Source organism: Glycine soja, chromosome 7, assembly GCF_004193775.1.
Source record: "Glycine soja cultivar W05 chromosome 7, ASM419377v2, whole genome shotgun sequence".
NCBI lineage: Eukaryota > Viridiplantae > Streptophyta > Magnoliopsida > Fabales > Fabaceae > Glycine > Glycine soja.
In genome coordinates this window covers 41,335,172-41,479,350 of record NC_041008.1, presented here as the reverse complement: position 1 = coordinate 41,479,350, position 144,179 = coordinate 41,335,172, and the positions used below count along the sequence as shown (strand labels likewise).

Here is a 144,179-nt window from a genome sequence, read left to right as displayed (position 1 = left end):
GTTACTTCATACTATCCGGACGTTAAGGAATGTTACTAGACGCCTACCTTGATTAGTATATTAATTTGATTAATATATTATTAGCTTAGTATTGAACTTATGGGATCACACACAAATGAGTGCTCTAATCTCTGTTAAAGAAATTATTTTAATATTTGATGATTAATTAAATTTGAGAATTTAATATGATCAAATGATTAATTGATTTCAAAAAGGTGGAATATTGTTATATTTTTGCTATAGCACTGAAAACATAAATAATATGAAAGATTTGGTGAAAGAAAAGAAACAAACATATATGATTTTGTATTTGGAATTTGGGTTAAAAAGGCGGCTAAATACAAGTTTGACTTGGTCAATTATTATTTCAATTTTAATTGCTAAATGGTTAGCAATAAAAGATAACAAGAAATAACATAGCTTAAAAAAAGAATACTATCAATAATGATTTTGATTTGATTAGAAATTTGGTATCCTTAGCGTGCTATAAATAGAGTCTTACGCTGCACGTTGAAAAGATATGAATATCACTTCTCTATTCTTATTTTTCCAGTTGTTGATGAATAGGTGAGTCTGGATAGTGTGGATACACGTACAGTCTTCACACTATTGAAATTTTTTTTTCTTCAAGAGCTCATCAACAGGTATACTTTTTAATACATCATCTATTTATAATACAATTTAAATACAAAATAGATTCTTTTATTCTGCAATGTGTGTTTTTTGAACACCTATTTTTCCTACAATTGATATCAGAGCCATGGGTCTTTTGTATTTAAATTATATTTAACAAAAATTTGAAAAAGTTTCAATTTTTATTTACTTACACGTAATGTTGCATGTTATGATTGCATGATTACATTGTCAAATCAAATTAATTTTTTTTGTGCAATTTGTAATCTTGTTACGTGGATGTTGTTTGTTTTGAATCGGTGGAATGTTTGCAATTGGTTGTTAATACAATGCTTGATTTGCTGGAGGTGTTCCATATCATATACGTTGGTATTTTTATATAAAGGAGAATAAAGATTTATTTTATTTTATTTAGATTCCTTTTAAAAGATTAAACATTTCCTTCAATTTTGAACAATTTGTTATTAATTCTTTTATTTTTCAAATTGCTAGATATTAATTTAATGGAAAGACGCTGCATTAGGATATGTGATATCAAAGAAGTATGTGCTTCAAGCACTGTATCTCGTTCAATTATTTGAGAGAATTTTTTTTTATATGCTATGTGCGTAATTATATAATTGTTATATATCTAAAGGATAAATAAGTTTGTTATCTGATTTATCTTACATATTAAATTGTTCAATCATAAGGAACGACCTGATTACTAGGGGACTTATAGAAAAAAAAAAGATAAATTGAGACATATAATGTAATTTTTTAATGATTAATAATAAGGAAGGACCTGACGAACAGGAGACTTATAATTAATAATTATTTTTTTCTCGCATAAGATGCATGTTTTTGAAATTAATTATACACTGAGTGCCTAGACAACCTAGGGAAGTATTAAAATTAATTTATTGATATCAATAGGATTGGCCTGACAACCAGGAACGTATGTGATATGATATTTCTTATTTTGATTTAAAAATGTATATGATACATTGTCTTAGAATGTGTATGAGAAATGACTTGATAACCAAGTGGCTCGCTCATAATTTTTTAAGAGGCTTTATGTGATCCACTTAAAAGAAATAAGTATTTCTTACATTACTATATTATTATTGTAATTAGTGGAAATATCATTAATATTTTTATATTTTTTAAAAAAGGTTTGAAAAATTATGCTTTGATATAACTATATTTTGCTGTCTGCTTAATCAACAATATGTCTTCTCTATCGCTTCGTGGTATTCTTGAATCTGGAAAACTAGTCTGAGCCAATTATGATGATTGGTACAACAACTTGAGAATTTTTTTCATGCATGAGAAGCTTATTGACACTATTGATAAGCCTCCCATAGAAGCACCTGATCTGAGTGATGTTGAAGCAACCAAGGTTTTTCAAAGTACCTAGATGAGTGCCTTACTGCTAAGTGCATTATCTTGGCATCAATGAGTTCAGAACTCCAAAGGCAACAACAAGACATGGACCCATATGAGATCGTCGAACATCTTAAGAAGATGTATGGTGGTCAAAGCAGGACGACTAGATTTCAGTTATCTAAGGCCCTATTTAGATCCTCACTTGCTGCAAATGAAAAGGTTGGACCCCATGTTCTTAAGACGATTGATCTCATAGAACAACTTGAGTAGTTGGGGTGCACTCTTGGGGAAGAACTTTCTCAAGATTTGATTCTGCAATCACTTTCTGATTCATTTTCACAATTTATTATGAATTTCAACATGAATAAGATGAGTTGTGACTTGCATGAGATGCTTAATCTGATTATGAGAATCAAATTGCTTTTGAGAAGAAGAAAATAATTGTCATGGTAGTTGGCAAGAGCTCCAAGAAGAAAGGCAAAGTACCAAAAAGGAAGCATCTTGGACCTAAGGGTGGTATGACCAAACCCAAGAACAAAAGGAACAAGATTGATCAAACTGATGCTGAATGTTTCTTCCGTAAGGAGAAAGGTCACTGGAAGAGAATATGCAAGAAGTATCTTGATTCTTTGAAAAACAAGAAACAAGGTAAGACATTAATGAAAAATGTTTTCATGATTTCTTTAACTATCATTGATTCTTCAATGTGGGTTTTAGATATAGGAAGTAGTTTTAATAATGTGGGTTTTAGATATAGGCAGTAGTTTTAATAATGTGGTGACGTTAAGATTGAAAAGGTAGATGGAAAGGAGAATGCAGTAGATCCCTTCACCAAGACGCTTGGCAAAAAAGAGTTTGACAAGCACAAATGGGAATTAGGAATGAAGTTCATGAATGATTGGCTCTAGGCAAGTGGGAGATTGTTGGGAATAAATTTGTATGCCCGCGATCAAAGTCATCATGTAATCAATTCTAATTTTAATAATAAGGTATTATTTTATTTTCATTGTCATATTTCTTTATTTGACCAAATGGTCTATTTGATAATGTCCTTGATTAAAATTAAAGACTTGTTATTATAATAGAGATTATGATATTGAGAAACAAGTTTGTTCTAATTTTAATCTAAACCGTTTTTTATCATAGGATTATTGTAAATAGGATATCAATAATCTGAATAGATTAATATATGTGTGATAGCATTTATTGGATAAATATTAATAGATCTCATTTATTAATTTGCATATATAGATGAGTCACATGTTGATGTGATGATTGAACTAACTCAATTAAAATTTTCTAATGGTTAAAATTTACCATAAATTGTCAATAGAAACTTCTCAAGAAGAAGTATAAAAGCTTTCTTTGACCTGAGATTGCCATAGTAATTAACAGGTTATTTGTTGTATTTTGATTCCGGACACCGAATGCTTTAGATACTTGTAGAATTAATGATTGATCAAGAAGAAATCCATCAATTCTTGGTAATGAGTTTGAGCTCTATGAATAAAATTATATTCTGGTCAGGAAAATTAAATGAAAGAAGAAATGAGTTTCTTAAGTCATTATGAGTTAACTTAAAAGGGTTTGACAGTAATATCATACTCCAGAGTTAACCCAGAGCTGTAAAGATGGAAGAAATTATTACACTACTCTTCTAATGGTTCTTGAAAGTAAAATGCTACTTCATGTTATCTGAACGTTAAGGAGTGTTGCTAGACGCCTACCTTGATTAGTATATTAATTTGATTAATATATTACCGACTTAGTATTGAACCTACAGGATCACACACAAACGAGTGTTCTAATCTCTGTTAAAGAAATTATTTTAATATTTGATGATTAATTAAATTAGAGAATTTAATATGATCAAATGATTAATTGATTTCAAAAAGGTGGAATATTATTATATTTTTGCTAGCACTTAAAATATAAATAATATGAAAGATTTGGTGAAAGAAGAGAAACAAACATGTATGATTTTGTATTCGAATTTTGGGTTGAAAAGGCTATTAGATACAAGTTTGACTTGGTCGATTATTATTTCAATTTTAATTGTTAAATGATTAACAATAAAAGGTAACAATAAATAATATAGCTTAAAAAAGATACTATTAATAATGATTTTGATTTGATAAGAAATTTGGTATCCTTAACATGTTATGAATAGAGTTTAAGGTGCACGTTAAACCTATCCCAATATTACTTCTCTATTCTTATTTTTTCACTTGTCAAAGTTGACGAATAGAGGTGAGTCTCGATGTGGATACACATAGAGTCTTCGTATTATTCTTATTTTATACTTCAAGAAATCATCAATAGATACACTTTTTAATATGTCATTTGTCGTTTATAATATAATTTAAATATAAAATAAACGACAGATGACATATCATAAATAGATACACTTTTTTGAACACCTATTTTTTCAACATTAGGGAAGTCCTTTTCCTTGCTTGAAACATCTACCATGTTTGGAAGTACCAAAATCCATCTAACATTATATAAATTATTATATTATACAAGAATAGGATTCTAAATTGTGGGGCGCAACACCTGTTACCAACTGCAATATATGTTGTTGTTATGGAGCTACCGGCAACGGCATTAGTCCACAATTGTATTGTGAGTTTAAATCACATCACATGAATTGCTGCAATGCAACAGAACCGCAATAGGGCTGCAACTAGGTAGCTAGACCGCAACACTAGCGTTCTTTTATGGAAAGAAAAAGAAAAGAATCGGAGATTCAAAGCTTAATCTTCTATTCAAAATGTTGTTCATTGAATGGATGTGGTTGTGTAGGGATGTTGGGGGAGTGCAGGAGGCATTTGATGATGACAAATGACGCAAAAATCTTAAAATGAACAAATATGTATACGATCTTATAAATTAAAGATATATCAATAATTAGAATAATTATTTATATATTTTTTGAATTATGTGCAATCATATAATAATTTTACGTCGCAACAAACGTAATTTGCATCACAATAGCCACAATAATACACACATTGCAAATACACACATCTGCAATGTGTGCAACTATAGCCGTAATCGCAATCGCACCCACAATTTGAAATCACGTCAGGAAACAATCTTGTTTAATCTAAATAGAATCACGGTAAAAAAGAAAAAAACACAATTTGTACTAATTATTAATTGTACACTACACTTGGTGGTACTGTGTTTAGACTATCTTTTTACAGTTGCACTAACAGCAAGGCTTATTATATTATTTTTGTTACAAAAAGAAGGTGTGGTCGTGGTACAAGGGGGAGGCACAGGTGTGTGTTGAATGATGAACTTTCACCATCATAATTATTGAAGTGTTAAAAGACAGATCGATCACAAATGTGAAATAAAACAAACATGATTTGGGTTTGTAAGTGATGTGATATAGTGTTGTGTTGTGTTGGGTGTGGGAAGAAGAGACAGACAGACAAGAGAGTCTAAGGACACAATGGCTGGCAGCAGCAGCAATGCATACAACATAGCCACCTCACTCTCACCTCAATTCATTTCAGGGTTTTTTTTCATTACTCACCTCGGCACCTTTTCTCTCTCTCTTTCTACAGTGTTGTTTATGTCCTTTTCCTCTCTCACACAATATTGCTGCAGACATGCAGTGATGACAATCCTGCAACTTCTAGTTTTGCATAATCGTAGACAAACCCTTCTTTCTTTCCCTCTTCAATTATGACTGCCTCATTTGCCCATAAATGCAATTTTATTTTTCTTTTTTATTTGTTTGCTCTTTCTTTCTCTTTCAATTTATGTACGTTCGTGGTCAGGGGAGCGTGATGATCTTTCACTTCTGCTCTTGGTGGGTCAACGTCAGCAAGCCACGGGAGTTTTTTCTTTTGTTTTTGGCTTGTTAAATGTATGTGGAATACTGGAATGTGCATCTATAGTTGTTTTTTTTTTCTTTTTTAATTATTGTTATTTGTCTTAAGATTAAGGGTGTATTTATCTAATAAGTATAACTAGGTTCATGTTAAGTTTACAAAATTAAGTTCATCCAAATTAACTAACTGAAATTCAAACAAACACTAAATTCGTTGTGAAGTTTATGCAAATATAAAAATGCTTTTTTATAATAAAAATCAAATATAATAAGCGCATTAGGACTAGTTAACTCATCTAGAACATCTCCTGTCGAGACTTCATTCACAGGTTATACGTGATTACATTATAATTGTCACCCAAATTATTATTTCTTTTTTATCAGCACTCAAACTATTTAGTTACTTTAAAACTTCTAAAGGTCTCTGAAACTCATGTATGCCATGTGATCCTTATTGAGGATGTTATTCCAGGATTGTTGGCATTTCCAATTATTATTAAGTAAAAGGTCATTGGATGGAAAAACATAACCATCTGAATATTATATAAAAATCTGATTCAACTTTATCTTGTTCAAAATAGTTTGAATAAAATTGAATAATTTAATTTCTTACTTTATTTATTTATATTTTATTAATACGAATACTTTTGTTCATTATGTGTGAGATTAATTAATTTTTGAAGGATAGAATAATACGATCAGGCTCTTTCCACGAGTGGGGATTCCAGCGCGTCAAATTCTACCATCATGATATTGATAGGTAATTCGCTTCCCATTAAATAATACTCTGTTATAATGAACTTGTGGATCAACGTACAAAAACATCTCACACTGACGAGGAAAAACAAAAACAAAGCATATGAACGCGCATATACATATAAAATATAATACAAATAAGTCAATAGTAGGAGGGTTCTGCAATTTTATTCCTTTCATTTGAATTTTGTGAATGGTAAAAATGTAATTAGGAAAAAAAAATTCTATCAAGATAATCAATCAATGTCCCGATAAAAATAAATGAATACTATACACTAATATACATATAAAATAATAAATTTAAATAAAGGTTTTAATGTTATTTTATTATTATTAGTTTATTAAATTGAATAATTACATAATTTTATCCAACTCGGTCTCTATCCGTTGCATTCTCAATATAATATTCAGATACTAAATATATGAATACTTTTCTAATTCAACAACATAATATTCAATATTAGAAATAAATCTCTATATATAAAAATGAAAATTGTCCTAAAAAATCACTTGTTGAAAAAAAGAAGTAAAAACACATTTTTTTACGCATAACACGTTTCAAATGAAATAAAAAATACAAGTAATCTCAAATAAAATAAACCTAACAAAAAAAAAATCCTTTTTGATAATGGTTTTGAAAAAAAAAGTAAATAATAAAGAAGAGTAAAATTTTCTTTTCAAGTACAAGTATATTCCTCAATTTAATAATATTTCAAAATAAAAGAAATGAAACAATAAAGTATCATTCCTGTATCTCCTAAAAATCTATCATTCTTGTAAATACCATATATGTGACTATCGAATTTAATAATAAAAAATATACCATTTCTTTGCTTCAAAACTCTCTCAACCAATCATATTATTATTGTAAAACGACCTGATTAATAAAATATATATATACCTTGTGGTTAGGGATAAACAACACAACTAACTGAATATATCCTTATACTTTAGTTAATATTTCAAATGTTGTTCCTATGATTTAGCAAAAAGTTATAGTGAAATTCATTCCAAAAAAAATATGATTCACTAATAAATTAGTTGTTGCAAGATGAAAAATATAAATTTAATTTTTGAGTGTAAAAAAATATGACAAATTAAATTATAATATTTAAGGACTAATTTGATAATAAATTATATTTTTCGAGAATCAATTTGATATTAAGTTATAAAGTTTATATCAATTTGTCATTTAATTATGTACAAGACTAATTTATTATACTTTTTACATATTTAAATATATATCAATTATATTTTTAACGACCAATCTATCATTGTCTCAGGCTCAGGATTCAATTTGGCTATTTAACTTAATGGATATTATTTATTAAAAAATTACAAATATAAACATTTTTCTTCAAAGCTTTTACACCAAAAATGTAACAATATAAAGATCTATAGAATAATTTTCTTTCATTTTTTTTAAAAAAGTTTTGTTCCCAAGTGATTTCCGGCAAACTCAAGCTTTTTCATCAAAGAGGGCCCACTGAACTTAAGCTTGTCTACCCCTTTTCCTGTGGATATCTTCGTTGAATATTCATTCCTTTACGCAATGAGTTGTTTTCGGCAATGGATTTTTTTCACCCATGCAAGGACAATAATGAATTATGATCTCTTTTCCAAACTCTTTTCGTTCTTCTCAACCTCAAGAGTAAAAACGACCTCTTTCATAGCACAATGCACTTTGTTAACTTGAATGAAAAAGGGAATATTCGACATCGACAGTTCTTTTAAATTCATGATCACGAGCATACCAAATGTTTGATAACAGATGCAAACAAATCCAATGCAAAAAAGCTGAAACTCCTTAAACGTGGAAAGAAGCTGCTTGTTTAGGAAGCAAAAACCATTATGGGTTATGGCAGAAAGTCTTTTAATACCCATTTCATCAAGTTTATGTAAAGTGAATAACACTCACATAATTAATCATCACATATATGTATAATTTTTTCATTTCGTTACAAGCTCACAATGCCTTTTTGCATGAGTAAATGCTTCAGTGCCAATTTTCAATTTTTAAGGGTAATAAGCTATTTGTTGGATTAGATTTCATGAAAAATAATTGATTGATTTGATTAGTTAAAGGGGTGAGAATATATTGGGGGCAATAGGCGAATTAACATTGCCAAAACTTTTAAAATTAATTATACTTTTAGTAACATTTTACAAAAACAAATTTTACCAATTCAACTGTATGTTAAAATTTAAAATTCTCAAAAGTCGTTTAAATCTAAATTAGTAAATTGATATTTTATTATACTGCTTAATTTTAATGTATAATATGTTAGATTAAATGTAAGTAAATATTTATTATATATGATTACATTAAAAAATTCTAAATTGTCTAGTGTAATTAATTTTACGAAGTTTGAGTTTTAGTTTCAATTAATCTTATATCGTTGCTGGTTTTACTCCAATTTTCACTCCAGACCAAATATCATAACGTCTTAACCTTGATTCAACATTCATATATACTCCACAGCCAATTCTGCTTCAAGGTCGATGAGCTCCAAACCAACGTCTACCCCACCCCATTAGACTGTGCCACACGACAAGTATACGGCCGGAAAAGGGGTGATGAGGAGCATATTCTTAATTATGTATGTTTTCATAGTATTGGAGATTGGTATGGCTACCACTACTAGAAAAAAGAGTTTTTCACAATAATTTTTTGACACATTCAAAGACAGTTTAAAATCGTCTTTTACGATAATTCCTACAAAATTATATTAAAAAAATTATATTTTAAAACAATTTTTAGACTTACATCCTTTTAAAACGATTTTTAAATAAAAATCATTTTAAAATTATATCATTTTAAAATGATTTTAACTTTAAAATCATCTTAGAATAATTGATTTTCTAAAATGATTTTACGTTAAAATCAAGATGTCATTGTTTGAATATGAAGTTTAGTTTTTGAGTTAATAAATCTAGCCAATGATAAGGTTTCATGTATTTCGTGCCAATGGCCCATTGCAACCAGAGTTAGGACCACTGTTCTCTAAGGCTAGAAAGGAAAGCATGTTGAGACATTCCACGGTGGCGGCGCGAAAGACACCTATGACGGCCAGTGAGTGACGAAGGACGTGAACTGAGTGAAGGAAATAGTCAATTTATCTCTTAATTCACCACAATGTGGTTGTCTTTAAGGGCATCTCTTCTTTAGTGTAAGTATCTTTGAGTATCTCTTAATTCACCATGACGTGGTTGTGTTCAAGAACATTTCTTTTTTTAGTGTATCTTTGAATGAACGTAAGACAAATAATTTTGATTAAGATTAATTTAAAATAAAATATTTTATGTTTAGATGTTTTTAATATATATTCTTATCTAATATAAAAGTGATATAAAATTATTTTTAACTCAAAATTAGTTTTAAAAATAAAAACAATTAATTCTTCAACATATAAAATTAAATATATAAATATTTATCTAAAATTATATTAGCTTATATTTCAACTAACTTTACATTATCTAATATGAATCTAAACACGAGTTCAACTTTCAATTATCCCACTTGTCAGAGTGTTTGGATTAACATATATAATTCTTTTTAATCAAATTTTCATGTCAAGATGCATAAAAAAACAACTAAAAATTAATTCTGTGATCCATATTTTAATTATGTGGATGTGAATCAAAATACGCTAAGAAAGATTAAGCATTTTTTATCCCTAGCTAGTTTTTTTTTTATTCCCTCGGATCTTATATTTTCAAAGTCCAACAAGCAAATCAAATCTCCTGCGGATCTTATCATGGCTTTGCTTGTTGATACCCTTATGAGTTAGTGACTCATACTACAAATAATGTTATATACCACTGATTTGGTGTTAAATTTGTTGGTGTTTAAGTGTGAATAAGAAGTATCATATTTTATAAGCATGAATGTTTTGAAAAATATATAAAAGTCAATGACGCATAAATCTAAATATAGTGTCAAATTCTTTTGTATGGTTAATTCATGATTCATTAATGAAATTTTTTCTAATGTTTTACCCACTTATTTCAAAAAAGTGGTATAAGATCAATTGATGGTGATAAAGGTATCATGTTGATGTGAGTTGATAATGCAATTATTTATAATATATTGATGATAATGACTATGCTCTAATGCAATCATTAAATACTCATAGAAAGACTTCTTTTTAAGTATACCATATGCAATAGTGTGGTGGAGATTATAAGTTGATATACAAACATGAATATAAAAAGTTTCCCATGCATTAGATAAAGAAGTATGTTAAATAATGTTTAAGTAACAAATATCCACAAACTCTCTTATTTTAAGGTTTTGAGTTAGATGTAATGTTAAATTTTTTTATTGAGTGGTTTCTCATTTTCCTAACTAAATTAAACCTTGATTGTATAACTTTTATATAATAAAAATTAAGCTATTAGTAAGACTATGCAGACTTTATATTAATGATAATATATTATATATACAAAAAAGTCATGTTAGTATAAAAAAATATTTATTATTAATATAAGAAATATTAGTATAATACCTTATTTAAATTTTAAGGGTCATAATGTTTAATTTTTTTTATATTAATGATTCTATATTATATATACCTTATCTGATTTTCAAGTAACCTATTCTCTTGCTAGCTGTCTTGTATATTGACAATCAAATGGCAATACATACAACTAGCTAGCTACTAACTTTGTGTTCCACGCGAGAATTATATGAGCCAAACAGTTGAAAATTGATGGTCACAATATGAGGTTCATTTATAAGCATATTCAAGTCTGTCTTGGTAACAAATCTTTATATATGGTTCTCACTTTCTCACCTTTCGTTCCTTTGTCACATTTTAATTTCTTCTCCAAGATGGCCATGGTAGACATCTACAACCCACCATCTACAAAACGAACCTAGCTACCTACAAGGAAGGGTATCGATCAATCAACTGCCAAGCAAACTAGTGGATATTAGTCACTAATTGGTAATTAGTTATTATTACTTGCCCATATATCAGACTAGATTAATCATAGTCAAGTATATGATATCTTTGTATATATGCACCATCATGCTACTCATTAAGGTACCTTGTATATATCTTCTCCACCTCAAATTCTATGAATATGAATTAATTCTAATCAAGGAATTTACACATACTAGAAAAATACATAGTACTAGTAATATAAAGTTTGTCAATATAGTTGTTTCTTGCTCTTAAAACTTTTAACTTTTTGTTTTCTTTCTAAATTTTAAGGATATGAATTTAAGTATCACATTAACATTTTCTATATATATATCAGTTGATGAGAGTATAGCAGAAGAGCTAATCTAGAAAACTAATCATCAAAAAATAAATGATTTAGGATTAAGTTTAATTAAGTAAAACAATCTTAATCACTTATAAGTTATAGCATATGATGAAGATGAACTCGTCTCAGTTCTCTCTCACTGGGTATGTCCCAATGTGAACAAAGACACAGAGATAACGAGAGATAGAGACTCTACTATACTGGTTTGCGTACAAAAACAACGACCCTTTGTTTTGCAAATCATTATCTACGTAAAAAGAGAGTGGGTTTCTCTATCTTGAGTTTTGAAGCAAAAAGATAGAGATTATGAGAAGTACGTCTTTCCCCAAAACCAGGAACTAGCTTCAAAACTGAAAAGTCGTGAAGTTAATTAGTCAACAAGACAAAAAACGTTAGGTTCAAATGCACGCGTGCAGGTAAACTTCTACATGCATGATTACTGACTCACAACAAAGAGAGAAATGAAACCAAAGGTTTGCAAGTCCCAACGAAAGCGGAAAAAAAAAGGGAGAAAAAAAAAGAGAAATTACTAATAGACATGTATATATATATATATATATAATTCGTTACAGCCAATATTATTATTATTTTGGTTTAACAAGTGCATATATGTATTCTAAAATCGCATGACATGACATACCATATATATAAAGTGATATGATCCCTTTCAGTTTCTTAAAGGAAGAAACTCAAAAAACTGGTTGGAGGTGATTTCAGTGTCCATAGAAGCACTAGCACAGAGCATAGATGATGATTTCCTCTCAGCAAGAGAAATTCCATCTTGGTCATCCCTCTTGTGTGGAAATAGGTCAAGGGTTCGAGAATCTGCATTTTCATCACCACCATAGTAGTTTAAACTTTCTCTGTTGATGAGTGAAGATGATAAATTATTATAGTTTTGAGGGGATAAAAGTTGTGTGTTATGTGTTGTTGTTCTGTGTGAAGTTGTAGTAGGAGCTGCTATAGTAATAGGAAGGAAACAAGGCATTTCCATTTCTTGCAACTTAGCTTGTTTTTCTGATATGTTTCTCCTTAAAACTTGTATGCTGCCTCTCTCCTCAAACTGAGTCCACCCATTAGATCCCTTTTCTGCTATATCCAGTGCAGATTCCTGATAAAAAATACGGATAGTAAAAAGTTGGCAGTAAAAAAGAAATTTAAAATTAAAACATGAAAAAAAAAAAAGAGATAGGATAGAGAGAGAAAAATGGGGGAGGGGAGAATTCAGAATTCAGAAATCACATTCAATTCAGAAGTCCAAGAAAAGTGTGAACTGATATAGCACAAAACAGTCCCAACAGAAAGTTAAAAAAAAAAACAGCTTTTGAAGTCTCTCCTTCTTTCCAAGATACAAAAAAGCTCGTGTTGTTTTCTTTAATTTTTTTTTTTTCATACTTACTTCTGAAAACCGAGTAAAAAAAATTGATTTTTGTTTTGGCTTTATTTATTATTTTCACCTAGTGAATAAAATAACAAGACCCTATTATTGGTATTCTATAGTCTTTGGGGTATCTTAGCTTAACTAAGCTGAATAAAATGTTGTAGTAGTACCGTGAACAAAGCCAAGAGTAATTACAGACCTCTGCATGTCCACTGCAGTTTGAAGTGGATGCCCACTTCTTTGTCTCTTTAACTCCACAACCTGTCTCTTTCAACCCTGTGGCCAAAATCCAAACACCACCAAAATTCAACGTCAAATCTTGCATCCTAAAAATCATAAGAAATCACACACTCTCTTTCTCTCTCTTGGTTGTAATCATCAGTGCAAGAGTGATGTATAATGTAGGAATCTTTTGACCACTAAAAGAACCTTGAATAGCCCCAAAGGCCTCAAAAACGTTATGGTATTAGCACATGATATAGTATCTAGCTGTATTATATGTACCCTATTGGCTTTTCTGAATTTCCCATAACGTACTACTTTACTTACTACTCTTACTTTCTTTCTTACCTTCACCAGAAGAAGAAGAAGCAGCAGCATTGTTATTATTATTTTCCTCCATTTCCCTTCTACGCCGCTTCTGTCTCTCTCTGGCCTTATGATTCTGGAACCAGTAGAACACGTTCTTCCCTTCAATCTTCCCAAACTGGCGCAACTGCGAAGCTATTTGTTGAATTTGTTCAGCTGAGGGTGTTTTTGTGCCTTGTCTATACAATTCCTCAAGGACTAGTAACTGCACTGGCGTTGGACTCCACCTTGTGCTATGTTGCGGCTGAGACTGCACATTATTGTTATGGGACCCTGTGCTATTTGTCCCTTCCTCTGCTAAATTACCTGCACCATAGGACACATGGAAAAACAAAACAAAATGGTTAAACGTAGTGTATGTTCATACTTTACAAATCAAATGTGTATTAACCACATTAAAAAAAAGGCGCTATACCATGAATATGTATGAGAATTTCTAAGAGTGAGTGCGTGTTTGGATAAACGTTGTTGCTATCATTCCCAAGATTCAAAATAAAATATACAAAGAGTATATATATCCTTCTTCAATAAAAGCATATTCAAAACTCAAAAATATGTTTAGAATAATGGCTAATTAATTATCCAAACATCGAACTTAAATATTTGCTTAGGCTTACCAACATGGTGGTTGAAGGTGAGGATGTGGTTGCAGTGGGTGCAAATGCAATAAGGTTGGGCTATTGAGCAGAATGTGGTGATTTTCGGGGGTGCATGGGAATTGAGGGTGGAGTTTGGAGTGGAAGAGTGAAAGGTGCTACCAAATGAATCAGACATGTTGAGGTTAATTTAGAATCTATGCTACAAGGTCTTTTGTCATATATTGCACATTGGCTACTAAGGTTTCAGCCTTTTGGGGTTTTAAAATAGGGTTTCTGTGTGAGAAAGACGTAATGGAATGGGGTGAAGTTAAAGGGAGGAACTGTGTATTTATAGGGAGAGGGAACGTTGTAGTAAAAGCTTTAGGTGGAACAGCAACCAACAGAAGAGTTGACCCATATGTGTGTAATAGTATACAATAGTAATAATAGAGAAATCAAGTTAAGTATTCAAATCATGAGGAGAGAGAGAGGGAGAAACAGAAAGAGAGAGGTGGGAAATGGAAAGCGTAGAACTCTGAGAGATTTGGAGAGTGAAGGTGTGTGTGTGTGTGTGTGTTTCTTAAAAAGGACACAGCATGAAGATGATGTAGTGTTATTAAAGTTGCTTCTTCCCCATGTCTCCTCTTTCATCCTACACAAACACGCTCACATGGTTAATTTTTTTTCCCCTCACAGTGCTTTGTGCCTTTCACTCTTCCTTTCTCCTCATCCAAAGTTTTTTTTTTCTCCACCTCTTGGTTTAAGACACATAACCTACAAGTACACAACGGAGACCTGTTTCGTATGGGTACTTCTTTGCTTTGTCTTGTACCTGACAGTTGACACTGTGTATGCACACACTACACTTTTGGACAATCACAACTTTTAAAACCCACTATTGGAAAAAAAAATTATCTAAATCTTGCTAAGCAATTAAGCAACTCCCTACCATATTGTGATCTAAGATTGATGTGATGTTTTCACAAAGGTTCCTATTCATTCCAAATATATACTCATAAATAGTTAAGAAACCATCTAAACTTGATAACATTTTATGTGACCCAAGACATTGCCATATAATAAAATAAAATAAAATTGCTCATTTTCTTCCAATTCATTCCAAATATATACTCATAAATAGTGAAGAAGGCACCTAAACTAGAACAATTTTGAGCTAACACAGCTCTAACTGAAGGTATGTTTGGAGAAACGAATATTTACAATCAAGACAGTTTCTAAAGGCAAAATGTTAAGTTAAGGCTCAATTCTAAAGGCATACGATTTGATATATATTATTGATGTTTATTAACTTGTATCTTTCCTACTTGCCTTTTTCTGAATGTAACGAATCTTTGAGTTAGAATTCCTTGCACTAATTAAGTTTACAAATGAGAAGCAGAGGGCCAGAGAAATAACAAGCACTTTATGCTAACTATAAAAACAGGTATGTTTATTTAATTTCAGCCAAAATGTTTTACTTTCACGTAACTGCAGAGTATTTTGGAAGGCTACTAAAATAAAGTCAAGATTTCTTGACAGCAACTACAAAATAAATCAATCTGTTGCAATTTTTTATGGCTTGCCGGTACAGTTAGATGATACTTGAAATAACACTGAAAATCGAGATCATAATTTTAGTAACCTGACATGATCATATGCAGCCTTTTTCGATCTTTTAATCTACCTTATCTCGACTGCAATAGGTCTTTGGGGAATAAAATGCTTCCAATAATTTGCTTTTGTTTGTATAAAAAGTTTAGAATGGCTAGGGAAACACTTATCCCCGTGCATAGTTAGGAAAATACATCAACTTCGATGGGAATTTACAATGAAATTAACAGATATTCCTAAAACTAAATCAAGTATTAACTTTGCCAAAATGTTTAATTACACCAGGGGTTCGATCCCAAATTCTTGCGTATAAAAAAACATCTTTTAGAAGAGAGGTATATAAATCTCATAAATGAATATCAATACTCCAACATATTGGTCTCCATAGAAGGATATCTCGGATTTATTCAAATAATGGAATTGTTATCTAATATAATATGCACTTTTTTTTACCATTTTATTATTTAATAAGATATCTTTGTAGACAAAGATAAGACTAATCATAGAGCTGAGAATAATATATAGTCAGGTAAGAAATATTATAATATATGTTCACTTTTTCTTTCATATTTTTCACCTCATTTTATTCCCTCTTTTTCTTCTTATTCACCACATCTATCACTTTTTCATTTTCCCTTTTCTTTTTATCTCTAGCTTCTTTCTCAAATTATTAGGCAGTTTTAAACAATCATGTGTCTATAAAAATAATTAATAACACTTGATTTTATGTCATAAATATTAGTTAAGACCAATAATTTCTCCATCTTTCCAATTTTAGTTTTTATATACTCCAAAATCTCATTTTCCCAGGTAAAAATTAGAAGTAATTTTAATAAAGGTTATCACAATTTACTTCTACTATGGTCAATGGCATACGATGTATTAATGGACATTTTATTTCAAAATACATCTAATTAAAAGGATAGGCTATTGGATTAACATTTTACGCGTACATATATGATCATACTAAGACAACGCGTAAAGAAAAGTCAGATTATTCTTTGTTCATGTATCACCGACCTTTTTTGTCATCCATCATTGTCATAAAATAAGCTTGCGTGTAGAGCATACTCAGATACTGAATGCTTATTGAATGTAAAGCAAAAACTTTATCGTAAAATTAAGGCATGGCTGCGTGTCTCACGTGTAAAATAAATACAAGCTTTGTGTACCCTAAAACCGTAAATAGTGGCTATTCATATCATATAGCCAACCTCAAACTCAATCTGTTGTCTCAAGTTTGGAAGCTGATTAACTATTGAATGAATAATAGATAGATAGGTGCTTGTCCCCCGACCATCTCTTACAAAGTCAATAATAATGTTGCCTTTATATTGTTTGTTGTTAGAGTTATTCATTTATTTATGCTTACAAGTTACAACATATTGAATACTAATGTCACTCTCGAGATATATCCTCGTTAAGATTTTATACAAAAATGCTAAAAAAAAATTATATGATCTTATACGAAGGTCAATGCGTTAAATATTTCGATATTCATAAGAATAATTTTATCACTCAATACATATATAGTCATATCTCATTCAAACAGAATTACCTAACACTGTAATTTAAACCAAAAAAATATGGTGCAGAAACAAATTACGAATTTTAGTTCTTTATGTAAATGTAGCATTATGCTATTTAATATTAATTAATTAGCATATATATTTCCTATATCTTTCACAGTTACAACAAGTGTTTTGTGTTGCATGTGATTGGAAAAATGGGTATACAATCGTTTTAAGAAGAGTGTTCAGAATTTAAGTAAGCTATTAATTAAAACTGTACGATAAGTATTATGTACTTGTTGTCTAGCAAACTACTAAAGATTAATTGGTCAGAAGTATGAAAATCTTGAATTTTGCTAATAATCTCATAGTAAAATTCCAGTTGACTATTTCATGTTCTTCAGGTTGATACCATTACCAGGCTTACCCGGAAAGTGTAGAAGTCAAAGCTCCACTCTCAATATATTAATTTAACCGCTATTATACTATAATAATTTATAAGAAAAGAATAATGGAAGCTAAGATTAATGTGAAAACAGAATACTGGAATTTGTTCCACTGTTTCATGTTGTTCTGTAATTTTCTTTTTTTGAATAATGCTCTCAATATTTTTCCATGCTTGATTTTTGCATATCGTGATGTTTCAATTAATTAAACTCGTTCAGCGTCCAGATTTTAAAAAATATAACTGAAACAAATTAGTATGAAAGATGTATTATAATTGTATATTTGTATGGTCGTCGAGAGAGACTGAAATTAGGAACAATTCTTTTCAGTACACATTTGGATTGGGTCTAGCTTGTTTAAAGTATCAAAAGTGTAGTTATAATTGTTAATTAGAAAATGAACACTTAAGATTATATTTTGATAACTTGGCAGTTTTTTTTTATTCCCAAGTCTAAGTGTGTGTTTTTGTATTTTATCCGCGAAAGTAGCACATTCATACATAAATACATGGACTATCATAGATATGTATACTGCTGAAATTTAGGTGGATGCTTAGCAGATTTGCTGTAATGGGTTGGTGTCCCTTGAACCAAATGTCAATATATTTTTGGTTTATTAATAATAAAAAAAAAGAATAAATACGTGGAAATAAGTTATGAATTCACAGTACATGATCAGATTAAAACAATTCAAGGATCATAACTTATTTTTAAATTTTCATATCAATAATTTTTTATACTTCAATATATTTATTAATTGAAGGATCACAACTTATTGATATGAAAATTTAAAAATAATAATAAGACAGTACACAATCATGCATGCAGGTAGAATAACAAAATATATTACCTTATGTAAATTCATATCAATTAATATGCATCCATTTTAAAGTGATGATACTTCTTATAAAAACTTCTTGTTTGATGTCTACAAAGACATCCAATAGAATTTAAATTATCTACTAGTATAATGTCATCATAAGATGAACTCTTACCTTATAAGATATCAAACTCAATTCGTATACATCTATTTTTAAGTGATGATATTTTTTATAAAGACTGATTGTTAGATGTCTATAAAGATCCAATATAATTTAAATTATTCACTAGTATAATGTGATCATAAGACGAACTCTTACCTTATAAGATATTCAATTCAATTTGTTTGCATCTATTTTGAAGTGATGATACTTCTTATAAAGACTGATTGTTAGATGTTTATATAGATATCCAATAGAATTTAAATATCAATATAAAATAATTTGTGCATACTATTTAATATTTAAACTCTTTAGGTGGTGCATATTATTTAAACTCCAAGTACAACCTTTTATAGGTTTTTTTAGCTCTTGCCTTGGGCATGGTTCGGGCCTCCTAAGTATTTTGTATTCCTTTTCTTCTAATCAATATAGGCAACTACTTGGGACACTCCAGCATTTTTGTTGGGACACCCATTAGTTTTATAAAATACCAAAAATATCCTTATTTTGGTTATAAATAGCAAGTTACGTTTTTTATTTCTGCAGTGCCTACTTTTTTGCAAAATCTCACTTCCTTAATATTAGTTGCTTCTGTTAACTTTCGTTTGCCTCCTTTTTTGAATGTTTTTTGTCTCCAATGGTGTACATGCGTTGTTCACGAATATACGGTAAATGGTTATTCATTGCCGGAGAAGAAGAGGTAAGTAAATTTTTTTAAGAACATACAGATTGGCAATCTGTATGGTTCATACGGATTGTCAATCCGTATGAGTAATCCGTATGGATGATATGGATTAGTAATCCGCATGATCCATACGGATTAGCAATCCGTATGGATCATGTGAATTGCTAATCCGTATGATCCATACGATTCCGTAGGCTTTTTTTTAATTGTAAATAAAATTTTATGATTTATTTATTTAATTTGTTTTGTTGTGTAATTTTTTTTTTGTAATAGTTTTAGCAATTTTATAAATATTGATTTGGTGATATTATTTTATAGTGGCATAAAAAAATTAAAAAAAATAATTTAGTAATTAGATTGGTAAAAAAAATGATAATATATATAAACTTTTAAATTTTCTAAAACTAACATTAGATTGCTAAACAATTAATTTAGTAATTAATTGAAAATAATTTAGTAATTAGATTGGTAAAAGTAACATTAGATTGCTAAAACAATTTTTTATATACATTTAAAATATTTACTAAAGTTGATAATTAAACAATTTTGATATTTAACTGAATGATGTATTTAAATGTTTATTACAATGATTAAAAATTAAACAAATATGATATTTAAGTGAACGATGTATTTAGATGTTTATTACAGTAATTGATAATTAAAAAAAATTGGTTTTATTGAATGATATATTTATTAGAATTTATATGATATTTATTAATCATTTGTTTAATTATAATATTATTTTTTATTTGTTATAGTTGAATGTTTTAATGAAGATATTTAGTGAAAATGTATTTTGTGGCTATATAACGTACAATACATTTTTTAAAATTTTTTGTATAGAACTATAATTTTGTCGATAACAAATGAGGTGATGGTATAATTTTTTTAAGTTATTTTTTGTTTATCATTGAATTTGTTAAATGTTTTATTAAGATGGACGAAGAACAGTGAATGTATGATAGTATCATGTCTGAGGAAGTTGATATGAATGTTAAAAATGAAGGATATTGTCGTGAAAGTAGAATATGTTGATTGCTCTAATGCCTTTAATACTTCTCAAGTATTTGTCTAATTTGTTGTTGGTACATTAATTATATTACATAAATGTTCATTGATCTCATACCTTCTTTGAATTGTGTTATAGTTGTTTGTTATCCATGATGAAGTTTTACAGTGGGCTCGATCAGTGGCTCCTGAAATTGAATTTGATGTCATGATAATGAGGTCAGACACAAATATTGGTATTAAAGGAAGAGCCTCATTTCTATTAATAGCTTGCAAAAGGAGTGATAAGTATAGGTCTAAGAAGAATGATTTGATTAGAACATGCACTGACAGCCGAAAATATGGATGTTTGTTTAAGTTGCGTGCGAAGCCAGTTTTGGGAGGAAAATGATGGACGGTGAAGTTAATTTGTGGGACTCATAATCATGAAATGACAAAGTCATTTGTTGGGCATCCATATGCTGGTCAACTGACTAAATATGAGAAGATTGTGGTTGTTGATATGACGAAGTCCATGGTAAAGCCAAGAAATATTTTTTTGACGTTGAAGGAGCACAATGTCAACAGTTATACAACAATCAAACAAATTTACAATGTCAGACATATTTATTGTTCTTCCATAAGAGGGAGTAACATCGAAATGCAATAGCTCATGATATTGCTTGACCGAAATCAATATATTCACTGACATAGGATGAAGGATGAAAATGTTGTGCGTGACTTGCTCTGGAGTCATCCTAATGCATTCAAATTAACCAATTCTTGTAATTTGATTTTTTTATTGATAGTACCTACAAAACAAATAGGTACAAACTGTCGTTGCTTGATATTATTGGTGCTACACCAACAAGAATGACATTCTCCGTTGCTTTTGCTTATTTGGAAGGAGAACATCTTAATAATGTTGTTTGGACTCTACAACAGTTTCAGAGTCTTTTCATGAAAGTTAATGCACTCCCTGGGTTTATTGTTACCGACAGAGATTTGTCTTTGATGAATGCAGTGAAAATTATATTATCGAATTCTACGAACTTGTTGTGTCGGTTTCACATTGACAAGAATGTGAAGGCAAAGTGTAAAACCCTAGTTGCTCAAAAGAATGCATGGGATTATGTGATGGAGGCTTGGAGGAGTTTGGTTGACTGTCCATGTGAGAGTTCTTTTGATGAGTACCTTAAAAACTTTGAAATGACTTGCTCTCTATGGCCTGTGTTTGTGGACTATGTGTGCCAAACATGGGTGATTCCGCATAAAGAAAAATTTGTGAAAGCATGAACTAACAAAGTGATGCATCTAGGAAACATTACTAACAGGTATGAATATTGTTTTTTGTTTGTGTTGATTTGTTTAAGTGTTGACTTAAATGAAAATGTTGTGGTTGTTTATACGTTGTTGTATATTTCATTTGTAGGATTGAGAGTGTTCATTGGTCATTAAAGAGACTTCTACAAAACTTCCTTGGTGACATATGCAATGTTTAGGAAGCAATTAACAACATAATGACACTTCAACACATCCAAATTAAAGCATCTTTTGAGACAAGTATGCACGTGGTTGGACATGTGTTTAAAGTTACCTTGTACAAAAGACTACTTGGCATGGTATCAAGATATGCTTTAAATGAAATTGTTGTTGAGTATGAGTGTGTACCTTTTGCAGGCAAAAACCCTTCACGTTGAGGATGTGTCATGAGGATTACCCATGGTCTTCCATGTGCATGTGAGTTGTCTAAATATGTTGTTGGCTCCATACCACTAGAGACAATCCACATTTTTTGGCGGATACTTAGTTTTTCAAATCAAGGGTTCAGATCAAAGTACATTTGAAGACAAAGCTTTGAGAAATTGCTTATTCTGATATGAACTATATGTGTCCTCCTCCAGAAAAGGTGAAGACCAAAGGTGCTCCAAAAAAACCGTTGACCAAACAACAAAAGTCAACAAAAAGTGATCCGTCTTATTGGGAGTATGTTGATGCGTTACACTTTCTGCAAAATAGTAATTTTTCAGTGAAACGTAGTGCATCATCATCTGAGCAACCAATACAGAGATGGAATACTCCAATGTTGGATCAATTTCATCAATGCATCCAGGATTTTATTGAAAACATTATTGATGTCAAAGCGGATGGTAATTATGGTTATCGTGTAATAGTTGCCTTATTGGATATGGGTGAAGAATCATGGTCATTGGTGCGCAACCATCTGCATAAAAAACTCACAAGCTGGTCGGAAGTGTATATCAACCTGCTTGGTGGCATAGAGAGATTTGAGGAATTAAAGTGTTTCCTACTTGTTGACGAATTATCTATGGTGTGTAAGTTTATTGTTATGTCAGTTTTTCTTAAAATAACATTTAAGTAACCGTTATTTGTTGTTTGTTACATGTTGGTTACCATAGACAAGTGGATGAATATTACGAATATGGGATATGTCATTGCTTCACGATACACAACATGATCGTTGTTTCTCTTTCACGACAATAAAGCATGACATTTTTTCCTCTTAGAAGTCAACCACCACCAGATTCTTCTGTGCATCGTGTAATATGCATTGGTCATGTGTATGAGAATCATTTTGTCCAAGTAATTACATAATTATTATGTTAATATAAGTGTTGACAATGTTGTTGGCTATCTTACATTGAATTTATTTGTCGTTATGTAACAGGTTTTTTTACTATCATTTACCACCATTGGCGTTGTTATGGAATACACATTGTCATTATGAGATAAAGCAATGGTCCACCCCATACATAGGTAGAATGCAGCGTTACACAAATTTGTCTAGGCTGAAAACGGAATTTGTTGATTTAGGTGATGAATAAACATAAAATATGTTATTTTCACTCACGTTTCTGTAAATAATTGTTTTGTTACGCTATGCATGTTATTTCCACTAATTATTTTAAAAAGTTATGACATAAATAAGTACTTTAAAAATAATAAACATATGGTTTCATTAGCTAATGAACACCAATTTAAACATTACATTAACTTACAACATAGTTGAAACAAACACAAAATCCCTACAATTAAGTAATACTAATTTGGCATTGATTCATGTTGCAACCGGGACATGTCGTCTTCCATTTTGATTACTAGTTTACTAAAAACAGCTCAAAATTTTTATTGGGTCAAATCGTTTCCAGTAGTTAGATTGTACTAAGACCTTCAGCACATCATCGTCAGTTTTCAGTTCAATTATTTCAAATTTGATAACTTTTTCTGAATACTCAGAATAACCTAGCTGTCAAAAAAACAATTGTCTTGTTGTTTGTGATTCATGAATACCATAAGGGGGAATCCCTTGAGGTGTAACTTGCTTGATCACATCCTTCAGTCCGTTGATGCTACATGCCGAAGGAATGTGAAATATTTTTGGAATTTTTCCTGTGAACGAGTAACCCACAAAGTCGTGTTAGCGTGGCATGTTCCACCTCCCGTTGTAAGATAGCAGGGCATCATGAGTAGGAGTCATAACAGCTTAAAGTAAGTTTAATATATCATCCGGTGTTCTACCAACGCTATATAATAACTCAATCAGGCCAACACACGAGTATTGATCATTACACATTAACATTGTGTTAACATCATCATTTTTCAATTGCATACATTGAAAGACAAATTGGTTACTTGCATCTGCGAATCGTTGCCGGTAGTAAATTTCATCCAAATATTGATCGTTGGTTAGTTGAAAGGTATTGTGCATTATGTTTTTTAGTGTTTCAAAACCATAATCATTAGGTACTTAAATGGGTATCAGAGTTGAACTTTGGAAATAAACACCAGATTCGTTGTGAATAATCGATCCATTTGAAAAAATAAAAGCTAATCTGGAGTTAACAATGATCTGACTGCTTATTTCTCCCAAAAATGCCATAGCTTCTTGTAGAATTTGGTTTCTAAAGGTAGATTGGGTGAGAATATGTGATTGTTAAGAGTGTTGGTATGGTATATATAGATATTGTTCAATGAGATTGCTTGTGCTATTTAAAAAAAAAAATAGACGCATGCCGCTTCCTGTGTTGTCAAGCACAACAATGTTGTGTCATGCTTTAATGTTGCATGAGACATGCATTATTACTATTGGAACTAAAAATAATTGAGTAGTCATTTATATGTCAGTATGTAGGTGTAATATTCATTTTTTTAAACAGACGCGTGCAAATCAGAGTGTGTTGTCAACTTTGAAAATGATTTATGATGCTTAAATGTTACAAAAACCATACATTCATAATTTGTTGTGGACAAATTAATTTATTCCTCAAATCAACATTAATGGCTAATTAACGATAAACGGATAATAAATTTTTTTATAAAATAATTAAAAATGTATCTATAAGTTACACACCAAAATTATAAATTAACCAAATGTCACTGTGAATACATAAATGTGCCAAATAAAAAAATTATTCAAAAAATTAAAATTGACATATATAAGGCAAAAAAAAAACTTCAATGATCGTCCGTATGTCGCCTACGCCTCAATCTGTGACCTACAGTTAGTTGGTTAATGTAGCTTCTTGTGATGCTCAGACATTCTTCAACAATAGTATAGACTTCTGTTCCTTCGGTCAGGATCCTCAGGTTTACTAGCCTCTCCAACTTATCAGCAATTGCTACATAACCATCAAGTAAAAAAAAAAACAAACATAACAACTGTTAATAAAATAAAAAACAAAACAACAAACACAAAATACCAAAAAAATATATTATCATTGCATGTCCAGGACGATGAACATTAACGTCTGTTTCATCAATAATCCGTATGGTTCATACGGATTGACAATCCATACGACCCATACGGATTGACAATCCGTATGACCATATGACCCATACAGATTATTGATTCGTACCTATACGGATTGCTAATCTGTATGACTTTTTTCACAAAAAATGGTCATGCTCAGAATACCAGCACAAACAACACGAACGAAGGAGCAACAATGCACAAACAATCATAAGGAGAATACTTACCTCGAAGGAGAACAAAGAAGACGCAAGGAAGAAGAAGCAACAACGAAGGAACAAGAGTCACGAAGAAAAAGAACCAGGAACGGAGGAGCAGGACCCACTAAGGAAGAAGAAGAACCACGAACGAAGGGAGAAGAAGAAACAACAAGGAATGCGAAGAGGAAGAAGAAGAAGGCAAACGATGTAGCGAAGAGAATGAAGAAAAGCGAAGAGGAAGAAGAAAAGCGACGCTAAGGTGACTCGTACGGACTAGTCACTTTTTTTTAATAAGCAAAAGGTGAAGGACATTTTAGTCCTTTCACCTTTGCTGCTAGGTGTCCCAATAAAAATGTTGGATGTCCAAAACAACGATCATCAATATATTATGAGATGACTTTGTTTGGTGTTGTAGAGTTCGAGGAGCCAACATAATTAGGATGTCAAACTCAATTTCACCTAGAACCATTTTTTTTTGCTAATTTTTTTTTTTATTTAAACTCGATAAAGATACTAAAATTAATTATTTTTCCAAATACGTGTTAACACTCTTGGTGTAAATAATAAAAACTATCAAATTCTGATTTTTATTCATATCTCAAAGACAAAGAGGTGGAATCTAGTGTGCAGTGGCAAGTACATAAACTGGTTTAACATTATTACAACGGTTTAAGCTTGCAAATTAAACATCATTACATCGTTTTTCTCAATTTGCAAATTCCAGATTAAAAAAAAGAAGTGGTTGATGGTCAGCTTACAAAGAGTGGTTCTGGCTCCACTTTTCGTCTGATCCTGAAAAAAAAATTGACAGAAAGAAGAAAGTATTTAGCAAAATCCACCCAGAAATTGGGACAAATGCCAAGTCAAATTTACATTACAAAATTGTGATATTTGGCAAATTCTACACTTCTCATAAAACAAAAATCTTTTCTGCACTTGCAAGTGTCAATTGTTGGGATTAAGAAAGACTTAGAGGAATTGATGTGGTACAAGCATAAGTCCAGAAGTGATGCAAACTCTAACAAAAGTTGAAGGCAAAGAATACTAAACACACAAAACTCAGGCAAAAATTGAAGTGGTTGGTATCCGAGAGATTCAATCAAGGCAAAGGTGAATGGTGTATTAATAATATGTATGATCATATATATCAGAGATATCTTTTAGTAAATAAACCTTTCAATGATAACTAAGTTCCTAAAGGTGGAAAAGTGCAAATAAACGAAGTCTTCCCATGATCTGAACTCACCAATTTTCTGGTGCCCATTTGCAGCCAACTGTATCCACCACATGCAAGCTGTAGGCATGTCTTGATTTTTGAGACTGGTTTTCAAAGCTGTGATTAACATAAAAAAACGGATAAGGATGAATTATCAAGAATCCACCTTCAAAGGAAACTTTCTTTCTTCTATACTTCATGATACTGATACACATTGTCTGAAGAGAATAGTTTTAACAAACCTTTGGTGTATAAGATCCCCATGGATGACAACCAATGACCCAGCTTTTACTTCAATAGGAACAAAATCCTTTTGATCATAAGATGGTGATGGTCGATCGAATTTGACACCATCTTTATCTCTTAAGAACCTTCTAACTAGCCCATCTACAGCAAACATAGAATAAAAAAGCAAAGGAAAAAAATTAGATTAGGAGAACCAAACAAAGGATAAATGATCCAGGTAAGAAATAAACCAAAAGGTAGGAAAAGGCTACTTTTGTGAGATCCAGGAATTGCCCAAAGGCAACCATTTAATATGTTTGCATCTTCTAGGGCCAGCCACAGCCCGGTGCACGTTTGTGGTTCAGTATAAAGAAACGAGTTATCCTGGTGTGGCACTACTTCACCCCCAATGCCTGGTTGCTGTTAATAAAAATTTCATGATCAAGTAATGATAATGACCGGGCATCAAATACTTCTATACTTAGATACTCCATGTGGCCATATAAAAATTGCACGAAACCATGTGCACAATTTTGTTTTTTCACATTTGAATCATCAAATCAAATACTTAAAAAAACCAAATAAACAATAATAACAGCTTCCATCAATCAGTAAATTGTATAACTATGCTAGCTAAGGTGAGACCAAAGAAAAACAAGGTTTCTGCTCATTCATTTTAATGCACTTCAAAAATAAAAATCATAGCATGTATATGAAACTCTAATGAAATCAGGTTGGAGCCCAAAATACTCGTAGCATGAATATAAACAAGAGAGAGAGAGAGAGAGAGAGAATTTCGACCAGCTTTAATATTTCAACTATATATAAAAATGGGTGGGTGTTCAAGTTCAAACCACAGCAATGTTGAAATAACCAACCCAAATATATCCATAGTGTATAAATAAGTCCATAAAATAATATCAAATTCAAAAGTATGCAAATAAAACACAAATGTAAATAAATAAAAAAGTAACTTTAACTATGTTTGATTATCAACAAAACCTAGATTCAAGAATCATTCAAAATCTAACAAGATATGTGCCATCTTGGAAGAAACATATAAGGTGAATAACTCAATACCATTACATGCATTAAACCACTATAACAGTAAAGTTTAAAAGCATCATTCAGCATACACCAATTTGATTGCAAAGTAAAGAAGTAACTGACACAAGTAACAATATTAAAATGGGGAAAGTGCATTTGCCAAATTGGAGTACAAATATAAAGAACCAAATCACACAATCCCCTTACACCCACTCTCCCTCCCGCCCTTGAACCAGGAAAGTAAAAGAACACATCCATGATGTCCAACCAATTCACATATATATTGCTCATACATAATGCCCCAACACATTAAAGTATTGAACTTAAGTTATTTCAACTATATGATCAGCAACTGAATGTCACAACGACAGAAGAAAAAATGCACCTTAAATATATACATTGACTGCATGACTACAGGTCTCTTGTAACCTAAGGAGTGCATCAAACTGGAAACTTTCTCAGAAGAAGAAAACTTTTTGAATGCCGGCTCAATCTCATGAAGAGCTGCACAAAATCACAGCACATCCCCAGCCACAACAAAAAAAAAGTTAGATTCAAAGGAAATCAGATCAATTCAGAAGGAACAATGCTACTCTCAAGCTCATGCATTCACCAGTCAGCACAACAGCTCAGGTGGTTCTACTCCATCAAAGTTTAAAGGCTAGAAAGTTTACGCTGAGAAAAGTAGTGCCCCCACTGTCATAAACTAACTAATTCTACTATATGCTATGTGAACCAAGGTTTTAAAAAACGGTGCATGATCACAATTTCAACCATAACATCAAGATTTTGGAAGTTTCTGGGACCATATTGGCTGCATTTGTTTGCTACTTCCCGCAATATGAAGGGTCACAACCACAATTTAAAACTTTTATATGAACAGATAGTACCCCATTTCTACTTGCTCAAAACTTACATGCAGTTCCTTAAATGTTTTTATTGCTGTTTTCCAATTAGAATTAAAGCTCACTATACTAACCTTTAATACAAACCTTTATTACAAGGATTATCAACATGAAACTCTATTTCTGATTGGATGACAACACCAAAAGCATATAAACAACAGCATCTAAGTTTTATCCTTTACTCCTTTCTACTTCAAAGTAAAAGATGAAGTATCAGAATACAAAAAGCTCACCGTGACCAACTTTATTAAGGGACAATTGCTTCGGCTGCTTTAATTTACCATCATCACCAAATGCCTTCTCTGCCAAAAGTGAAACAGACAAATGATTAAACTAAAAGGAACCCAATTACTCAAAAACTGGAAAAGATTTTTTTTTTTTTTAAAATACCCTCAAAGAAGAAAGAAATCCTCTCCACGCTATCGAAAAAGTAATCATCAGTCAACTTTTGCTGAACAAAAAAACAATGTGCAAGTGTAAGAGAATAGATAAAAATCCAACTTTAAATAAAATGAAACTAAGAGGAAAAAAAATTAAATGTTGGGATTAGGAGTAACCTGGTTCTTGGTGGAGAAAATAGAGGCGGTGGAAGAAGGGTCAAACTCATCCACCAACTGCTCCATCCTCTGCATCATGGACTCAATCTCATCGCTACTTGCGAAAGATTCAATCACAAGATAACCTGAGCAAGTAGTTCCAAAGATTTGAGATTTGGTTGGTTGACTTAGGAATTATGCTAAGATCAAAAAGGGTACCTTGAGAGTTGAAGAATTGGAGCGGTTCTGGACTAAGTATCCCCATTTTGTGTTGTGCTTTGCTTTGCCTCGCAACTGAAAAGAGATTCGATGTTTAATGTTGTTGTACTTAGGTACCATTGGCCAATTATATATGATTGCAGTCTTCATTCTCATAAGGTCAAATTTGGATAATTTTATCCACTTCTCGTATTCAGTTAGGTGAGGTTGTTTTGAGGGTAATTAATTTTCTTAATATTTTAAAAATGACAAAATAAATTTTAAATTTACTTTTTAAAAAATTATATTTACGGTAAACCACAAGAACTTAAGACATATGTACTCAAAGATAGAACAGTTTTATATCAATCTAATTATAAATTATTATTTTAATTATTTTAAAATAATTATTTTAAAAAATTAATAAATACATGATAAGTTTAGATAGAATGATATTTAATGCATAACTTTTTCAAAAAGTGTCATATATAATGAATTTATTAACTTTTATAAAAAAAAAACATTAAAAGGTATATAAAAAAATGAAAATCATCATGCGTTGTATAATTTCAAATGTTTTTAATTTATATCTAACATGGTTTAAAAGCAGTGCTGGCGACACTGTGTCATGCATAAGGCGAGCCGGGTGCTCTATTCAACTTTGTTTTTCTTCCTCTTTTCTTTAAGTGGCCTGTTTATTCTTTTCTTTCAACAAATGTAGGATGCTGAAAGCTTTTCTATGGAAGATGCAGTTATTGAAATTACTATATGAATGAAAATTATGATTGGCATATCCATATATTTTTATACTGATAAAAAAAATATACATATATTTTTATAATTAAATGTTTTTTTAAGTGTCTCTTAATGTGTAGTTTTGAAATATCTTTCTGATATACATAATTATTATTTAAAACTAGCTTAGTGTCCGTCTCCTACACGGAATTATTTTTTTAATAATTTTTTATATATTATAACTTTTTAAGTTATTTATCTATTAAATTTTAATTAATAAAAATATTATATATATATATATATAATTAATGATATTAATATACAATAAAATGTTATAAAAATCACATCAAAAATTTTATATGATGTATACTATAATTTCATATTCATGCATCAAGATTGTATTTTTATAAAATTTAGTTCTTCATAAAAAGTGTACCCCGTGAATTTTATTTTATATTTAATATATTTTCTATATTTTTATATCAATAATAAATTTTTATATTGTTAATTGAAAAAATTTAAATCAAATAAGTTAATTTAAAATATTATTAAAATTTGTTAAGGAAAAAATTGATTTGAACAAAAAAATTTATTCTAAATGAGTGAATTTATTGAAACTTCAAATGTTCTTTAACATTTGTACATATTTTTATCAATTAATGTTTAAATATGGTTCATGAATTTAATGAATTTAATATTTTATTTTTATATTTCATTCTTATAATTTTTAATTATATGATATGTAAACTTGAGTTTATCCTTATTATGCAAAACTGATATAACTTAATATATTTTCCAACTAAAAATAAAAGATTGATTAAGATTTTTCTTATAAAAGTGAGAGTAAGGTGGAAAATAGCTTAGAAAAAGATATAAATGGTTCAAAGTATAAGTTTGCATGTTGCAATACAATTTTAGTATTGAAATGGAGTTCGTTGTTTATGAGAAATCAATACTAACTAATTCTATGAGAATTAAAATTCATATACATTGATAATTAACTATTAAGGGGAAAAAACTAAATCAAATAATATTAAAGCCAAGAATCTTCATCTTTAGCCAACAAAAGTTAGTCTAATTGGTAAGTAACATATTTATATTCTAAAAGATCAATTTTTGATAACGATGTGAGGACATTATTGGTGGTAATAGTAAGTACTTCTAAATGCATTCTTTGATGTCTAAGGATTATTCTATTCTTGATGGGTCTTCGGATCCAACTCACCTAAATTTTTTGTATTTTTTTAAAACAAATCTTCATCTTTATATGAATAAGTTTAAATCTATTGTGCTTTTTGAAATAATATCACCTCCAAGATGATAATATTTTTGCTCCATACACACCCATTTCGTATATCTCATCATCTGAAAAACCAACAACGACAAAAGAGAAGAGATTAATTTTAGAATTATTGTAAAAAACATGACACATAAAGCATTATTTTTAAGTAACAGGTGACAAACAAAATGGGAGAGAAATCGTTACCTCAGGAATCTATAAGAACGCCCATCATTGTCAATCTTTTTTAAAAAAATATTGTTGTGAAATAATACAAAGGAAAAGTGAAAAAATGGAAGATACGGGATGAAAGGAAAAAAAAAATACTAGAAAGAGGGAAGGAAACCGGATGGAAAGTGTGTCATTTTAAAGAAAAATTCCATAAAACAATTTTAATATATCTTTTTTAGAAAATATGTATATAGTGTTTTATTAACTATTATAATTAATCACCAAAAAATCAATTATTATTATTTTATTAAGAATACAAATTCTAAAAATAAAATTGTTTACATTTAATAGAATAATCGTTGAATTATCCCATTAACCCTAATAAAATAGAATTTGTTTACATAAAAAAATATTTATTTGAATTAAAATTGAATTGAATAATATCATTTAATTTGAAGAAAATAAATATAAAATTATCACATCACATCACTTCATACTTTTATATTAGATAACAAGTTACAAATTACTAAATATTTAATTTGAGTTTTACACGAGTACGTTTACCAAATCTTTTAAATAGTATATTTTCAAATTGAAAATGTTTGATTAAGTTCATATATTCTTAGATTAATCAATTAATGACGAGGTAAATTTTTATTTAAAATTTATTGGAGTCATTGAATCTTTTGTAGAGTAGATTACATCTTGTGAATGGACTAATTTTGTATAAAAATGTAAAATTATTTCATCATATAAATAAGAAAATAGGTTATACATTAATAATATAAAATAATTTCACATCATCATTCAATCACACTCCATCATGTATAGTAAATGTGTTGACTATTACAAAATTATCTTAAAAGTCATACAAATAAGGTTAAAATATATTTTTCGTGTCTATAAATATCAAAAAATTTGAAATTCATCCCTACAATTTTTTCGATGTTTTTTGTCCTTTTAAAATTAAAATGTGTTATTTTTTGACTCGGGGTTAGATGTGAATGAATCCGAACCTACGAGACCTTCTTTTTAATCTATATTTTAAAATGTAATGTTTGGAGATTAAAAACCATCACAAATTACAATTTTTTTTTAAAAAAAAATCGAATCACAATTTGTGGAGATTAAAACCCGTCACAAATTATAAGAATTTTTTTTTTTTCAAAAAATCTCTTTCTCCCTAACCCATAATAGCCACCACCCTAGCACCATCACCATCAAACCTGCCCCCAATCACCACCACCAAAACTATCAAACCACCAAACATCACTCGCGCTCTTCTCTCCCTCGAATCTATGACCTCAACGCCCTTGTGTGTCTCCACTACCACCATATCATCATTTGTGACCCCAATGTTGTTGTGTGCGTTGTGTTGGCTAGTGCAGGTAGTAATGCTCGGTGGAGGAGATAGTGCAGGTGGCGACACAACACGAAGGAGATGGATAGGGTGGTGATGGCATGGTGGTCAGAGTTGTGGTCGAAGGAGAATTGAAGGGGGTCAAAGGAGAGAGAATCTGAGAAAGAGAAAGAGAAAACATAACTCTAATGATTTATGATTAGATGATCATATAAAACTTTTTTACACAATCAATGCATCATCATTAAACTCTTATAAAATTATGATCCTTAATATTTACTTCTTCAATATGTTGTACACAAAATATTAGAAAAGAAACATTAGTATAGAAATTGGTTATGTAATTATAGAGCATTTAAGTTGGGTATATTTTGCAGAATAGTATAACCCACTTCTTGTTGATTGGATTTTTTTTTTATTAAAGTGATATAATTTGTGATTATATACTATGGCATTTATGGTGCAGCATTTGTGTGATCTGGTATGAAATATGAATGGTGAACTAATTACATTCACTGGTATCATCGCTAAAACAATGGGGAACCAATGTGAAAGAATAACAAATGCGTACAGCCATAAACCTACGTAACTAGCAATGGGCCCCTCAATATGAGGGTAAACAAAATACAAAATTGAAAACAGGACCAAAAAAAAAAATCTAAAACAGAACAATAAAATAGTATGGAGGGACACCCTGAATTTTGTAAATGTACAGAGAGCTTGCCACAGACTTAACACATGAATATCGTACTCCACCAGGTTAATGTACAGGCAGGGTGTGAAGGAACACGAGTATGTCATTTTGGCTCTTTAATCATCAACTTGTTCGACACAGCAGGTGCTCATTCATATGTGAAACCATCTGTCAATGTTCTGGAAGAGATTCCTGCAAAGGAGAACGGTTGCCATTCTGTTCTGAATTGGCATCACGTACAAAAAAAGATGCCACTGCCTTGAAATTCAATCCAAATATATAATCAGATCAACGAGACCTTCAACAAAATCCTTTTCGACCCCCGAAAATTGGAGTGTATGCCCTCCCACCAGATGGAAAGGGGAAAAAAATGAAACAATCATAATATCAGAAATACAGTCAGCAGCAAGGCATGCTCACAAAATCATAGGTAACATGAAACACCCATCAAATTCTGTGAGTAGATCAAGTTGCTAATGAAGATCTCAAATCGTCAGTTCTGTTGGAACGACACATACAATCTGGGCATGGAAAGCTGTATATAGAATCATTTGGTCTCTTAAGCTCAACTCCCTTGGAATCACTATGCGACCTCATGCTCAGCAGTTGACGTTTAAGACTTTTCCATCTGGAAAGTAATGAAAGTAGAGGAGGCACATTTAGATACTTTCAATTAAAAAAAAATCTTGGAACATTTTTACTAACAGCTACAGACCTCTCATTGAACACAATCAGAATGATCGAGCTATATGGTTCTTCAAAAACAAAACTAGGGATTGAACATATAACATACTATCTCTCTCAACATTTTCCTCTTAGACTTAATTGGAGCACAAGTACAGTTGGGCATAGTTGTAAATGCAAGAGTTGCATAAAGTAACATAATTCTTCTATAAACTATAAAGTAGCATACTAATTCATTCTATCCTCATAAAATTTAACAAAATAAAATATGCCAATATGTAACATACCCAATATTGGGATTATCAAACAGTAATGCCAACTTCCGCTTATCTGGCTTAATTGTTTTAGCATGTCCACCATACAAGAATCTTCTGTGACCCAGCAGAAAATGAGGGAAGTTGCCTCCCTGAGTTGTGACAAACACCTCACTTTGAAGACAAACTGTGTAATCTATAGCAGCCATCCTGGAAGAATAATTCTAGAAGAAGTATCCCAAGTCAAAATCATAGCATAAACCAATGATAGAGTGGTCGAATAACATTAGAGTACAAATGTAAACCTTAAATGGAGCAAGCTCCTCTTCAGAAGCTAGGGTCTCCTTAGTATGTAAATTAGGAAACATTTGAAGTAGCGGAGCCATTGTTTTCTCGGCATTATATATTTTTCCAGATGCCAAAAAGATAGATGTGTTCTTCGTGAAACCCATTCCCCTAAGCATGAGGCCAACCTGAAGAGATGGATCAAGGCATTGATTATAAATAAAACAAATGAATTAGGTAAAAACAACAACAAAACTTGCTGCATAAGGAGAACTTCAATTTTGGAAACTTCTAGCTAGACTAACAACTTCCAAAAAGAAAGCACTCCCAGAATTTTTCTTCCTCTTCATACAGGCTAAAATCACTAGAGCTTTAAGCAGGCATTTACCTCTAATGGGGTAAGGGGGCACTTCCCATTGATCCTGATTGCTCCTGGACGTATAACTCGTCCTGGTTTTGTAAATTTCCCTTTCCAACCTCTTTCTCTAGCTGCAATCATGTCTTCTCTCTCCTGTTTTCCACCATCGAAAACACAACAAGAGAAAGCAACCATATCCTGCCCATGGGAAATCATTTGCATCAGTTGCAACAAATATTAACATGTCAACGTTCAAAATTATTATAAACATTCATATCTGATAAAAACAAACCTCTTCAAAACGAAGATGTACGGAGACATATTTACCACCATTAATGGCGCTATGTTTTCTCATTCTTTCAACCAAAGATTCACCTATGGTCAATATAGGACTTGAAAACCGTAAAGCCTCATAATTTGCTAAGCATCTAAGACGCTGGACAGCTGGAGGAGCATCAAATGATAATCTATTTGCAAAAGGTGAAATCCTTATAACCCTGCATGAATAAAATTAAATTCAATATCTACGTAAAAGCTCCCAGCCTCCTTATCTCAAAAATAATAAACATATTTGATGATAACAATTTTACAGTAAAATTATCTGTTGTTTGTTGTGTCCCAAATTGAGTAAAGATGGAGCTTCACTGTGGTATTCAAGCCATAATACCCGAACTCCCTCCCATATAATCCAAATGGATAGATAACAAGCAAGAATGAAAATATATCTATATGAGGAGTGCTAGCAACACTCTCTTCTACTGGCTGAAATTTATTAAAAATTACAACTCTTGGAAGGTCCTACTTCTAAATCAAGAAAGAGAATAAATAAGTGGAACCCACCAAAAATTGTGATTTCCAATAAATTTCAGTCAATAGTAGAAAGTATTAGAAAGAGTGTTAGTGAGAGTGTTGTTAGCATTCCTCTATATTTAATATAAGAGGAACGCTATTGCTAGCGACACTCTTTTTGACACTCTCTTTTTAACACTCTATAATAGGGATGGCAACGGGACGGGTTTGACTATTCCCATCCCAGCAAATAGCGGGTGGCATACCCGAACTCGACCCTGTTTTCTTAAGTCGGGGAAAACCCAACCCCGGTCAAAGCAGCTTTTCCTCGTCAAAGTCAGGATAGGGTTGGATGGGTATCAATAGGTTTGATTTTTATTACCATGACTACTCTATAATTAGCTGAAATTTATTGAAATAACCAATTATGGTGGGTCTCACTTCTAAATCAGGAGAGAGAATCATTAAATGAGAAGAGGGACCCACTATAATTGGTGATTTCCAACCAATTTAGGGCAATCAGAGAGCGAGTGATAGAGTGAATGTCCCAAACATTTCTCTTAATATAAGTTTTTGCTAGCGTTACCCAAACACGTGGGCCGTGGGCTGTGGGCCCTTACCCTTCCTTTCCTTAACAGAAAACAATGAAAGAAAATCAGCTCAAAACATCAAGCAGAATCCTAATTCCTAGCCGTGAATGAAGCCAAATATACCATATGATGGCAAAGAGGCCACAACACTACAACATTGTGCACTGCTTTCTCCTCCTATATATATATATATATATATACACACACACACACACCTTGGACAACTAACAATTACTCTAAACTGTTTAATCGATAATTATTTATGATCAATGAGAATAATGAAATAATTTATACAAGCATCATACACTCACTTTTCTTCAAGTAACTTAGGGAGTACCACATCTTTGTAATACTGAATAGATGACCATGCCTTGATCCTGAAATTGTGAACATTTGTCATGTTGCTGCCAAATCTTTCCATTAGGTACTCAGGAATCTTGTCAACCACCCGTACATCATTTTTCAAGGTATTGACAAAAAACTCTTCATCATAAATGTCCCGGAATTTGCTGGACACATGAACATTCTAGATCAGTTTAGATTGTTTCAAAATGAATACCTTGATCAAAATCATTAAAAACATCAAGAAACTCCCTGCAACCAAGAAATTTATAAAGTACTAATATAAATGCATAATATTCCATTTGACAAAACAGCTTACCAATAGTCATATTCAACACTGTAAAAGGATGTTTCCTCTATTAAAAGACAATGATCAACAAGGAAATTAAGGGAGTGTTTGGTTTGACTGTTTTCTGTTTTCATTTTCACTAAAAACAGAAAATGGTGATGAAAATGTGTTTGGTTGGATTTTTGAAAACATTTTCAGTGAAAATGAAAACATGAAATAACCAGAAAATGAAAATAATAAAATTTCGTTTTCAATGTTTTCAATTGAAAACAGAAACCTTATTTTGGATAAAATGAAAATGTCATGGCAAAGAATGTAATTTTAAGCAAATCTAAAAATACAAAAAAGACAAGAAGTCAATATATCATAAATTTTTAGTGTTTTTATTTTCTGAAAACAGAAAACAAGAAGTCAAACCAAATATGTTTTCAGAATTCTAATCTTTTGAAAATGAAAACAGTTTTCAGAAAATGAAAATAGAAAATGAAAACAGAAAATGAAAATGCAAATCAAACACCCCCTAAGATTTCACTATTTAAATGTTTTAACTATCTAAATTGACATGAAAGAAAATCTTAACAAGTAGTTTCAAATGGAAATCTCAGACATTTTGGTAATCTAATTTTCCCGATACAAATTAAGTGCATCCTACTTGAGTATAATATCTCTTGTTGGATCAGTTTTCCACTTTTCTTGTTTTGGAGGATTTGTTATCCTCTAGTAGTTGTGCTTTCCCCCTTTCTCTCTATAAATAATTTTATTTTTCAAATAAGTTTTTTAACAACAGCATGTGAAATATATATATATAATAATTGACTTAAAAGTCTAAAATGTTGTTAATCTTATGCCAACATAAAACACTAGATTTTCCTAGTCCTGAAAAACTAAAATCGATAGAATAACAAACCAACCTAGGATCTTTCCATATGCTATGATAATGAAAGTTGGGGATTACAAGGGTAGCATTGAGATAGCCAGCTACAGCAACTGCATTGCATACCTATGAAAAATTGATATCATTCACAAAATAAATTAGTTGAATGAAAATACATTAAACACATTTTGAATATATGGAAAAACAGATTGTACACAAAACACTTACTGATGTCCTCTGCTGATTTAAGCCACCATTAGCCTCCACATATATGTATCCATTTGATTCAGGTAGGTCTATCAACAACATTAGAAATATAAATTCATAGTTAACAAAACTCAGTACACTGCAGAAGATAAAGATATGATTTTCCAGATTTATCCTAAAAAATGCAAGCATTAAGCTTCAACCAGAGGAACTAAATGAGTATCAACAAGGAATAGACAAATAAATAGTGCCAAAAGCACTAAAATAATTATACAGCAGAACAAAAATTGAGATAAAAAGTATAATGTCATCATTTAATGTGCATCATCAGTTATGTTATACCTTCTGAAGATCTGTTCACACATGGCTTCCACTCACCACCTCTATAGGGATACTTCCATATTGTAGATATCTGAAAGGAAATTTACAAGCCTGTCACTGAAAGTAGCCATCTATACCCAAAAAAACAAATGAAATTGGAAAAGTATGAAGATTTGTAAAGTATTACAGAAGAAACCAACTAAAAGATCCAAACTTTGAAAATAAGAAAAAAAGATGCATGGTCAGAATCAAATATCTTCCAATAGCTAGTGGGTGGTCATAACCAAAATGATATGAAAGATTCTGAATTCTGAAGATATTATCCTTGCAAGAGCTGAAAAACATACATAAAAAAGTTATAATTTTAGCTGCCAGCATTCAAGAAAATTTCATACCAATATTACAATCAAACATTAAATTCTCATCAAACATGTCTTAACAATATAAACCTCACTCTTCTCCTAGCTTAGTGGTCAGTTGATATCTTCTCAAACCAAAGAAGCATAGGTTTGAACACGACATATACTGCCTCTCATAAAATATTCCCATCAAACATGAAATTTTGTCCCATGTGAAGGTATGAATTCTCTACTTATAAAAAAGACACCACAAGTTCTTAATATACACATACACTATACATAAGCAGTTAATTCCCTTTTCTTTATTTTGGTAATGATTATTATCATCTCAAAGGAATCCCTTGGAAGTTAGGTCAAGATTAGTTTTTTTAAAAAAAAGAATATGCTAGAAGCTAAGCACAGGAGAAAGCAACAAAAGGAAATTTGATGCTTCTTCCAATGGTTTTTTCCTTCTAGTACCACCCAGCTTCCTTACCAAGACTTCGTGTTAGGTTTGACCCCTTGTGAGTCTCAATGTCAAGCTTAGAATATCCTTTCCTATCAAACCATCAGGTCCTATGACCTCCTTTGTAACTGGGGGAAAAAAGGAGGAACTTTGGTAGCCAATACTAAAAGTAGTACTTTTCTTATACAAATTCGAGATAATATACTTAGCCAATATGCACAACATAAAACATTAACACCTTTTATACTCATATTTATCTAGGTCAAATTCAAATATATGCAGCACAACTATTACAATCTCGGTCAACAAAACTCCCAAGACCTAACACAATAACAATCCTAACATTCTCACAGACAATTCATCATCAATCGCCTTTGACAATCAGAACCAATTTCCTCTATCCAAAATCCGCAATCACACATTTTTAAAACATCTGCTCAATCAATTACTCACATTACCCTAGCCTCCAGATTCAAACCTGGCAAGCAATCTAACCATAAATACGCATCACAAAACTCAAAAGCTCTTCCATAAACAAGTTAGTTACATTTGAAACAGCAAAATCCATACGCAAAAACTAAACCTACATTTGAAATACAAAACATACATGAGAAAAACGCAGAGTAGAAACTCGATTCCAAACATTCCAAATAAAAAAACAAAAAAGAAAACAAATTTCACCGGAATAACCTGACGAATCACAAATCACCAAAACCCGTCGAGATATATATATATATATATATATATATATATATATATATAAACAAACAAATAATTAAAATATTGAGAGATTTCAGAACGAATCGAACCGCATCGGCGGAGGAATTATCGGAATCCATGTCGAGGCGGAGCTTGGCGAAGAGCTGAGGGCTACGGTAGACGGAGCCAGGCGCGGGACGGTGTTTAATTACCGGAACGACGTCGAACGACGCCGTTCCCATGTAGAGGAGCATTCCGGAGATGTAAATGAGAGGAGCGAAGAGAAAAACGCCCTGTCGTCGAAGCAGAACAGAGAGGAACATCCAGCTGAGCCGCTGCGCGGCGGTCCGACCGCTCCCCCGGCTCGGAGAGAACCGCCCGGCCTTGGACCGCCCTGCGTGGCGGAGCCTCGGCGACCGGAGCGGAGACGGCGGCGGTGACGGCGTCGAGTGCCCGCTGCTCGGTAGCCGGTTGTACGGGTGCATTTGGGATCAACGTTTCCGCATCACAACACAACTCTCTCTCTCTCTTTTTCTCTCTAAAATGGTCCCAGAAAACGACACCGTTTTGGGGAGGGTTGTGTGTTTTTCCTGAGGGAAGAGAGAAAAGAAAAGAGAGAAAGCACGTGGGTTGGGTTGGCTATTGGCTAGACTAGCAGGGGAAGAAGGGAAACGCAATGCAGTGACTTTTCTTTTTTGTTTTTGTTTTATGGAGAGGGAAACAAAGAATAGCACAAAAACGCATGCTCTGTGGGTTTTTACTTTTTTTATTTCTTGACATGATCTATTCATTTATTTGGATAATATTTAAATTACTATTGTGCTACATTCACATGAACATAAATTATTTATTTAATGAGAGATTTTATGTTTAATTTTGATTGTGTAAATTTTTTTTCAACTAACAATTGTAAGGATAAAATTAATTTTTAATCTGATGAATTTGAAAACATTCATAGTTTTTGATCCGGGAAAAATAAATTATTGTCTTTTTTCTATTACTTTGTGACTGAGTGCAGGTGCTAGAAGAAAGGTATCACGCGGATCAGAGGAGTGAATGGTTTCCAACGAATTATGCTTTTCTGAAAGTGTTGGTAAGGGTAATAAACATCATCTGGGTCTTGGAATTTTTATTTCGAATGAGTACAATGTGCCATGATTTTGGATTTTGACCTTGCAATAAAGAAGAAAATTGAGTTTGATGAGTCATCTCCAGTTTGCATTTTTTTGTTCTATTTTTTTTTTTAAGGATGTTGTTCTTTTTTTCTAATCTTATCATTTTTTTTAAGTGAAACTAATCTTATCAAATTAACTCATTCCTGAGAAGTCGTGTTGTCGATATGTTTTAGTATATGTCGTAATCGCGTTATTTAGAAGGATTCTTATTTTCTTCACGGCTTTAACTGGAGGTTGATATTAAACTTGTTATAAGCTTTACATGATCAGACATTTGATTTAATTTTGAATGATGTCTGTAGTGAAGTTATGATTAATGACCATTATTTTGAGCACATAATTTTTTTTTCTTTCTAAATTTAAGAAATTATAGGGAAATATAAAAATGTATGTATAGTTAGTGAGATTATGTTAAACTTTAAAGACTCAGTTAGCATGATTTTGTTTTTTTATGGAAATATGAATTTGTTATGTACAGGAAAATCATAAAAAAAAATTAATCAAGTAATTAGACACAAGTTATTAATGTGTTAAAATTAAAATTAAATTTTAATTATATTCAAATCAAATTTCAGATTAATCAAGATTTTTTCCAATCAACAGGGTAAAAAAATGATAATAAATAAAAATAACGATAGTTCAATAAATTTCGGCGACAAGCAAGTTTCCACATAACCCTATCTAAGTAGCAAATTTTAAACATCATTTAATTATGCTACTTTTGACAAAAAAAAGTACTTAAGGATATGCGTTAAGATGTGATTGATCTCCTTATACCTCTGTGTCCCAAACGTGTATGAAAAAACCAACAATAATTGTGTTCGAGTGTTGAACCAAAAATTTATAATTATAAATTTGAAAATTTTTACACAGGTTCATATGACACATGATAAAACCACACAATTTCTCAAGGTTAGGATACCACGTGTAATAATCTAAAATCATCTAAAATTATTTAAATAAAAATTATCTAAATATATTATTATTTAATCTATTAGTAAAAGAAAAAAACAAATTGTATTTAAAAAAGATAGTATAATTATTTGATTTTAAAGATAATAATAATAGAAAAAAGTTGGCTTTAGTCAATTTTACAACCCAGTGCATGTAAGTCATAAAAATAAATATATTATCCAAGGGTCCACAAAATTCATATGTTATGTGGCAGACATATGTCAACCTTTTATGTTAGTCCTGGCGTAAGAGTATGAGCATCCGATCCTTAACATTCGGACTCCCCAACAGACAGGTTATCTTTAACTGTTTATTATTTGAATATATTGACATCCCTTTATCTCTTAGGTATTCAATTATCTACAAGACTACACATTATTTACAAGGTATAATTATTTTTAAGCTACGTGTTAGCTGTAACATGATCTATAAGTTACCGACTATTATCTATAAGTCGATAATTATCTATAAGAGTTATAACAGCCTATACACAAATAAGGACCCGCAACTTCCTCTACACACTATAAGTACCAGATTCCCTTGTACTCTCTCGCACATTTACAAGCTCACGCTATTTAACACACTTACCTGCTTAAAAATTTGTGTATTCTTTCTTACTCTTATAACTCATATACTTACTTGAGCATCGAAGTCTTTTGTTTTACAAGTCCCCCTTCTTGTACTCTTAACAAAGGTCACTCCTAACTTGGCCTCGTCCATCCTAACGTGCCCCAGCTTCGGATTTTGGTAAGTACATTTGGCGCCCATCGTGGGGCTATGGTAAAACATATCTCATGGTCTCTCGTTACCTCTCTCTTTCACATCTATGGTTAGCACTCTATTCGGCCTCATACACGAGACCCCTTTCGAAGGCTTCAATCCTCTTGCGGCAGCCATGTCAGCCTCGTCAAACCCAAGGTCCACCCTTGGTAAGTCCTACTGGTCATTTCTCCAAAGGACTTGCAAAATCCAAGGTCCGTCCTTGATGAGTCCTATAGGTCGTTTCTCCAAAGGGCTCGCAAAACCCAAGGTCCGCCTTTAGTGAGTCCTACAAGTCGATTCTCCAACGGCTCGTCAAACCCAAGGTCAATCCTTGGTAAGTCTCATAGGTTGGTTCTCCAAAGGCTTGTCAAACCCAAGGTTCGCCCTTGGTGAGTTTCATAGGTTCACAAAACCCAAGGTCCGTCCTTGGTAAGCCTTAACATAGCTCTACAGGCTTGTCAAAACCTAGGGCAAACACGTCCCTGGTCCAAGCCTTCTTAAACCCAAGGTTCACCCTTGGTGAGTCCTTTTTTTGCTAAGTTTCATCTCCACATGAACTCAAGGTATGCAAGGTCTACCCTTAACAATCTTTTATAATCCTAACTTTTATTTTTGCAAGAATACAAGAACATAAAAAACCCAAGGTCCACCCTTGGTACGCACTCATGTAAAACCCAAGGTCCACCCTTAGTAAGCACTCATTCAAAACTCAAGGCCCTCACCACAGTTAAAGGTCCAAGTTCCATAAGACGAACTACCACCAAACTGGTTGACAAGACCTTCAACCAGGTGCAAATCACACCAACTCTTCATGAATATCAGAGGAGAAGCTCCGCAAAGTGAAAAGGAAGCATCACCGCATGAGTGACAAGACCTTTAATCAGGTCGAAATCAAACCTCAGATAATTTCATCTACCTTTTCACTTCACACAAGGCCTTGCTTCTTACATCACTAATGTCTTTCTTCCTACGCCGTCAAAGATTCCATTCTCACCACAACTTCCCATTCACACTACCACAAGTAGCAGGGCATTGCATAGACAAAGGCAACATACATAACATACACACATAGCAAAATTCATCAACAAAGGAAAAACATGTGCATTGAAGAAAAATAATATTTGTCATCATTACAAGGCCTATGCAGCCAAAATCCAACAATGAAGAAAAGAAGAAAATAAACAGAAAGCAACTTAAACATCAAAATCATCAGCACCCTGCTCCTCGCCAACCTCCTCCTCAACAGCAATATCTTCCTCGTCAAGCAGAAAATTGTCAGTCACATCCTTAAAAGGGTCAAAAAAACTCAAGTCAAGGTCCTTGGCGTAGAACCCAATTTGCCTGATGACCTTTTGAAAGCCTTTTTCATGCTGCTCCATAGCATCCTTCTTGCACATTATCAACTCCTCTTCAACCTCCTTGCTAGCCTCCTTCTCCTTAGCCATCCGCAGCTCAGACTCCTCCAGCCAGGACTTAGATTCTTTTAGTCAGGCCTTTAACTCAACAACCACCTTAGGAAGCTGGTCCCTCTTCGTCACAATGTCTCCCACCTTGCCGCCCAAGTCCTTTTTCTCTTCTTGCAAGCTCTTGCAGTGTGCGGACAGTTCATCACCATCCAACCTTGTGCGTAACAACTTGGGGAAGACATTGCCAACCTTGGAAGATAGTTAGTGATTCGACCTCATAGCTTCAACGAAGGTGATTGGGGCATTAGCTACCTTAGGGCGCTCTTGTCTCCAAACCGTGCGAGCAGTAACCCTCCATTTGGCAACTTCTGTCTCCATGGACGACACCTTGCGCAGAGCCTCTTGGTGTTGTTGCCTATTATCCTCCAGAATCGTCAAACTTCTCTTGAGGAAGACTTTGGCAGAGTCTATAGCGTTTTGTACCCCAGCTGACCGAATAAGGTTCTTATCAAAGGCTGACACAAAGTCAATCGGGGTCTTCTACTCCGGCTTGTAATTCACACCCCACAGTGAATCAACATCGCTGGAGGTGTGTAGGTGATCCAAAGAGACATAGGGACGATAAGACGAGGAAGACACGTCACCGCTAACACGACAAAGGGTGGACTAGATGGAGCCGAAGCAGCAAAAGGCGGCATCACATGAGCACTAGTGGTTGCTATAATAGAACTAGCTGAAGTAGCTGGTGCATCAACTCTAGTAGTAGAAGTAACCTCCTGAACATCTTGCAAGAGTAACCGTAACAACAATAGTGGAAGCAAAAGCCTCGACAGTCACTGGAGCTGGAGGCACATCTTGCAAACTTGAAGGGTGACTCGAACCAGGCATTAACCCTGCGGCTTGCCTTAGAGTATGAAGGCTCAAATGGACCCTTAACTTCTTGCGACCTAACACCCAACACTGTCATCTCATTTCTTCCTAGCCAAAATAGAGGAAGGAGCACCGAGGGCAACCTCGACAGTACCAACAACATGGCCAACCTCACCAGTAGGTTGACCCCTTTCTCCAGCAACAAGGGCAATAGTGAACGGTGGCACAATCCCACCAACAAGTCTGGCCTCCTTCACAAGGGGCCTCCAAGCGAATTCATCCATAATTCCTGTAAAATAAGCAACAACAACACCACAAATGTCAATTCAGACCATAAACGCAGTTCAAACACAAAAAAGGAAAACAAGGCAAAAACGTTTACCGTCCAAGGCAAGGAGAGGATCGCTTGTCGAGGGAAAATACAAAATGACCCGCATGTCTAGCGAGGCTGGAAACTGCTCCAAAATAGCTTTGTCGACCCTTTCAACAAGGGTCAACAGATTCTCATCAAACAACTTGAATTTGGTGGGGTCAGATTGCCAGTAGAATGGGAAGCGGTATTCCTTGTCCCTATTAAACATAAGTGGCAAACCATCAACCATGACATCAGTAGCCAAGACCTTGAAGAAACGGTCCTTGAAGCGGCAAAAGACGTTTGAGTCGAACTCAAACAACTTCTTGGACACGTTGTTCAAGGAGACCCATCCAATCTTGTCAGTTAGCTTCATTTAGAAGAAAAACAAGAAGACCGACACATTTGACCGGATGTTGAAGAAAGGGTACAAAATCTCAAAGGCCCTCACCATGGCCTAACTGTTTAGGTGGAATTGGGAAGATACCACATTCAAGTGCTCAAGAAAAGCACATTAGAAAGCAGTCTAGGGAGGAACAAGACCCAGGATCTCAACCAGACATCTGTATATAAAGAAGAAAGGTGGACTACCCAATGTCGCCCTATAGAAAGGGAAGTCATCACTCCGGCAAGCCTGGACGGCTATCTTGCAGGAGTCCTCAAGGTTGCTAGTGACACTCACCGCAGAGGTGAGGGAGGACTTATACTTCAAAACATCATCCCTCACCCACTCACAGCCAGCAATGGCAGGTGTGGACAATAGCGACCAAGCGCTATAGCTACGTTGCATGCGAGGAGATGCCCTAATGTCCCTACCGCGCCTCCTTGCTCCCCCAAAAGCAGAAGGGGAGAGAATCACGGTGACCGAGACAGGCTCCTTAGTTGGGGAAACGGAGGAAGGTCGCGCCCTCCCGCAAAGGCGAGAGGTGCCTTCACCAATAAGCCGCATAACCTTCAACTTCTCCAAAGAAAAATATTCATTGTCGGAGGCACCACAACGAGTGTTCTCCAAGGAGGAACAACCAATAGAAATGACATCTCGATCCATCAGGGGTTGCTGAATGGAACCCCCAGAATCATGTCACCCATGTCGGTGGCGGAGTTAGATAGAAATGAAGACATGATCAGAGAAGGAATACCTTGAAGGATTGAAGAAGGTGAAGAACAAAGGGACTCACAAGAAGCAAGCATGAAGGCAAAGATATTTTAGGAGAAAGAAGATAGAAATTGCAAAGTGACGGTGGCTACAAATCAAATGTCCACTCCATTTAAAAAGGAGACAGACTCTTCGGTGCCCTAATTTTTTGCACCATGATGCAGCCCCACTCACCCACGCATCATGTCTCCAACACATGCCCATTCCACGAGTGACACGTATGCAAAAGTGTTGTGCATGCGTTGCACACGTCTGCCGCAACAGAAAAAACGTAACATTTGTCTTCAATGCACTCTCCAACAATCAGAAAAGGGCTGAGTTGTCAAATACAGAGGTTTCCCTCACCTGATACGTCAGATCTCGCTAGCAAAACCAAAACCATGTTTACCCCAGACAACACTTGTCTAGGATAGGGGGGCTTGACAAGCTTGACAGACCTGTAATTCTCACACCTGTTAAGGTTACCACTCTTGATGCCAGACAACACTTATTCGTGCTTAAGAGCTCGATCGACTTGTCACCCTCTTACTTGTCAAGGCTATTACCCCCGACATCAAACAATCTCCTCTGACACTGGACAACCTTTTTTTCCTGTAAGTTGACTCAAAGCTTAGGAGGCTTATGTACTGTCTAAGGTCCATAAAATACATGTGTCATGCTATGTGGCACTCTGAGACAGACATCAACCCTTTATGTTAGCCCTGGTGTAGGAGCACGAATGCCCAACCCTTAGCAATCGGGCTCCCCAATGGACATGTTATCTTTAACCTCTTATTATTTGAATATATTGTCATCCCTTTATCTCTTGGCATGTATTCAATTATCTATAAGGCTACATATTATCTACAAGGTACAATTATCTACTAGTAATTATCTTCAAGCTACATGTCATCTGTAACATTATCTATAAGCTACCAACTATTATCTACAAGCTGATAATTATCTGCAAGGGCTATAACAGCCCTTACAAGCAAGGACTCATAACTCCATCTACACATTATAAGTATCAGGTTCCCTCGTACTCTCTCGACACATTCACATGCTCACACCAGCATGTTATCGAGCACACATACCTACTTACAAACTCATGTATTATCTCTTACTCTTATAACTCATATACTTACTTAAGCATCGAAGTCCTTTGTTTTCCAGGTCCCCTCTCTTAACAAAAGTCACTCTCTAGCTAATGTGCGAAGTCCTAGAGCCCACCTTGGCCACATCCACCCTGACATGCCCCAACTACGGATTTTCAGATCACTACCCGACTAAAAGTACTGAACTATGCCTAACGTATACACATAAAAAAGTAATCAATCCCCTTCCTTAGATGAAGTCTCTAAATCTTGTAGAAGCTTGTGATACACTTCCTCCTCCTTGGGCGTCATGTCAGTCTGATCTCCTAGGTCCTCAGTGACCTAGTCGGGACATACTATGTTAAATCTCCAACTTAGGACATTACCTCTCGCATCAAACCTCACTGGGGTCACTTTGAATTCTTGAGCATTGTGAGACACTTCCATACCCAAATAAAAACTTATGTCTTAAAACCACTTTAGTTATCGACAAAACATAAATCCCCAAGGATGTAGAAGTATCGTCGATGATCGATAATGATGGGCATGACATCTGGTCTATCTACTGGCACTGTGTGTACCAGAGTGTCACACGTGTAAACTGACATGTGTGCCTCCCAACATGACCACAATCTTTTTGTCTGCCTACTATGCCAAGCTCGCAAGGAGCGTAGCTCCCTCGGCATCTCCTGACCCTAAAAGTTGTTGGTTGTATGGGTGAGTCCTTTGCTCCTCAAACGCCAAATACAACATACAAAACATACAACTTACATAACCATGACCTATGATCTTTTTAGACAAACAACACTCTCGATGCCCTAAAGCGCATAACTATCACATTTGACATGAATGACTCTTGACATAACTGTCACTCTTAACACCATCAACTACTACACTTGACATCATTGATAATCACACTGGACACAATTGACTGTCACACTTGACACAAAACAGGGCCCAACAATGCCACCAAGCCTATCAAGTATTGGTAGTCTTATACAACCACAAGTATGACAGTTGGGAGTGATCTCCACATACGGGTACAACGTATGCTGATCCCAAGCTCTTAACTCCAAAAGCTATCGTCTTGAAGCCCGTCAGGAGTAGCAAAGTGAGACATGTGAGTTTCCCCTGCCAAATGAGTGCACCAAATGTCGAGTAGTCATCACTAGCTAATTCTCCTAGGTTCTTCGAACCTCTTCTCCCATTATCCTCAGTGTACCATGTAAATCATCCATTTCTCAACATAAACCTCGCCATCACATAGATGAACCTCTTCGCCCATTATACCTCAATGTACCATGTAAATCATCCATTTCTTAACATAAACCTCACCATCACATAGATGAAATGTAATCATATACCTCACCATCTTATAGATGGAACGTAACCACACACCTCACCATTTCACAAATGAACCATAATCATATGCATCACCATCTTATAGATGGAACTAACCATAACCACACAATCTCACAGATGGATCCTAATAACAAAACACGTCATCTCATATATGAGATATAACTAACAATTCCTTACTCTTCCTTCCATCTTGCCTTTTTTTGCCACATTGCACGTGTATCCCTTATATTGTGAACATCATACAAAACAAACATTCATACACACACAAAGAGAGATGAGGCTCAAGCCTATGTACTACTCTTGGGGAACTATTTTAGGCCCCTTAAGTGATAGAAATCACTTTTCACGCAATTCTATTGAAAATTCGACAACATAACAACTATATTTACAACATCTCAAAATTTACAACAAGCAATTTGTTGAGGGTTGGACACCCCCGGACCCAAACCACAACGCATACAGATAAAATGACAACATACAAATATATATATATATATATATATATATATATATATATATATATATATATAACAAAATATAAATTTGCACGCCACAAATATAATTGTTGAAGTTCTTACATTGCCAATCTTATCATTCAGCAATAACAACAACAACAACAACAACAACAATAATAATATACAAGCCTTATGAAAATGTATCAGCAGAAAAATCACAATTTCAAAGCATGCATCAATCATAAGAGTTTGCAATTTATCTCAGCAATCATATAACAATTAAATCAACAGTTCCAAAAATAAATAATTCTAAGGTAACTTTATCCAGATGCATGATTTCCAATGTTAAGTTGTCTACTGTCTCAAATCACTCTCTCATTCAATTTTACAAAAATTTTCTCCTAACTTATTCTTAGTGCTCTTGATGCTCTAGGAATCAATTTTTCTCAAATCTTGTATGTTACCCTACATTTTCAAACCTAATAAAATCATTTTTGAGATCAAAACTTTAATAAAACTAGTCCATACAGCTCTCATTGTCAGATTATCTTCATGACAGATTTTATCCGATACAATGTTCTAAAACTTGTTTTATTCATAATTTTTGCTAGAAAACTCTAATTTAAGTGAAATTTAAGGCTAACCCTATGTATTAACACTAAAATAACTCACTTTTGGCATAGAAAACTCAAGGAAAACAACTCAGCACATAGAACCAGAACAAGAAAGAAGGCACAAAAATTTCAAGACAACAACATGTTCAAGGAAGTTTAACAACAAGCATAGGGTTCAAGAGTTGGAGAGACCCCCCTTACCTTGATGGTGCTCTACAAAATTTAGAAGGAATAACGAGGGAGTTTATATTCAAGTTTCCAACCTTCAAGAGTGCAAAAATAAGATTAGAGAAAGAAAATGAAGTGATAATCAAGCTTAGAAGTGAAAATGGAGGTCATTTACCTAAGCATGATGGAATAAGGGCTTAAGAACACTTGGGAAAGCTTGGAAGAGTGTAAATGGTGTCTTCTTCCTTACCTCTTGAACAACTCGTGAAGATGGAGGAAGAATGAGCATGAATGGTGAGTTTTGGAGTCTAAATGAACTTATAGAAGAGGCTTAGAGTATCGTCCATTGGATTAAGGTGTTGGCCTATCTTAATCACTCAATTTTGACCCATGAGTGACCCTTGCTCAGCCATGGAAAATGTGTACATCACTACCAATTGTGGTGTGCTTCACTTTTGAAATTTTTACTTAAAAAACTAAAGTAGAGTTTTGCCACACACACACACACACATACACACTGTTACAACTCTAACTTATTTTAATTATTCTACATCATATAATTAGGCACTTCAATTAGGAACCAAATAATTAAAATAAAATTCTATTTTTAAACTAATTGTATAGTCATTTACGAAAATGTCTTCCACTTTAAACTTTTATGACTTAACTACCCTTTTTCTAATTCTATGAAATCTATATCACTATTAATCAATCATAATTATCCCCACTTAATTTCTACCCTTAATTACATTAATTACTATTTTTCTTCTTTCTAGCTTATAATTTCCATTTCTAGACCAGAATCCAATTATTAACATCTATGCCATTAATGAGTTGACCATTATTTGATCAGAGGATTTCTTTGAATTATCTTTATTTTTTCTTGACTTTAGCTTAAAAACTTAAGAGCTTAACCATGCTTAGGTATCTTATGATAACATTTTCTACCATTTCAATAGTCTAAAAACACTACACAATTGTATAACAAAGCAATAACATTGTCTATCACATACACATGAAAAATTGGGATGTTACATCTAACATTGAATGAGCCTATAGAATGGATGTGTGGGTGAATCCCTAGATAGGTTAAAGTCTTTGCAAGACTTGCCTAGATAAGCCACTACACTGACTCATCCATTTTCAATAAAATCACACTACTCCGTAGGGTTAATTCGAGTCTCTCCGAATGATCAGATCATAGAGTATGACTATGTTAAGGGATGTACTTGAGTTAATCACTTAAAGGTGAAATCTTTCGAGAGTAAAGAGTCAACATGACATAACATGATAGTTAGACATGTGTATTGATGTTTTCGACTTGTGAATGATGTGTTACTTGAAGAGTTGTATAATTACATTGATATTGGAAGTGTTAAGGATTTTTTCTATGTATCTTGTGAAATTGTCATCATATGTTGTTTTCAATTATATGATGTTTTCTTTTAAAATGAGCTTACCTTTGCATATTTTGTTGAATTATGATGATCATGTCATTTGATATAGGAGCAGATTATGATGTAGCTTCTTAGGAACATGTCAATCAGCGTTGAGGTGGACATGGTGATAGACTTAGGTATGAGATCTGACCTTCAGTCATTTATTTATGTTTTCTTAATGGGGACCTGTCGCAACCTACCCTTCGGTGGGAGGGCGACGTAGGGCTCACAGGTGCGTCTTCCAAAAAAGGAAAATGCACAGAGTCGCCACCAACGTTTATTTGAGGAAAACGTTGAAAAAACCGAAAAGGTGTGGTCTACGAACTTTAATCGTGAAAGGTTCGGGAGTTGTTTTTACGCACGGGGAAGGTATTAGCACCCCACGCGTCCATCATTAAGGACGACAACCTTTAATCAAGTGTGCAAATATGACTTCAAAATGTATTATTTTCCCTTTTTTTATGTCTTTTTGTGTTTTTATGTTTTTTATGTTTTTAATTTTGGTGTGGTCGACAAGGGTGTTTCCCTCACTCCTACGTATCCTCAATTACGATGAGGAAATCAGACCTACGCAGTTCTTTTAGAACTAAACGTTGGTTAAGTTGTTTTGATCTTTTTCCGCAAGATCGATTTTAACCGCATAAAAGTCGTTTAAGGCATTGGACCATTAAACGATCTTTTGATTCTTTTGAAAGGAGAGAAACGTTAAAGCGTTGGACCATTAACGATCTCTTGGTTTTGAAAGGAGAGAAACATTAAGCCGTTGGACTGTCAATGTATGTATACATGATTTTGATGATGTCAAAGAAGAATCTAACAAGGCTGCTTCAAATGATAAGCATTTGCTTCAAGAATAATTCAAGATTGCTTCAACAAACAAAGCCTTGTTTCAAGATTCACTAAAGACCAAGTCTTGCCTTAAAACAAAGTGCTTTCAAGACATGCAAGGCTCTGGTAATCGATTACCAGGAAGTGTAATCGATTACCAGAGGACAGGGTTGAGAAATAGCTGTTGAAAAAGGTTTTGAATTTGAATTTTCAACATGTAATCGATTACCATATGTCTGTAATCGATTACCAGCAACATAACTTTGGAAATTCAAATTCAAAAGTCATAACCCTTCAAATTATAACTGTTTAATCGATTATACAAACATTGTAATCGATTACCAGTGGAGAATTTTCAGAAAATCTGCCAACAGTCACATCTTTTCATTGGATTTGTGAATGGCCATCAAAGGCCTATAAATAGGTGACTTGGGCACGAATTTTATGAGAGAGTTTTGCTTGGCAAAAATGTCTTATCCTCTCAAAAGACAATGAGAGAGATTTCAAAAGAACTTCATTGTCAAATGCTCTCTCAAAAGAAATCCTTGGCCAAACACTTGCAAAATCTATAAGGATTCTTACATGATCTTCATTGTAATATTCTTCTCTTGAAAAGAGAATTCTTCTTCCATTCTTCTTATTCAATGAGATTGGCTAAGAGACTATGAGTCTCTTGTTGTAAAGCATCTGCACACAAGGGATGAGTTGTCCCTGTGTGGTTCAGACTTTGTAAAGGATTTTACAAAGATAGTGGAAATCTCAAGTGGGTTGTTTGAGTACTGGACGTAGGCACAGGAAGTGGCCGAACCAGTATAAAATTGTGTTTGCATTCTCTCTTCCCTTATCTTATTTATTTTGTTGCAATCAATTGTGTCTTGCATGTTTAAAGAACATTATTAAATTGATTGTTGCTTCTTCTGCATTTTGAGCCTATCTTTTTTAGAATGGGATTAAAAGTTTGTTAGTGGAAAATTAATTCACCCCTTCGTAAGTTATTGAGGCCACAAGGTCCAACATGGACCATTAAAGATCTCTTGGTTTTTGAAAAGAGAGAAACATTAAGGCTTGGACCATTAATGATCTCTTGGGGTGGTCAATAAAAGTGAGGTTTTTGCTCTTACGTATCCTCAATTGCGATGAGGAAATCAGACCTACGTAGTTCTTGTAAAAGCGGTAAAGTTACATGCTGATTTTATTCTTTTGAAAGGTCCATGTTAACCGATAAAAGCAAAGAGGACCGTTTTAGGTGTTGGACCTTAAAACGGTTTTAAGTGACTTTTGCGGACAAAGCTTGATTTGTGAGTTGATTTTAGCCTTAGTTTTACTTTGGTTATTAGTCAATTCATTCAAGGAAACTTCCAAAGAAAAACGTCCGATTGATTTTTTTGATTATTTTATTTAAAGATATTTTGATTATTTTATTATTATTTTTTCAAGATATTTTGATTATTTTATTATTATTTTGTCCTTTTTTTATTTTACCGAGGTTACAGCGTGAACGATCGATTAGATTTTGCTTTAACAGTGATTAAACGAAATTACAACACAAATGATCGATTGAAATTCATTTTATCATTTATTAGGCAAGATAACGACTTAAATAAACGGTTAAAGCACTTTAAAAATAGAAGAAAATAAAATCAAAAGTGAACGAGATGAAGATGAAAGTAAACAAAACAAGAAAAGAATTGAAAAACAGAAGAAATGAATTGAGCGACATATTTGATGAGAATTTATTTTCCTGCTTTTGAAAGATGTTGACTTGACCAATAATTGTTACACTTCCATAATCTATCCTTCAAAAAGGCAAAGGTTTGTTTCTTCTTCCTTCCTATGAGAGATGGGACCCAAGTATTTTTTTTTTCGTGCTTAGAGTTTTTAGAACATCAAGAAGGGATGAAATCCGATTTCTTGTGGAATGTTGAGTGTTGGCATTGTAGAAAATTTCAGACTTCTAGTAATTGATCATTTGGCTTGAAGCTTTGCCATAGGCGTGAAGGACCTCCTTAAGGGAATTGAATTAGCTTCCAACTCATCAGTCTTACAAAATAAATAAATAAAATCATCAACAAATAAAAGGTGTGAAAGGATTGAAGTTCCTCTACACGCCTTAATACCATGAATCTCTCCTCTAGACTATTTTTTTAGAAGTGTGGATAAACCCTCAACGAAAAGGATGAAAAGATAAGGTGATAGAGAATATCTCAAAAAGATTTTTGTTTCTTTATTGGTATCTCAAAAGAAAGATTTTATTGCTCAAAACTTGATCGTTTTTTTATATATTTTTTATGTCAATTTTGTAAAAAAATGATTCCATGGAAATATAAAGAAAAAATTAACCTAGTCTATCTTTCAAGAGAATAGATTCAAATTAAGAGGAAGGAATTTCCCAAATACATAAGGGTTGTTCTTGACAGACCCCACGTCCCGCTAGAAAGTGAGCTACTCCATTCGCCTCCTTATCTACGTGATTAACTTCTATTTTCCAATCTCTTTGTATCTTCTCACGAGCCTCCAGCAGAAGAGTCACATGCAAATGAGTTTCAAAGCCTTCTTTTGAATTTAGAATATGAACCAAGTTCAAATTATCCATCTCACATAGAACTTTCCTAAAGCCTCTATCCCAAGCCAAATTCAAGTCATGATTCCAAGCTAGGATCTCAGACATATCAATATCGTCAACCTCATCCAAAGAAGATAAGCCAACCATCCTTGTGTAGTTTAGATCTCTAACAACACCTCTAGATCCTATTCTTTTGTTTGATGGAAAGAAGCTACCATCTACATTCATCTTATAGAATCCCTCTATGGGAAGACACCATCTCAGGATAAAAAGTGGCGAGGTAACCTTGTTCCTTCAAATCCCACATCAAATCATCATAGAGGAGATGGATATTACAAATGACCCGTTTGGGCCATATTTCTTGATAAGAAAATCCTGTTATTCTACCAACACCGCAACCACCAAAGCACACTCGCAAACAAGAAGCCCGTACTAGCTTTGAGTTGGTTTCTCATCCAACAAGAAGCATTTGTTTCATGAAACCTTTGTTTATCGAGAAATCCTAACCTTAACCAAACTTATCTCGCATGAGAGAAATCTCAAAGATAATGACGAGTATCTTTTGTATGGTGAGAGCATGAATTACAAGTCACACTTTGAACAAGGTCCCTTAATGTAGAGGGTTTGACAATGAGGTATACAATCTATGAAGATGTGACTTTATTAGACTTAACTTTATGACACATAATGCAGTTAGCATAATATTTAATAACATTTATGTTTCATTTTAGACCAAAAGAATTGATAATACAAAATGTTCGAAATTTTTTCAACTCCAAAATGTCAAAATAAACTTTTTTCACGGGCTTCTCTAATCATGAGTTCATGCATGAAACTTTGAGACAAACACAATATTTTATTCTTGAATAAGTATCCATCACACCTAAAGTACCTATTGTGATAACTTTTTTCACACAAATCAAACAAAATAAAGAAATGAGGGTCTTCCACATACAAATGCTTCATGTAATCAAAATTAAGCATCTTTGTCTCAAGCATGAAGAGTAATGTATACCTCCTAGGAAGAGCATCAACTGTCAGATTGGTCTTATCTTGCTTATATTTAATCACATAAGGAAATTGTTCCAAGCATTACACCCATAATCTTTTCTTGACATTTCAAATGTTTTAGAGACCCATAATCACTATGGATCATGAACTCCTTAGGAAGAAGGTAGCATTGTCAAGTTTGAAATGTTGTAATAAGTGCATAAAGCTCCTTATCATAGATGGAGTAGTTCAAGACCCTCAAGATTTAAATTTGCAAAGTTAAAAATATTATATAAATTTAATATAAGTTACTAAGTTGAATTATCTGGTTAAAAACCTTCTACAATAGGTCAGATTCTGGTCTCACCGGTGTACCTCTAATTTTGCTACTTTAACTTAGAACGATTCAAACATGCTAAGGTGGAATCAAAACTCACAAAGTGGATCTGAACTCCCAAAGAAATCATCTATCTCGTAGGTGACGGGCGCTGTCTAGGAGGAGCATAATACTAATAATAATGAGAGGGAGTTTTGGTTGTCCCCTGTGTGTGTGATTTGCTCCTCACCCATGGCACACGTACACAGGAGAGAGTGATTAGATAAGAATAATGCATGAAAAGTAAGTATTGCAATAAATATTCTTTCAAACAATAATTGTAGGTACAGTCCAACTCCAACTAGTGGACCAATTTCATTATAAGACCCACAGACATAATACCTTAAGTTTAAACTAGTGAACTTTTGTTAAATTGTCTCAATGAGATTTATAATAATATTATTATTCATTATTGCACAAAGGCCAATATGGACAAAATCTTAATTTCTACCTTTAGTTGGACACCTAGGAGTTAAGGAGACTTATTTAACACTTTGGTTTATCCATCCGTTTTTGGATGACGGTGGAGAAAAAAAAGTTTTGTAGCAGACCGTGTTGTTACTTAAACAAGTTTGGCATAAGTTGGAAGTGTTGAATAGAAACTTTGTGTGGGGAGGTTTTGAAGGACAACGTAGGTGCAATTCTATAGCGTGACACTTCTTTTGTTTACCCAAGGAGAATGGTGGGCTTTGTTTTGGGGATTTATATCAATGTATTCGTGCTTTAATCATGAACTTAGGGTGGGGTTTGATTCACAAACCTGAGGCTTTATGGGTGCAGTGTTCCCGGTGTAAATATAAATGTGGTGCAAACTGTAAATGTTCCTCAAAATTATTCTGATACATGGAGGAGTGTTGATTATGTGCGGAAATCAGTTCTGATGGGTTGTAGGTGGATGTTGGGGAAAGGGGTTCGCATTCAGTTTTGGAGGGGTTTACTTGTGTGGTGTATGTTGCAAGGGCACTGTTGTTTTTTTTTGTTTTGTTTTGTTTTAAAGAAATTCTGTTTCATTTTATTTTCTTTTAGCATCTTAAGTTATGCATTAATTAGGCTTTAGGATGAATAATGTCTTGAAAAAAACTGGCAAATTATATGATGATAATTCATGGAGGCAAGTGTAAAGGTATTATTTATGTTCACCGTGCAGGGTGAAAGATTATACTTGCTTAAATACTGAAAGCACCTGATGTGTATGAATGATGCTTTTGCTTCTTTTATGGAGGTAAAGTAAGAAGGGGATTGTTTCATAACGTTTTTCCAAATCTAATTTGTGCATAAATTATACTTTTCTACTTATGTTTTGTTTACTGCATGCCTTTCAGTTTCACGTGTTTATGCTATATATTTGGAGCACAGTTGTATACTGGGGATTTTTATCGTGTATTTGGAGCACAGTTGTGTACTGAGGATGGTCAAGGTGAAGATGGAGATGAAGAAGATGTTGGATGTGTTGCCCATGACCCTCCCTCACCTGTTTCTTGTCCCTGGTTTTTCTACCAGGCATTAATTTAATTGTGATCTGAATATCATTCAATCCTTAGTATATTGAATATCAGTTATATTAACAATTCCTATTACAATTTTAAGGACTATCTTATGCTAAAGTTACAGAACTAAATCTGATAAATACAAACAAATCTTAGATTAACTTGATATTAGTCTAAAAAACATTTGAATAAAACGGTTATTAAAACCAAAGTTTTAAATTCGTCACGCACCCAGGTTTTGGTACTCGACAACAAATAAAAAAAATTCATCCGGTAACATCCAAGAAATTGCAGAAAGAAAAAACACACCAACAAAGAAGACTAGAAGAAGCACCATTCCCATTGTCATTTTTAGAATACAAAACAGGATATAAATTCCTAAAAAACAAATCCCTCTCAAATGTTTGTAACAAGTTGCATTCTTAAACTAAGACAAAAAAAAATTTCAGGTAAATCGCAACTTGCATGTTTTAGGAGGCATCACATTCACAACATCAATCATGCAGAATACCCAAGATGTCCTCATCCCTAAACAAATGGAACCTGCAAAAAAAAAAAAGAAACCAAGTAATAAATCTAATGATCTTTCCACCAACAAAACACAACCAAAAAACACAATTTCGAAATTATACTCTTTGTCATCGAGCTTGATCTGCGTGCCACCGTACTCCGGCAAGAGCACGTGATCACCTTCCTTCACGGACACCGGAATCAAGTTCCCTGCCTGGTCACGTGATCCAGGCCCAACCGCTATCACCTTACCGGAATTAAGCTGTTTCAAAACCACACACAAAAACTTCGTTTAACCGATAAATTTATCGAAACAATTTGATGCACAGAGAAACGAACAAAATTCACATAAAACGGTGAGAGTTAAAAACCTGGGAGGACTTCTCAGGGAGGAGAATGCCGGCGCTTGTCTTGGAGGGAGGGACGATTTTCTCAACGAGAATGCGATTGAAGCAGGGAATCAAGCGCTTCGCCATCTCCTTCTTCTTCTACTCTTCTCTGCAGAAAAAAAAAAAAGAAGAAAAAAGAATACTGTGATGTTAGGGTTTAGAGAGGAGTGTTACGTTTTTCTTTGTTAAACGCCAGAAGCAGGGGTTCTGGATGGGTAGAAGGTTCTAGGGACTGGGTTTAAGGAAGTAGGGTTTTGGAGGTACATTCTATTAACGTTTAGGTGGACTTACAAATCATAAAAATTGATTTTATTCTTTTTACACCCAACATATTTCTTCTTTATAGTATGAATTCGTGACTTTTACATTATTAATATGATATTCTAACCAACTGAACTAATAGATCAATTATGTTAAAAAATAATTAACGTTGATATATATATATATCACTAAAATTTTTAATGTAAATTTAATACATATAAGTTTACATAATAAATTTTGTAACAATTAATTTTAATTTAATAATTTTTTTACATATATAAAATTTTCTTATATCTATATTTAAACTTATATTTAAAATTTATATATATTAAAAAATACATTATTGGAAAATTAATTGTTACAAAATTGATTATGTAAACTTATATATGTATTAAATATATATTAGAAATTTTAGTGTTATATATATTGATGTTAACTTTTTTTTAACATAATCAATCGACCTATTAACTCAGTTAGTTAAAGTGTTATGCTAATAACGCGAAAGTCATCAATTCGTATGGGGCTTACAAATTGATAATCTGTAATCCGTAAGTCTCATACTTATTGCTGAGTGTATTGGAAAAATTTGGGTGCAAGAAGAAAATAGCTTATAATAGAAAGATGGTCTTCTTCAGCAGGAAGAGTATTTAGAATTTGCTACTCTCTCCCCGAGTTTGCTATTCACACCCTCATGTGTGTTAAAAAATATTTTTTCAAAAAAACCCTTTTAATTGAAATACATTTCCGTTGTATAACTTATAGAATAAAAACATATTTTTGTTGTGTTAGAAAGCCTGCAAGAAAATACACAATGAAATATGTTTTGGTTGTATACTTTATACAACAAAAACATATTTTTGTTGTGTATATTTTTTTGCATCCTATACTGTAACGAATATATGATTCCACTATATAAAGTGTACAACCAAAACATATTTTGTTTGTGTATTTTTTTCACACTTTTCTTATATAACTGAAATATGTTTTTGTTTTGTTAAAATTTTAAAAAAATTATAATAAATTGTATTTATAAGTTACTTTCTTTTTAAACTAATCAAAATAATGGTGATATAAATGATCCCTTTTTAAGTTAAAATTCAATTAATGAAGATAAAATTTAGCTTTTTTGACAACAACCAATAATATATAAATAATCTTTTTTTAATTAAACTTGAATTAATTACTATAAAAGTTAACAATTATAAAATAATCAGATTAATTATTATGCAAATTTATTTTATTAATAGTGATAAAATTAATTTTGATAGTAATTTGTATGATAATCAATAATTCAAACTTTAATTAAAAAATAATTTATATCACAATTAATTGTTTATTATTAAAAAATGTAATATGTGTCAACATTATGATAATTTGTATTATAATTAATTCAATTATTATTAAAAAGAATAAATTATATCATAATTAAATAATTAAAAATATATAACATATATATAACAAAATCACGATCATGTTTGTATCTAAACCTATAACTGAATAATAGTTACGTTCTGTATTAGGTTTTGATACAAAATGAAATCACAATACGGTTATGTATTTATATGTAATAAAATCATAATTTCATTAAATTTAAAAGTTAAAATAAAAATAAAATAAAAACAAAGGTGTGGGGGATAAAGACGGGACAGTGGGGTACGGGGAATCTCGAGAGTGAGGAGTTAGAAGGGTAAAGGGGTGTAGAAAAATAGGGGAAGGGTAAGCGTATCTTTTTGCATGCTTTTGAAAAAGTAAGGGGCTAGAATAACAAAATTGGAGGTGAGAATAATAACTCCCAGAATATTACTGTTTTAGTTTTGGGGCATGTGGTAGGTGGGAGTTTAGACTTTAGAGTCCTACTCTCCCTCTAGATGCTAATTAGCCGATAGTTTGCTCTTTTTTTTTTTTTTTTTTTCATGTAACCTCTCTCTTTCAAATACCTGACTATACTGTCCAGGAAGTTGACATGGGCAAAGACTTGGCGCTCAAATATACACGTTAGTCTTTCATGTTAGTCTTAACATAGAAGTACGGACATATCATCCTTAGTAGTTGGGATATTGTGTCGACAGGTTATCATTAATTTTCAACTCATTCGTGTACTTAATTGAGAGTCAGAGTCCTTTATTTTGCAAGTTTTCATTCGTGTTCTCCTAACCGAGAGCATCTACAGTCTCATGTGTGAAATCATGGAGGCGTGGAACCCTCAACTCCAAGTTTTGGTAACTACACTAACCTTTGAATAGAAAGGATGGGTTTGCAAATTGCAACAAACAACATCATGAGCAATTCATGTTGGTGTTGGCTAAACCAAGATGTGCTAAACCAAATGGCATAGGTCATTCATGATATTTATGGGTAATTCCAAGGGTGTTCGTGTTACACTTTGATTCGATTTTTAGATAAAAAGTCATCCGAATTAAATATAAAATAAAGTATGATTCAATTTTAATATAACACCAAATTCAAACCAAACTACACCGATATTTTGTGGTTCAATTCGGTTTGATTTAACAATTTTTTATATTTTAAATATATTATCTTAATTAAAATCTATCAACTAAACTTACACAATTATTATATTATTTTTAAAATAATTTTTTATTAAACTTTATTTAACATATTTTAGTTGAAAATTATTATTTTCACTTCTATTTAACATTAATATAAAATGATATTACCAATTATTTTTTTAACATAATAGTAATTTATGCATTACTTGATATTTAACACTATTTTTTAATACTATTAGTACATCCTTTTTTAACATGTGAAAGTAAAATATGCATCTTGATTATAAAATAAAGAAAAATTAATAAATTCAATACTTGTTACTAAGTATTACAATAAAAAATAATATAATTATAATATGTGATTTGTTCGGTTTGTGTTGCCACTTGGGTTTCGAGGACCAAGTTCCTCCCAAAAATGAAAGAAAGAAGAAGCAGAAGATAACATTTCTCTCATTCCAAAAGTGCTTTATTACATGATATTTATAGGCTAGCTAGGGGACATAGCCCCGACAACCTAAACGAAAAGGTAATATTCCCTGATTTCCTCTAACTTCCTAGCTGCTACTACGTGCTCCTTGTCTGCTGCATGGCACTCTACGCGCTCCGTACGTAGTCTTCCAAATACGTTGGTGCAGTTTTCTTCCTTGTGGGTCTTGCATTATTTTCCTCATGCACTCCTTTTGCTTTCTGTAGATGCCCATCATTTCCATTCGTATCACTCCCTTGCCCATCAAGCAACACCTTGTCCTCAAGGTGATGGATTGTCTTGAAGGTTGACCACTCTTCCCATGAAGTTTCTTCCAGGGGCATGCCCTTCCACTGAATTAACACCATCTTCTTGGGACTGAACTCCGAAGGAATCAACTTGGATGCCACAATAGCTAATGGGGTGATGACATGGTGATTGTCAACTGCCATTGGTGGAAGGTCAGCTGCATCCGTCGGAGTGTTTGATGCAACATATGGTTTAAGGAGGGAACAGTGAAAAACCGGGTGGATGCGTGAGTGTTCTGGTAGCTGTAGCTTGTAAGCAACCTTGCCCATGCGCTCTGTAACTTGGAAGGGACCATAGTAACATTTGGTCAATTTGGAATAGGTTGTACCGGTGGCCGAGGATTGACGATGTTGGCGGAGTTTCACCAAAACCCAGTCACCCACCTGGTACTCCTGATCACGACAGTGGGTGTCTGCAACCGCCTTCATGCAAGACTGAGCTTTCAATAATTTGTGGTGCAATAAAGCAAATACAGCTTCTCGCTGACTGAGGATATCATCAACTGCGTCTATTTTGGAGGTGCCCGTGACATACTGAGGGAAGGTGGGAGGTTTCCTTCCGAAAGTGATTTCGAATGGTGTCAACCCTGTGGTCGAGTGGCACGACGTGTTGTAGGACCACTCGACCCATAGCAAATATCGTCCCCAAGCTGCAGGTTTCTGATGCACAAAGGCCCGTAAGTATTGTTCAATAATGCGATTGGCAACCTCCGTTTGGCCATCGGATTGCGGGTGGTACGCCGAGCTCAGGCGGAGCCTCGTGCCACTCAAAGAAAACAGCTCCCTCCAAAACTTGTTGATGAACAGTGGGTCGCGGTCTGATACGATACTCCTTGGCATTCCATGCAGCTTGCCTACCATCTCCATGAAGAGAACAAAAATTGTATGAGCCGTATGGTTTATGGGTAGCATTCCCAAGTGCAGACCTTTGGAGAATCGATCAACAACCACAAAAATGCATGCATTACCGTGATAAGCTGGGGGACCGATGATAAAGTCCATCGATAGATCTTCCCAAGGTTGTGCCAGCACTGGAAGAGGGCAGAGAAGACCTGCAGGCTTCTGGTTATCATACTTGGTAAGTTGGCAGGTCAAACAACTAGCAACAAAGGCTCGGGTGTCATCGCGGATGATGTTCCAAGTGAAATTGTCTTGTAAACAATGGAGAGTCTTCTGAATTCCCATATGACCTCCAGTGGGGGATTGATGAAATTCTTTGAGCAAAGGTTTGATGAAGGAAGAGTTAGATGGCAGCCATATGCGACCTTTGTGGAGAATGAAGCCTGGGTTTAACGTGTGCTCCGGGTAGGCTATGGGGTTTGCCTGGATGTCGTCACGCAACGCAGTGAATTCTGGAAGTGACAATAGCTCCTTACGGAGGTCCTCAAGGAAAAGGAATTGAGGTGTAGAGAGGGCATAGAGGGCTGCAGTTTGGTCTTTCAGCGAACGAGAGAGGGCATCAACAACGACATTTGTTTTGCCCTTGCGATAGTGGATCGAGTAGTCGAAACCCAGGAGCCTAGCCAAGTAATGGTGTTGTTTGGGTGTCTGAATTGCTTGATTCATTAACTCCTGCAAGCTACGATGATCGGCTAAGATAATGAAGTGGTGCCCCAGCAAGTACTACCGCCACTTCTTGACAGCAGTGGTAATTGCGGTGAGCTCTCGAACATAGGTTGAGGAGTTTAATACCTTCGGACAAAATTGCTTGCTAAAAAAAGCAATGGGATGGCCCCCTTGTGATAGAATTGCTCCCATACCAGAGCCAAAAGCATTTGCCTCGACTACAAATGGCACGCTGAAGTCGGGTAATGCAAGAACTGGAGATTTCATGATGGCATCCTTAAGGGCCTAGAACGCCGAAGCAGCCTCGAAAGACCATTGGAACTCATCATGGCACATGAGCTTGGTGAGTGGCGCGGCCAAGGCAGCATACCCCTTGATAAATCGCCGGTAAAATCCGGTAAGGCCAAGGAAACCCCGTAGGGCACGTGTGGAACGAGGGGGAGGCCATTGTTGGATGGCCTACACTTTTGCCGGAACTGGTTGGACTCCATCTCTGGACACCACATGTCCTAAATATTCAAGCTATTGCTGGGCGAACGTACACTTGGAAAGCTTAAGGGAGAACCCGCCTGCGCTGAGAACCTGAAAAGTACTTTCCAAATGAAGAAGATGATAAAAAAACTCTAGCTATATATCAAAATGTCATCGAAGAAGACGATGATATATTTATGCAAATACGGCTAGAATAATTGATTCATCGTGGCTTAGAAAGAAGAAGGAGCATTGCACAACCCAAAGGGCATCACCCGGAACTCATAGTGTCCATGGTGTGTGCGAAACACAGTCTTGTTAATATTGATTTCATTCGTCAAGGTTTGATGGTAACCTTGCATGAGATCAAGCTTGGAGAACCATCGCGCTCCTCCGAGTTCATCAATGGTGGGAATTGAGAAGCAGTCACGCACGGTTATGGCGTTGAGAGCTCGATAGTCGACGCAAAAGCGCCACGAACAATCTTTCTTTTTTACTAGCAGTACTGGGGGGGAGAAGGGACTGAAACTTGGCTGAATGAGGCCACTGGCGAGCATTGAGGCCACCTGTTCTTCTATTTCTTGCTTTTGATAATAAGGATTCCGGTAAGGACGCACGCTCATCGGAGCTGAGTTCGGAATGAGGGTGATTTTATGGTCTATCGGCCGGGAGGGAGGTAAAGTGGTGAGGGGTTGAAAGAGGGAGGAGTATTTCATGGTTAGGGTGGTGATGGCGGGTAATGAGTGGGAAAGAGGGTCATGTTGAGAGGAAGGTGGGTCAAGGCGAATATGGAAGAGGGTACTGGAAGGGTTGGTATGGATGATACAGCGTAGTTGTGACGGAGAAATGAGTTCCACGTCCTTCTCACGGTCACCCTGTAACTCAATTAATTGGCCATCTGTGATGAACTTCATGGTGAGCGAAGTGTAATCTGTGAGAACCGGACCCAGCGTCTTGAGCCATTGTACCCCAAGGACAACATCTGCACCATAAAGAGGTAATATGTGAAAGTCAATAGTGAATGAGTGATTCTGAATGTGAACCTTAACTGCGGTACACAGTTGATGACAATGAAGCTCGTCGCCGTTGCCCACCGTGACCCGGAGAGGAACGATCTCCGTTAGGGAGAGCCCAAGTGTCAACACAACTTGGTTGTGGAGGAAGTTATGGGTACTTCCTCCGTCAATCGGAATGCTAACAGGGTGATCATCAATGAGGCCCTTCACTCGTAAAGTTTCTGGAGCTAAGTGGCTCGATAAAGCATCCTGGGTTTGGCGAAGGTCTCCAGAGGTGGTGAAGGAGGACGGGTTTGGCCGGAATCCAGTGGATTATCTTCATCCTCGATGACCAAGAGAAACAGGGAAGAAGCACACTTGTGCCCTCGAGAAAACTTCTCGTCACAATGAAATCACAACCCTTTTTCTCGACGGGCAGCCAGTTCCTCCAAGGTTAACCTCTTAAAAGGAATGGACGGTGGTGTGGTGCGTGATGATGTTGGCAACGGAGGGGGTGGCTGAGTAGAGCGAGGAACCAGTGTTCCCGAAGTGGATGAAGAAAGGCGATAGGATGAAAGGCGTCAAGCATTGAGGAGCTTTTCCTCCTGAAGGCGGGCACATGCCACAGCCTGAGCTAAAGATATAGGTTGGAGGACCTGAACCTCCCTTCTAATAGTTGGGCTCAACCCTGATATGAAACAACTAAGCAAAAATGGTGCAGGAAGATCGATAATGTGATTCACCTGAGATTCAAACTATGAAAGATAGGCACTCACCGAGGAACGTTGACTGAGTTTGTAGAGCAAACCCATGGGGTCTTCATAAGTGGACGAAGCAAAATGCGAATGAAGAGCATGAAGAAATGCAAACCACGAAGAAAGTTGAGTGTTGCGGTGCATCCATTGAAACCATGCCAGCGCCTGGCCCTCCATGTAAAACAAGGCGATGGTCAAGCGTTCCTGATCAGGGGTCGCATGATACTCAAAAAATTGAGTAATCTTAAAGATCCAGCCAGTGGGATCAGAGCCGTCGAACCGTGGCACGTCCAGCTTGACACGGTGGTTGATCTTAAGCGGTGACGAAGCCGAAGGACCAAACGAGGATGATGAAGGTGTGTGAGGGTTGTTGTGGGAGGTTTCAAGCTGCGACATACGATGAAGGAGATCATTGATTTTGGATGACATGGAAAGATGAGAGGCTGTGAGTTTGACAATAGCTTCTTCCAACCTTTCGGAGGAAGCTTTGGAGTGAGTCCCGTCCGCCATTGATATGAAAGCACCAAATTGTTACCACTTGGGTTTCGAGGACCAAGTTCCTCCCAGAAACAAAAGAAAGAAGAAGCAGAAGATAATATTTCTCATTCCAAAAGTGCTTTATTACATGATATTTATAGGCTAGCTAAGGGACATAGCCCCGACAACCAAAACGAAAAGGTAATATTCCCTGATTTTCACTAACTTCCTAGCTGCTACTATGTGCTCCTTGTCTGCTGTATGGCACTCTACGCGCTCCGTACGTAGTCTTCCAAATACGCTGGTGTAGTTTTCTTCCTTGTGGGTCTTGCATTATTTTCCTCATGCACCCCCTTTGCTTTCTGTAGACCCCCATCATTTCCATTCGTATCAGTTTGATTCAATTTTTTATAATAAGATATGAAATATGAACCAAACCGCAACAAAATATGTGGTTTTTAATTTTTTTTTTATTTTGGCTGTTTTTGGTTTTTTTTATCGGTTTGACATTTTATAACCAATTTGGTTCAGTTTTGAATACCTCTATAGGTAATTCATTTAAAGAAAACTATATACGTACCAAAATAGATTTATAATTGATCAATAATATATACTTTTTTGCTATATATATTCATTAAAAAGTGGTATGCCATTTTTATTTTTTGTTTTAGTAAGGTTCAGGGCCCATTGGGTGTCTGGTGGTGGGGCTCGTAGTGAGATCAAAGAAACGAATGAGAGAAAGAAGGACAATGTGTTAGAATAGCGAATATGCATGTGTGAGGATCAAATCTTGTTACTTTCGTTAGATGTTCTCAACTTCTATAAACGGACTTGGGACTACAGAATAAGAAATTTAAGGTTCGCGGTAGAATGAAATTAATTGGAATGAAATTAAATTGAGATTAAAATTCTGAATTAGAGTAGAGTGTAAAGGTGTGCATCCTTTCAACTCTATTTAAACTTTAGACTCAATTTATTGAAGGACTGCAGACAAATCTGTTTTCCAGAAAACTAAGCAAAGCCTAATCCAACTACCTAACGAATGATTAGGTCAAACCGAACCATTTTTTATGAAATAATTTGATTTGTTTTTTGTTTTCAAAAGATTTTTTTTTGTTTAGTTTAATCAAATTAATTGTTTTATACATATCCATGGTTTATTTTTTCAAAAAATCGAACTGGACTGCTTTATAAAAACAACCGAACTATTCACAAAATAATTCGATTCAATTTTTTCCTCAAACGATTCAGTTTTTTAAATTTTATTTGTTCTTTTTTTACACCTATTTACCAAGATGAAGGGAAACTTTTGGGAACATCTAAGATGGTATAAAATCTAAAATTTCACACTTTATGCTCCATATGACTAGTTTAACTTAGCTCAAGAGCCACAAAGACCATGAAATGGACAACCACGATCAGAAGATTCACTTTTAACTGGATAGACATTATCCCACCAGGTTTTTTCTTACCAAATCCAACAACAAAAAACCAATGTACGTTTTGGGTAGACCACACATGATGTTAACAAGTGGTTGGACCTTAGGTTAAGCATGCATGAATGACCGATAATATATGCTTCAAATCTGTACCAGCTATATATTTTTATTGTTATGTAGTACAAGCAAGATTCTTCAACACTTTCATTTTTTTAGCAGCTATGTTTTAGAGGCATGGGTTGACATTAATTCTGAGGACCACAATTCCCCCGCATTAACACCGAACACACTTTGGCACTACAACAGCTTTTCGGCCAATATTTGAGGCCCAAAACTACACTGAAGGAAAGAAAAAAGAAGCACGTCCTTCATTTTGCGTGTTATCTTCTGAAGGGTGCAGTGACTTTTACGAAATGTGGTTCTGGTTCCTAGACGTTGCCTTCTACATTGTACCTCTTTCTAGACAAGGAATCTCTCTAGAATCTTGTGATGATTTAATTCCACAAATGAAATGACAATTTAGCTTCTTTTTTTTTAATCATGTGAGTGTGAAGTATTTAATAATTTTTTTGTTAATAACTAATTTTTATTGAAAAATTTGATTGATATTTTGAGATGAATATTTTTTCAAATTTTATTTTATTTTATTTAAAAGATTCAAACCAAAATCTTTTTTAATAAAATCGAATTTAATTTTACTCGTATTAACTATTGATTGATATGACGTTTTAGCTGTTAAGGCTATAAATGTTGCTTTAAGTAAGTGAAGAGGCTAAACCATGATTACATATGGGAATTCGAGGATTTAAGTGGGCCAATTACGCTGATAAGTACAAATTGATCATTCCAATTATTCAATTAACCGATTGACATTCACATTATATAAAACAAGAGAACATGATGAGCTTTATTGGGCAAACTTTAGTGCATCGTGACAGATTCATTTAGCCTTTATACAAAAAAAGGTGTTTCAACCAAATGTCTAGTACGACTTGCAAGACTCTTATTGCTCCCATAACTTTCCTTTGAGGGTATATCTGTGGGGTCGTATATAGATACCGGAATCTCTAACTGGTCCACTACCTATTGATACTAATTGTATGGTTAATTGGTTAACGCTAGTAGTACTAATGAATTAGATAAAAAGGGACACCCACTACAATATTTGGCACAATATGAATGTATATGCAAAATTCTCAAATTTTAATGTTAGGTAAGACATTTTTTCTGGTGATAGATTCATTTTTCTCCTGCATTATGGCGTGAGGTAATGAATAATTGAATCTAATTCATTAGTACTACTAGCATGATAGATTCATTTTTCTCCTGCATTATGCAAAATTCTCAAGCCTCTCAAGGACAAGGTTGGTCAGTTTCAACAACGTGGGGTAATGAATAATTGAATTTGGAGGTTATTGCTAGTTTCGGTGGATATGATGGTATGCGATATACTTTCATTTGTGTTATGTAAATCTACTGCATTTTGATTTACCTGCATTTTGTAACTTAAAAGAAAATGTTATTAAAAGAAGTGATAACTCAATTAAACAAGAGATGGCATGCCGGAGTGGTTATCGGGCATGACTAAAAATCATGCGGGTTCACGAATTTTTAGGCAAATATCAATTTGTTTTTCAATGTTTTATTTTTTCGTTCATTTATCTTAACATAGGCAAGAATTGCTACTTTCTCTGGCCAATTAATTTGTACTATGTAGAGTGATAGTCTAAACAAATTTTAATTGAAATGTCATACTTTGAATTCTGAAATTGTCATTCTATTATCTTGTTTTAAGTGTTAGGGATGATAAAAATGTAATACTAAATCCCAACAAAAAAAATTATCCTCAATTATTCCTTTTTGTCTCAACTATAAGAAAAAAATCATATTTTATTTATTTATTTTAAATATAAAAAAATTCAATTAACTTTATCTTAAGATAATTAATCTAAAAAGTATTGTTAGAAATTTCAGAGAAGTCGTAAAAGATGTCAATATTTTAGGTCGATGGCAAGAGGAGTTGATGCACAAAGGTGTTATTTAGATTGCTTCTTTATACATTTGATCTAGCAAATCTTATAAGTAGTTTTTATAAGTTTGCAAAGGATGTAAATATTTTAGATTAGCTAGTTGTAGGAAAAATCAATCTAAAAAGTTTTTTTTTTTTTTTTATCAATTCTTTGTACAATGGGTCTATAGATGTACTTAGTGTGAGTTTCTCAAACAAAAGTATAAACATGAATCAATATGAAATTAGTATTAAGAGGATTTAACTCAATTGGTTAAATATGTATGTGAATAGTTGTGAATCTCCTAATAGTTGTCTTTGATTCTTATGGAAGAAATGGAGAAGATCTTGACCTAAACAATATTCTTAGAGAAGAAAAATCATTGAAAATATCCATGAAAGATGAAGAAAAAACATGTAAAAGCTTTTGCACCAAATGATATGTATTGTATGCTGTCTTCTGTGCTCGACCTCATCATTTCTTGCTTATAGTGGAAAATTATAACCAAGTAAATGCACCAACTCTCCCGTTCACTTTAGTACTAGTACTTCCAGTTCCTTCGTCATTGGATTTGCTTGAGAATGTCAACTGCCAAAAAAAATAAAATTGTGGCACTTGCGTGAGAGACATGACCAATTAATATCAATACCAATTGAATCATATATGTTTTCTATCTCAAGACCAATTAATATCAATACCATTTGAATCATATATGTTTTCTACCACCTTTAATATTGTAGTTACATCCAACTAAGAAGTGGAGCTCTATTAAAGCTTCTCTTTTGGTTATTGGACCCCATTAAAATTCTTTGCCTCTGATCCCTCACATTCATAATTCTCTCTTTAAGATCATGTTGGGATTCTTCGTTTTATAGGCCATGACAAAGGCAATTATTGGTGTTAATTGGACATTTCTTAATAATATTACTAGTCTGTACAAAGTAGTTTTATCCAAAACACACAACAGATATATAATGTTTCCCTACTCTAGAACTCATGCACAGATATGCATTACGTTAGAAACATCATAATCAATTTTTTTTAATAAACCACAAATATCTCCTTAAAAAAATAATTTTGTTCGAGGTTTATAAGATCATTGAAAGCGACAATTTTTTCCTTTTTAAGTATTTAATACATGCTTATGAAGATTTCTAATTAAATTAAAACGATTTTGTTTTAGTTGATTCACGCGACCCAATAGTCATAATCAAATGGGATTTGCTGACTTATAAAGTGGATTTATACAGTATACCACATAAAGCTGATTACAAGTTGACTTCAATTAATTTCCCCAATTGGCCCTTCTATCTCGTGGATTCCTTTTACGTATGTTAAAATCATTCTTAGCTTTTGTTACTACCACAGTGCCACCTCTTGTTAGAAAAAATCTAGATTGACAATAGCAAAATAATCATTCGCGGTTTGTCTTCCTATATGTGCAAATTGAACTTAGTAAACCGCTAATTAAGAACACATACATCCTATAATATTTTACCTACCCCCTTCTTATTTTAATCTTGTCACTAGAGCTTCAAAAGATAATCAATTATACAAATTCTAGTCAACTACTTACGTTATGTGATGATGCATGATACAAAAAGTCCTATATATCATATCCCTGGCCCTCCACTTGAGAACCAAATAAACACAATTTTCATGTGTATCCATAACGCTTTGAAGGTCTAGTTTGTTTTGGAAGTTAAAACAAAATAAGATTAGATAAAACAAAGATGGGGAAAAAAATATGTGCATGTTCTTTATATAAAACCATGTATATTTAATTTTTTTTTCTTATTCTTCATCATTTTCCTATAGAAGAATCGAAACCGATCGAACTTCATTATGTTTTATGATTTCTACATTTATGGATTTAATAGATGCAAGGTGTGTCAATAGCAAATAGGTGCAACAAATGCTTAATTAATAACCTGTATAAGTCACAACCACATATTTTGAGGTTGGGCGAAAGGAACAATGGATGGTTACCCTTCAACAGAATCTGGGCAGCTAAGAGAGAAAAAGCATCTTATGCCCCACAAATTTTAATCATCTGGTCTTCCTTTATCACTTTACATCTCACTCTTCAGTTTTCACTATGATTGATCAACATATATATCTTATCCAACACTTTTCCTTATTTAATATAACTTTTTACTTTTCCTTATAATTAAAAAAAATTATGTATGGCCTTATCCAATTAGAGAAGTGTATATTAATGTACTATATATACATACCAACATGCAACATATTTTGAAAACATAAGTACAGATTATAACTCGTAAAGGCCTCATCTAGTTGATTTAAACTTTTTAGTGTCATGACAATGATCATCGATCGGCAATAATGTTGAACAAATTATTGACAAGAAACAAAGCGAAACAATGTTCCTCGATTAGAGAAATATTTATTCTAATTATTTAGTCACAGAAGATATATAATTGCTGGTAAGCAAGGACAAATTTCTAATCACTTGCTCATCCTATATACATGTTTGCATGTGAATCACACGGTGACAGCTGATGATCGTAGCCGTCTATCTTAAACTATTCTCAATTTATAGTCAATTTTAATTATAACAACAAAAATATGCAAACCTGGATGTCAGTTTTCTGTTTTAATTGATTTTTGGCTACACCTCCATCTTTATTATCATTGAACTTTGTTTCACGTTCATGATTTCCATCTAATTTATAACAACAAAATCTGCAAACCTGGATGTCAGTTTTCTGTTTTAATTGATTTTCGGATCTCAAGGCTACACCTTCCCATCTTTATTATCTCTAAAATTTGTTTGATATCACGTTTATGATTTCCATTTAGATAAAAAGAATCTTTAGTCCTTTGCATTGTTGCATGTGATATTATAATTCAGATCTTCGTCGCTTAAATGAAAAAGAAAAGGTCAACTTTTTTTTTAATCTCAAGATGGTTGATAATTAATAGATACTTTTATTTGGCTATTTAGGTATATATGATGCTACACTATACCTCTTTTTTTTTTTTCTTTTTTTTCTTTTCACATTCATGCATTTAAAAAATACTCATCCTTAAATCCGGCCGTTTCATATATACACTATGATTAATTAAACAAAAGTATTATATAAAATCTAATTACAAAGATGAAGATGTTATAAGCAATAATTAGCATGTTCTACCAGTGAACTTGAAGAGATAAGGAGTCAAGTTTGGAATTTTGACGTAAGAAGATTAGGTAATTACAGTAGAATTCATAAGTTATGAGTGTAATATTAGCTTTTTATTTTAAATTTAAGTTTAACTACATTTTTAGTTTGAATTTTTAAATTCTCATTTTCTACACAATTTTTGTTTTTTACAAATTGAATCAATTAAATTCTTTTAACTTCTTTTACTATATTAACCAAATCATTAACATTCATCTAAAGTAAAAACCTCGTATTTACTCTCTTCAAATCCTAATTCCATATCATTCAAATCCTTTAAATTTTATCAAAATTTCACTAGATTAATTTCTAACTACTAAACTTTTAAAATTATTTAATATCTCAAATCCTTCATCATAAAATTCCAAATACTATTTGGCTGGAAATGTTACAAATTTGATAATTATAAGAGAAATTGACAGCAGCTGTACAAGACCAAATTTGTTTAGTTTTTAAAAATAGAATTACCTATGAACTAAAAAAAATAAAGTTGAGAAAATAAAATCGTATACAATAAAAACTAAAGAAACTAAAAATATAATTAAGTTTCAAATTTAATATATTAATTAAATAATGTAAGAATATACAGTGGGATGGGTAATTAATAAAATACAGTAATACACTACTCACACTTATTTGCATATATTATTCTTAGTTCATTTTGAAATGGAACTATCGACTTAAAGAAAATGAATTGCAACTATTTAAAAGTATAAAATAAATGACCAATTAAGTAAATTCGTCCTTAAAAAAACGTGTGAATTTCACCAACTAAAAACCTATACCCCTATGGTAAGAATCTCTTGCACATTCCTTCAATCTGTTCAATGTGGTTTGTGCTTGCATGAGAAGAGTGAATAGCATTGGTCACCATTCACCAAAGACAAGGACAATTCCACAGAAAAAAAATTAAAAATATGTTTTGGCTTTGCACGACTCTTATGCTGTCAATTAAGAAGATGCGCGTGCTCTCACATACTTTATTGGAAGAAAATTAATATTTATCTTATCAATATTCTCTCCGTTTCTTTTTAATTGTCATATTTTTAAAGATTTTTGTTTCTATTTAGCTGATGCTCATAAAATTTAAGATCATATTAATATAATAATATTTTTTATAATTTTTTGCCAATTCACGCACCCATTTTTAAGCATGAATGAATAAACATCACATTTTGTAAAAGATAAAATAAAAATAAACATCACATGCATAATTTTCCGGGGGAATGTTAGCACATATGTATAGGTTTCCTCCAATAGAAACAAGAACTAGACTGGTGTAGATTTTGGGGTGTTAACCCTTAAAAAGTGAAATAAGTAAAAGATGTAAAAATTCTTAAGGGGTTTCCTAGACTATCAATGATAGGAAACAACAGGATCTTGAAACCTATGGTTCTCACAAACAATCAATAAACAACAATAGATAATGATGTGTACCTTTCTCCATAGGAAGACTTGTACCTTTCTTCATAGGAACTTCTCTCCGGTGCACTTTGATTTCCTTGAAAGAGGAGAGAAATAAGATTTCACTTCCTTTGGCCTTTCTTTTCTGCCTCTCTCCGTTAGTGATGACTATCAGTGAGAGAGAACACTTTTCTGGTCAGGAAGGGGACCTTATTTCACGTTAGTGGGTATTAAGCCCCTTTTATAACCACTACTCCCATCAAGTAGCAGTTAACCTAGAAACTTCTCCTATTAAGCCCAATTACAATTTAGCCCTTAATCGTTAATTATTTATTTATTAGTCCTTACATAAGTCACATATCTCTCACATGAGACATTAATTCTAACATTCTCCCACTTGGCTCATGTGACATTAATAAACATTATGGACTAAATAAATAAATAGATTAACTAACATAATGTGCATTAAAAATTGACTAAATTGTTCTATACATTGGGTACATCATAATTTCATGATTAAGAATAGGAACCAATTTGAGTCATGGCGGTTGTACATCATCTGATCGACATAGTCCCTTCCATGTACTACAAATTAGTCTTCTCCTTAATATGGCCATTAGTTAGGAGTACATAATTGGTCCAACATAATGTCTTCATTCAAGACAAAACCTGTTAACATTACTCTAACACAAACATGCATGCAAACATAGAGAACAGGTAATCAGAAACATATTATAATTGAGCTCAGAGTGTCAGCAAAATTACATAAGGTAAATTACACTTAATGATCATCAATAACAATAATGCCCATACTTTCAACATGTTCTATAAATGTCTTGGACGGTAATCCCTTTGTCAAAGGGTCAGCTATCATAAGTTTTGTGCTAATATGTTCTATTGACACTCTTTGTTTCTGAACTTCTTCCTTCACGACAAAGTACCTCAATTTCATATGCTTAGCACCCTTAGAGTACTTGTCGTTCTTACAAAAAATATTGCTGCGAAGTTATCACAATACATTTTCAGCGGCCTAGCAATACTGTCGACAATTCCAAGCCCTGAAATAAAGTTCCGCAGCCAATTAGCCTGAATTGTAGCCTCAAAACATACTACAAATTCAGCTCTCAGATGCAACAACAACTGATGCATACAAAATTACTTTCATTTGTTTTCGTTCCATATCATTTCTAGGACATTGTGTGAGACTAAATCTGTCTCATTTCTAAATTAGAATAGGCGATGTTAAACACCTTTCCATCTTGAATTTCTCTAGCACTTTATCGATATCTGTACTTTCTGAGATAAGCCTAACAATCCTTATGATCTATTATGGAATATTTCTATCCCTATCACATAGCTTACCTCACCCATATCTTTCACTTCAAAGTTTCTAGAGAGAAATTTCTTAGTCTCATGAAGAAGACCAAGATCGTTAGCTGCAAGCAAGATATCATCAATATACAAAATTAGAAAATAACCTTACTCCCACTGACCTTCAGATACATACACCGATAAACAATATTTTCCTTAAATCTAAAGGAAATAATGGTATCATTAAACCTCAAATACCATTGGCGGGAAGCTTGCTTTAAGACTGTATATTGATTTCTTTAGTATACACACCATGTGTTCATTTCCTTCAACTGAGAACCCCATTGGTTGGTCCATACAAACATTCTTCTCTAAATCTCCATTAAGAAAGGTTGTTTTCACATCCATCTGATGTAGCTCCAAGTCATAATGGGCTACTAATGCCATAATAATCCTGAAAGAATCCTTTCGTGAGATGGGTGAAAACGTCTCTTTATAATCAATGTCATCTTTCTTAGTAAATCCCTTAGCAACAAGTCTAGCTTTGTAACGTTCAAGGTTGCCATGAGAGTCACATTTAGTCTTGAAGACCCACTTACAACCAACTCTCTTACAACCCTTTGGTAATTCTTCAAGGTCCCAAATTATGTTCCATGGAATCTATCTCTTCTTTCATGACATTTAACCACTTCTCAAAACTATCACAACTTACAACTTGTGAAAACAAAACTGGATCATTATCATTAATGCTTAAGTTTGTTTTTGTTTCATGTAGGTATACCACATAATCATTCGAAATAGCTGGTCTCCTTTTCTCTTTGAGACCTTCTTAATGCTACTTCTTGTGGTTCCTCCATAATAGGTTCATTATACATCATGGGTTCATTATTGTGTTGCTCCTCTTCATTAATTTTGTAGCAATAACTGAAGGAGCAATCACGTTACTGTTAGAGGCATAAGCTAAAAGGACTTACACTCTAACTTCTTTAATTTCCATTTCTCGTGGAACTATACTCCCACTGATTTCATCATTTCCAATGAACCTTGCATTTCCAGTTTTGACAATTCTCATACTATGATTAGAACAATAAAACATATACCCTTTTAACTTTTTTTGGATAACCAATGAAATATCCACTGATTGTTCTTGCATCCAATTTTCTTTCTTGCGGATTATAAATCCTTATTTCTGTCTGGCAACCCCAAACATGCAGGTGCCTTATACTAGGTATCCTATTTGTACACAGTTCAAAAGATGTTTTTGGAACTGCCTTACTAGGAACCCTGTTCAACAAATACATGGAAGTTTTCAAGGCATACATCCACAAAGATACGGGTAAAGTCTAATTGATTAACATACTCCTAACCATATCCATTAAAGTTCTATTACGCCTTTCTGATACACCATTTTGTTGTGGTGTACCGGGAATTGTGTATTGCACACAAATGCACGTTTCTGAACAAGCTTAGCAAATGGACCTGGGTGTTGCCTAGTTTCATCATATCTTCCGTAATACTTATCACCTCTATCATATCTAATAATTTTCACATTTATGTCTAATTGCCCTTTTACTTCATTGTAGTAAATTTCTAAGGCATCCATTGCCTAAGAAATCTCGGGCAGTAAGTAGACATAACTGTAACGTGAATAATCATCAATAATGGTGATAAAGTATCATTCCTTTCCGAAAGAACTAACATCAAAAGGTCCACAAATATCAGTATGCATAATTTCAAGAAGCTGAGTGCTTCTTGTAGCTCCTTTCTTTGTATGTTTTGTTTGTTTTCCTTTAATACAACCCACACAAATATTTAGATCCGCAAAATCTAGATAAGGAAGAATTTCATTTTTTATTAATCTTTCCATCCTTTCTCTAGAAATGTGACCTAAACGTTTATGCCACAAGAAAGCAGATCGTTCATTCACTAAACTATGTTTAGTGTCAACATTATGATGCAGAGTTAAAACAGTTTCAACATACAAACTGTTTATTTCCAATTTATATAAACCATCACAAGAATACCAGTACCAATGAGATGATTATGCTTAAATAAATTGAAACATTCATTACCAAATTAAAAGAGTATCCAGTAACATCAAGTTTAGATAATGAAACTAAATGACTAGATAAAATAGGTACATAAAGAGTTTCCAGTAAATCTAAATGATGTCCAGTGTCGAGTTTTACGCAATAAGTCTCGACTGCTTACACTAGAGTTTCACTCTATTCCCCATGAAAATGAACTTCTCATTTGGGCTTATGGTTTGGATTGTAAGGAATCTCTGCATAATGTTAGAAACATGAGTCATACATCCAGAATTAATCCATCATGTATCATGGAAAACTTTAGTTAAGTTTGATTCAAAACATACACGAGCATTAAGCTCACTTTTCTTTTCGAACCAAGACTTGCACTTTAGATAATCCTTATGAAAATGTTCGGATTTCCTACAAAATTAACAATTATTTCCCTTTGATACCTTCCTTTGGATTTGCAAAGAGTCGTCATTGTTCTTTAATGACCCTTTGCCTTTATCATGCTTCTTCATAAATTTCTTTTCAAGCTCCTTGATTTCCTTGGTGACTTACATAATGAACTGAGTGACTTCCTTGATTCTTAAGCCTTATTTTTTTTTCTGAACTAACATACTGTGCAATCCATGCACATTCCATTTATCTTTCATGGTATTATAGTTCATTTAGAACGGGCCAAACTCAGACGGTAATGAGTTTAGAACAAACTGAACAAGAAAGTTCTCATTCACAGCCATTATATTCCCAAGGTCTTAAGTCTTGCTGCAATGTTTGTCATCTCAATGACATGTTCATACATAGTACGTGAACCATCAAACTTCATGGTGGTCAATGTACTCATTAATGTCCCAGCAACAGACTTATCAGCTGTTTGAGAACACTCTCCCACTAATCACATAAACTTTTTAGCACTTTCGATTTTAGGGAGAGTTGTCTTAATACTGTTTGCAACAATCATTCTCATCAACATTAGGCTGAGTCTGTTAGATCTTTCCCAAGTTTTATAATGGACTTTCTCTTCATTGCTACTAGCATCAATAAAAGTAACAAACTTCTCTTCCAACATAGCAAGATCATGATCCAAAACACTAAGGTGAAATTGGACTTGCTCATTTCAGTCAGAGAAGTTAAGCCTATTAAAATTGGCTCAGATGATACATAAGAATCCAATGAATTCAAAACATGTATTACATAATAAAGTTCACATAAGTGTTTTGAGACATAAAATACATGTCATACATATGATTCATTTAGATAACGGTTAATGTATATTGATGTTCTCCTTTGGGTGATACACCAACACACAACATACAAACATAATGATGCTAATAAAATTTTAACATTATTTGACAATTAAATATGCACCAATTAGTAATATCTATTTCCTTTGGGCATATAAATAAAACTAATGATACACACAAATTGCCTACAATTATATTCATTAATTATAAGAACAACTAATCAACCTTTGGGCGATCCATAAATGCCTTATAACAATGAATTTCAATTACCCATAAACCAATAATCATATAATTTAGCATCCATTATTCTATGAGTAATTGGAATAATCATTAAGTTGGAATTAAATAACCTTACAAATTTGGTCACTTTGGTGACTAACAAATTCAACATACATTTAATTCCAACCAAGTATAATTGAAATAATCATTAATTTGGAATTAAATAATCTTACAAATTTGGCCACTTTGGTGACTAACAAATTCAACATACATTTAATTCCAACCAAATATGTATGGTCTGCACATACTTATTGCTATTAACAATTCATAGTCATTCTATTAATTTCATTCCAGGCCATAAAATAATATTTGCATTTATTTGTGTTTTTGCATTCAAACACGTTCAAGCAAATATGTAGCATATACATATATTTACTGCTACCAATAATTGCAAAACATTCACATTAATTTAATTACAGAATATAAACTGTCAATCCTTTAATCACCTTCAACAATAATTTTTTTTTTTGAAAAAAAAAGGATCAAGTGGGATTGGAAATAGCAAACATAAGGTTGCAAATAGCAATTTCCAAAATTTCATATTCTTCCCTACAATAAACGGACATGCGCAGCTTTTCAAAATTGGAATTGAATCTTTACGTTAATGACAAGCTTCCTTTCTTTCACTATTAGAAGTAAAAACTTTCTCCAAATTTAATATATACATGTCGTGTAACTTTCTCTCCGATAATCATAAGTTTTCAAATAATCTTTCTCCAAAAATTGGTATTCAACAATAACAAAATATTGCCAATAAAACAATACATGCAGTGGAAAATAAAATTCCTAAATTTCATAATTAGGATTTATGCATAATTGGAAGAAATTAAATTATCCCTAAATTTCATAATTAGGATTCATACATAATTGAGAGAAATTAAATCATTCTTGGAGAATCATAAATTTCATAACACATGCTCTGATATCACATGTAAAAATTCTTAAGGGATTTCCTAGACTATCAATGATAGGAAACAACAGGATCTTGAAACCTATGGTTCTCACAAACAATCAATAAACAACAATAGATAATGATGTGTACCTTTCTCCATAGGAAGACTTGTACCTTTCTCCATAGGAACTTCTCTCCGGTGCACTTTGATTTCCTTGAAAGAGGAGAGAAATAAGATTTCACTTCCTTTGGCCTTTCTTTTCTGCCTCTCTCCGTTAGTGATGACTATCAGTGAGAGAGAACACTTTTCTGGTCAGGAATGGGACCTTATTTCACGTTAGTGGGTATTAAGCCCCTTTTATAACCACTACTCCCATCAAGTAACAGTTAATCTAGAAACTTCTCCTATTAAGCCCAATTACAATTTAGCCCTTAATCGTTAATTATTTATTTATTAGTCCTTACATAAGTCACAAATCTCTCACATGAGACATTAATTCTAACAAAAGAATCATAAGACATATAGTACTGTCTGGGAGGTGTTCTTCAATTCTTTCTTTTGCTTACAAAAAGTTTCAGTTCTTCTTTCTCGATGTACCATAATTTATAAGCAAAAATGAAGAACCTAATGCAATAATGTATGGAAAATTTGATTGCCATAGCTAGGAAAATTTGTAGTATGGCACGTTGGTGCTTTCTGCCAAATGCTGTCATATGTTTGATCGCATTACACTTAGAAAGATGTATACCGTTGCTTACCTTAGCAGAAAGGTACCGACCTTTTTTTTTTATCACACACTTAACCGAACTTATTTTCATTTCTTTATTCTATCTAATTGTAGGGTGTGATTACCGGATAATATTCTTTTCAATTCCTCTTCTTAATAAAAAATTTGAAATTATCATTTTGTGAGAGACCAATTTTTATCGAAGAGTCTAATTGACCATTTTTAATGGAATATTTTCTCTTAATTATTAATTATTTCAACATGAATGAGATATAAGGTCCGGTGAGTGTGGTTAAAAAAGAAGTGAATGAGAAAAGATTGCTGGTTGAATTTTCTTCTTAAAAAATAAATAAATTAACAATTACTATTTAATACATCAATAATAATAGGAATTAGGTTTTTTTCAAAAAGTTAGGTTTTCTATTCTCACAAAGTCACGAACCATTATTTTAATCTTGATTGAAAGAGACACTGTCGTTCAGTTTTCAATGTACGTATTTCTGTTTGAAGTATTACTGAGTGGGGGGTGTGACGGTCTCTTACATCGTTTGTGAAGCATTCACGGACATCATTTGGTGAGATATAATACTGCTGTTGGGATATATATAAATTAATGTTGTCGACACAGTTTATTATCTATACGTTATCACTATAAAGATTTGTATATTATTAATGTAATAGAAGTTTTAAAATAGTTTTTTTTTACTGCAAGTTTTAAAATAATTATTAAAAATTCAATGATCTTACAAAGATGACTATAAAAAAATATTACACACTATCATAGTATATCAATTAAATTATATTATGTTTCTAAAAAATTAAAATTACATTAAGTACATTTTATGAATTATTTTAATATTTTAATTAATTACAGTATAATTTTAATATACTATTATTACAAGTATTTTTATATTATTAAATAAATAGAAATTAAATGAATTTAAATTATATATAATTTGTAAAATAATTATTACAAACACTAACAATTTGTAACTAAATTATTGGATGATAATACATAAAAGTATTTACATGGTTAGTGTATTTTAATTATTCTACATTGAATAAAGTAAAATAAATAGAAATACATTAGTTAAAGATAATTTAAAAAATATAATTAACTAACGAAGAATAACTAAAACTAAACAAGAATTATAATAGCCACACGGTCGTGACGGTCCACGCCCGTATTGTTTTCGAAAAAAACAGTGAGATGGAAGAGTATGTATAGTAAGAGTCAGAAAAAATAAAAAAGTATGTACAGTAAGGAAAATACTATTTAGTACTCATGTAATAAATGAGCTAGTTAATAGAATAATTAAAACAGATAAAAGCAGGAATTATATACGAGTGTGCCATGGACTTGGCTACATGGCATTGCATAGTCGCATACTCGCATTGCAGTTAGCAAATTAAAAAAACATCTTGGACGAATATTCTCGGAAATATTTTAGTAAATTACATACAATTATATATATATATATATATATATAATTTAGAAAGATGGATGATATAAGGAGGCTACTACGAAATATTTATTCATCGGTAGGGCAAGCTCTGTTAGTCTAATTTATGGTTTCTCTTGATTATATAATTTGTCCAGGTCTAAGAAATAAAATAAAATAAAATAAGATTTTTTTTCTTATATTTATATTTATGGAGATAGAATTTATGTCATAATTTAAAAAATGAATATGTATAAATTATTTCATAATAAAAAATTATGTGGGAGTTATTATAGTTTGAAAAGAGTATTGAATGGAAGAATTAAGTTATTATTTAATAAATTTAAATTTGAATTTTTTAAAGGATGAGATCTCAGAAGTACTTTTTGTATTTTTTTATTTATTTAAAGAGATGTTAACATGTATTTTATTTTTTCTTTATTAAATGTATTTATTTTAAAAAAATTATTTATATTTTATACTTTATTTTTCAATTTATAACGGTATACAAATAAACGATTCAAATTAATTATTCAAGTTAAATTACTATTGGTATATTTTGATGTTGTTGGGAAAACTTACACGCGCAACACAAATACTCGTGTACATATACAATAGATATTTACGTCAGCAAAAAAAAAATCAGCAGAAAAACAATAGATATTTTTGGTCATTAGAATATGACCAAGTCCCTGATTTTAATTATTTTTGTTTAAATTGATGTTTTATTTATTAAAATATTCACTTCGATGCTTCATTTATTTAAATCAATCCAATTGGGTTTTTACCATCACTGTGTCGTGATTGCCATTGATAGATAGATAACAAAAAATGAGTCAAACAATTTTTAGTGGCTAAAAATCATCAAAAACACAATTTTGTTTTCTCTGTAAACATCTCCATTCTACAAACGTAAGAACAACTCCTAGAACCCAGATGAAGAACATAATGCATAACCCATGTGAAGAACATAACCCAGAACAAATCAAGAATCCCAAATCCCAAATCAAAACCCCAAATCCTACATCAAGAACCCACGAATTAAGAGCCCCAAATCACAAATCATAACTCCAAACCACAAATCCATCTCAGGTCATGATGGTTTTGCAAAAGGAGAGGTTCCACGGGAGGAGGTTGAGGGCCTTGAGGCGGGGCTCGTTGGCAATCTTGCTAAAAAAAAATAAGATAAGAAATTAAATAGGTAATTTGATCTTAGAATATTTGAATAACTTAATAAAGTTAAAGAATATTTGATTGTTGATAAATCCATATATTCATACGCAACTTATTGAATGAGAGGACTTTTTAATATGAGAAACGAGAAATAAATTTAGATTTTTTTTGAGAAAAATATAAATAATTAGATTATATTTAAATGGTTAATATTAAAAGAAAAATACACCTAAAGTTCTTAATCAGTAAATAATTTTTAATTTTTATTATATGATTGTATGATTCAAATTTATAATTATAATATTCTTAAAATAAGAATTATTCTCGTCTGATATGCGACTATATTGATTATAATAACTAGAAATTCCAAACAAATGTTTATCACATGTGACTTTGTCTATTTTATTTTATACTACATATGTGACTTTATCTAAATAAAAGAGATTTATACGACTGAAGAAAATTCATTGAGTGAGTAAACCAAGTGTTGCATAATTGTTCCAACTGGTTTTGAGTTTGAATAATCAATATATAAATTGTTAAACACTTGAAGAAAACTTTGTACCTGAAAAAATCTTATCCAATTTTAAAACAATAAATTGTATTCATACATTTGTTCTATAAAAATATTCTCAAGAATATGGAATTGATTTTTTTTTGGGTGAAGATATGAAATTGGACCTAATGCATTTGGTAAATATTAATTATTAATTTTTTTTTTGTTAATAAGAAGATTAGAATCCGTGACTTGTCTCATTTTCCTTTTTTATTCATCACTAAACCAATCTTGTATCTTGTAGTCTTAATACATACATTAAAAAAATATAAGTCGAAGAAAAAAAAAATTGAACCAAACAGACAACTAATTAATTATATGTGGCTTTATCTGAATAAATGATATCTATATGATGGAAGAAAACCTCCAAACTAAGGATATGGAATTTGGTCTTAATAATAATACATACATTTGAAAAGAAAAAAAAAAGAAACCAGAGAGCTTAATTTGTATGGTCGTATTGTGCTAAGATGCTGATTAATACGAAGTAAAATTCCTTCTTAAATACGGCAATCGTTGAGACCAAAACTCTGTCTAAGCAATGATGCCACGTAAATCAACGAACTACGTCATGTTTGTACGAATTTGTGAGCCAAAATCATTTAGCTAATGATGTTCCTGATGTCAGTAATGTTTGAGTGGAGGTTGAATGTTGTAGTAAGTGATGATTTCCTTCATCAACTTAAGCATAGAGTCACTTAGAAGTGATATGGAATTTTAGCATGACTTTTTGAGTAAACATGAGATTGATACGAGGTATTTATTAAGTCTGATGATTAATCTCATCTTTTGCAGAGTTATTTTTTTTTTAATAATTTTTTAATATATAAGATTTGAATTCAAAATTTTACTTAAAAAGATGATAATTCCACTAGAACCCATTGATTTATTGGTGAATTTTAACATGCCTTGAACAAATACTGTGGGACCTGATTTCTCTGGTTGAAAAAAAATTAAGTGTCCAAATATGTGAGGAGAATGTGCATATATTTAGCAGAACCGTATAGTATGGCCACTACAGGCACAGCTCCCGCTAGCTATCCCTTCTCGTGTTTTGATTTTCTGAAATTACATCTCAAAATTTGTTGTTATCCTCTTGTACTTTAGCTGACATAGGTGCGATCTTGTTTTATAGCGGTTTTGCAGACGTGTTGATTACAGGGGTAGGTCAGAGAGAGTTCCTCACATAAAAGGCATCATTGCTCAAACCACAATAAGAAGCTAAGAAGCCTAATAATAAGTAACACCACACCATTTCTCATATTAGTTCTGTTCTCTTCAAATGGAGCCTAATAATGCATGTACTATGCATTCTCATTGCATAGAGATGTCCATGGAAGTGCACCAAGTTGTTCCACCACCCCACAAGAGCACCCTTCAGAAGCTCCAGGGTAGACTCAAGGAAACTTTCTTCCCTGATGATCCTCTGCGCCAATTCAAGGGACAACCTCTTAAGAGAAAACTGATCCTTGGAGCACAATATGTGTTCCCTATTCTTCAATGGGGTCCTAAGTACAACCTCAAACTCTTCAAATCTGACCTTGTTTCTGGCCTCACTATTGCTAGCTTGGCCATCCCACAGGTTTTCTCAAGTTCACTCTCTGCCTCTTTTCTTTCTTGATACAAAAAAACCGTACGTATTCTTCACAGGAGACAATCTTGCTCGAGCTTGTTCTCGCCTTGTCTCTTAGTCATCATGAAAATGTTCATTCATATTTCTAACTTGCTTCTCTTGTTCAATTATGTATTTTATCATTCAGGGAATAAGTTATGCCAAGCTTGCAAGTCTTCCTCCAATTGTGGGACTTTGTAAGTGTATTGATTTATGTCCATAGTTTGGTATGTGCTAATTTATGTTACATCACATGCTTATGTATTGTGATTGGTCTTGCTGCATATTTCAGATTCTAGTTTTGTTCCACCACTAGTTTATGCTGTTCTTGGAAGCTCAAAGGACCTTGCAGTTGGACCTGTTTCTATTGCTTCTCTTGTGATGGGATCCATGCTGAGGCAGGAAGTGTCTCCCACAGCAGACCCTATCCTGTTTCTTCAGCTAGCTTTCACTTCAACATTATTTGCTGGCCTCTTTCAAGCTTCTCTTGGAATCCTAAGGTAATTAGAATTATTAGTCCCTTCCATATCATGCAATTTTTAATTATTATTATTGTCAATCTGAAAAACTACAAGAATGAAGAATCATTCTGATATACTATAAGACAATACAAGCCAAGGTATTATATGTTGTTAATGGTTTCAGGCTAGGCTTCATAATTGATTTTCTATCTAAGGCCATTCTTATTGGGTTCATGGCTGGTGCTGCTATTATTGTGTCACTGCAACAGCTCAAGAGCCTGCTTGGAATCACACATTTCACTAATCAAATGGGTCTGATTCCTGTTATGACTTCTGTTTTCCACAATATACATGAGGTAAACTCATTTAACTTTTACGCACAAACATGCGAGCACACAGATTGAGTGCTGGCGCAGTTCTTTCTTTGTCTCTAGGTTAAAATGGACTCTACTTCTATATTCTATATACTCATAAAAAAAAGTTTTCTATGATTTTTATGCAGTGGTCATGGCAAACAATATTGATGGGGATTTGTTTCCTGGTGCTACTGCTATTAGCAAGACACGTTGTATGTTGTTCCCTTCAGTCATTTTTTTTGTCTTACTAGATTTCTCACACACACTAACAACCACTGTAACAAGCCCTTAACTTCCAAGAAATACGACAAAGCCATTAACACAGTATTCTATATTATTGTATATATAATATAGTTTCACAGCACCAATTATCACACACATGGATCAGAGCTCAGGACCACTGACACATAGATTCATAGCCATGGTGTGGTGAACTCGTACACCACACCGTACTACTTTTTATTTTTAATAAAAAATAATTATTGCACAATAACTTTTTATTAATTTTTTTTATTTTACTAAATTATTCAATAAAAATAAATGTATTTAATAGTACTAAAGTCTAAAAAATATTTAGTATGTTTTTTACATGAAAAATAAGAAATAGAAGTATTATATCTTGGAGAGATTAATTATCTGACAATAATTTTTCATTGATTATTTTAATCTTTTACAAAAAAAATTAAAAATAAATGCTTTTCATAGAATTAAAATTTTTTTTAAAAAATATTTAATGTGTTCTTCACTTAACAAATAAGAAATATTATATTATATCTTCGAGAGATTATTTATCCCACAATATTTTTTTCCATTAATTTTATAAAATATTGAATAAAAAAATAAAGGCTTTTAACAGTATTAAATCTAAAATATTTAATCTGTTCTTCACTAAAAAATAAGAAATATCATATCATAGAGAGATTAATTATCCCACAATAATTCTCATTAATTATTTTAATATTCTATAAAAATATTAAATAAAAATAAAATGCATTCATTAGTACTAAAATCTGAAAAATATTTAAGATGTTCTTCACTTGACAAATTGTTATATCTTAGAAGGATTAACTATCCTAAAATAATTTTTTCATAAATTATTTTAATATTTTATAAAATTATTAAATATAAAATAAATTAATTTAATAGTATCAAAATCTAAAAAAGTATTCAATATTTAATGTGTTTTTCACTGACAAATAAGAAATATTATAACTTTTTTTTGACAGCTTTCTTAACCAAAGTTAACAATTATCTTAAAGAGATTAATTACTATATTTTTATTAATTATTTTTATATTTTATAAAATCTAGAAAAAGTAAAAAATTAATATTTTCATAATTTTTTTATCTGTCTTTTGCACATGTGAACATGTGTGTGTTCATAAATCAATATTTAAAACATAAATTGGGAAAATTATACTTCAAAGACATTAACATAAAATGAGAAAGTTACACTTTAAAAGATAAAATTAGTTGTACTTACAATTAAAAAAATTAATTATTTGAATTTTTACAACTTAATAATGTATTTATTTATTTTATTAAGAACTTAATAATTTATTTATATATGTGATGTGTCTACGTGTATAAATGAATAGTTATAACAACATTTTATAATCTAAGGTGCATGAGTATTCTTATTTTAGAAAATCTAAATTTTTATTATATTTTTTTTCTTTCACCACAAGTTAATCTCATATCATAAACAATATTTCTCGGTTAGCAAACTAAAAACTCGTAAGAGAGATACATCTACCACAATCTAGATTGATTATCACACCCTTTATAATCTATAGTACATTTGCACACTTAAATAATAAAAAGGATCTCATTAGTGTATTCTTTAATACTTTTTTATTATTTATAAACTTTCACGTGAATTTTGTAAAAGAAAAATTATAATTCTCTTAATAAGATTCTCGTAAAATTCATTCAAAATGAGCATCAGTATTATAAAAATTACGTTAAAGGGTGCATTATTTTCTCTCGGTAATATTATATAATTAGTATTGTTCTAAGTTTTTTTAATTAAAAATCAAACCTATTTTTTTTAATGTTTGTGTAAAGGCATGTTTGAATTTGAATAATAGCCGACAATCTTTGGGAAAGTACCAATTAGTTAATGACTTTGTTATTGAAAATGGGATCTATAAAATTCAAGATCTTTTCATGCTCAAAACTGTTTAAAATGTTAGATTAATTTAAAAAAAATTAAAATGACGTAAACATGTTTCTGATGTATAGCCGAATAGTTAACTTCTCTCGAAATGAATGCAGGGTAGTATTGACTAACTCATGGAAATAAATGCATGCAGAGCATAAAGAAACCAAAGCTATTCTGGGTCTCAGCTGGAGCTCCTCTTATGTCTGTCATCATCTCTACCCTCTTGGTTTTTGCAATTAAAGCTCAAAATCATGGCATCAGTGCGGTAAGTCATCCCATCCCAACGCTTACTATTTGCTTCTGAAATTGTCATTAGTCTAGCATTAGATTTTCTTAGTTACAAATTATTATTAGCATAATTACTAAACAAAGGTTTTGCTGTCTGATGATGTCGTTGCTAGATTGGAAAATTGCAACAAGGAATAAATCCTCCATCATGGAATATGTTGCTCTTTCATGGAAGTCACCTAGGCCTAGTTATGAAAACAGGGCTTATCACCGGGATTTTGTCCCTCACTGTAAGTTTAAATTTTTTCTTTCCCCTCTTTCTTTTTATTTTTTTTTTCAAACTTTTTTTTAATTTTATTTATTTCCGTCCTGGAGTAAACATACAAGCATCTAAAATAAAATTTTGATAAGAAAAATATTATTAAGATTCATTTTAACACACTATGTATGGAGAATATCTAGTTTAGTTAGATTGAACAAAATGCGTGAATTATTGTAAACTCTTCGGTATGGCCATACTATCTTCTATTCCTATGAATGAAAAAAAACACTATGTGAAATTCATGTGGAGTCCATTAAGTAATGCTGACCCTCATCCTCTAATTAATGATGATTCTCATTCATATTTAGTGGGGCTCACCTAAATTTCACCTCATAATAGATCATGTGTTACAAAGTATATTATTAACATTCCTCGTGTTAGTATATATGACATTTACACACACATAATTGGTTTCATTAGTGTCAATGGATAAGTGTTTTTTTTTTTCTTTTTGACAGGAAGGTATTGCAGTAGGAAGGACATTTGCAGCTCTCAAAAACTACAAAGTGGATGGAAATAAGGAAATGATGGCAATTGGGTTTATGAATGTGGTTGGCTCCTTCACTTCCTGCTATGTTACAACAGGTTTTTGTTTTTTACCTAAAAACCTGTTTCAAAAGGCTTTCTTGAAGTCTAATAAAGCATAAGACTTACACATTTAAACTATGAAATTCAGGTGCTTTCTCTCGATCAGCTGTTAACAATAACGCAGGAGCAAAAACAGCTGTGTCGAATGTAGTGATGTCTGTGACAGTCATGGTAACACTCCTTTTTCTCATGCCATTGTTTCAATACACACCTAATGTCGTGTTGGGCGCAATCATAGTCACAGCAGTAATTGGCCTCATTGATCTCCCTGCTGCTTGTAACATTTGGAAGATAGACAAATTCGATTTCGTTGTGATGCTGACTGCTTTCTTAGGTGTTCTTTTCATCTCTGTCCAGGGAGGCCTTGCTCTTGCTGTAAGTTTATTTATTTCTTCAACTTTTGCTAATAATGCTAACATTGTGAGTATCATTGTCATGGAATTGCCTTTATGTACAATGCCTACAAGACTATAAATGTATTTTAGTTTTTCTAGATGAAGGTTTTAATTCCCTTGACACTTGTAGCTACTCATAATCATTTTGCAGTCCTTGCCCAACAAGATCAAGTGCTTTTGTATAAATTATAAACCATAATCCTGCAATTTAAACAAGGGGCTGAGTCCCAAGGAATCTAACTTAGTTGGTTGAGCAGGATACGTGAGTTATTATAAATCCTTTGATACTGTCTTCGATTTCTAAGGATAAAAAAATAAGGGCTAAGTGACTAGAATGCAGAGAAAATATAGTGCGGATGCTTTTAGCACCCTTTTATGCAAGTAGAACAAAATATAGCTCTTTTTAACTTACAACGGATGGCAATACTATTGATCAGGTCGGGTTATCAACTTTCAAGATACTCTTGCAAATTACGAGGCCGAAAACAGTAATGTTGGGGAAGATTCCAGGAACAGACATATATAGAAATCTTGATCAATACAAGGAAGCTGTGAGAATACCTGGATTTCTTATTTTAAGCATTGAGGCTCCCATCAATTTTGCTAACATCACATATCTCAACGAGAGGTTAGTTTCACCTTTGTAAATTTCATGATGTAAATTTCATTTTGGTGGATAGATGTTACCCCTGTTACTCAACTATTGACATGTTATGTTAGAACGTTGCGATGGATTGAAGAAGAAGAAGAAGACAACATAAAGGAACAATTAAGCCTTCGATTCTTAGTATTGGAAATGTCAGGTAACTTCATTAGATAGAACAAAGGTGAATCATATAGTTTACACATTATAACATTCAGTTCATAATTTTGGGGATCATTTTTGTAATGAATTGGTAATAAAATAATCTAAATATCAAAGTCTTACTATAATCTGTGGATGTTCCCACCTCCCATTTTCAACTTACACCTCCATCCAAGTTCCATGTGTGCTCCTAGCTTGCTTAACTAGTAGGCTGAGGAGTAAATAGTCATTTGTAAGACTGCATTTTCATCCAATGAGGCAATTGAGCCAATAGAAATTCACTAGCTATTCAAGCATATCACTGAACATATTTCATCTACCTACGTATCCTTCAAAATAGTACTCGTCCAATCAGAAAAATAATGAGTATCACTTTGAAATTTTCAGCTGTGAGTGCTGTTGACACAAGTGGAATCTCACTTTTCAAGGAGTTGAAAGCAACACTGGAAAAGAAGGGTGTTGAGGCAAGAATCCTAAACTCTGGCATACTTTTACTTTACACACCTTTGTATGTGTGTTTCAAATCTCAACTGTGACTAATTCATGTGTGTTGGGTTGTGACAGCTTGTGTTGGTCAATCCTCTTGCTGAGGTCATAGAAAAGCTTAAAAAAGCAGATGAAGCTAATGATTTCATACGAGCAGATAACCTTTTCTTAACAGTTGGAGAGGCTGTAGCTTCACTTTCATCAGCAATGAAAGGCCAATCATCAACCATTACAGAAGGGACACACACAATTGTGTCACATAATTGATAAATTAAGACTGCAAAATATATAAGAAAAGGTAAAAAAAAAAAGAAAAAAGAAATAGAAGCAGCAACAACTACAAGACTAGCATAGAATTTGCCTAATACCAATCATTGTAAAATCCTACAGTATAAACAATTAAAGTGAAATGTACCCTTGTGTCATTTGTGCTTGTTCTTACTGGATTTGCCTCACAGGCATTGTAGTCATAACTTATATGGGAACTACTTGTTGCTTGTTAATTCAATCGTTGAAGTTGATTTCCAAGCACTTTTCAGCACATCCAGTTCAACAAACTACTTGCAAAGTTCATAAGTTTGTAAATATTTCTTATCATTGTAGCAAGAAGCTTATCCCATGCATAGTATCTCATCGCCTTTCATTAAACATACTTTCATTCCTTATATGATTTATAAATTGTTCAAAGTTATTATAATTTGTTTTAAATCCATTTAAAATAAATTTATCTGTATGAATTTTGAATTAAGTTTACAATACATAGAAAACTATATAATATAATATAATATTTTTATTATTAAATTGAAAAACATGCATGAAAATATTTTATTTGTCTAAATTTCATTAAAATGTAAATTAGATAATATCAATTATCGTTTGAATTTTGCTTGAAACACACAAGTAAAATAACATTAAATCATTTGAAACTTGTCCTAAACATGCAAGCAAAAGCAAAATAATATATATCATTTTGTAATTGTATCTGAAATATGTAAATAAATTAATATTTTTTTTTGTAATTTGTATGATATAAATTAATATAATAAGCAATGTGTTACTTACATATTTATCTGAATCTGTGGGAAATCTATATCTGAAATTTTTTTTAGATGAAATTTGTGACAAATGGAAATATTTCTAGTAAGAATTTTTCAAACAATAAATAATTTATATAAATTTTTTCCAAAATTAGTTTTTCGTTTGAAATTTATAAGAAATTTGTCCAAATTTCTCTTTGAAAAATAACTATTTTAGTAAAGTGATTCATTAACCATATCATATGAGGTCTTTCATGAGGGTGATTCCACGACATTATACATCCAAGGCTCGATCTGTGTTTATGTCCTCTTCTTCATGAATCAACTTATGAATTTATATTTGTCTAGGAGGAATATCATTACAAATTTAAGTTTTGAAAGTTCAATTGAGGGAGCAATCACCTAGTAATTACAATCAATCTTAACAACAAAGTAGATCAAACAAATTAAGCTCGGATGAATCACAAAACTTGCTTCAAAATTTGCAATTTGCAAAACAAAAATAAGAAATGGATGAGTAATGAAAAAAAAGTACATTCAATTTATAATTAATTGTAAATAAATAGGAAATAATAATTTGATCTCCCTTAAAATTCTCTCTCCCTTAGATTCTCCTTCCCACCTCCGCCCTTCAATTTAAAATATCAAAATACTCAATATAAAAAAAGAGAAGATAATGTGCGGTAAAAAACTTGGTCAAAGACATCTTCATGTTCAGTCAAATAAAATTGTAAAGTGTTAAAGACATTTGTGTGGTACAACCTCCAAGAAAACATGTACGACATGCAATCACTCTCAAGAAAATGTTGCAGGAAATCTCCTTCTCTCTAACTCTCAAAGTAATTTTTTGGCCCTCATTCTCTTACTCACCCTTTCTCACCTCCTTTCATTATGTTCTAATTCCATCATTCTCCCACCTTCGCTCTAGCTTCCACCCCTTGCTAAATATCAAAAATCTAACAAGGAGAACAATTTGAAAATTGTGATTGTCAATGACCTGTACTATTATGGTATAACTAATTGGGTGATGAATCAATGCTTCGACTGGTGATTTAGAAGAAGATAAGAATGAGGATATGCAATTAAAAAAGGTGAGTTCCAAACCCCTATCATGTTTGTATGATTGTATCAATAATTTTTATAAACAATTTTAATATTTTTGTCACCTCAATGGACGTATATCTGCATAGTTTAATTTTATAAGTTATAAGTATCAACAAGTTTTACTTTGTCATATAATATCACACCATTTGAAGAGAATTAATTCATGATCATAATTTTATTAAATGATGTGTTAACAAATATAATTATATATGTACTAGTTAATTTTTTTTCTACTTTATTGCCAAGAGTATCTTCACTTAAAATACAAATTAATTGGGTACAATTTAACACTAAAGATAGGAGCTCTTCTAGTGATAATTTCTTCTCATATACATAAATCCCTAAATCAATTCCAGGTTGCCATGCTTAAGGAACCAGGTTCCTTTTCATTCAGACGAATGTATAATACTTTGTTAGTCTAACATGCATACACATTAAATTATATTTATATTCTTCAAAATGTTCATAACATAATTAGTTTAAAGTTTAACATTTAACTAAACTATACTTCATAGTATATAAATTTCTTAACTGAGGTCAGATTGCTTTTCAATATCCTATCTAGTTTATTTTGAAAAGGCAGGCATAAGCATTATAATAGGAAAAACGATTCAATCTAGGTTGACATCGTATAACCTATCCATCATTTCCAGCACACTAAAATATTAATTAGAATAAAGGGAATTAATACAAAAAAAAAAAATCATGGGATTACTAGACCAAAACCCGTGACCAAATCAATGACATCTATAAGACGAAAGTTTAAACTTGTTTTGAAAGAAGTCTTCCCAGCAAAAAGCAGGCACTATATCCCACAAAAAAAAAAAAAAAAAAAAAACCTCAGTTGTTAATAGCATAGTTAGCAAGTTTGTCTTCATACACATTATCTTCTCTGAAAATATGAGAGTTTAATTTAAGCATACATTGATGCCACCTATTCTTTAATTTCCAAGGGACCAATTCTAGACAATTGAAACCCTTGGAAACGAGAATGAAGTATCTCTTACAAAATAATACATATTTGAAATTCTACATTTTATCAATGTGAAGATAATAAGTGTCTAGATTATATAAAGTCGTATTGTGTATTTATATAAGGAATTCTCACAGCCGAAAGTATTTGGAAGAACTTATATGTAAAACTTATTTGAATATATTAAAATAAGTTATAATGTTTTATAATTTTTTTAAACTTATTTAAATAAATTTCACGATAGATTTATTCAAATAAACTATTTTAACTTACGCTTAACTCCAATTTTAGTCTTCTATTTTTCATAATCAACAATTTTGATCCCTTATTTTAAAATAGAGACATTTAGTCTTTATCTATATTTTAAAATTCATAATTTTAGTTTCTTATTTTAAAATAGAGACATTTAATTCTTATATATATATATATATATATATATTAAAATCCATAATTTTAGTTTCTTATTTTAAAATAAAGACATTTAATCCTCTACTTAACTATGAAGTAGATTAAACAAGTTAAGATTTAATTTAATCTGTTCTTATTTTAAAATAGAGACATTTAATCCTCTACTTCTATGAAATCTACAATTTTAGTCTTTTTTCTCAAACTTAAAAAAGTTGACAGTTAAGATTTTAATATTAACTATGAAGTAGACTAAACAAGTTATCTTGTGTCACATCACTAAATTTGGATAAAGTTAATTTTTTAGTGATCAATATTTTTTGAATTTGATTGAAAGATTAAAATCGCGGATTTTATAAAATTGGAGAATTAAAAATTTCTATTTTAAAATAGGGGACTAAAATTATGAAATTTAAAAAATAAGAGGATTAAATATCTTTATTTTAAAATAGAGGAACCAAAATTGCATGTTTTTAAAAATGGGGGACAAAAATTGCATTTAAATCTTTAATTTATTTGAGCAAACTTTATAATTAAGCTTAAAATACAAGTTCTCACTTAATGATATGATTATAAATAAGCATTAATAGGAAAAATGAAGATAGTAAAATTTTTCTTAAAGATTTAATATACACATTATATTTAGAGAAATGCTAGTGACATAAACAAGTTCTTTTTGATAGAGACTCTCTCATTGATAAAAATTTATTAAGAATCACACTATTTGGTGAACTAATGCATATATGATATTTAGTAATATTTTTTTGTTTAACACTTAATAAAAATGTTGTTAACAATTTTTGACAACATTTTAAAAAGGTCGTTAAATATAAATAAATGTTATTAATATATTTTTGTGATATTTTATTAAATATTGTGTATAGTCCATGGTGTTAAAATCTTTCACAATATGAGTTATACACAATATTTAATAAAATAACGTGAAAACATATTAACAACATGTATTCATATTTGATGACATTTTTCAAATGTTCTCAAAAAAATTTTAGCAACATTTTTATTAAGTATTAGAAAAAAATATTGTTAAAGATCACATGTGTAGTGGTGGTGGGTCTCACACCTTATTTAATGAATATTTCCTAATTTTTAAATTTTTAATAAACTTCAACCAAATAAAAGAGGATATATTTGAAAGTGTGTTAATAACACTCCTATTGTATTTATAGTTTGACTATAACTAGAAGATGTCAAAATAGACAAAGTACGCAAGGCAACTCATCATAAAATAATCTAGCCTTTGCCACTCTAACAAATCAACATATGGACCACTGTCACCTTGATTATGATGAGTTCCCATCTCCAAAAGGATAGTGACTCACTTGCATCCTATAACATGTTAGAATTCAATAACAAAATCAAGGGGGTATTAGATTAAGTGGTGGATAAAATTGTCTATTATTATTTTTAATTGAGTAAAGGAGTAGTAGTTAGGAGCCCGATGTTCCTTAAGAGTAACTTTAGTGCCAGATCTTGATCTTGAACTCAAGATCTGTTCTTCTATGAATTTTCTAATAAAGGAGTAGCAGAGATAATGAGCTCTTATATAAAAATCCTAAAGATCTCTGCACATGATTCAAAAAACAATTTTTTTTACTCAAAAATTAGAAATGATCAACAACAACAACACATGGAAAGCACCCATAGAAGATGAGAATGATCAACATAAAAAACCAGAAAAACCAAAAACAAGAAGAAAAAAAGATAAACCATAAAAATCAAAACAAAATACACATACTTGGAACCCCAAAGAGGGGAGGGGGAGGGAGGCCAGGAAGGGGGAGGGAGAAGAAGATAGAAGAAGAAGAAAGGAAGAAGGGAGAGGCAGATGGCCGAAGAGAAGAAGGAAAAAAAATCCAAAACAAAAAGAAAAAAAACTTATTTGCAAAAATGACAACAAATTACTAAAAATTATACTAAAATGAATTATATTTAATTTATTAAATATTTAAAAGTAAAGTTCATATAAGATCTATTAAAAATTATGTAAGATCTTAAAATAAAATATATTACTAAAAAAAAAAAAATCTTATTTAATCTTACTTAAGATCCTCATTTAGGATTTACCATTAAAAATACTCTAATAACATACTAGATGAGACCTTCATTCCTTGCCGTCATTAGACATGGCAACACAACCCGCACCCGTCGGGTTCCACCCGCCCCCGCCCCGATTTTAACGGGGAAAAGCCGAATTAACTGGGTCTGGGTGCGGGTGCGGGGAAAACCCGTGGTTTTAATGCGGGGCTGGGGCCGGGGTCGGGGGGTAGTCACCCCCGCCCCGCACCCGTATACGCGAATTTACCAAATTACCCTTATTTTACCCCGTAGCTTTTGTTTTAATTATCTTCTCACTAAACAGGTTTTTTAGAAGCTTTTGTTATTAGTTCTTTTTGTTACTGTGAAAAAAATAATTTTTTTTACTACAATTTTCGCGGGTGGGGTTGGGGCGGGGCTGGGAAACCCGTCCCCGTTGGGGGCAGGTCTGGGTGTACAATTTTTATCCCCGACGGATTTGGGGGCGGGGGCGGGGCTGGGTACAGTGAAGCGGGGGCGGGGGCGGGTATGTTAAAACCCGCCCCGCCCCGCCCCGTTGCCATGTCTAGCCGTCATAAAACAAATCCAGGGTCCTACGAACGCCATCCAATGATATAAATTTTTTTAAGTTAATTATTTAAAGTATATAATTTATTTTGAAAGATATGCAGTCACGATCAGTGACAGCAGATAATCCATTTCCCGGTTAGTGTCATCTTTAGACTCCAATTCTCACTGCCTTCAATTGAATTCACAGCCACATTTACCATTCCCATTGTCTCCCTTTCCAGGGGAAATTGTGTTTCTTATAGTAAGAATCTATAGTACGCCTTGTTTTGCCACTATGTGCAAACTCTGTTATTATAAGAGTGTCGATTTTTTAATACTCTTATAATATCATTGATGTATTTTTTTTTTTATCTCTCATCCTATCACACTATATTATCAATCAAATTAATTACTCTCATTTCAATCACTTCCAAAGATTTTATGAACCCATGACAAAATACTAATTAAGACTCTCTTATATTAAAATATTTAAAAATAGACACATAATATCATAAAAAAATATACATTTTACTTCACTAAAGGGTAACATAATTTTAATAAATCTGGAAAATATATATCATTTTTTATTTAATTTACTCTTATGTTATTATTTATTCTTTAATTTATATCTCTAAAAAAATTATATATATATAAATATTTATATATAAAGTATGCATTATAAAGGAGGGAGGGGGGTTTGACTCTCCTAATTCTGGCCCCCCAAAAGATAAAGAATGCTTTAAAAGATGAAATATTATATGTTTGAAACCAATTCATACTTCCTTCAAATTTTATTGAATTTGAATAAACTCACATGAATATATTTTTAAAATATTAATTATATTTATGATTTAATTTATTTTTTTATATTTGATTGTCCCATAAAGGAAATTCTCTAGCTCCATTAGTATTTTAATTTTATTTTCTTTATAATTTTTATTTTTATTTTTATTTATTTGATATATTAATATATCATAGAATTGAAAATTCAATCAATCTGAATCTATGATTATAAAATGTTAGAAAATTTATTAAAAGGGTATGTCACATTTTAATTTGAATAAAAAAAGACATAAAATAAGTAACAATTTTAATTTATTCAAAAAAATATAAAATAATATAGAAAAAATTATTATAAAACTATAATTTTTTTTTAAAAAAAAATTGAGTCCGATCCAGGATGACCCTCGGGACCGGCCTGTTAGGTGAAGAGACCCAAAGAGGTGTCTAATTCCTTATTATAATTTACTCCCCCTCTTCAATAACTCCTTGTACCTTCTACTACATTTATTGTGATATGGTTCTCCTCTCTGGTAGGTGTTAGACCATTTAGCCTCTAATATTGTTAAACTCAGAGAAAACTCTAATCGTGGTAGGCAACAACTCCATCGTAAGGATCTGTGATCTTCCTTGAGAAAATTATCATTTAATCCCATGAGGAATTGAATTATATAATCGTGATCATGTACTTCTCATTGCCTCACGATAGTCTATTTTAAAAAAAAAATTATTGTCAACCTCTTTTAGGTATGAATATACCTGAGAAGGAAAAAACTTATATAGTATCTCAATTTCAATTCAAACAAGGAAACACATACATTAAGGGATATGCATATAATTTTGTAGCTTCTCCCATAATATCTTCAATTTCGTGTAAAAAGAAGTCACAAGCATAGATCCCTACTTGAAATAATACTCTTAATAATGCAATCCTGTAATTTGAACCAAATTTCCTTAGTGTGTTTGGATGGAAAAATTTTAAATTCTGAGAAATTCAAACAATGAATTCTAAATTACAGAAATTTAAATTCTCTGATAAATTACTTTACTCGGTTAAAATTCTCTATCCAAACACACTCTTAAGAGAATCAGGGTTGATAAAACACTAAATAAGACCTAAAATAAAATTTAAAAGACTTCTTTGTTATACTTCAAATAAGAAAGTTATATGTTTAATCTTTTTATTTATACATACCTTTTTTTTTGCTTTTAAAATATTAATAGAAAATACTTTATTTTATTGGTAAACTTAACGTTTGAGCTTTAGTAATTTTATTTTTGAGCTGATTCTAAAGAAAATCATGCTTCCCAAGATCCTTTTAAACTTTAGCAACTTCTTCTTTATAGATGATGTTTTTGCATTATGGACAGCGACATAGAGTGCAAGATCCAAGAGTGGATCAAATTATTACATCTTTACTCAGCATCAAAATTGGGATCAAATTTGTCTAATGACGGGTATGATCCATCGCAAAACTTGATTTTTTTTTTCCTTTGAGATCAAAGCCTAATTCATTAACCTTGCCCAAACATGGTAATCATTTCCATTAAGCAGAAGGCTCATTGGTGCTATATATGGATTTTCTACGGGATAACTATAATAGGGACTGGTTGGATTCTATGAAGGGTCTAAAATAGGCAGCGAAGTGTTATTGGCACCCAAATTGGGACTTGAAACATTTCGGGGCACCATTGAGTTGCCCAAGAAAGCTCTAAATAGGGAATTGAAATTAAAATGGGAGGTGAGTTGATTACAACTCTGTCACCAAATAAAATTAGACATGTGTTTCTCATTGTTTTGCTGATCTTAGATGCAAAATATTCATTAACAATTATGTGATAATGAATATTGAATTTTAAAGGGATAATAAGAGAAAAGTGAGAGCAGTAAAAATGAGAATATTAAGATAGATGTGTAGTAGTATAAGAAAGAATATAATGCAAAATAACTATGTATGAGGAAAGACAGATGTTAGATCCATTGAGAAAAAAATGATAGAAATTGATTAAAATGGTTTTGATATATACAAACAAGATCACAAAAGACTCTAGTTAGAAAAGTAATTTCTATGACTTTAGTTCCGTGAAAAGAAGAAGATACCAAAATAGGACCTTGAAGTAAATCATTAAGGAGGATTTCAAACTAAATATTATTTTTGAAATTTTAATTTTTAAATATACCAAAAGACATTGTGTGATCCATGTAGCTTATTTCACTCAGGGAGGTAAGGTTTTAGGTAAGGTTTTGCTGTTGCTATTGGACAAGTAGATGTGTGTGACTCCTGTGAATTAATTTATAGTTACCCATCAATAAGCATTTAATTAAATTACCTTAAGAATTCCTTCTACTCTTAATATATAAAATTTTGCTTGTATAGAAAAAGGGCCTCGCTAATCAGTGTCTTTAAAACATTGATTTAAAACATTGATTAAGGAACTAAATGAGAAAAATATTTATTATGTAAATTATATAAGAGTATAAAAAAAATTATGAACAGTACAACTTTTTGCCTCCTAATAAAAATATTTCTACTTTAAGTTCCTTAATCAAGTCTTTAAGACATTGAAAAACATTTTCCTAAAAAGAAATACTAAATAGTATAAAACATAAAAATGTATAGAAAAAAAATGAAATGAAACAAATATTCTGTCAAATCTTCTTTTATATTTATAATTTTTTTACTTAAGATTTATGTGAAAAAAAAAATATTGGTATACGTTTTCACAAGGCTATGTTGATGTTTTGGGAAAATTTTATACTTAGGTTATAAATATGTGTGTTTTGTTTAGACTATATGTATCCTAAATTGAAGAGAATTTGAATTTGAAACCTCTGATTAATTAAGTTAGAATATTTTCATAGGGCTATATTAAATTAATACTCCCTAAAAGTTAAACTTATTTCAAGATTAATACAATAATTTTTCAATTCATTTTTTCAAATAATGAAATTCAAATAAAAAAGTAAAAAGTTATTTCATATTTTAAAACTTTTTCAAATAAGTTATAAATAAAAGAAAATAAATATATTTGATATATGTATATATAATAAATAATTAAAGTTTGGTTTGTGCAAATGTTACAACCAGGCTCAAAATTCTAGTTTAAGAGCAAATAGAAAAAAAAAATCATAATCAAGCTAAAATTAAAATTATTCTACCGAACACTAATAAGTAATAACTAGTCAGTAAAAAATAGAAGTAAAACGCGAAGGTCAGAAATTAAAGCAATATTTTATCTAATCACTATCCATGAGCTGAAAATTGATCTCATAATAATAATAACTTCGAGACAATATAAAAATATTAAAGTAAGGTATAGCGTACATTAGTTGATTCTTTGTCAATAAAATATCTTGTATGTATTAACACCGTTTATACTTTTGGCATGCTTCTAACTTTTAATTTTTTTTTCAAAAAAACTTTTAAATTTTTTATTTTTTGAAAGGAAACTTTGAAATCTTTAAATAAGACTAGTTTTTTTCTTACCAAAAGAGTTTAATTGATGTCCTGCAAAACCTAACTTAATTAAATAAGCCTATGGCGTTGACATTACCTAGGTAATAGGTATTATGGGTGTTAAAACTTCCTTTGGATTGAACTCCAATGTTCTTCCATGAGTGTATTTGTTTCCTGTATCATTTAACAACACTTTGGATTGTGCTCTACATAATCTTTTTTATTCTTTCCTATGATTTATACAATATTTTTTTTAATTTCTTAACCAATAATCTAAAAACACTCATTAGTAACATCCTTCTTTTTAAGAAGGAAAGTTAAAATTTGACATTTATAGTACATTTATTAATTATCAGTTTAATAACTAATCAAATTATGAATATCCTAAAAGAAAAAGAAAGAAAGAAAAAAAATCTAAGTAAGAAAAATGCTATTTATAATCAAATTAATGTTTTTCAAATCACAAGCTAATTTCCCTCACATTACTTCTTACATGTTTTAAAAAAATTTGATCAACATTTGGTTAAAAGAATGAGAAAATAGATTATACACCAATATGCAATCATAAATCATTATGTTTGATAAATTTATTAATTTTTACAATAACTTAAAGTCATATTAATGGTAATTTTTTATTTATTAATCTTTAATATAATTTTTCTTACACCAATAATGTATAGTGATTAAACTCTAGAGATTAGCACCATCCAATTCAAATTTCCCACATGTCTATTGTCTAATGTCATAATAAATAGACTTAATAACTGTTTTAGTTTTTGAAATTGGGGTGTATTTATCTTTTAGTCCTTCAAATTTATAAATGCTATATTTAGTCCCTTGCACAATAAATTTATACTTGTGATGGATTTTAGCTGTCATAAATTATTATTTTTATTTTTTAACCGCTAAAATTTATATTTTAAAACCACCACAAAGTGTGAATTTATCAAGCGATCAATTAAAAAGAATAATTTGTCAAAAATTCAAAGATTAAAAACAAAAATTAGTAACTACAAAAAATACACATTTCAAATTTAGGGACCAAAACATTGACTAAGCCCAATAAATAACAGACTCTATGAGTAGTAAAAAATAATGAGCACATAAGAACTTTAGACTTTTAGGGTCCATTCGGTTTGTAAGAAAAGAAAGAGAAATGAGTGGAAGGTTTAAAAAATTTGGGATGAATCCCACACTTTCATATATTACTTTAATTTAAATAATTCTTCTCAATTTTATTTCTTTATTTTCCTCTACCAAATGGTACCATAGAGTCATTGAACGAGGAGTGAAAAATGTTTCATTTTCAAATTCTAGACCGTTTATAAGGTTGTTTTAGTGGTTGGAGAAGAATGTAAGGGGAAGGAAGGAAGGAGAAGTTCAAATTCTCCTAACAAACAAAATTAATAAACTAACATTTTTTATAAAAAAAAAAATATAAATGTACGAATGGGAATCCTGGCATATCAACCTGAGCATCAGCCAAAGGCCTACTGTGTGAGCTAACTGCCTCAAATACTAAATGAGAAGTACATAACACAAAAATCGTAGTACATAATGATAAATAACATTTATACCGCATAGGATTTTTTTTCATTTTTAAAACTATTTTAATTTATTTATTGTTTCTACCCTCTTGCAAATTTGTTTGATATATAATGGTGCGATCTTGTTTTGTGTAGTGTGTTGTGTGGGTGTAAATTAATGGGGTAAGGAGACTCAAAAGCATTGCTCAAATCAAAAGATAAAGCTATGTTTAGCACATAACTTTCCATAGTTTAGTTCTCTTTCACGGAACGTAATTCTGATTTTATGGAAGTAGCATTGGACAAAGTGACAATGGACCAAGTACCCAATGAAGTGCACCAAGTTGTTGCACCACCCTACAAGAGCTCCCTACAGAAGTTCATCACCAAGGTTAAGGAAACTTTTTTCCCTGATGATCCTCTGCGCCAATTTAAGGGACAACCACTCAAGAGAAAACTAATCCTTGGAGCTCAATATGTGTTCCCTGTGCTTCAATGGGCTCCTAGTTACAGCTTCAAACTTTTTAAATCTGACCTTATTTCTGGTCTCACCATTGCTAGTTTGGCCATCCCCCAGGTTAGTCATCAACAAGGTTTTAAATTACATTTGTCCAGTTTTGTTGCCACTCTTCATATTAAAATGTAGGTTTAAATATGTTTTCGATCCTTTGAAGTTGGTTCTATCCTTTTTTAGTTGTGACAATTTTTTACTGCAAGAGGAACTAAAAAAAATATTTCACAAATTTGAAGAACTAAAACATGCATAATTTAATTTGAAGACTAAAAATCACATATTTTTAAAGTTGAGGGACTAAAAACATATTTAAGTTTTAAAAAAATTACATACAAGTTGTGATGCAATCACATCAACCTCAAAAAGATGTTTGACATTGCTGCCACAATTATGGTTACAAGTTGCGGTTTGATTGCAATTCTTGATGTTAAGGAATACTGTAGAAAAATGTGACTAATGCAACTGCAGTTGTGATTGCAACATAATTATGTCCTCTCCACTTGGTTTTCTTCTTCAATTATGTGTCTTGTCATTCAGGGAATCAGTTATGCTAACCTTGCAAATCTTCCTGCAATTCTGGGACTCTGTGAGTATGTTGATTTTGCCAGCAGTGTGGCCGATGTGCTTATTTTGTTTTACAAATCAGAACCCATGCTATATCTAGTGCTATTGTTATAATTTTCTTTGGTACATATTTCAGATTCTAGTTTTGTTCCCCCCCTTGTGTATGTTGTTCTTGGAAGCTCAATGGATCTTGCAGTAGGACCTGTTTCTATTGCTTCCCTAGTGCTGGGATCCATGCTCACAGAGGAAGTGTCTCCCAGTGAACAACCTGATCTTTTTCTTCAATTAGCTTTAACTTCAACATTCTTTGCTGGGATCTTTCAAGCCGCTCTTGGAATTCTAAGGTAATTAATTCCTTATTAGCATTTCCATTTTTAGTTAAACTATTTACTTAGTCTCTATAGTTATTTTAATTTTAAGTTTTAGTCTAGATACTAGAAAATGACAAGTTTTAGTCTTTACATATTTTTGTTTACCAAGTTTTGGTCCTAGTCACTAATATCAGACTAGAAAATTGAAAGTTTTTGACTTTACACGTTTATGTTTACCTAAGTTTGGTCCCTCTCACTAACATGAATTTTTTTGCAGTATAAAACTGCTCCAAGAACTTTCTACCACTGATAAACTGGAAAAAAAATTGTATAGAGGCTCAATCTTACTGTTACTTTATGATAATTTGTTCAAACTTATTTGTTGAGAAAAACATTTATTTAATAAAATAAACAGATGTTTGCTGAATCTGTTTTTGCATAAAAAGTAAATATTTAATTTTAAACAATCTGACTCTTATGCATAGAGAGACTAAGAAGCTTAAAATTGAGACAACCATAGAAATTAAATGAATAGTTTAAGAGGTTAACCTTCAATTTTTCATTTGGAAAATGACAAAAGAAAAAGGGTCTCAAGTGAAATATGAGGTAAAGTCTCAAATGATTGCAGGCTAGGATTTATCATTGATTTTCTATCAAAGGCAATCCTTATTGGATTCATGGCTGGATCTGCTGTAATTGTAGCTTTGCAACAGCTCAAGGGCCTTCTCGGAATCAAACATTTCACCAAAAAGATGGCCCTGGTTCCAGTTTTGAGTTCTGTTTTTCAAAATAAACACGAGGTTGCTCCTTTTTTTTTTATTCTTTTCCATTTTTTTCTCAATATAGTATACTTTATTCTAAAAAAAATGTTATGTGTGGCTTTCTTTTGCAGTGGTCGTGGCAAACAATATTGATGGGGGTTTGCTTCTTGGTGTTTTTACTGGTTGCAAGACACATTGTACGTTTTTATTTTTCATTTTTACTAATTAAGTTATACGTATTTTCTTACCGTTTTTGTTTGAAATATATAACTCAAAGCTTAAATGAATTTAACTTTGATAATTTACTAGTATAAAAATTTATTGCATATATTTTAATAATAATTTTTCAGATTATATAATAAATTTGTTAAATTATGTGAATTGGCTTATACTAATATATATATAATTAAATTATCAAACGAGATGCGAACTTTGACTAAATATTAGCACAAAACAATTTACATAAATAATCATTAAAATTAAACTAATTTTATTCTCATTTTCCATATTCTTTCTTTATTTTCTCGATCAGTCAAATTCATACAAATTAACAAATATAATTAAATTATTAAATGAGATGTGGACTAAGATTTTTTTCTTTTTTTTACAAAAAAGATGTAGAGTAGGACTAAGTATTAGTATAAAACAATTCATATAAACAACACGGTAAGAATATGTTAAATAAAACTAACCGAAAAATTAGTTGTAAATTTATAAATGAGCTTATAACTAAAAGCTGAAAAAAAATTACTTATTAAATTATAAGTATTTGATAAAATTAATTATTAAAGTAGTAAAAAATGTAAAAATGATAGAAAAATAATAAAATTATGATTTATTTAAAAATGATAATAAAAAAATTGGATAAATATATTTAAGATAAAGATAGAAAAAAAGTATAAAAAACTAGAAGTTAGATGCTAACGTTTAAAAAAAAATACTTCAAGTAACATTTAAAAATACTAAAAGCTATTAACTAGTTTGTAAAAGAAGTTCAAAACTAATTGAAATGTCTTGTCTAACATAACATAAAACTCTTATTGTTTCTTAAGTCTAGAGTTTTTTTTTTTAGTAGATCAACCTTCCTCTCCAATTTTTTAAAAATAAACTAAAGTTAAACTATTTTTATTCTCATTTTCAATTATTTTTCGGTTTTCATAGTTAAATTCTTACAAATTAAATAAATTAATAATTAACTGGAAAATTATAACTATTTACTTCAAAATCAATTTTGTTAATATCCATCTAAACACGCACTAAATTATTCAACTCTTTTTTTTTTTTCAAGATGATGATACTTTTTTTTATCATTTATCATTTATTAAGAAATTCTCTTTCCCTCTCCCTCCTTTCTTTCAGCTATTTTAAATTTTTCTTTCAGCTATTTTAAATTTCTAAAAGAGTCTTGTGTTTATGGTTGATGGCAAAGATTAGTCATTGTTTTCAATGAAGACTATTTTATACCAACCATGATGAAGAAAAAAAAAATTAATGATAACATAGCAACTCTCTCATAAGAGATAAAAGAACAACATCACTTCAGTACCTGACTAGAGCAACTTGTTTGGAACCACTTGAATGAACAGAGGGTATAGTATTATTGAGCATTCACTAACTAACTTGTACCAAGGGAGATATAAGGTAGGTTGAATGATGATTAAGGGAGAAGGAACGATCCCTCCCTCCTGTTAACAAAAAAATTAACATTCTAATAACTAGCATTTGTTGATGAAAAAAAAAACTAACTTGTATCAAAATAAATATGTGCAGAGCATAAGGAAACCAAAGCTATTCTGGGTCTCAGCTGGAGCTCCTCTTGTGTCTGTCATCATCTCTACTGTCCTCTCTTCTGTAATCAAGGCTCAACTTCATGGCATCAGTGTGGTAACTCTCTCCCTCCCAACATTGCTTTTGTAATCATTATCACTGAATTTTAAGAGCCACATGTTACTACGACTCTAACTAAATCAATGTACTGCTATTTGCTGGTGTGGTTGCTAGATTGGAAAATTGCCACAAGGAGTAAATCCTCCTTCAGTGGATAAGCTACTTTTTCAAGGAAGTCATCTCGGTCTAGCCATCAAAACTGGCCTTGTCACTGGGTTATTATCCCTCACGGTACGTTTCATCCTTCTCATCTATACACTGTTATTCATTGGAACTTGATATAAAAATAAAAGAAAAAGGTCATTAAAAATACATCTAAATTAAACCAAGGATATTTTGGAATGATAACATTAAATGCATGAAATTAGTTAAGATTTACTTATATTTTCGATAAGAGTGAGTAAACAACATCATTTTTTATGTCTATTGTTTTTCATTGTAATCGTATCTTTCATTACATTTGTACTTCTCTTTTTTTTTTTTCTCTCTCTTTCTCTTTCTTAGTTATGAAATATGTTATACAATTTCTACTACAAATAACGTTTATCTTATTTATATAACTAAACTGAGCATAGATTAGGATTTTCTTTTCTTGTGGTTTACTTAGTTAGAACTTTGAAGTATGAAGCGATAGTTGAGCATTGGTATTTTGAAACAGGAAGGAATTGCAGTGGCAAGGACATTTGCTTCTATCCGAAACTACAAAGTGGATGGAAACAAGGAAATGATGGCAATCGGGTTCATGAATGTGGTTGGCTCCACCACATCCTGCTATGTTACAACAGGTTCATGCCAGTAGCCTAAAAGCCTTGTAAATTAATGAAGCCTAAGTATTAAGGTTTCGAAAACAAATATTAACCCATTTAAATGATGAATTTCTTTCAGGATCTTTCTCTCGCTCGGCTATCAACCATAATGCAGGTGCTAAAACAGCAATGTCAAACTTAGTAATGTCTGTGACAGTCTTGGTGACACTACTGTTTCTTATGCCATTATTTCAATACACACCAAATGTTATATTGGGTACTATCATAATAACAGCAGTGATTGGCCTCATTGATCTCCCTTCTGCCTATCTCATTTGGAAGCTAGACAAATTCGATTTTGTTGTGATGTTGACTGCATTCTTTGGTGTGATTTTTATCTCTGTCCAGCTTGGCCTTGCTATTGCAGTAAGTTCATGGTTTCTGCAATTTGTCTTGCAATGCTTACCTATCAATCATATTATCTATGGAATTGCCATTATGTTTGATGGCTGCTTTTTAAATTTACTTTTCTAGACAGTGGTCTTTAGAAAACTGCTAGCAGCCTAGTAACACACTCTTTCAAATATATTCTTTATTATTAACTGAAATTTATTTGGATTCATAGGGCAATGTGAGTCTCACTCCCTATTATTATTGTAATAATTTCATGATACTCAACAAATTTCAATTAATTGTAAAGAGTATGCTGGAAAGAGTGTATTAGAGGTTGTGTTGCCAACACTCCTCAATTCTTGGTAATCTATGACAACTAAGACCCATTTTATTTTGCATAAATCATATTTCTGCATTTTAGAATTTAGTCATATAAACAATGAAATGATAAAATCCAGAGAATAAGTGATCTGTGGAAGCTTGGGAAAAAAAGTTTAAGAGCTCTTCTTTTTTGGTTTAACATTCTAATAGCTCTTTTGATTAATCATTTTGATTGACCACTGAGATGCCAATCTTGTTGATCAGGTCGGATTATCAGTTTTCAGGATACTCCTGCAAGTTACAAGGCCTAAAACAGTAATGTTGGGGAACATACCTGCAACAACCATATATAGAAATATTCATCATTATAATGAAGCTACAAGAGTACCTGGTTTTCTTATTTTAAGTATAGAGGCTCCCATCAATTTTGCAAACATCACATATCTCAACGAGAGGTTTGGTTTCATTTTTACAGATTTTATGATGTTTGTGAAACTTTTCTAGCTGCATTGGTTATTGTTTTCACTGTTATTTAACCATTTGCATTTATTATCAGAATATTACGATGGGTAGATGAAGAAGAAGCTACTATAAATGATAACTTATGCCTTCAATTTGTGATTCTGGAAATGTCAGGTAATTACATCAGTATTTGAAACTGTAAAATTGGACTTTGGTAAACATATTGTCTTGATTTCTTGTGAATCATTTAATTTTTATTTCAACTATATTAAAACTTACATGATTTAATTCAGGTTCACAATAGCTGGATTTTTTTTTCTAAAGATAAATCTTTTTTGTTTATATATTTATTACTTATTATTGGATTGTTGAACCTGGAAAATATAAGCACCAATTAAACCATATAGATGACGGAATTTCTGGTGTAATATGGGGGAGTTATCACCTCTCTTGAGGGCAACTATATGAAAGACTTAACATTTTCATCCATTGAGGGAGGTTTGAGTTGATTGTATTTTAGAGATCTTTGTTCGAGTATATTACAGGACATGTTTCTCATACTTTCTTTTGTATGCAAAATGGGATACACATTCAATAATAAAAAAAATATATCAATGATATGATCTTTGAGATTTTCAGCTGTGAGTGCCATAGACACAAGTGGAGTCTCACTTTTCAAGGACTTGAAAACAACATTGACAATGAAGGGTGTTCAGGCAAGAATACTAAACACTGACAAACTTGATTTATTTACACACCTTGACAGATAAGAATTAAGTCTCTCAACTGCAACTAACTAGAATGAGTTGTGACAGCTTGTGTTGGTGAATCCTCTAGCTGATGTTATAGAAAAGCTGCAAAAAGCAGATGAAGTTGATGATTTCGTTCGAGAAGATTACCTTTTCATGACAGTTGGAGAGGCTGTAACTTCACTTTCATCACTAATGAAGGGCCAATCACCAACCATGGAAGAAGAGGAGGCACAGAAAATTGTGACTGAGTACTAATTTGTTACTTAAGATAGCAGAAAGGAAAACAAAAATTAAAAAGAAGCAGCAGCGGCAGAGTAGAATAGAGTTGGTATGGACTGATTAATGCAACTAGTTTAGAAAACTAGGCTCCACTAGGCATCTCCTTGTGGAATTGAAACTGTCTCCTAGAATATATAGAATGGCCTCACAACTCACAAGCGATCCTTGGCCGTGAGTTGAAGTGGTAACAAGTTGGTTGTGAATTTAGGCTTGAGAAATACTAGTAACACACTTTTTTGTGTTGCTAGCACTCCTCATTTAGGCATCCATGCTGATTTCCATGTGCTTTTGAGCACCTCAGGCTCAACAGAACCTCTTGTGAATATCTGTTGTGTACTATAAAATAAAAACCTCAGAAAAATTGACTAGTCAATGTAATCCATAGTGCTACTCAATCAGTGTACATAACATTTGTGTGTAACTAGCATTGAACTCTGGAGGATAAGTCCTCTTTATAGCATCATTATCTTCTTGGTTCTTATTTTCTCTTGAGGTTTAGTTTGTGTCCTGATTATTTTCTTGGGGGTTGGGATGTCTGTGCTACTAGTTTTACTATTTAAACAAAAATTGCAGCACTGCACATTATCTATAGTGAGAAAATGCAGTATCAATCTAGTTTGTCACTTTATGGCCGTCTAAAAATTATTGAGGAAGGCTATATTGAACTGCATACAAGATAATTGAGTTTTAGATATCTGTTCTTACTGCTGGTTCAATAAAAAAGCAATACAAAGGTATATAATCAGATACATATATGACAGATTAGATTAGATTACACGATTTACTATACGGGTGTGTTTTGGAGGAGAATAGAGAGTTAATAGTAAAAACTAAGATTGAATTAAATCAAATCCATTTGTGTTTTTTAAGGTGACAAGCATCCTGTACTAGAAGACACAAACAAGAATCAAATCTTGTTTGGATACGACTAAAACTTTAGATCATCAACTCATAAAATATATTAAAAAATCAAAGTTTAAATACAATTTTGTTCATCTTATTTTTTAAAATTCACAATTTTGGTGTTCATACTTTAAAATAGAGACATTTAGTTTTCCTTTTTTTTTTAATTCATAGATTTAGTCCTCATATTTAAAAATAAAGGCATTTTGTCTCCTATTTATATAAAATTTGTTATTTTGATTTTTCCATCAAACTAAAACATTGACTATTAAGGGATTAACATTGACTATAACACATTAAACAAATAATCTTATGCATTATGAATATAAAAATTATTTTCTCTATCTATAATAAAATTTTACTTTGACCATAACTAACATCAACCTTTAGTATTATGAAATTAGATATCTTATTTTTTTTATATATACTTGTAATTAAACATAGTTATTCAAGACAACTTACAATCTGATCTTTAAACAAACAAAGTTAATTCAGTTAATAAAAAATAGACTCATGTCCTAGTCAAAAGATATAAGTTTGATTTGTGTTGTTAATGCAATGATATTATTAGTGAATAATTTATAAGCATTATTATAGATGTTTTTTGAACACGGAGGTTTACTTCTTGATGAGTCTTAAGCCCAACTCACCACTTCATACGAGTTGATCTACATGCTAAATGGTATAAATCTCATGACTTATTGCATCAAAAGAATAATGAAACTTTATTATAAAATATATTCATTTTATAAAAATACAACAACTCTTTTATTTTTAATAAAATTTTATAAATTTGTTTATTTGCGTAAAGTCAACCTGCCAACTAATACATTAATGTTTTTCATTAAAAGATGAAAATAAGTTTTGTGTTGTTCATACTTCATAGCAAAAACGCTTTCTCAAAACAAGCAGTGTCACGCAGCTGAATCATATTCACTCCAAAAAAAAAAAAAAAGCTCAGAGAGAGAGAATGGGGAAAAGACAAATCCCAGACCCTCCGAACTTTAAGAAATACGGCGTTCCTTTCTACTCCGTTGCGTGGATTCCCCAACACGTTGTCAAATCGCGCCAAATCGAAACCGCCGATGAGTCCTCGGACTCCGATCACAGCACTTCGCCGGCGACCGAGGCGGAGAAGGAACCCGCGACGGTCGCCGGTAACTACCTGCTGTTCGCCGGCGGCGGCGGAGCAGGCCACAGCGGTATCCCCAATGCTTTGGTTATTGCGCACTTCGATGTCGCGTCGAATTCTCTCTCTGATCAACCGGTACGCGATATATTCTGTTGGTTGCACGATTCCGGAATTGTTAGGGATTTGTTTTCGTGGCGAAATTTTCGTGATTCCGAAACGAGAGGAATCGGATCTGGTTTTGATTAGGATTTTCGTTGTGTGATGCAATGCGGATTATTGGGTTAATGCTTGCTTTTGTTACAATGTGAAAAATCTGTGCTAGTTGCTTGATTTAGCTGTGTGGTTGATTTTCTGTGTTGTTTTGTGGAAGTAGATTTGTTCGAATTGTTATCAATTGATGTATTGAATTTTTATTGTTTGTCTAAGATTGTATAAAGATGTCTGCAGAAAGATGTGGTTCATGTGATTATAATAATATTACTATATTCTGTTGTTTGAGTAACCTTGTTAATATTTCAGGTGTGTAAGCTAGGAACTGATTCTGAATTGCCTTATAGGATGGCACTTAACTCTAATGGTGATGGCCTTATTTGTGCAATGGAAACGCCCATGGTTTGCAGGTCCTTTTTCTTCCCATCACCTCTTTGCGTTCATATCTGTTAAAATTCATGTCAAATGTTTTGGATGAGTGAACCCAGACTAGTTTGAGCTTACATGTAGAGGTCATGCTTGGTTGAGCATTTGGAAAATTAAATCATCTTTCATCTAGACTTTATCATGTTCAAATAAATTTCCATTTTCTCCCTTTCAATCAAGTGGTATGAAATACAGATAAAAGTAGGAAAATAAGATGACGGTTTCAAAATTGCCTGCTTTGTATGCTTTTATGATCCAACGTAGAGATACAATTCCTAAAAGTATTAAGAACTTTCTAGTTTCTAGTATGTTGAGGAACTATGTGACACCTGTATAGATTAGGTATGTATCTAAATATAACCTTGTTTATGCTGACCCTCTAGGTAAGGACATTAGCTTCGAATGAATTGAAGTAATTCAATCATTTAGTTATACAACTCTATCTATATAAATTTTTACTCACAAACATTATCTTTTATCTTATATTTTAGTATAGAATATTGAACTGAAAAACGAGAAACCCAATAGACTGTATGGTAGTTTAGTAGTTCTAACCATAGTAATGATGTTGAACATCATGATCAATATTATGCCTTGTTTATGAAGATGGTTTGACTGGGATCAAAACAAGAGCTCTGAAATTCATAAGTTGAGTCTGAAGTTGTCAGAGAAAGTGCTCTCACAGTTGGAGGATGTTGGACAGCAATTAGCATTGGCATTCAACAATGATGGTACTGCACTAGCTGCTGGTGGGGAGGTATAGATTTCCTTTATATTTACAGAAGTCAAAAGATACCATTTTATAACATTGATGTTCATTTTTAGCAACATGAAAGAAAGATGATTTTTGGAAAATATATCCACTAATTAATTATTACTGCACTTCGTTTTCAACTGAGGAATATTTTCAAAAAGATTAATATCCAAATTCCAAACTCGTGATGTACTTTTTCTAAAATTAATATTAAACAGTGAGAAACTTCTGTTTTATTGGACAGTAGTTGCATGCCATGCATATGCTTTAAATTTTCTTCACTACAGGATTATTCATTCTTCTGGCAAATAACTAAATAAGCATTAAAATGTAGAAAATTCTTTGCTGATAAAGGAGTGGAATGCTTTATGATATTGTAATTTTGGTGCAGTACAGGATGGCAATCTAAGGGTTTTCAAGTGGCCTAGCATGGAAATTATTCTCAACGAGACTAATGCTCATTCTTCTTTGAAGGACTTACATTTCAGGTTTGTTGTGCATAGCAGCATATGCATTTCACAGATATGTTACTCTTTGGCTTCATAACTCACAAGGAAAAGAAGACAGTTGACGATGGGTCTCTATAAACCCTGTTATTTGTGAAGGATTGTGCCTTACAGTTTGGTTTTGTTTGTCTTGCAGTTCTGATGGTAAATTACTTGCCTCTTTGGGAAGTGGTGGCCCTTGCAAGGTTTGGGACGTTTCTTCATCAATGGTCTTATCTTCTCTATCAAATGAAAATGTGAGCAATTGATACCAGTACAGAAAGTTAACTTCTCTTAAACTTTGCATGGGCTTGATAGTTTTATGAGCTTTGTTTGAAATTTTCTCTTCCTTCTAGATTGTTAAAGTATTGTGTATATAGCTGTATGTAGACAGTTGTATTGTGCAAGTGTAAACAGCTGTCTCCCTCTCTTTGTACCTTATATGTATATATATATTTATTAGTGTGTAATGAAAAAGCAGTTTGAGTGTGAGTACACACAAATTTCAAATCTCAAGTTGGTATCAAAGCGGGTACGGTCTCGTTCTGATTGTCTCCGGCATCGCCACCGCCGTCTTCGACCACCATCCACCGTTGTCTCCGGCCGCCGCCGCCGTCTTATCTTCCGGCGATCCCAGGGTTAGGTGCGCCTTGAAGAGCGCGACTCACCCCTGGAAGTTGCATGGCCAGAATCTTAGCCACGCGCCTCCACCCGCCGCCACCATTCCGCGCCAGATCTAGCGCGTGAAGCTCACGCGCCGCCCTCCGGTGACCGGAAGCTTACCGGACCAGTCCCAGCAGCTTCGTCGGCCCCTTCTAGGCACATTTCACTTCTTGTTTTCCAGTATTGACGCGCTTGGCCGTTCCAGCCCTTGCGTCTCCTTCTTCTTCTTGATCGGAAATGGCATCTGCCGGTCCTGTGTTCTCCTTCTCTGGAACTCCCACCATTACTACTGCAAAACTCAATTGGAAGAACTACTTATCTTGGTCGGCCTCAGTGGAGTTGTGGTTTCTTGGCCAAGGATATCATGACCACTTGGAAAAAGGAGCTAGTGCTGTTCCAAATGACAAGAAACCTAAGTGGGAAAAACTTGACTTTCAACTATGTGCTGTGCTGTGACAATCTGTTGAGCCAGATGTTTTAGAAATCCTTAGATCATTCAAAACATGTTGTTCTTTTTGGAAAAAGGCCCAAGATATATTTGCCAATGATATTCAAAGTCTTTTTGATGCAACCCAAAAGGTTGTTGCACTCAAACAGACCAACCATGATATGATTGCACATATAGGTAAAGCTCGAGCGGTAGTGGAAGAGTTAAAAAGGATTCTTGTGGTTGATTCTTTGGATGAAGTAAATAGAAAGTTGGACAAGTTTTACATGGTTCTTATTTTGAAAAGTTTACATTCAGATTTTGATCATGTGCGTGATCAAGTCCTTGCTGGTGCCGACCAAAAAAAAAAAAGTCCTTGCTGGTGATCAAGTTCCGTCAATGAACTCCCTAGTTACTAGACTTCTTCGTGTGCCCCACGTGTTGAAAGATGAAAACTTAGCTGAAGTTGTGGAAACATCGGCCATGGTAGCACCTCGTGGAAGAGGAGGAAGTCGTAACAACAGAGGAGGCCATGATGGAAGGAGTGGACGTCCTCAATGCACATATTGCAAGAGGATGAGTCATACTCAAGAAAATTGTTACTCCTTACATGGCTTTCCCGACAAGGTAGCAAATGCATCTAAATCTGAAAAATTAGAGTCTAAGTTTTCTGCTGAGGAGTACCAAGAATATTTGAAGCTTAAATATGAAAAATCCAGCAACCAAGTCCAATCCTCTTTGGTACCCTGTGTTTCAACAACATGTATTTCTCAATTTATGGAAGGTCCTAGTCCTTGGATACTTCATTCAAATGCCTCTGATCATATTTCTGGTAACAAATCATCTTTCTCATCTATTTCTTTTCCAAAAACTCCTCACTTTGTTACTATAGCCAATGGGTCCAAAGTTGCATCTCAAGGAATTGGTCAAGTTTCTTTGTCTCCTTCATTAAAGTTGAACTCTGTGTTATTTATCCCTCATTGTCCCTACAACTTAATCTTATTAAGTCAATTGATTCGTTGGTTAAATTGCTCAGTAACCTTTGATGCTAATTCTTTTGTTATTCAGGAACATGGTACGGGTCGTCTGATTGGAGAAGGACGTGAATCACAAGGTCTTTATTACTTAGAATCCAGCCTTCCTGTGTCCTATTTTGCAACTTCAAAGCCCAAGCTTTTGCATGATCGTTTGGGTCATCCAAGTTTAACAAAATTGAAAATGATGATTCCTAGTCTTAAGAACCTTCAAGTCTTAGAATGTGAATCTTGTCAATTAGGGAAACATGTTAGGTCATCATTTCCTCAAACTGAAAAAAGATGTAACTCGGCTTTCTCGACCATTCATTCTGACATTTGGGGACCAAGTTGTGTCACATCTTTTGGTTTTAGATATTTTGTAACCGTCATTGATGAATTCTCTAGATGTACTTGGGTTTATTTAATGAAAGACAGATCTAAACTTTTGTCTATATTTATCTCTTTCTTTAATGAGATTAAGAACCAATTTGGGAAAACTATTAAGATTTTCAGAAGTGATAATGCTAAAGAATACTTTTCTCATGATCTGTCCTCCTTTTTATCCTCAAAAGGTATTTTACATCAGTCCACATGTCCTCATACACCAGAACAAAATGGCATAGCAGAGAGGAAAAATCGTCATCTCCTTGAAACTGCACGCTCCTAATGTTAAACTCAAATGTTCCTATACACCATTGGGGAGATACAATTCTCACTGCTTGTTTCTTAATAAACAGGATGTCTTCTTCTTCTCTTGAAAATTAGATTTCTCACTCAATTATTTTTCCTCATGATCCATTATTTCATGTCTCTCCTCGGGTATTTGGTTGTACTTGTTTTGTTCATGATCTCTCTCCCGGTTTAGACAAACTCTCTGCTAAGGCTATTAAATGTGTCTTTTTGGGATATTCTCGTCTTCAAAAGGGTTACAAGTGTTACTCTCCAATTACAAGACGGTACTATATGTCTGCTGATGTTACCTTTTTTGTGGACATATCTTTCTTCTCGTCCTCCATAGACTATTCTTCTTCCCTTCAGCAAGTTCTTTTAGTTCCATCTTTTGGTCCAATGAGTAATTTCAACCAAAGTGTTAGTGGAACCCCATCTGATCCACCAAGTTCAACTGAAGTTGCTCCTCCACATCTCATCACATATCAACGTAGGACACGGCAAGTTAGTTCTACAGTGCTTGAGTCTTCTTCTCGTGATTTTGATCCTCCTCTAACAGATCCTCAAACCATGGATCCTTCCTCCTCCATTCCTTCTCATAACTCTGATTCAGACTGACCCATTGCCTTCAGGAAAGATACTCGATCTACTCGTATTCCTCATCTTATTTATAATTTCTTGATTTATCATCGGTTGTCTCCTTCATACTTTTCTTTTGTTCTCTCATTGTCTTGTCTTATTGTTCCTAACAATATCCGTGAAGCACTTGATCATCCTGGATGGCGACAGACCATGATTGATGAAATGCAGGCTCTTGAAAGCAATGGTACTTGGGAGCTTGTCCCTCTTCCTCCTGGCAAGAAAACTGTTGGTTGTAGATGGGTCTATGCTATTAAAGTCGGGCCTAATGGTGGTGTTGATCGGCTTAAGGCTCGGTTAGTAGCTAAAGGATACACTCAGATCTATGGCCTTGATTATTGTGATACCTTTTCTCTTGTAGCTAAAATCACCACTGTTTGATTGTTTCTTGCTATGGCTGTCATGCGTCATTGGCCTCTCCATCAACTTGACATTAAAAATGCCTTCCTTCATGGTGATCTTGAGGAGGAAATTTATATGGAGCAACCTCCTGCATTTGTTGCTCAGGGGGAGTATGGCCTAGTGTGCAAGCTACACCGATCTCTCTAAGGGTTGAAGCAATCTCCTCGAGCTTGATTTGGTAAATTTAGTCATATTGCGCAACTTTTTGGATTGAAACGTAGTGAAGCAGATCATTCTGTTTTTTATTGTCATACATCTCCTAGAAAGTGTGCTTATCTAATGGTCTATGTTGATGATATAGTGATTACAGGAAATGATGCTACTAAGATCTCTCAGCTAAAAGAACACTTATTCAGCTATTTTCAGACCAAAGACCTGGGTTATTTGAAGTACTTTCTTGATATTGAGGTGGCTCAATCAAAAGACGGTGTTGTGATTTCACAGAGAAAGTATGCTCTTGATATATTGGAGGAAACAGGCATGCAAAATTGTAGGCTTGTTGATAGTCCTATGGATCCAAATTAGAAGCTCATGATAGATCAAAGTGAAATTTACCCTGATCTCGAGAGATATAGGAGATTTGTGGGAAAACTCCTTTATCTTACTATTACAAGACCTGATATTTCTTTTGTTGTTGGGGTTGTTAGCCAATTTATACAAAATCCCCATGTTTATCATTGGAATGCTGTCATGCGTATTCTCAGATATGTAAAAAAGGCTCTAGGACAAAGATTGTTGTATGAGGACAAGGGTAGCACTCAAGTTTCTAGATATTGTGATGCAAATTGGGTTGGTTGTCCCATAGACAGGAGATCTACCTTAGGATATTGTGTTTTTACTGGAGGGAATATTATTTCTTGGAAGAGCAAGAAACAAACTGTTGTTGCTCGATCCAGTGCAGAGCCTGAATATAGATCTATGGCTATGGTTACATGCGAACTTATGTGGATTAAACAATTTCTCCAAGAGTTGGGATTTTGTGAAGTTGTGCAAATGAAACTATACTGTGATAATCAGGCAGCTCTTCACATTGCCTCAAATCCAGTCTTTCATGAGAGGACTAAACACATAGAGATTGATTGTCATTTCATTCGAGAGAAACTATTGTCCAAGGAGATTAACACCGAGTTCATCAACTCTAATGACCAGCCGGCAGACATTCTAACTAAGTCCTTAAGAGGAACTAGGATTTAGTCTATATGTTCCAAGCTTGGTGCATATGATTTGTATGCTCTAGCTTGAGGGGGAGTATTAAAGTATTGGGTATATAGCTGTATGTAGACAGCTGTATTGTGGAGGCAGCTGAATTGTGTAAGTGTAAACAGCTGTCTCCCTCTCTTTGTACCTTATATATATATTTATTAGTGTGTAATGAAAAAGCAGATTGAATGTGTAAGTATACACACAAATTTCAAATCTCAAGTTAGATAATTGGTTTAAATTTGGTTATTTCATGGATTGCACTCCATAGTGACATTATTTAGTCATGTTGAAGTATTGGGAAATATCATACATTTATCTGAAGTAGAAATTAGTTATAATTCTGAAGACATAGGCAACATGTAGTATCAAAGTGGTGTTGGAAAGTCACCTTAATTGCGGTCACCCCTGGGTTCTAGCCAACCTTAGTTGCAGCCTCTTTGATGCTTGTCTTAATCGCAGACTCAAGGGTGGTGTTTAGTCCCACAACAATTAGAGATATGGCTTAAATAGAACTTATAAAGCTTGAGCAGTCCTCGCCTTACAAGTTAATTGTGTGGTTGTGGACTAAACACTACACTTGGGGCTGGCAACCTCCAAAGAGGCCACAACTAAGGCAGGTTAGGGTTGACCGCAATTAAAGCAGGGCTTTATAACACTCCCCCTCACACCCAGGACTAATGAATCTAGGATAAGCTTTGAGACCATCTTAGGATTTGGATTTAGGGCCTAATTCAATCCCACAAAAGCAGATTGTAAGATGAGGACTGTCCAATCTTTATAAACTCTATTTAAGCCATATCTCTAGTCGATGTCGGGACTAAACACCACCCTAGAGGCTACAATTAATTCAGCCCCCAAAGAGACTGCAACTAAGGCAGGCTTAGGGGTGACCGCAATTAAGGCGGTTTTCCAACACCTATGCTGAACATGGAATATATGGTGCCTCAATATTATTCACATGTTTGACTTGGTGATTGCTTTTGTCAGTAATTGTATACACTAATCGTATTTTGTTGAATTTATACAGCGCGAAACTTTTAGCTCTTGCAGATTTTCTCAAACAAATGACGAGACTCTGATCCTATATATTGCTGCCATGACTGGTAAATAATTTTGCAGAGAAAAATGATCTCCTTTTCATGTCTTTCAACTGACACAAGTTTTTATTGTTGTATATAGATAAAGGTGGAAGCATCCTGACCTGGAATACACAAACATGGGAAAGGATGGCCTCAAAGCATATTATTCGTGATCCAATCTCTGCATTTAATGTCTCAGCTGATGGAAAGTTTCTTGCGTGGTACATATTCTAATCTTTATTTTTGTACTACTTAAGATGTCATTCTTGTCTTTTCTTAAGCTACCTAGAAGCAGCAAATGGTGACTTAATTTTTGTGGTTTACCTTCAGACCTCAAGGGTGCATTTTGACAAGAACTTATTTCTTCTGTTTTGGTGGGTTGACATGCAGTGGAACACCTTCAGGAGACATTGTAGTTGTAAATTCAACAAATATGCAGATTCACACAATGATAAAAAAGGCTCACCTTGGCATAGTAACTGCTTTAGCATTCTCCCCTGATTCAAGGTTCGAACTCAAATGTACATACATTTTTCATGTGTCTTATGTCATGTTTTAAGGTAGTCATTGATGTGGTTGCTTCTGTATTTAGGGCGGTGGCTTCTGTATCCATGGATTCAAGTGCGAGGGTAACAATAATTGAAGAGAAGAAGACTAATGGTACGTGCATATTTCATAGTTTGTTGACATGTTAACTCTTCATTTTCTTGCTATACAGATTCATAATTGTTTTGCAGAACTCTTTTAACTTAGTGCAGTCCTTTCAGCCTATCCACCTGTAACTTAATTAACCTGGAATGTTAGTGGTCCAAAATTTTGTTGAAATGACAACATTTCAAAAAAGTTAGAAAGTTTAGCACGCTCCCTGTGAAGAATATCTAGTTCCCGAAAGTGAAAATTTATATAATTATTTTTGTGCATGGGTATAATACTGTACTGTCAATAACACTCGGTATAAGACTGCTAAGTACTGAAGCATGCCTGTGTTTAAACATGTGACCAGCCTAAATTTTCAACTCCTGCTACATGTGAAATTGGACCATATTAGCTTAAAGTGGGAAAATAAGTAATCCAACATAATATTTTTTTTTATCTGCAAAAATAATATTATATATTAGATAAGTTTCAGTATAAGTCCCCAAGTCGTACTGTGATTTTTACAATCACTAATGAGATCTCCCATGTGGAGGTTTGGTTCCCTAATACAAAACTAATCGTGATGGATTAAAGAATCAAAACTCTAAGTACATATTGGTGATCCCTATCTGTGGAACTATTTTCCTTTAGTTACAAAACCCTTCTCTGATATGACTTGACCATTGATGAAAAGGATTGTTGAATCCTTTTTCTAGGTTCCTCAACCAGCTCCAACAAAAGAAAATGGCATCATCCAATATCTTACTGGTGTTGGGGCTATGGTTTGCAAATATGATTCTATTTCTATGGTTCCATATACTCCAAGTTAGTGCCACCCACCAAATTAGCCATCTTTGTGACTTGATACCAAGATGTGTATTGCAGAATGAGTGCTGCATGAAATTCTGCCTTGGGTGTTGCGAAAAAGGTCCCACCATGTTGATCCAAGACTAGGATTCCCACCAGATCTGCCTAATTCTATGACAGCTGAAAAACAAATGCCCTGCATCCTCCTCCTTTTCTGTACCGAATGGGCAGAGTGTATCATTGCTATCGATATTTCTTCGAGTCAAGTTCAATTTAATGGGCAGTCTGTCCCTTATTAATCTCCAGACAAAAAATGCTACCTTGTTTGGTATTTTTAGCTTCCATATGGCATGAAAAATTTCATCTGTGTTATCATCTTTTGAGTTCCTGTCCAGTAATTGGTATGCACTTCTAACTGTGTATTTTCCAGTGGTATCATTTGTCCATACCCATTTATCCAATTGCTGGAGATTTATATGAATAGCTTGTATTTCTTCCAAAAAATCAGCCCCCATACTTATTTCATTCTCGAATAGTAGCCTCCTCCACTGCATATCATTTCCATTTCCCTTCTGAACTGTCTCCCATCTGCAATATGTATTGCTTTTGTTGTTTCATGTTTAGGTACAATCTAGGATACTTTGCCTTTAAAGGGATCCCATCAGCCATCCATCCATCCATCCATCTTCTTAGAATCTAGCTTTTGAACCAGACCCTACACTCCTGCTTATGCCCTGTTTGAACCAGCTTTCCTCCCTTGAATTGTGGCACACCTTTTTCAAGTCATACCACCATTTGGAGACTGCTTGAGGTGTATTGTTGCCATCCAAGCTCCGCCAACCTCCATATTTGGAACTCTAGCCCAGAGTTGTCCAACCTCCATATTTGGAACTCTAGCCCAGAGTTGTCCCTGATGGTGAAATAGATTCCACTTCCACTTTCCTAGGAGAGCCTGATTGAATTTGGTCTAGTTTCTAATTCCAAGGCCTCCTTTTTCTTTTGATATTATTGTGTGATTAATTGAATATTCTTCATTCAAGCTCCGTAAGCCCCTTGCCATGTTTCAGTCGTTTGTATTCTGACATTTCTGTTCAAATAGATCTATTCCCAAAGATTAAACATATAAAAAATTTGCCTGGAATTGGGGAAAGGGTCGAATGTAACAACTTCCAAATTTGACCAACCCCACCACGACAAAAAAAAATAAAATTATATAATGCTACAAATGAACTTGGGAACTTGCAGTTCAATAAAATATATATGCTTTGCTTTGCTAAATGGATGTTGTATTTGATCATAAATCAAGTAGAGGGGCAATTTAGCACTTGACTCACTCCCCCCCCCCCCCCCCCCCTCTTAAGCAGGGCTTAGCTTGTGGATTGCATTATTTATCATCCTACTTGCAGTAGCCGCTTACTTCCTGAGGCAAGAAATTGAAAAGTGAAGGTTCCAAGATTTTGCTTATTGAAATATGAAACAATTAGCATCCTTGTGAATGCTACTGCTTATTTTTGATGCATTGTCATTTTTTAAGGGGTTTGCTGATACTTTTATATATTTTGGCATCTTTATGAACAGTTGTTCTAGGACACGACCCTCTCTCTAAAATGCCTTGTAACATGGGTTGTATCGTTACGTTACATGTTTCGTACAATGCTTCCAGGTAGAATTGAGCTATCATTCATTACTTGCTATTTGCTGTGTATTTTGATGTTATATGATATATAGCTTTCACTGTCAGAAGTAACCCGAGGGCACGGGTTTTGGATTACCAAACTTTGACAAATGAAATGATTCAACCAATAATGAAGGCTTCATGACTGAATTTTACTACAACTTCTAATTTTAATGAAGGCAAATTATTTCTTATTTAATAGTATTTTATCATGTTCTTCGTGGGAAATTATTTTCCTGTATTCTTGTTTTCTGGTTCATAAATTATATATCAAAATGATGACAATTTTCGTAACTAGTACGTTAATCAAAGTTCTCTTATCTGATATCCAGAATTCCTTAAAAGAATGCAGAATTTCTCTAGGTTTAAAATTTTTAGTTTCAATTTCGCAAATGTAGTAATTAGAAAAAAAAAAATCTCGAGTATTAGAGGGGCAATAGTAAACTAACCTCATTTGTTATCACCTTGTATTATAAGATTTACGGTTTTGTGTTTATCGCTACTTATATACTTATGTGAAATGTAATTACTCTTTTAAGTATCATATATGATTATAAACTTAATATCTTAATCATTCATATAAGATTGCATGACTTAGATTTTTAGTTTTTATTTCTTATTTAAAAAAATTCTCTTGATGCACTCTAACGAAAATGGAAAATGAAAGTAAGAACAATAAATATTGATTATTAAATCGTAACAGAAATTATCAAAAATTAAAACACAATCATGTGAATATGACTTTCTTAAGTGATCGTATAATTTTTTTAAAAAAATTGTAATCTTTGACCAATTACAATTCATGGTTCTACAGCCCAGATACCTCCTCTCAATTATTTTTTTAGCAAACATTGAACCTTGGAACAGGCTACAAGCTTGTGATCATTAACGTCTTTAGGTGTGTTGAGCCATAAAACTTTCATTACTTACAAATTCCATAGCCGGGAAGTAGGCGGTGGCTGCATATCTCACTCGTTTTGGTCACCAAATTATGAACATATGGATGAATTAACAGTTAACCATTGAAATGACGAACCGCAATGTATAATGCAACCTACTCTCAAGGGATTAGTTTCTGTAGTTAGTTTATGGAGTCGCCAGTTAAAAAATTGGGATCGGTATACGAAGGTAACTAAACAAGAACGGCAATGCATGATCCTGAAAATTTCCAAAGATCATTATTGACGCTTCCTTTGATACAGTGAATAACCAACGAGGGCAGACATCAGAAATGTCCATAGAACCTGCCCACAGTATCAAAATAATTAAAACAAGATAAGTGCGGTGAATTCATAGGAAAAAAATCAGCAAGCACTTTGGAATAGGGATTTGGGAGTACCGTATTTATCGCTAGCCATCTTTCAAGCCTTCTAATCCTTGATTGCATCTCCTCAATAACCCCTTCAATTGGAGAGACTACCCTACTTGATGAGGATTCTGAAGCAGAGCTACATCCCTGTTTGTTTTAACATAAATACTGCTAAATTATAATGCCTAAAAATGATATTACATGCTTCAAAAACACAGAAAAGGTTCAGTACATTCAATAATGCAGTAGATTAAGATCAATGGAGTCGTCTGTGCTGTGAAGGGTGTGCATAGCTTTAGCATGACTTGGATGTGTCAAATCAAAAGGGGTGGATAACTAGGTGCTACTAGTTTGGGATAAATCGGGTCCAGTGAAGAGGCTGTGCTACACCTTTACTAACGATGTTGCATTATATAGGTAAATATTTGATGCATCAAAATGTCAATTTTTTAAAATAGGCTGTACTACCCTTTCTGATGTTACATTTTATTATAAGGTAAATATTTCATGCATCAAAGTATCAAGCATTCACTTTTTTTGTAACAGACTGTACTGCCCTTTACAATGTTGCATTTTATTTGATAGGGTAAAGGTTCCATGCATCAAAATATCAACCATTCACTTTGTGTGTGCACACGTGTGTGTTTGTGTTAGGATCCGATTGCAATGTGAGATTTTAGTGTGGGGTTTATAAGCCTTTGGGCCCTCCAACTACAACAATTAGCTTTTGTCTAATGGTTCTTCCAAGGTTAGTATTATAGAGTGTGTCTGTCTAGTGAGAAAGTCATTTTTATATGAAAGTAAAAAGAGCAAATTAAAATCACATGATCACTTAATTGTTTTAATTTGACAATTTCTGATAAAATTTAACAACCAATATGTATTCCTTACTCTCATAAAAAGGACCTCATTTGATGTCTAAAATGCTTGTATACTCATATGAGGAATGAATGAATGATCAAGTTATTTCAAAAGTAACTCAAGTTACTCTCTTCAATAACTCTTTGTACATGGTAAATTTTATTAATCCAATCATTGAATTAAAAGTTGTTATTGGATAGAAGTCTACAATTTTTTTATAAATTAAACTTAACGTATAACATTCTTTCTAAAACTACAACTAAATGTTGACTATTGGAGTACATAACTATTACTGTTCGTTTTATCTAAATTTTGGTGTGCATAATCATTGAGTTAATATCAAAATATTTAATGGATGGAGTAATAAAATTTAATATGTGCATAGAGGTATTTAAGGAATCAACTTTACCAATAGCTACTCCTGAAGATATGACCAAAATAGAGCTTATAAAAGTTTGGAAATCCTCACTTTTGGAGTAAAATCCACAACCCCAATTCAAGGTGGTACCTGGGCCTATCATAGTAGATCTAATGTTGGGTCAGCCTCAACTATCCAAAAATATATCTAATCCCATGGCTTTCCAAGTGCAATCTACCCAACCCCATGGCTTTCCCAGTGCAATATAAAAAAATCAATTCTACAGTCTCCATGATCTAAATGTCTAATCCTGATCCAAATGTCTAATCTTGGGATCAGGGTAAGTGTTCAGATCTCACATCGACTATAAATATGACCAAGGTAATCATCATCTCATGGGCAGCAACTAACTTCTAGAGTTAAGTTAGGCTCGTTCCAAAATCAAAATACACACACAAACTACAAACATTATCCTAGGCACAATCCAAAGTTCCTAAAGATGTAAGCATCCAACAACTAGCATATATCAAATTGTCTGTTCTTTTTCTACCATTTGATATTTAATTCTGAATTTCATGAGTGGAGACCATTTCCTAAGCTACAATTAAGTGCAACTTCTTAAATACAAATGATAATAAATGCATTTTATCATGTCATACAAGAACATATTTTTATGTGCATTAAATATTATTTCCAACAGTCATATTTTTATGTGCATTAAATATTATTTCCAACAGTCTTTTGTGCCCAATGCAGTTCTGGTGTCACCAGTCTTTGTCCTACATGTACTATGTTCCCATTAGTCTTAGTCCTAGACATGATTTGTCCCTGTCAATGTCCAATCTCATCCCAGACACTGCATCTGTCTCAAGTCCCAAATACAATATGGCCATGTTTGTGCCTCACTCGTCTACATTCTAGATGTGATCTGGATCTCTCTATCCCAAATGTAATTTGGGACCCATCTTGGTCCCATATTTTGCTTCAAATTTTTGGGTTTCCAAAGTATCTTGTATTCCAAATGCTATTTTTAAAATTTCAGTTTAGTACCTAATTTAACCCCCCAAAATCGGCAAAAGAATAGTTCGCTATGTGCTTATCACACAACTCCATATGATGAGGATTGCCCAAACTTTGTAATGATATGTTGATCATATTTCTAGTTGATGAAGGGCTAAACACACCCCCTCACACCCAACACAATGAAGGTGCATCAAAGAGGCCACAATTAAGGCATGCTAAGGATGACCACAATAAAAGGGCTTTCTAACAGTTATTTTTGACAAACTAGGGGAAACTTTAATTTTTTTTCCCGTGTATAAATGCTTGGCAGGAATTTCCATCAATGATCATTCCAGCAAAATCTCTTTCTTGGTCATGTCAGTTTCCCACTAACTCTTTAATTTGCTGATCATTCTAGCCATCTTGATTAGTTGTTTTCCCATTAAAGCTGCAATAATCTACAATAATCCGACGTCTCCAGCACCCTAATCTTAGATGATCTCTTGGGAATAGTTTCCATATTTCATGATTTGTTTCATTCTTTAATCTAGGATAAGTATAGATAAGAGTTAGTAGTTTATCTTTTGCATCGTATTAAAATACACGAGAATATTATTCCCAATTTCTACTCCTTTACCTATATACCTATAATTTCAACAAAGTTAAATGGCTAGTAGTTGATGAAGCAATAAATAAATAGACTAAAATCTGTCCAATATGAGTAAGGGCTACCTGAGATTGAATAAACTCAACAATCTCCAGCAGCCTTGCTGATTGCTGAGAATGAATCCCACCAGAAGTTCTTTCTATTGCTGGTAGTCTTTCCAAAATTATTTCAAGATAACTCTACATAACAACAAACAAGAACAATAGTTAGTATGGTAACAACCATCTAGACATTCACGACATACTTAATTGATCCAGAACCTGCAATACACACCAGAGACAAAAGGTGAAGTACAATAAAACAAGAAAATCAATACCTTAGTAGTATATGAACCATCCAATTTAAGCATTGAACCTGCTGCTGCCACTGCATCTTTATTGACACCCTTTATCTGAATGTATGGGCCAGGGACATCTTGTAGATGATCAACCTCAATTAAAATCTACCCCAGAAAAAAAAATGAAATTTTTAATGCAAGTTAAAAGCAACCATAAATAAATTATTCCAATATGTATATGAAACAAATTTTAGTGTGGCAAAAAAGAAGTAAAGAACTCACACAGTAACATAGCTAACCAGAAAGTTATTTTTGTAGTTGCAAATGAGCTATCTGCTATCATGCTCATGAGCTTATCTATTAAAAGAATTTACGCCTTGTATATATATTAGGCAGATCCATTTGGGATGCATATTTATAAACTAAGCACATTTATGAATTTTTACATTAAAATCCACAAATTCTCACCATCAAGTAGTGAGAGCAAGGTGAATATATCAATTTTTTATAATTATGCAAAAAAAAAATATAATATAGTATTTCTACTAAGCATAGCAAACCCCAAAGTAATTAGTTTTTTGTATAGAGGCACCAAAAGTGAAGGGAATAAAGGCCATTGTTCAGTCATAGCATTTATCTAAATAGAGGTCTAACTTTTATAACCATTCCTAAGTAATTAGGGACATCCCTCTGAATCTTGCATCTCTCCATTGTCTTCCATTTTCCTTCTCCTTATAACTGTTGTTTTCTATGATAAAGTTTTACATTAAAACCCAGTTCTATAATAAAATAATGATGTCAAAATAGACTTGGATAAATTGTCCCAAAATCTTCAGTTGATTCTTTGACATTCACAATACTTACACCAAGCAGAGCTATCAATACATGGTTAACAGTTCAAGAATTCATGATCATAATATAAATCCGGTCTCAAGTTCTAGTGAACACAATCCATTATAAAATTCAGTTTTTAAAATGATTTGAATCCCCACAGTGCAAAGATCAGCCAAGTTTGTGAGAAAAGGAAACCAAGAACAAGTTCATCTCTGCCTTATAAATTTTATCAACTAATTAATGGAAACATATATTTTCAGTCAAATCTAAGTCATAAGATAAATCATGTGACCTTTCCATCCTGATAGATGAATGCAGACGCTTCAATATAAGCAACTGCTTGATACCTGACAGAAAGTGCTACCAATCAATAAATCAATGATGATTCGTAAATACACTAACGGTCAAACAAATAAACCAAAAAAGGAAGTGATAGAGTGGAAAATGGTCTTCAAGAATTGTGTGCTACCACACATCTAATCAGATCTATATACAAGAATAGTGCATGAGGGCAGTAGTAATAACTATTTATAGGCACTATTTCCTATATACTAAGATTACAATATCTAGTAATTCGAAGAAATAATACAATGTACAGTGAAGCATATGAAGCATGTGACTAATACTAACACACTCCCTCAAGGTGGAGCATATATAACATGCATAAAGCTTGTTACAATTAAAATCGACTTGAGGTCCTCTGAGGGATTTAGTAAACATTTTTGCTACAAAGCAAATAACATTTCACCTGAAAGAACATTTTCTTTAATAAAATGATAGTAAATCACTATATGTTTGGTCCTTTCATGAAAAGTTATGCTAGAAGAAAGACGAAAAGTAGCCTGATTGTCACACAGTAATTTCATGTTTGGTCCTTCAAAACTATATTGGATAGTGGATCACAACAAACACCAGCCCCCATAGCTGGACAAGAAAAATATATTGGATAGTGATTTAAAATGTAAAAGAAAATAAAGAATCAGCCTCCAGCAGTATAGAAATATCATTGACTGTTGGTGTTTTCTCCTCCTTTACTGTTACATCAAATTCTTTTTTTTTTGCTTCTGCCTATCTAAGTTTGATAGCAGCATAGGGAATTTTATTTTTTCCCAATGCTTGAAACATAGACAAGCGACTAACATTGATGATAATCACTTACCCTTTCATTTAATATAGAAATATAGAATCCAGACAACATGAAACATAGTAGTGGTACATTTACTGAAGATTTATAAATGGATAAGAATATCTTTTTGCATTGAATTATGGCTTACCCAAGATTAAGAAGACCAGCAACCGTACTAATGCCAATATCAAAATCCACTTTAGGCTGAATGATAAAGTTCCCTTCTTTGATAGGCTGACACATGTACAAGATAACAAGAAAATTTTCAAATAAAATAAATCATCAAAATGGCACAGTAACTATACACTGACATGTATAATTGTGTTAAGGAATCAACAAGCAAATAATGGGAAGATAAAAATATTCCCAACCTCTCGTATCAGCAACGCAAATCTGCCTTCACATATTCTGACTCGAATACAATCACTATCTCTCAACTGCCCATTAGAAGGGATCCCAGGAAGCCTTATATAAATATCAATAAATTTCTGCACCGAACTGCAAAATTTTGCTGAATCAAGAATTGCAACAATATCTTGATATGCTACCTGTTATTTATTGCTATCTTCAGTAAACATGTTGAACAAAACCTTGTCACATAATATGTATAGATAGATAAATACATATATCTAAATACAGATAAAACTTACTTTTTTGTTACTCTTTAATACAAATAATGAACTCTCAGGAGAAAGCACAGGGTCAAAGTCATTTCGAATTTTAAGCTGCAAGTTTACATTAAATGATGATGTGTCATATATCCATCAATTCTCCAAAAACAATTCATTATCCAAAATAAAAAGAAAACTGAAACAATACTGCAACTACAGGGTGACAGGTAAAAACTTCGTACCCCATTGCCCAGAGGCTCTTCGCTATGCGAAGGTATGGGAGAGGGATATTGTACGCAGCCTTACCCTTGCATATGCAAAGAGGCTGTTTCCGGATTCGAACCCATGACCAACAAGTCACCAGGGTGACAGGTGAGAGCAGCAAATAGAAAGAGCAGACTATAAATATTAACTAAAATAACCAAGTTTTATATTGTTATTACTTATTACATTGTCAGTAATCATGGATGAAGCCGAAGTATTTCTCTCAAGATTAACAGAATAACATATTATTGTAAAGTAGGCATAGTTAGAGAGCAATATAAAAGGTAAGGAAGTGTAGTTCTTTACATGGATCGTTAATGGTTCAACTGACAAATCTAAAATCATCAAGGCTTTAACCATTAATTCTTAAGCAGTTTTAAAATATGGGGGAAATGTATATTATCCACTAACATGTGCATGAACAAGATGAGGTTCAATGAGCTGCTGGAACATAGGAAACACTGTCATCATGATCTCATTTTGGGAAATAAAACACCCCACTCTACTCTTATCCCTTTGAACACGTGAGATCAAATGTGAATGAACACCTCCAACCTGTTTCAAATAAGAAAATCAAAGTGAGAGGCTTCCTAGCCCCAAAAATAACAAATAAAAAATAGACGAAACAGAAAATGGCTTTCGAAGATGGAGACTCGTTCTTACAACAGCAATCCACAAGTCAAGGGATATTCGAATATCAGGATGCAGAGCATAGATGCCTTCAAATATAATCTGGTTAAAATTAACAGATAGCCTCTCAAGAATCACATTGAAGAAATGGAATAAAGAACTAGCATAACATGATTAGAAAACTATATCCGGAATTCTGCATACAGACAGAGTATATAACATGTCAAGTTATCATGCATAGCTGCACTTCATTTTTTTGGTGTCCTTGATTTGTGAAAAAAAAGGAAACAAGTAAAAAGTGGGTCGAGACAACATTTTAGATGTGAAGTGTAAATAGTGTATACAGTCCATTTTTGGGACAAATCAATTGCTGTACCCCAACCCCAGAGTGACATGGATTTCAAGGATGCAGGAATCACACCATACAGCAGTTAGTATCTCAATGAATCAATGACACCCTTTGCCAGATCAATAGTGATTCGATTCTTAGGAGGCACTTTTAGCATAGCATCATAGCCAGCAAGCTATGAAGGGTAAAGCTCTAACACCATTTGGAAACTCCTGAGCAGCTATTGGCATGGGAACTTCAAAGATATAAGCAGGTCAAACAAACATGGTATACTATCAAACAAATGTTAGAGCTTAGACCATTCCAAGGCCTACGCAGCTACACCTAATAGCTCAATCTTTTGGAAAAGTTGTCCACTGACATGATATCAAACTTCTCTGACCAAGTTATCAGGAGTTCAATTCTTGCTTTCCTTTCTTCTAGTTAAAATATAATATCAGCAAAAGGTTCAGGCAAGCTTGCATTTTGTTCAAACTTAAAGCTCAAGGAGCTTTTAGAAATAAATAATATATATTCCTACGTTGGCACCTGATAGTAGTTGCATTTGGAAAGGTTGGCTATTGACAGCTAAAATGGCTATCTCAAGTTCAGCAATAATCCATTACCATGTTAATATTTCGATCAGCACTGAATTCAAAATCTAGTAAGATATATGTTCTCATGGAGTTAGCAAAAATAAAGTGCAATGAAGATAATATCTTTTCAACTTCAGGCTATTCTATTAAATCTCACAAACAAAGTTATAATGGAGGCAACAAATTTCAGGTGTTGGGCGAACTAGTTTAATAACTGACCACTCCACAATCTTCAGAAACTTCAAGTTCCTTGAAGCCACTCCGAGCACCACTTTCCAAGTCAAATATAGGTACTTTTGTTCTTTGACCATTTCTTATGTCATCAATATTCTGCAAGGGACTCGAGAATAAGAATGTTAAATAATCCATTAGTAACATGGCTGAAAATATCCAAAAGATTTGACTAACCAAGCATTTAAAGCAAAGAGATATTACCATCTTCCTTTTTTGGTAAATACAGATTATACCATCATCTTATTTGAGCCTTTGGACCACAACAACATTTTCATATTCAAAATGCATTTATTAGAATTTTGATTCTGGGTAGAACAGTGTAATTTTTTATCCAAATAGCTGGTCACTTCTAGTAGAATAAGGCTTTGTTGTTGTAGCTATGGTGAGGATAGCAAATAGGGACCATAATTTTTTTCATACAACTAGCTGGTCCCTTCTAGTGGCATAATTTTTATCAGTGTAATGCAACCATCCTGAAAGTCACTAATAAAATCCTTATCCCAAATGATGTGGTACTCCAAATCAACATTGCCAAGTCATCAATCAAATATTTATAATAAATTACAAATTTACAGTTATAAAATGATGAGAAAATTATTCAAAAAAAAAATCTATCCTTGGCCTCAAATCCTTAACTACAGCATTTTAGACTTAATTGATGGCACTGCGGCACTGAGTTGGACTGGCACATCATTCAGGATAGGGGAGAAGAATTTTGGAGAAATTGACAGAACATGCTGACTCTCTCTGTCAAACAGAACTACTAACTGGATCAAGTCTGACCAAGGTTGTTCCCAACCTTGCAAAAGTTTACATCTTCTAAAAGCAAATGCTTCATATTAACTTGTTCATTACTTCAAACAATGAAGGGGAGGAATTAATGGTAACCAGAGGTAGTGACACTTGATTAACATATCATGTTAAAAAAATTAAAAAAATATTCATTTCTCAGAAGAAATATATACATTTTTATACAGAAATCAGTACACAAGAAGTTATATATACAAAGGTGCAGCATCAATCAATTATCATGCAGAGCCCCAATCAACTGCATCTGAACTATTCAATTACCTTACCTTTGATAGCAAGGATAAATCAAGTGCACTGAAGTCATCATATTTAAAATCCTTTACTTGTTTATAATAGCTTTCCAGTGAAACTACTTCACAACCAATTATGTTTGCCATTTTATGAGCCAAACTAGTCTTCCCAGATCCACTTGGACCTCCTGAAAAGCACAAATTCCTAAGGATCAATGATTTTATCAAAACTAGAGCTGTTAAAAATGCATGCTTTGAGCCTTTGAGATGAAGGAAAATTGATTTAGCAATATTCAGTACATCAGTAACCAAAAGAAAGAGCAGAAGAAAAAGAGGCTCAATATGATTTTTATAGACAAATTCATGCTGAAATCATTGGGCATAATATATTCAATTAATAAAAGGCTCAATGTTGGCTTATTAAACTTGAGTAGCTCTTGAGCTTAAGGTGAGCTGAGCTTGAACCAAGAAAATGGGCTCCATTTCCTTAAGGTAAGTTTGAGATAGGCCTATCTTGGTTCAGCTCAATTAGCTTCCAGCTTTATCAGCAAGCATGTGAAGAACCAACACGGTATTTCTAAAACAATAATAACTAAATTGACCTTATACTTTTCACTAGCTATTTTTCACCTCAAATAAGTATACACTTGTTTTGTAATGCCTCCTTATATAGAATTTTAGTTTTTATTCATAAATTTATAATTAAAAGTTATTCCACTTGCTGTTAGATTTGTTTCTGTAATACAGCTAGCTGTATACTTCTTTCCAAGTGGTGTGGCAAAGAAAGACAACAATCTGCAGGGAGCATGGCTGCATGGAAACTAATTCAGCTGTACCCATTTTGTGTTTCCTTCCCTATCTACCCAGATAGAAAAAGATACTTAAGCAAAAAATACTTAACCAGGAGAAAGATTATTAATTTTTAACCACTTGTCATTTTCTAATTGAAGGGATAGGGAAGGATTTGGATTCCCTGCAGTCAGCTATGTGACAGCAGGAAACATTCAAGATCCAATGGTTTAAATATTTTTGTGCTAATATTCCATTAACTTTTTAATGTATGAAAGATAAAACTTAAGGGTGGAGATTTTGTGCACATGCTTTTGACAGCAGGGAATCCCATTCCAACAAGAAACAAAGACAGTTGAAGTCAATCCAGGTAAATGGGGCGAAGCACAACCACACACAAAGGAAGGAGGATGAGGTATCAAGAAACATCCATATTACCGATTCCAACTATGACTGGGACACCTTTATTCTCCAACAATGCCTGGAACAAAGATAAATAAGCATATAGGATTTTATCAAGCATATAAATATGCATGTCCTATGGAATTGTTAGCTTCAAAACATGAGGCGCAGAAGAAATTTACAGGTTTCTACTCCTTACTTGTATTGCTTGAACTGCCAAAAGCAATCCCCTATCCAAGTCAAATGAATCAGGCATTGGAGCAAGCCTAACACTATCCCTGAAAGATGAAGGATCTGTGGTTGCTTCATGAGAGAAGTCTTGACACAATGGAAATCTTAAGTAAGCATGCAAGAAATCATCTCCAAAATTAGCTACATCCTCCAATTCAAGGAAAATACCTAGGACTGAGTTGTCAGGCAGGGAAGAATCTGAAGATATGAAATGCCATTCAGCCACAACAGGTTCCATTTTAGATTTTGTTGGAGATCGAGTCCACGGCTGAGGTAAATCATCAAGCCCGGTAACAAGGTTAGGGGTAACACGAATTGGCTTTGGCGCAGCGATCATGGTTTCTTGACTACCAGGCACAGTTGTATTAGACACAAGTGGTGGTGTACTAAGACGAGGTACACCTGCATGTGAAAGTGAGAAGGCATAACAACAATCGCACAATTCATTGTTAAATACAAATCAATGCAACATAAGGAAATTATTTTTGTTTTTATCTATAACCTATAATAACTATAATAAAGGGAATAATACCCTTTTTGGTCTTCCACAATTTATTGGACCACTTTTCCCTGTAACAACTCCCTAAACCACCCACTACACCACTCACTATTTATTTTCTTACATACTCATGTCAAATTAATTATATTAAACTGTTAATAAGATAAATATTGTTTAAAAAAATTAGCATTTATAAAAAATAAAAAAATAACAATGGGTACAGACAGGCACTCTGCACCTATCTTTCCACTGGGCTTGATAATAAGATAATCTACTGATTAGACAATTCAAGTTGTCATAAAGCTAACAGACCAAATGTTGTCCTCACTCCTCAAATCAAACAAATATTCCTATTATAGCAGTCATCATCACATGTAAGAAAAATAACTGAATTAATCAAATGTGCATAAACGGTATTAAAGGGAGAGAGCATCCAAATCCCTACCTTTTCTTTCAAGAATCATTTCCAGATATGATTTAGTAATCCAAGGTCCATTAATGCCCATCCTTAATGCTTCTGTTCCAACAGTCTGCAGATTTTTTTTCCAGCATATTATCAACCAGAAAAGGCATAATCAGACTGAGCAGAAACAGAAAGTTAACATGGAAAACAAAAAAAAATGTCATTTAATATAAAAAGGAAGGAAATAAAACAACAGTAAAATATTTTTGGTCCCTATACTTTCGGTAAAACTTGGTTTTAGTCCCTGTATTTTCAAATCGATTAATTTGGTCCCCATACGTTTAAAACAAATAGGTGGATTTAGTCCCTATTTGGTTCCTTTGTCGTCAGTGAGTAGGGACTAAATACACCTATTTTATAAGGTGTATGTAGGGACCAAATTGATCTATTTAAAACTACAGGGACTAAAAACATATTTTACCCATAAAACAATCATGATCTACTAGGAGTGAGGACCAAGCAAAGCTTTTCATATAAGAAATTGTTCAAGAAAAAAAAAGTTCACTGTGCAAGGATCAGAAACCCTCCAAAAACTGAGAAGAAAACAAGGAAATTTAAATCTGATACAGAGCATTAAATCTTATTTATATGATTATTAGACTCTTCATCAAACAAGGAAACAACAGGAAATATAATGAAATCTACAATAAGATTATTTGCATAAAATGAACATGATGACTGATGAGTACCTTGAAAGTAAAGAGTAAATGCAGTCAAGAAGATTGAATTTTAAATGGAACATAATCTAGTGTGATAAGAAAAAAGTATATACCTTTCTATTAGTTCCTCTCATCACCATGAATGTCTCACCAAGAACATCAATGGTTTCAAAAGACATTGAAACCTTGCCATTATTAACAGTTGTGGAGGCGCGCTTATAACTAACCACAACAATGTACCCAAGAGCCAATAATCCGCCCAATGTCATTCGACCAACCTGTTCCAACATCAAAATCATAAAGCAAACAAAAATCTGCTAAAAAAGAGTAGGTTTATTTTTTCTTGATGGATAATAAGTTTAACAGAATAAAATGCTAAAGGAGACATAACCAGGGTACATTATAAGTGTAAGAAGAATACAAGGAAGAGGAACCAGGACTAAATAAAATATTTTATCAAGCTTAATAACAAAAAAAAATCGCCATGTAAATAAAAATAAAAAGAAAACACTTTAATTCCAAATCTCCACTTTCTGAATTCCTGCATAACTTCATCCTGACAATATATATATATATATATATATATATATATATATATATATATATATACTTCAATGGAATACAATGATCTATGCCTTGTCCTCATCATTCAAAGTGAAGTCATTCTCAAAATATAAACGTTGACATGTTGACAAAGGTCAGTTCTAATCCCTATTCTGCAATACCAGTCACGCCTCTTGCAGACTCCCTTCCAAACCCAAAAATTAAGAAGACATTAACTTTAAAAATAAAAATAATCATACCACAAAAGTATTATGCTGTAGCCTCTGGTTTATCCAGAAATCAAAATAGAAACCATTCCTAAAATGTCTAATATTATAATTAAGAATATATATATATAATTTCTACACTGTAGTTGTAATTTCCATCCAACGATGAAGCTATCCAAAATGTATATACTGAATAGTGCTATCTAGGAAGGATGCTAACTTATGCCTTTAAAGTTCTAAGTTCCCAGCATTATTGAACAGGACAGCATCTAAGTGATGGGATGGGCATAGGAAAGATGTTTAGCAATTCAAGTGCTAACTATTTTAATGTGGCAACTAAGCTTGAAGGGAACATTTACAATTTGCATATACCACAAAAAAATTTAAGCACAGACAGGATAAAAATCTAGGCCTTCTTCTTAATACATACTTTTGTTGTAATCAGCAGGTTTAAACTAGAGGGAAGATACAGTGCTTTGCTAATATATCCTTTACCTAATTTGTGCATATGAGATACACCACTCATGCTGCTTATTAGTTTTTTTATCAGAAGAAAGGAAATGAATAAAATGAAAAAGAAATGAAAAATATTCATACCTCAAATTCAGCTTTAGGCCTGATAATGAAATTCTTGTCAACAATCCTCTGGTCACCAAGTGATAAATAATATCTAATTCCAGACTGCCGCACTTTGATCCAATCATTTATCCTTGCTTCTTCACTAGCTGAAGGTGGTCTAAGGTACATTTCGATAAAACTGAAAGCAAGACAAATTCAGGGATAATATTTTAAATTCTACATATTAGAACTGTAGTAAGAAACATCTAAAGATAAAATACACTGGTCACCACCAAACTCATTATTTCTGTAATCAAAATACTAACTTGTCTGTTTGGGCTTCATTTCCTTGAAAAGCAGAACCTGAATGTCCATCTGAAGACTGTCACAAAATTTAAGAGTTAAAAACATAGAGTTTGTACACCAGAACACACACACACACACACACAAGAAATCAATTAAGATGGTTTGGACATGTGCAAAGAAGGTCACCAATGACACTGGGGAAAAGAGTAGATTGCATGATTTCTAATTCTGTGAAAAGGGTAAGAGACAAGAATAAGGACATTGGAGGAAATTATTAAAATGGATAAATAATATTCCTGAGAATTTGGTTTTTGATTGGGGCAAATGGCATCCGAGTAATTCATTTAGCCAACCACACCTAGTGCAATAAAACTATTGTTGTTATTGTTGTATATTATAAATGAGAAACCATTAAACTTATTTTAAAAAAAAAATCTATCATCTCCATTCATCTTTGATAAACTTTAAAAATAATTCAAGGAGAAAAAAATTCAAGTCATAAATGAGTCAATCTTAAACTTTCATATTTTAAAAAGGTCAAGCTTATGCTTTTAATTTAGCCCATTTAAATATAAGTATGAGCAACCTTTCTTTTTCAGAAGCCAAGCTTGAACTTCAAGTGTTCAACTTGGCTAGATAGACTTGTTTGCACCTTTACTGATAAATGACTAATCAGAAAATTAAATTCACATAGAGGAATACAATCATTATACTAATGTATAGGTGACAGACACACCTTACTTCTGCATTTAACCTTGTAGACTGCCTCTCTGAATGATGAGACAAAGCTGTTATTAATTCTGATCTGCCAATAAAAGGGCAGGGGAAATAAAAAGTATTAGCTGTGAAATATAGAGGTGAGAATAAGAACAGAACCAACCTGTGCATGATGAAGATCTGGCTCAATGTGTTTCCTAAATAATGGAAAAATGCTATCAATAAGGTAATCCAGTGAACAAGAATCTCCAATGTCATAGCGAACTTTAGAAAGCAGGCTAAAATGAACACCACCAACCTGATTTATCAAAATATATGCTCTGTATTATTTTGAAACTTGTAAGAAATTGAAAACATAGTGAAGGACATAAAATTATTGCAATATTAAGAAAACAAAAAACAAAAAAACAATTTACCACAGCAACTCGAATATCCAGTAAAGACCGCAGTTTTGCATGCAATGCATATGTGCCATCAACTATTACCTGAAACCAATTGTATAAAAAGAAATAAATAAGTAAAACCTAAAAACATAGAACTCCTCCAAAACCAAAACTACAATTAGTTTAGCTTACCACCACAGATGAAGGGCTCTTTATTGCTTTATAGCCAACACGCCTCTTTTGCTGATAGTCAAACTCTGGGATTGATGTATCATTGCCTTTAGTCAAATCCTAATTAAAACAGAGGAAGCTCGTTAACAAAGTATTAAAAAATATATATATATAGCCCAGAGCAACATAAGACTCATTGGCATTTGTTACTAAAACCATAAGCTAGTCCTAAACAGTACATGTTAAATTGACACATGACCTAATCTGTTTCAGTCCAAAAGAAAACAAGCAGATAATTACTTCACCAACAGTCTATTCTCTTTTTTTTATCTCATGGTGTTGTTAGTTTTGGTCAGAATCAGATTTCTGGAATGCTGGATTTTACAAATATAACATATAAAGCTAGAAAAGGCCAAAAAGTAAAGCATAAAATTTAATGGCTTTGTAAGGATCAGCCTTGCAACACCATGAGACCAGCAGTTTAGGCATGGCAAAGTAAAAGAGAAGCAAATGCAAACCTCAAGATTCTTGATCAGGGTATCAAAATCTATAGAATCCACATCATTCCCTTCATCAACTCCATCACGATAATTCTCCATTGATATAACAGTACAACCAATAACAGATGCCACCTTTTCTGTTAAGCTTTAGGAACCATGAAAATGAAAAAACAAATAAAGCAGCAGCATAAACCTTACTTCAGCAATACATATTCAAAATAATGCATTGGCAACACTATCAGTACCTTACCTAGTTTTACCAGATCCACTTGGTCCACCAATGCCAACTGTAACAAGGCCATCTTTTTTCTCTCGGAGTTCTTGGATAGATTTTACCAACAAATAGTATCCATGATCAAAAGACTGCACCATTTCATCCACATATTAGCAATACTTACCACAAATTTCAAGAATCATGAAAAATTAAGCATACAAAAGTTCAATATACATGAATAGCAATTCCATTCAAACAGCAAAATATTAATTTTGTAACAAATCACACACACACACACACAAACAAATAAAAAAATAAACAATTATAAGACAATAGTGAACTGAATATCACAAAGGAAATCAATTTTACTACTTAGTTATTAGGTGTACTTATTTATATGTAAAATTTCAACATGCATTAACAGCAGTACCATTCAACGTACAAAATATAAATTTCGCCACAGTAATAAGCAAAAATCTCTCTCTCTCTCACACACACACACACTCATCTAAGATAAGATGACAGTGAACTTATTATATAGAAAGGTATCAATTATATTTTTCAATTTTCAGCTACTAGGAGTGCTTATCAGTACCTAAAATTATCAAGTGTTTAAAAAACAAAAAGACACAGCCTATAAAATTAAGCTTCGAATTCGAACCCTAATATTGAGGAAGGGGAGAAAAACATAAAATTCAAGGAATATATAAACATACGCCAAACTCGGTTCATCCAAATTGCAAGCAAAACGTTGAAAAGCAAAGCCTATATCTCAGCGAGAAATGAGAAAAAGCGATTATGAAATTGGTGCATGCTATATATACATATATAAAATATACCACATGGAGAGGGAGAGATTGGAGGATGGAAGAGGAAGACGAAGAAGTCGAAGGCTGTTGCTGGAAGTAATCGCGTCCTCCTTCATGGAACACTCGCTGAACAACTTCATCATCCATTTTCGTTTTCTCGATCAATCAACAACTCTCTCTCTCTCTCTCTCTCTCTCTCTCTCTTCCGTTGGATTGCTTGTGACTTGTGAGAGAGGAACCACTCTTCTTCAGTTTGATGGAGTGTAATGCGACGGAATCTCTCCAAAAAGTATACGACTCCTTATTATTGTTATTGTTTTTTCGGTTGGTGCCGGAAAATTAAAAGTTAAAAAATATATATACAATTAATTTGGAATTTGTTTCAGTTTTTCGTGCGTACGTGCGTGAGAGTGGGCGTGGCATACTTACACCACCCAGTTCTTCTCTCCCCTTCTACTGCACGTCTTTTCGCTCGTGTAAGCTTTTTTTTTTTTTTTTCACTGCATTTTTCTGAAATTTTGAGTTTTATTATGTTCTTGCCTCACTCGCGTCGCAACACACGCTTCCTTTTTTTCTCGCGTTTTTCTTCTCTTGCACGGTTCCGTTGGTAAAGGAAAGGGATGCAAGGAAAAAGAGATAAAGACGAGAATCTTTTTTTTTTCTTTTAAAATAGTATTGACAAAAAAATAGTATTATTTTAATGAATTTATTTTCCAATGAGAGTGAATTCATATTTTTGGTGTGGTTTACTTGTCAATTCAAACTATCAAACGTAAATTTATCTCGACCCCAATGAGACAAATTCTTACTTTTCCATTTTATGCTTTGAGATGTGTTAAAGATCATTTGCACTTAACTGAATGGGTTCACGACGAACAATTATTTTTTTAACACTTCTTTAATATCTAGATAACATCTATTATTTTTTAAATATTTTTCTTTCTATCTGCTAACACCCAAATTTAATTTAGTTGTTGAAGATTAAACTAAATGGTTATATCTTAAGATGGAATTCAACTAACTTTTATGTTAATTGAATGAGGTGAATGTTAGTTTGGTCGAAACAAGGGAATTTGTCTAAATTTTAGGAAAAATTATCAAAAGATAAATTTGTCTCAAGATTAGTAAGTTGAGATGTTAGTCGAATTCCACTCCTCTTTGTCGCCGAAATCAATAATTGCTTGTGAAATTCAACGGTTAGAATGAGCTGAATTAATGTAAAACTAGTCAAATGATTCCCAAACCTAGTTTGTAGCCTATAAATAGGCCTTGTACTTCAAGTTTTAGAGACACAATCAATCAAATACAACCCTACTCTACTCAATATTTTATCTTTCTATCTTTTTTCTCCTTAAATTGCATCTTTCCTTTACTACTTTCATTAACAAGTTTTCATTTAGAGTCTTTCTTTTATAGTTTTCGACCTTTATTTTTACAAAAATCTTCATCTTCATCTTCATCTTCTTTCGTCTTCTTTATCCACCTACACTAAGTAGTACTCTTTGGAAAAGCTTAGGAACCCACAGCCAAGGAGCATATTCTTCTTCTTGGCATAAATCGTTTGATCATTATTTGGGATCGTGTTGAAAAAAGGATGGTCAAAACATATTATGACTAATTTTACATTTTTACGTGATAACACTATCATATTACATAACCTACTATACTTGTATCCTTCTCTTTTTTACCTCTCTTACTAAGTGTTATTAAGTAGTATTCTAGGTGTCCATATATCATATTGGTTCACAAAATTAACAAATCTTAGGTTTAAGAGGAGATGTTAGTCTTTTATAACGTCAAAAAATGTGTATACATCTAGTATGTAAATGTGTCATATATCTATAATCTTGTAAATTTATTTTAGTTTTGAGATCATTGATTTGAAATAAAGGTATTGGGAAATAAAATTTCACAATGAAAAATCTAGATAAGAAACTAGCAAAATATGCAAGAAAGTAACTACAACACTCCTATCAAAAACTTTGCCTAAGAAAAATGAAGATCTACCTATTTATACCAAAAGAAAGGCATTACAACTACATTACTTATTGAATAAAATATCACATCACAACTACTACACTTAAAAAAAACATTACATTAATACTGGTATAAAATATGATAACTATAGAAAGAAAAGACAAAGGTACAATAACTGGTGTCTATGATGGCAAGGCTTCAATTCCAAACTCCTCTATAAAGAAGTTTGTAAGCAGATGCTAACTCTCTAAATTTTGATTTGTA

At 32.8% G+C, this 144,179-nt stretch overlaps 8 protein-coding genes and 1 long non-coding RNA gene across 13 annotated transcripts; 4 read left to right on the top strand and 5 right to left on the bottom strand.

Moving 5' to 3' along the window:
• Positions 1 to 11,294: 11,294 nt before the first annotated feature.
• LOC114419760 (WUSCHEL-related homeobox 6-like) lies at positions 11,295 to 15,203 on the bottom strand. The gene is made up of 5 exons (XM_028385539.1): positions 14,465 to 15,203; positions 13,830 to 14,153; positions 13,459 to 13,535; positions 12,519 to 12,989; positions 11,295 to 11,490 (listed from the first exon to the last, which is right to left on the bottom strand). The coding sequence occupies exons 1-4, from the start codon at positions 14,619 to 14,621 to the stop codon at positions 12,546 to 12,548; spliced, it is 1,002 nt and encodes a 333-aa protein (XP_028241340.1). The 5' UTR covers positions 14,622 to 15,203; the 3' UTR covers positions 11,295 to 11,490; positions 12,519 to 12,545.
• LOC114419761 lies at positions 11,421 to 14,310 on the top strand. 2 transcript variants are annotated; one of them, XR_003668290.1, is made up of 2 exons: positions 11,421 to 11,553; positions 12,550 to 13,200. It is a non-coding gene; the product is annotated as an uncharacterized LOC114419761 (long non-coding RNA). The 2 variants fall into 2 exon arrangements; XR_003668291.1 differs by lacking the exon at positions 12,550 to 13,200 and adding an exon at positions 13,839 to 14,310 and having other exon boundaries at positions 11,422 to 11,553.
• A 10,970-nt stretch (positions 15,204 to 26,173) lies between the features above and the next one.
• On the bottom strand, positions 26,174 to 29,898 carry LOC114419759 (phytanoyl-CoA dioxygenase-like). The gene is made up of 9 exons (XM_028385538.1): positions 29,765 to 29,898; positions 29,567 to 29,691; positions 29,400 to 29,460; positions 29,243 to 29,311; positions 28,490 to 28,608; positions 27,330 to 27,477; positions 27,075 to 27,219; positions 26,863 to 26,949; positions 26,174 to 26,408 (listed from the first exon to the last, which is right to left on the bottom strand). The coding sequence occupies exons 1-9, from the start codon at positions 29,808 to 29,810 to the stop codon at positions 26,366 to 26,368; spliced, it is 843 nt and encodes a 280-aa protein (XP_028241339.1). The 5' UTR covers positions 29,811 to 29,898; the 3' UTR covers positions 26,174 to 26,365.
• Positions 29,899 to 33,767: 3,869 nt separating this feature from the next.
• On the bottom strand, positions 33,768 to 41,194 carry LOC114419757 (protein ESMERALDA 1-like). The gene is made up of 10 exons (XM_028385537.1): positions 40,589 to 41,194; positions 38,997 to 39,066; positions 38,676 to 38,743; positions 38,485 to 38,573; positions 37,254 to 37,451; positions 35,856 to 36,060; positions 35,594 to 35,761; positions 35,226 to 35,393; positions 34,954 to 35,144; positions 33,768 to 34,610 (listed from the first exon to the last, which is right to left on the bottom strand). The coding sequence occupies exons 1-10, from the start codon at positions 40,961 to 40,963 to the stop codon at positions 34,448 to 34,450; spliced, it is 1,695 nt and encodes a 564-aa protein (XP_028241338.1). The 5' UTR covers positions 40,964 to 41,194; the 3' UTR covers positions 33,768 to 34,447.
• Positions 41,195 to 58,824: 17,630 nt separating this feature from the next.
• On the bottom strand, positions 58,825 to 59,648 carry LOC114419755 (10 kDa chaperonin, mitochondrial-like). The gene is made up of 3 exons (XM_028385535.1): positions 59,390 to 59,648; positions 59,141 to 59,280; positions 58,825 to 59,051 (listed from the first exon to the last, which is right to left on the bottom strand). Exons 1-3 carry the CDS (start codon positions 59,492 to 59,494, stop codon positions 59,003 to 59,005), a joined length of 294 nt encoding a protein of 97 aa, XP_028241336.1. The 5' UTR covers positions 59,495 to 59,648; the 3' UTR covers positions 58,825 to 59,002.
• A 26,258-nt stretch (positions 59,649 to 85,906) lies between these two features.
• LOC114419754 (probable sulfate transporter 3.3) lies at positions 85,907 to 92,896 on the top strand. 2 transcript variants are annotated; one of them, XM_028385532.1, is made up of 13 exons: positions 85,907 to 86,493; positions 86,672 to 86,720; positions 86,816 to 87,023; positions 87,169 to 87,340; positions 87,487 to 87,552; positions 89,655 to 89,768; positions 89,905 to 90,021; positions 90,512 to 90,638; positions 90,730 to 91,016; positions 91,474 to 91,664; positions 91,757 to 91,839; positions 92,229 to 92,305; positions 92,406 to 92,896. In XM_028385532.1, the coding sequence occupies exons 1-13, from the start codon at positions 86,194 to 86,196 to the stop codon at positions 92,592 to 92,594; spliced, it is 1,980 nt and encodes a 659-aa protein (XP_028241333.1). In that variant the 5' UTR covers positions 85,907 to 86,193; the 3' UTR covers positions 92,595 to 92,896. The 2 variants fall into 2 exon arrangements, with proteins under 2 accessions (XP_028241333.1, XP_028241334.1); XM_028385533.1 differs by lacking the exon at positions 87,487 to 87,552.
• An 11,478-nt stretch (positions 92,897 to 104,374) lies between these two features.
• On the top strand, positions 104,375 to 111,679 carry LOC114419753 (probable sulfate transporter 3.3). Its single transcript, XM_028385531.1, has 13 exons — positions 104,375 to 104,791; positions 105,266 to 105,314; positions 105,429 to 105,636; positions 106,232 to 106,403; positions 106,496 to 106,561; positions 108,135 to 108,248; positions 108,366 to 108,482; positions 108,910 to 109,036; positions 109,137 to 109,423; positions 109,976 to 110,166; positions 110,268 to 110,347; positions 110,813 to 110,889; positions 110,989 to 111,679. The coding sequence occupies exons 1-13, from the start codon at positions 104,501 to 104,503 to the stop codon at positions 111,178 to 111,180; spliced, it is 1,971 nt and encodes a 656-aa protein (XP_028241332.1). The 5' UTR covers positions 104,375 to 104,500; the 3' UTR covers positions 111,181 to 111,679.
• Positions 111,680 to 112,973: 1,294 nt separating this feature from the next.
• LOC114419751 (SEC12-like protein 2) lies at positions 112,974 to 124,485 on the top strand. Its single transcript, XM_028385530.1, has 10 exons — positions 112,974 to 113,374; positions 113,759 to 113,859; positions 114,482 to 114,632; positions 115,026 to 115,117; positions 115,272 to 115,371; positions 121,161 to 121,236; positions 121,313 to 121,433; positions 121,603 to 121,719; positions 121,805 to 121,872; positions 124,020 to 124,485. Exons 1-10 carry the CDS (start codon positions 113,078 to 113,080, stop codon positions 124,097 to 124,099), a joined length of 1,203 nt encoding a protein of 400 aa, XP_028241331.1. The 5' UTR covers positions 112,974 to 113,077; the 3' UTR covers positions 124,100 to 124,485.
• A 551-nt stretch (positions 124,486 to 125,036) lies between these two features.
• On the bottom strand, positions 125,037 to 142,517 carry LOC114419750. 3 transcript variants are annotated; one of them, XM_028385527.1, is made up of 26 exons: positions 141,969 to 142,514; positions 141,166 to 141,278; positions 140,934 to 141,060; positions 140,437 to 140,535; positions 140,278 to 140,346; positions 140,025 to 140,159; positions 139,881 to 139,949; positions 139,165 to 139,220; positions 138,878 to 139,037; positions 137,624 to 137,788; positions 136,834 to 136,918; positions 136,058 to 136,291; positions 135,858 to 135,976; positions 135,695 to 135,737; positions 134,504 to 134,655; positions 133,413 to 133,523; positions 132,303 to 132,371; positions 132,051 to 132,194; positions 131,415 to 131,489; positions 131,136 to 131,312; positions 130,913 to 130,998; positions 129,931 to 129,985; positions 128,844 to 128,969; positions 128,593 to 128,706; positions 125,670 to 125,786; positions 125,037 to 125,574 (listed from the first exon to the last, which is right to left on the bottom strand). In XM_028385527.1, the coding sequence occupies exons 1-26, from the start codon at positions 142,083 to 142,085 to the stop codon at positions 125,509 to 125,511; spliced, it is 2,883 nt and encodes a 960-aa protein (XP_028241328.1). In that variant the 5' UTR covers positions 142,086 to 142,514; the 3' UTR covers positions 125,037 to 125,508. The 3 variants fall into 3 exon arrangements, with proteins under 3 accessions (XP_028241328.1, XP_028241329.1, XP_028241330.1); XM_028385528.1 differs by having other exon boundaries at positions 135,858 to 135,952; positions 141,969 to 142,513; XM_028385529.1 differs by lacking the exons at positions 125,037 to 125,574; positions 125,670 to 125,786; positions 128,593 to 128,706; positions 129,931 to 129,985 and having other exon boundaries at positions 128,862 to 128,969; positions 141,969 to 142,517.
• Positions 142,518 to 144,179: the final 1,662 nt, after the last annotated feature.

Excerpts from the sequence above, each read along its gene's own strand:
- LOC114419757 (XM_028385537.1), bottom strand. The coding sequence starts at position 40,963 with ATGCACCCGTACAACCGGCTACCGAGCAGCGGGCACTCGACGCCGTCA. Across the intron at positions 35,394-35,593 it reads GCCCCCTTACCCCATTAGAG|GTTGGCCTCATGCTTAGGGG; the intron begins GTAAATGCCTGC and ends CCATCTCTTCAG. Across the intron at positions 34,611-34,953 it reads TTTGATAATCCCAATATTGG|ATGGAAAAGTCTTAAACGTC; the intron begins GTATGTTACATA and ends ATTACTTTCCAG.
- LOC114419755 (XM_028385535.1), bottom strand. The coding sequence starts at position 59,494 with ATGGCGAAGCGCTTGATTCCCTGCTTCAATCGCATTCTCGTTGAGAAA. Across the intron at positions 59,281-59,389 it reads TCCCTGAGAAGTCCTCCCAG|CTTAATTCCGGTAAGGTGAT; the intron begins GTTTTTAACTCT and ends GTTTTGAAACAG. Across the intron at positions 59,052-59,140 it reads ATCAAGCTCGATGACAAAGA|GTTCCATTTGTTTAGGGATG; the intron begins GTATAATTTCGA and ends TTTTTTTTGCAG.
- LOC114419753 (XM_028385531.1), top strand. The coding sequence starts at position 104,501 with ATGGAAGTAGCATTGGACAAAGTGACAATGGACCAAGTACCCAATGAA. Across the intron at positions 104,792-105,265 it reads CTAGTTTGGCCATCCCCCAG|GGAATCAGTTATGCTAACCT; the intron begins GTTAGTCATCAA and ends CTTGTCATTCAG. Across the intron at positions 110,348-110,812 it reads TGTGATTCTGGAAATGTCAG|CTGTGAGTGCCATAGACACA; the intron begins GTAATTACATCA and ends TGAGATTTTCAG.
- LOC114419759 (XM_028385538.1), bottom strand. The coding sequence starts at position 29,810 with ATGGGGATACTTAGTCCAGAACCGCTCCAATTCTTCAACTCTCAAG. Across the intron at positions 28,609-29,242 it reads CCTTAATAAAGTTGGTCACG|CTCTTCATGAGATTGAGCCG; the intron begins GTGAGCTTTTTG and ends GATTTTGTGCAG. Across the intron at positions 26,950-27,074 it reads GGGGATCTTATACACCAAAG|CTTTGAAAACCAGTCTCAAA; the intron begins GTTTGTTAAAAC and ends TGTTAATCACAG.
- LOC114419754 (XM_028385532.1), top strand. The coding sequence starts at position 86,194 with ATGGAGCCTAATAATGCATGTACTATGCATTCTCATTGCATAGAGATG. Across the intron at positions 90,639-90,729 it reads TTCCTGCTATGTTACAACAG|GTGCTTTCTCTCGATCAGCT; the intron begins GTTTTTGTTTTT and ends TATGAAATTCAG. Across the intron at positions 91,017-91,473 it reads AGGGAGGCCTTGCTCTTGCT|GTCGGGTTATCAACTTTCAA; the intron begins GTAAGTTTATTT and ends ACTATTGATCAG.
- LOC114419751 (XM_028385530.1), top strand. The coding sequence starts at position 113,078 with ATGGGGAAAAGACAAATCCCAGACCCTCCGAACTTTAAGAAATACGGC. Across the intron at positions 113,375-113,758 it reads ATTCTCTCTCTGATCAACCG|GTGTGTAAGCTAGGAACTGA; the intron begins GTACGCGATATA and ends TTAATATTTCAG. Across the intron at positions 121,434-121,602 it reads GATGGAAAGTTTCTTGCGTG|TGGAACACCTTCAGGAGACA; the intron begins GTACATATTCTA and ends GTTGACATGCAG.
- LOC114419750 (XM_028385527.1), bottom strand. The coding sequence starts at position 142,085 with ATGGATGATGAAGTTGTTCAGCGAGTGTTCCATGAAGGAGGACGCGAT. Across the intron at positions 139,221-139,880 it reads AGGTTAAATGCAGAAGTAAG|TCTTCAGATGGACATTCAGG; the intron begins GTGTGTCTGTCA and ends ATTTTGTGACAG. Across the intron at positions 131,313-131,414 it reads TATTAAAGAGTAACAAAAAA|GTAGCATATCAAGATATTGT; the intron begins GTAAGTTTTATC and ends AATAAATAACAG.
- LOC114419760 (XM_028385539.1), bottom strand. The coding sequence starts at position 14,621 with ATGTCTGATTCATTTGGTAGCACCTTTCACTCTTCCACTCCAAACTCC. Across the intron at positions 14,154-14,464 it reads CACCTTCAACCACCATGTTG|GTAATTTAGCAGAGGAAGGG; the intron begins GTAAGCCTAAGC and ends CCTATGGTGCAG. Across the intron at positions 13,536-13,829 it reads TTCTTCTTCTTCTGGTGAAG|GGTTGAAAGAGACAGGTTGT; the intron begins GTAAGAAAGAAA and ends TTTTGGCCACAG.